This window comes from Cetorhinus maximus, chromosome 12 (genome assembly GCF_964194155.1).
Source record: "Cetorhinus maximus chromosome 12, sCetMax3.hap1.1, whole genome shotgun sequence".
NCBI lineage: Eukaryota > Metazoa > Chordata > Chondrichthyes > Lamniformes > Cetorhinidae > Cetorhinus > Cetorhinus maximus.
This window is the reverse complement of record NC_135890.1, coordinates 121,801,555-121,945,733: the sequence shown is the minus strand read 5'-3', so window position 1 is coordinate 121,945,733 and position 144,179 is coordinate 121,801,555. Positions and strand designations below refer to the sequence as shown.

General features: G+C 42.5%; 1 protein-coding gene across 7 annotated transcripts; it reads left to right on the top strand.

The window, feature by feature from the left end:
• The first annotated feature begins 32,636 nt into the window (after positions 1-32,636).
• Positions 32,637-140,803, top strand: sfswap (splicing factor SWAP). 7 transcript variants are annotated; one of them, XM_078554555.1, is made up of 20 exons: positions 32,637-32,863; positions 33,948-34,124; positions 34,445-34,611; positions 35,085-35,216; positions 42,341-42,423; positions 49,897-50,122; positions 51,260-51,369; positions 55,248-55,389; positions 61,190-61,421; positions 66,034-66,165; positions 70,335-70,428; positions 80,959-81,130; positions 81,787-81,999; positions 100,172-100,368; positions 105,067-105,264; positions 107,681-107,946; positions 111,331-111,462; positions 118,502-118,690; positions 136,199-136,271; positions 136,758-140,803. In XM_078554555.1, the coding sequence occupies exons 6-20, from the start codon at positions 49,912-49,914 to the stop codon at positions 136,821-136,823; spliced, it is 2,427 nt and encodes an 808-aa protein (XP_078410681.1). In that variant the 5' UTR covers positions 32,637-32,863; positions 33,948-34,124; positions 34,445-34,611; positions 35,085-35,216; positions 42,341-42,423; positions 49,897-49,911; the 3' UTR covers positions 136,824-140,803. The 7 variants fall into 7 exon arrangements, with proteins under 7 accessions (XP_078410681.1, XP_078410677.1, XP_078410676.1 ...); XM_078554551.1 differs by lacking the exon at positions 33,948-34,124 and having other exon boundaries at positions 61,193-61,421; XM_078554550.1 differs by lacking the exon at positions 33,948-34,124.
• Positions 140,804-144,179: the final 3,376 nt, after the last annotated feature.

Here is a 144,179-nt window from a genome sequence, read left to right as displayed (position 1 = left end):
ACAACAGTGACTACATTTCAAATGTACTACGTTGGCTGCAAAGTAAGGCTGTAAAGCACTTTGGGACATGCTGTGATTGTGAAAGGCAGTATAGAAATATAAGTTCTACCTAATAACTGCTTGCACCATGCCACTTCTGCCTGAATTAGTTAAGTGTTTTGATGTGAAGATTCTCAGGCGCTTAAAGTCACCAGCTTCATACAAGGACTGGATGATGTTAATTCTGGAACAATGCTTTTGAGAAATGACTAATGTCACCATTAATACCACTGTGCTATTACAATCTATTAAAGCACTGACAGTTGGGGGTTTGCAGGAGACTGTAACAAAAGTGCAATTAATGAAGAAAAGTATCTGACAAGAGAAAGCTTTAGGCTAAAAGCCCATCTACATATCTTAACTCAAAACCATAAAGCATTGTTTGCATGCCAGTAAATTCAAGGAAACGTATTATATATTATTCGTTGAACAAGGCACTGCTCAATGGCACTGCCTTGTTGGGTCAGGATCAGTGAGTCACCCACTATGACTTAAGTAGATAAATGGAAAACTGTGAGCACTTTCTGCTTGCTCATTATAAGCTTTACAAGGCAGACTGTTGTTCCAGACTAGAAGCATAACAGGTAAGACATTAGTAGAACGCAATTTGTGCATTGCTCCCATTATTTCTTGTTTTGTCCCTAATTTATGTGCTTCCTATTGGAGGGGGAGGAGGACTTCTAACATAAAAATGAATGGTTTGGGAGTGGGCGATGGGGAAATGAAAATTTTATATTTCTACAGAGCCAGGATAAAGGGCAGACAGCCAACTTGCTCCAAGGAAGCAGGTTGGCAATTTAAATAAGCCTCCTGATTTAACATGCATTGCAGCTTCTACAGTGGGTGGTTGTGTTTCTATCACCATGGAAAGAGAGCCGAGGGGCTTTAGGAAGAAGGTAATTGTCTCTACAGCACAGCTTGTGGGGCAGGAGCAACACAAGTGTATCCACTGCCCGACTTGCCTTGCTCTCCCAATCAACTCCACCCCATACAAAAGATCGGCCACTGTGGATAGTGGAAACCCCACCTCACTCCCACCCAGGGATCTGACCTCCATCCAGGGTCCTGGATTGGACCCTTACTCCCCCAGGGACTTAACTGGTCCTGCTGCATGCTCCAGAATGTTCTTCACTTGTGTGAGAGGCAGGCTTTTCAGTCAGATTGACCTCTGTGAGGAAAAGAAGCCAGAACCAAAAAAACACACACACATTTCGGAGTGAATTAAAACTGCGCGGCTTGCAGGGAAACCGGACTTCTGAGTTCTGTTGAAGGGTCGTGAGGACTCGAAATGTCAACTGTGCTCTTCTCCACCGACGCTGCCAGACCTGCTGAGTTTTTCCAGGTATTTTTGTTTTTGTTTTTGTCCTGGTTTCCCATCTGAAACTCGGAACCACCCCCAGACCACCTAGGTTAAAACCCACCCCTGTTAAAACCCAGCCTCTGTTACATAAAGGGCACAGCGGTGTGATCTAATTACACTGATGCTGGGAAAGTGCACTCATGAGCCCTCTGGCCGGTCCTGCTCCTTCTGACTCCGCAAAACTTTGAGTTTGTTTGTTCGGCTTCGAGCAGAATTTAAAATGAGCTGAAGACCCAGAGACACCAGTCAGAGCCTGTGCATCACAAGTTGAAACTCTTGTCAGGAATTGGTTCTCAGATGAGTGGGGAACCCTTTGTATTAATATTGAAATGCAGCACGTGTTCATTTCTGGTACTTCCCCAATCTGCTAATTGGCTGCACATATCAGCAAGGGGCCCAATGTCATGAGTGTTTAGCCCTACTTAAAGACAGCCTTCATCACTTTAAGGGGAGGTGCATTATGGCTAGTGGGGGTGCTGAGATCATTCTGAATAAACTTGGAAGAATCAACATTGGCTGACCATGGGAGAGAGCAGGCTCCAAGATTTTCAGAAGCTGCACTAAGTACGAAGAAGTGGAAAGGAGTAGAGATATTTTTGTACCCTCAAAAGGATTAGAAGCCCTCTGGATATATGTTCAGAAAGCAATGGCCTGAGGCAGGCACCAAGGTCAATGCCAGGAACGTAGCCCCAAGGACCTGGATGTAGTGCAGGAAAAAGTTTAATGATCTCACAAGAGTGGTCAAGGTCAGTAAATGCATCATCAAATGTCATATCCTGCCAACTTTTTTTTTATTCATTCATAGCACGTGGGCTTCGCTGGCTGGGCCAGCATTTATTGCCAATCCCTAGTTGCCCCTAAGAAGGTGGTGGTGAGCTGCCTTCTTGAACCACTACAGTTCCTGTGGTTAGGTACACCCACAGTGCTGTGAGGGAGGGATTTTGACCCAGCGACAGTGAAGGAGCTACATCACTAGCCTCGGTTACTGTGCAATTCGCCGCGCCCCCATCACTCACCTACCAGCAATCCTTATCAGGACTCTTACCGTGCATAGCTGTGCTTCACATGCAAATATTTAGAACTCTCCACAATTCATGCTCCCAAAACTTGCAGCTTGCATCCACTGGCAGCCACATCCACCAAACAAAATAAACCACATTCACTGATACACTTCCCTCTGCCTTGCAGGAGAAGGTCCCGCACAATAAGACGCAGCGACAATTAGCAGGGCGTTTTTTTTTATTCTTTCATACGATGTGAGCCAGCATTTGTGCCCATCCCTAAATGAACTTGCGGGCAGTTGAGAGTCAACCACATTGCTGTGGGTCTGGAGTCACATGACCAGGTAAGGGTGGCAGATTTCTTCTCTAAAGGACATCAGTGAACTAAATGGTGTTTTATGATGATCGATGATAGTTTCACGGTCACCATTACTGAGACGAGCTTTCCATTCCAAATTTATTAATTAATCGAATGTAAATTTCACCAGGCACCATGCTGGGATTTAAACACATGTCCCCAGAGCATTAGCTTGGACTACTGGGTTTCTAGCCCAGTGACATTTCCACTATGCCACTGCCACCTAGGGACACTGCATGTTTAACACTCTGCGGAGGAGAAATTGATGATTATTATGGAAAGAGGCATTGCTGAACGCCCTTCTTCCCCTGTTCACTCTTCTAGAAGTCTGTCCTACTCTGTGTGACCTCTACTCATGCCCCCAGGCATGTTCAATGTCAGGAGAAAACCCAACTAGGTTAGTCCTGTCTGGAAATGACAGATTTGTGTACAAGCCTTTAAACCACACAGAAAGTGCTTCAGCACCAGCAGGACAGCTCCCTGTAAACTATTGAAACTGTTAACAAGTATGGAAAAGCAGCTATAGGCATAAAATTGCAGCAAAAGCTAAAAGAGATCACGTAGCAGAAAAACTAGAAGTAGTCATGACCCCTTTAAATAGTGCTGATGGGGGAGGGGTGCTTAGTTGTGCCATTTAATGTAGCGGAGCTCAGAGAGCGTGGACTGGAGCATGGAGCTCCAAAGTAGCAACGATGCCATCCACCCTGCATGTATGGCATGATCTGCCTGCTCTGCATACTGCTGGTGGCTGTTTGGAACATGCATTCACCCCTTCAGAAAGAGGGTGCCCGATGCACATCCCATTGGAAGAATGCACGTGGGTCATGAGTACCATTTTCATAGTTTAAGTGGCTTATAGCACCCAAGGATGGTCACAACAGAGCCCAAATTCATGCCCGTTGAGTTTTGTTTAATTTATTTGATCATTTATTAATATTAAGAATATTGTAGATGTAATGGGGGAGGTATTCGACTGGGTGGGGCCTGTTGGACCTGGGAGATCATGTACGAACATACATATGAACATACAAGTTAGATGCAGCAGTCGGCCCCTCGAGACCACTCCACCATTCAATGAGATCATGGCTGATCTATTTGTTAGCACAACTCCGCATTCCCGCCTAACCAGATAACCTTTCACCCCCTTGCTTATCCATCTCTGCCTAAAAGATATTCAAAAACTCTTCTTTAACCGCCTTTTGAGGAAGAGAGTTCCTCTGAAAGAAAACATTTCTCCTCATCTCTGTCTTAACTGAGCAACCCCTTACTTTTAAACCATGACCCCTAGTTTGAGATGCTCCCACAGGAGGATACATCCTCTCCATATCCACCCTGTCAAAACCCCTCAGGATCTTATATGTTTCAATCAAGTCGCCTCTTACTCTTCCAAACTCCAGCGGATCCAAGCCTAGCCTGTCCAACCTTTCCTCATAAGACAACCTGCCCATCCCAGGTATTGTCTAGTAAACCTTCTCTGAACTGCTTCCAATGCATTTACATCCTTCCTTAGATAAGGAGACCAATACTGTACACAGTACTCCAGATGCGATCTCACCTGTACCTTGTACAATTGAAGCATAACCTCCCTACTTTTGTATTCAATTTCCCACGCAATAAATGATAACATTCTATTAGCTTTCCTAATTACCTACTGTACCTGCATACTAACCTTTTGTGATTCTTGCACTAGGACACCCAGATCCCTCTGAATCTCAGAGCTCTGCAATCTCTCACCATTTAGATATAAGCTTCTCTTTTATTCTTCCTGCCAAAATGGGCAATTTCACATTTGCCCACATTATACTCCATTTACCAGATCTTTGCCCACTCACTTAACCCATCTATACCACTTTGTAATCTCCTTATGTCCTCTTCCGAACTTACTTTCCTAACTATCTTTGTGTCATCAGCAAATTTAGCAACCAGACCTTCAGTCCCATCATCCAGGTCATTTGTAAAAAGGTGAGGTCCCAGCACTGATCCCTGTGACACACCACTCGTTACATCTTGCCAACCAGAAAATCGATGTAAACCTTCAGGAATACATCCAGTCAGAGCTGGCAATCTGAGGTCGGTATCCAATATACATTTGTATGCCGGCTATAGTTATATATATATATATGTATATATTTGCACAAACAGAACAATATTAGGAATTCAGAAGTCAAACAAATCCCCACCCCCGGGAAAGAGATATGGAACATTGACTGAGCGACACACAGAAATCGAATAGATTCACTTTATAGAGTAAAATATGTCCATAATCTTGGAGCAAATAATTGTTTTGAGAGCAAACTTAAAGTTGTCACCAGCCTTGTTCATTTGTGGCTCCTGTTGTGATATTTGGATTTCCATTGGCAATTCACCATAAGCTGAAAGAAAGAACAAAACATTTTTATAGCACCTTTCACAACCTCAGGACATCCCAAAGCACTTCCGGGCCAATTAAGTACTTTCTTAACTGTTGTAATGTAAGAAACGTGGCAGCCAGTTTGCTCACAGCAAACTCCCACAAACAGCAATGTGATACTGACCAAACGATCTGTTCTTTTGATGTTGGTTGAGGGGCGCACTGTCTGAGGGGCAGCAGTGAAGGAGTGCTGCATTATCAGGGAGGTAGTACAGAGTGAGTGATGCACTTTCTGAGGGGCAATACTGAAGCAGCCATATTGAGGGAATGTTGCTCCACTGGGGTGGCAATACTGAGGGAGCACTGCACTCTCGGAGGGTCAGTACTGAGGGAGCGCCGCACTGTCGGAGGGTCAGTACTGAGGAAGCGCCCCACTGTCGGAGGGTCAGTACTGAGGGAGCGCCGCACTGTCGGAGGGTCAGTACTGAGGGAGTGCCGCACTGTCGGAGGGTCAGTACTGAGGGAGCACCGCACTGTCGGAGGGTCAGTACTGAGGGAGCACTGCACTGTCGGAGGGTCAGTACTGAGGGAGCACCGCACTGTCGGAGGGTCAGTACTGAGGGAGCACTGCACTGTCGGAGGGTTAGTACTGAGGGAGTGCCGCACTGTCGGAGGGTCAGTACTGAGGGAGTGCTGAAATGTCGGAGGGTCAATTCTGAGGGAGTGTCGCACTGTCAGAAGGTCAGTATTGAGAGGGCACTGCACTGTCGGAGGGTCAGTACTGAGGGAGTGCTGCACTGAGGATCCAGATCATGAAACACTCCCATATAAGTAAACCCTCAGCATCTCACAAACATTAAAGAAATATTTATTATTTATATGTAAGCTCTGCTGCCTGCTTGTTTCCATAATTGCTCACTCAGTCAAATCGCTGGAATATTAGCGTTCAACTCTACACATAGCCACCTCCGCACAAAAGCATTGACAGCACCCTCTGGGATCCAACTAATCATTGACTTTTTTTTAATCATTCTGTCAGTGTGTTCACTATTCATTCCCAGAGTCATGTTTGATTATCAAGCAATGGTTGCTTGGTATTATCTCCAAGTTATTAATCCTCATTGCTTTGTTCTTCCAGCCCCTGCTGAACTCTCCAAGGACCTGAGCAGAGCAGTAATGGTGATGCAACATCGGAAGGGGGGTGCATTTTTAACCGATTGTGGTAGGTGAAATCCAAAAAAATTCGAACCTGATCAGAACCCGTCTCGAACCCACCCTCTTCCGATCTTAACGGAGCTGGAACTGGGCAGTGGGGGTGGGGGTGGGGGGGCGGTGACCGATCTGCTGCCTCAATTTTTACACGTTTTTTTTTAGTTTGAACCCTTGTGCCGGCCATGTTTCCCAGGGCTTGGGAATGCCGAAGGTTATTCCAACAGTGCGCGTGGGCCAGGAGAAACAAACTTACCTGTTTCCGGCTCCATGTTTGCCAACTCCCCCCCCCTCATCGCCCTTCCCCACGATCCTCTGCCTCACTGCCTCCTCCCTGCCATCGTTAGCCCTGCAATCTCCCCTCCACTCAGGCCACAAACCTTCCCTCCCTCTGTACCTACACCCTGTTCCGTTTGTGGCCATGCGCCTGTCCATCATTCCATCATTCAGCCTGCATTCTGAAAGAGATCCTGCGGATAATATTTGCGTGACACCTGTGAAACCTCCCCCCCTCCCTCAGTACCTCCCCGCCTCCTGTAAATATCAAGCCCAATATCTCACTGAGCGAGTGGCCAGTCTGTGGAACAGGCTGCCGAGGGGAGATGGTGAAAGCAGGAAGTATAGATCCTTTTAAATATAAATTGGGAGAGATTTCTATCAGAAATAGCTTTTAGGGATACAGTATGTGAGTAATTTGAGACCTGACATGTGGGGCAGAATTTAATGCCCACCCCCAAGGCAAGTTTGGTGGCTGGGGTTTGGTGGGGGGGGAGCAATTAATGGTGTGTGAAGGTGGTGGTTGGTGGGGGTCCATGCTTCCTTCCTGCCTCTATACTGATTAAGTCCGGGGTCCGGGGTGGAAAGGCCCATGGACGTCTTCTTGCCCCATTGCTAATTTAGGCCCTTAGGTGGGCAATTGATTCCCAGTTAAGGGCCTCATCCCACCACTGCTGGTATTCACCCTATGGACCTATGGGGACTTTCCAGGTCAGGAGCATGACAAGAAAACCTTGGCATGTTTGCTGGTGGGCTCCTGTTGGGGTGGGGGCGGGGTGGGATAATTCAAAGGCACCCAGTTCCTGATCGAGGGACCCATCATTGGGAATTTGGGAGTGCCCATTGGGAACCAGCACCCCCTGTCCTTGCTGCTGACCCCCCCACCCAGCAGCTTCTGCCCGACCCTCGCTCACCTGCGGCCTGCATCCCTCAGCCATCCTGGGCCTCTGGTGGGTGCATTGCAGGCGACAGCCACCAATCCTGGTGGGATTGGCTGTGATGCACATCTGCCAGCCTCTGATTGGCCACAGCTCCCTGGTGATGGGATTTCCTCCCCTGGGGTCCTTGAGCCTGGGGAAGGCCCATTGCTCTCCGTTGAGGTGGGCCGGTTCTCCAGCCTGAGGGTGAGACCCCATTGCCTGGGTTCATTGCCAGCCCTGGTGTGTGTGCAGTGAGCGGCTGGGAGGAACAGGTCAATTGGACCTTTGGTTCCCAAAGCTTTCCACCACTGGGGGGTTTCCTCACCTCGTGTCTGGGTCTGTTGTAGACTCATTGGCCGGAAAATTCCTGCCAAAAGTCAATGGGCGTTTTCCTGGGTTGCCAAATTTTGTGTCCCACCTGTGACGGGTCCTGTCATGGACAGGACCGGAAAATCCCAGCCATGTGACTACCAGGATGGTCAAAGGTAAACTAGTTGGACCTTTGGTCTTTTTTCATCTCACGATTCTTATATTCACTTCAGGTGGATACCTGTACCTAAGATATTGTAATTTCACAGAGGGCTCTGGTCAGACCACATTTAGAATATTGTGAGCAATTTTGGGCCCCGTATCTCAGGAAGGATGTGCTGGCCCTGGAGAGGGTCCAGAGGAGGTTCACAAGAATGATCCCAGGAACGTTTGAGGACTCTGGGTCTATACACGATGGAGTTTAGAAGAATGAGGGGGGATCTGATTGAAACTTACAGAATACTGAAAGGCCTGGATAGAGTGGACGTGGGGAAGATGTTTCCATTAGTAGGAGAGACTAGGACCCGAGGGCACAGCCTCAGAGTAAAGGGAAGATCTTTTAGAACAGAGATGAGGAGAAACTTCTTTAGCCAGAGAGTGGTGAATCTATGGAATTCATTGCCACAGAAGGCTGTGGAGGCCAGGTCATTGAGTGTATTTAAGACCGAGATGGATAGGTTCTTGATTGGTAAGGGGATCAAAGGTTACGGGGAGAAGGTGGGAGAATGGGGTTGAGAAACTTATCAGCAATGATTGAATGGCGGAGCAGACTCGATGGGCCGAATGGCCTAATTTCTGCTCCTATGTCTTATGGTCTTATGGTCTAACTATATCCTCAGCTTTAACTATCTAATGATTGTGATAAACAGAACTGAATTGGCATTTGCAGATTGTTACCTGATCACAGGATTCTTTCTCAATCAGGAAATACACATCCTGCTCTCACCTACCAGTAATAGAGTAGAAACCATTACAAACTCACAACAAGCGAACAAATCTCAGGTGAGAGGCCCTTTTGAAAGATTGTGGCCTGGTCTCAGAGCTGACATCCCATCAAAATTTCACTTGTAGAATTGTTTACAAATTTTTACATCTTAAATGTCAGCCATACCACGCTCCGCTCACCCTGTGTCAAGAGATTGTAGTTCAAGCCCAACTCCCGAAACATGAGCGCATAATCCTGGTGACACCCCCGGTGCAGTACTGGGGGAGTGCTGCACTGTCAGAGGTGCCCCCTTTCAGGTAAGACGTTAAACCGAGGCCCTGTCTGCCGTCTCAGGCTGTATAAAACTCATGGCACTGTCTGGAAGAAGAGCAGAGGAGTTTTCCCTGGTGTCCTGGGCAATACTTATCTCTCAGCTAACATCACGAAAACAGATGATCTCACAGTGCTGCTTGTGGGAGTTTGGTCAGTGAAAATTAGCTGTTGCATTTCCTACAATTTAAGTAACTACACTTAAAAAGTACTTAATTTACTGCAAATCGTATTGGGACATTCCGGAGTCACGAAATGTGCTACATAAATTCACATTCTCATTGTCATTATTTTCTTTTCTTTATCTGTGTGCTGATTGGGAGGGAAGATCCTGATCCTGGATAGAGATTGCTCGATAAAAAATGCAAGCTTTATTCTTTCTTTTACTTTCCTGAAAGCTATAGAAAGACCGTCTCGAATCAGTCAGGGTGGGAGAGTTCGGGCACGAGCACAATCGGACACTACGCCGGAAGGAATGGCCTCAGACAAACCCCAAACACCATGCGGTGAATGCCCTTTGCCCATGTGAACTCCCCATGGCCTCCTGTGAAGCACAGTGTGGGATGTTGAGTTACAACAATAAGAGGCATTTATGTAGCATCTTTAACAGAATATAAACACCCCAAGTTACCTCACGATAAGTTATTACGCACCAAACCACAAAAAGACTTGGTCAAAAAGGTAGGATTTAAGGACAGAGTTAAATGAAGAGAGGCGGAAAGATGGAGAGGTTTAGGGAGGGAATTCCAGAGTTTGTGGGCCTTGGCAGCTGAAAGCACAGCCTCCAGTGGTGAAGTGATTAAAATCAGGGATGCAAGAGGCCAAAGTGGGAGGAGAATAGAGACCTGAGAGAGCTATAGGGTTGGATTACTAAATTAGGGAGGGGCATGGCCAAGTAGAGGTTTGAGAACAAGGATAAGAATTTTTAGCTTTACCATTTGTTTGCACAGTGGCTGGAATCGTCCGGCTCCAATGGCGTCAGGCATCATGGCGGGCAGCTCATGGAGGACAATATGGCGAGATGGCCAAAAATTGGGTTTACACCATTGTGAAACCAGTTTGAAATTGTCCGCTCCACCCGTCATTGGTGGGTCAGGTTTCCCACCACCACCCCACATCGGGAACCTAATTTCAATACTTCAGCATCTCATTATAAACCCTGCTCGCTGGAATCACCCCTGCCCACATTGGATCATCCGGGAATCACGTCAATGTGTTTCACAGCTGAACATAACCGACGTGCACCTGGTGAGCTGCACTTCACTCGGGACTTCGAGGTTTGTTTGCCGGCCTTGCTTCGGGCAGCACTCATAGTCACCAGCTCCAGGCTTCACAGGCAGAACCACATCACTTTCAGGGGGACTCGCGGGCAGGTCTCTACCTACCAGATCAGCCGTAAGGCGGGGGTGGCTTTTCAATGGCTGCAGGGCTGGGGCTTGCTTGGGGAAGGGGGAGAAGTGGCCTCAGGCCAGGGAAGAGGCTGCAGGGTGAGGGCTGTACTGGGGAAGGAGGGTATCCCAGGGTGTGTGTGGGGGGCACATGTTGACCTGTGCAAGTGGCCTCAAGATGGTGAGGGCCGAGGAGGCAGTCTCCAGAGAAGGTGAGGCCAGATGGAGATGTGAGGGTGTGTGTGTGAGAGTGAGTGGTGATGTCCCTTGAGCTGGCAGTGAGTGAGATGCCAGTGAATGTGTGATGGGCTTGTGAGTGTGAGATGGTTGCCTTACCCTGACATGGATGAGATCATTCATCCATTTTCTGCACTGCTTGGCCAACCTCTTGTGTGCAGCATTGGCACTGACCACCTCTACCACCGCCTCCCGAGTGTGACTGATGGGCCTCCTGCAGCCAGAGTGTGGGGGTTGAGGACACCACCGTGGCCTCCACAGCGTCCAAAAGGCATCTGAATCCGGGTGGGGGGGGTGGGGGGGGGGGTGGAGCTGCACTCTTCTTGGCTTTTGGGACCATGTCTTCACTGGAGCAGTCTTGGGCTGCAAAATTGAGAAGTGTGCGCGCGGCTGCAGTTTAAATATGGTGCCCTGTGCGAGGAAGCGGCGAGGTAACAGCGTGGCGGGTAAACCAGAGGCCGTCCACCACCGAGACAGCGTGTTTCCTGTGGCTGCATCATTACTGAGGCGGGGCTGGGACGATAGGGCGTGAAAACCCCCCTATTGTGGCCGGTGGATAAAACAACTTTACTCCCGCCCACTACCGCATTTTGTGACAATTCCGCCCAATGTTTCATGTAAATGTGAAATGACAGAATCACAACCCTGAAACTGAAAGCGATTTCATAATGATGCGTGAATTGTGTAAAAAGAATGAGATCAGGCACAGGAATATAATTACTACAATTAGTTTAGAGTCAGACCATTTGGTAAATGTTATTATTTTCCTTCTTCACCAACTTCAAAGACAAATATTAAGACAAATTTAATACAGGTTGTTAAAAATAAATCTAAAGTGATGCACCAGCAAATATTGTTAGAATTAAACTCATATTCCTGAAGGCATCATTTACTGAGATGAAAGGGAAAATCACAAATGCTGGAAACCTGTCTAAATAATTTCAGGTGCCTAGGCTGGAGTTCCCTCCTTAAATCCCACTGCCTCTACCTCACTTTCCTCCTTTATGTTACTTCCTTAAAACCTACCTCTTTGACCAAGGGCAGAATCTTACATCCCGCGGGGCGGGTGAGTGCCTGACCCCATCGGGCATAAAAATGCACAAGAAGATGTCAGGTGAGCGTCCCGACGTCAGGGCGCAGTTGCACGATATTTCGCTTGGCGGGCGCACGGAGAAGTCAGAAGCATGCCCGCCGACAATTAAGGGGGGCAATGAAGCCCATTAATGGAGCAATTGACTCCGATGTTTCATTGCAGGTTGGAGGGACAGCGAATCGGCCAGGCGGCCTTTGCATTTTTCGACAATCCTCATCCTAGCGCGGGATGAAATCTCAGTGTTGAAATAAAACAAAAACAAATTTCTGTGGACAGCATTTTTATCAGATCTATTTTCAGGTGATTGATGATGCTGCCTGGATGCTTTTTTTTCAGCTTTTAAAACCTTTATTTGAGCATTTTCAGGCCTGCAGCTCCCTGAGGCGTCTGTCTGCCTTCAGCGAGCTTTCTCGCACCCACAGAAACCTCGTCGCCCGCCCTCTCCCCACCCCGCCTCCTCCCCGGTAAGCGCTGAATGTTTCAGCGCACATTTCGCGCTGGCCAGCCGTTAATTGGCCAGCCAGCGTGAAATCGCGGTCGGGGGCCGATAGCAGTCGGAGGTCGGTTTCCTGACCGCTCCCCGAGCCTGCCCATCGGGCACACCCACCAAAGGTGAAACTCAGGCCCAAGTTTCCCATCGCCTGCCTTAATATCTCCTCATGGGGCACGGCGTCAAATTCTGATTGACAACGTTCCTGCGAAGTGCCTTGGGACATTTTATATATTAAAGACGCTATATAAATGCAAGCTATTGTTGTTGTAAAGTGTCGCCACTTGTGTCTTGCTTGTAAGTGTCACATTTCAGAGGTAGATCCCCACTGATCTGCTGGGCAGAAATCGATAATTTGATTCAATAACCCCCCCCCTGTTAAATTAGCCACTTTTATTTTTAACAAAAGTCTATGGCCCAGAATTTACTGAAGTGGGTCATCCCATGTCCAATTAGTTAGATATTTTCCCTCACCCTGGAACAGCGTGATGAGGACAATGGGGCACCTAGGACTTCAGTCAACAATAGGACCAACAGTCTATCTCCTCAATGAATGAGATTTAAGGATTTGGAAAGAAACTGAAGAATGGTGAAGAAGGAATTTGGGTAAATTTGAGTCAAATCAGGTCCAGAAAGAGAAATAAAGAGAGGGAAAGAAAGAATGGATTAAGACAGTAAGAAAAAAACAGACAGAAAGGAAAAATAAGGAAAAAAATTAAGTTTTAAAATCGTAGATGAAAAATATTCTACCTGCAGGAAAGAAGCTCCATAGTTTCAATTGTTCCTTTTCTGGGATGGAGAGATAGAGCGACATTTCAGGAACAGAAATCACATAATTGAAATAGTTCTTACGCTGTTCAGTACCAGCCCTAACTTTCTACATTAAGTTTAATGGGTAATTAAAGGGGAAATGCAGCAATTTCATTAAAGTTATGAGGAGGTTGAGGCTGTGATCCTGTTTTCATGAGGTTACTGGGCAGAGTGGTACAAATTGTCCAGTGCCTTGTGCCAATTGCTAACTCACGGGCTATCCCTTTCTCACTATGAATTTCTGGAAAATTAACAAAATACTAATGCCAAGTGTTGTTAAACTTGTTGTTATTTTCCTGGGTTGTTGTTGCACTATGTTGGCCAAGCTGTACTGCAGTGTCTAATCATAGGCACAATCCAACTGCTAATGGCCATTCCAACCCTCATTACACAGCCTAGAATTCACTGGGAATTACCGATGCTTAAATTAGAGAAGGAATCTAATGGGCCTCAATGCTCCTGGCCTCAAGCAGATCGACAATTCACCTTCCAAATATTACAAGTGCCAGGCAATATTGATTGACCCTTACAGGGCTGTGGTAGTATAGTGGTTATGTTACTGGACTAGGATTCCAGATACCTGGATTGATGATCCAGAGACATGATTCCACCATGATAGCTGGTAAATTTAAATTCAGTTAATTAAATAAATCAGATTTAAAAACACTAGTCTCGGTAATGGTGATAACGGGATGTGATGAAACTCCAACTGGTTCACTAATGCTCTTTAGGGAAGGAAATCTGCCACCCTTACCTGGTCTGGCCTACATGTGACTCCAGACCCACAGCAATGTGGTTAACTCTGAACTGCCCTCTGAAACGACCAAGCAAGTCACTCAGTTGTGTTCAGGAAGGCGACTCACCACCACCTTAGGAAGGGTAATCAGGGATGGTCAATAAAAGCTGACCTTCCCGGTAACACCCACATCCTGTGAATGAATAAAAAAAACATCCTAAATTGACTATATGGCAGCCAATCAAAAGCTAGTTCCATTAGCTAGCCAGATATCAAAACCCACACTTCAGCAACCATTACAAAATCAACCAATAACACTTCTCCAATCAATATGCTGCACAGACTAGAAATCAAATAAAAACCAAAAATGCTGGAAAAACTCAGCAGGTCTGGCAGCATCTGTGGAGATAGAAACAGAGTTAACGTTTCAGGATGATGACCCTTCATCAGGACTGGATGATGTTTGAGTTAGACAGGTACAGGTACGGAGAAAAGGAAAAGGGTGTGGGCAGAGTGAAAGGGAAGGTCTGTGATAGGGCAGAATGCAGGAGAGATTAAATGGCAAAAGGAATGATAATGGAGCAAGTAAAGAAACAGCACAGAAAAATGGGGAGACCCTAGAGGTACAGACACCCTGCCAATGTTTACCAGTAATCTCCAAACCCCCACCACCATCCACACCTCCCCCAGCACCCCTCACCCCCATCACCCCTACCCCCATGATCCACACCTCCCCCAGCACAACTCACCCCCATCACCCCTACCCCCACCATCCACACCAACCCCCCAGCACCCCTCACCCCCATCACCCCTACCCCCACCATCCACACCTCCCCCAGCACCCCTCACCCCAATCACCCCTACCCCCACCATCCACACCTCCCCCAGCACCCCTCACCCCCATCACCCCTACCCCCACCATCCACACCTCCCCCAGCACCCCTCACCCCCATCACCCCTACCCCCACCATCCACACTTTCCCCAGCACCCCCCCACCCCCATCACCCCTACCCCCACCATCCACACCTCCCCCAGCACCCCCCACCCCCATCACCCCTACCCCCACCAGTCCACACCTCCCCCAGCACCCCTCACCCCCATCACCCCTACCCCCACCATCCACACCTCCCCCAGCACCCCTCACCCCTATCACCCCTACCTCCACCATCCACACCTCCCCCAGCACCCACCACCCCCATCACACCTACCCCCACCATCCACACCTCCCCCAGCACCCCCCACCCCCATCACCCCTACCCCCACCATCCACACCTCCCCCAGCACCCCCCACCCCCATCACCCCTACCCCCACCATCCACACCTCCCCCAGCACCCCTCACCCCCATCAACCCTACCCCCACCATCCACACCTCCCCCAGCACCCCTCACCCCATCACCCCTACCCGCACCATCCACACCTCCCCCAGCACCCCCCACACCCATCACCCCTACCCCCACCATCCACACCTCCCCCAGCACCCCCCACCCCCATCACCCCTACCCCCACCAGGGTCCACACCTCCCCATCACCCCTACCCCCACCAGGGTCCACACCTCCCCATCACCCCTACCCCCACCAGGGTCCACACCTCCCCCAGCACCCCCCACGCCCATCACCCCTACCCCCACCATCCACACTTTCCCCAGCACCCCCCACCCCCATCACTCCTACCCCCACCATCCACACCTCCCCCAGCACCCCCCACCCCCATCAACCCTACCCCCACCATCCACACCTCCCCCAGCACCCCTCACCCCATCACCCCTACCCCCACCAAGGTCCACACCTTCCCCAGCACCCCTCACCCCCATCACCCCTACCCCCACCATCCACACCTCCCCCAGCACCCCTCACCCCCATCAACCCTACCCCCACCATCCACACCTCCCCCAGCACCCCTCACCCCATCACCCCTACCCCCACCATCCACACCTCCCCCAGCACCCCCCACCCCCATCACCCCTACCCCCACCATCCACACCTCCCCCAGCACCCCCCACCCCCATCACCCCTACCCCCACCAGGGTCCACACCTCCCCATCACCCCTACCCCCACCAGGGTCCACACCTCCCCAGCACCCCTCACCCCCACCAGGATCCACACCTCCCCCAGCACCCCTCACCCCAACACCCCTACCCCCGCCAGTCCACACCTCCCCCAGCACCCCTCTCCCCCATCACCCCTACCCCCACCATCCACACCTCCCCCATCACCCCTCACCCCCATCACCTCTACCCCCACCATCCACACCTCCCACAGCACCCCCCACCCCCATCACCCCTACCCCCGCCATCCACACTTTCCCCAGCACCCCCCACCCCCATCACTCCTACCCCCACCATCCACACCTCCCCCAGCACCCCCCACCCCCATCAACCCTACCCCCACCATCCACACCTCCCCCAGCACCCCTCACCCCATCACCCCTGCCCCCACCAAGTTCCACACCTTCCCCAGCACCCCTCACCCCCATCACCCCTACCCCCACCATCCACACCTCCCCCAGCACCCCTCACCCCCATCACCCCTACCCCCACCATCCACACCTCCCCCAGCACCCTTCACCCCCATCAGGAACCACACCTCCCGCAGCACCCCTCACCCCCAGCACCCCTACCCCCACCAGGATCCACACCTCCCAAGCACCCCTCTCCCCATCACCCCTACCCCCACCAGGGTCCACACCTCCCCCAGCACCCCTCACCCCCCAACAGGATCCACACCTCCCCCAGCACCTCTCACCCCATCACCCCTACCCCCGCCAGTCCACACCTCCCCCAGCACCCCTCTCCCCCATCACCCCTACCCCCACCATCCACACCTCCCCCAGCACCCCCCACCCCCATCACCCCTACCCCCACCAGTCCACACCTCCCCCAGCACCCCTCTCTCCCATCACAACCAGGGTCCACACCTCCCCCAGCACCCCCCACCACCTTCACCTCTACCCCCACCAGGGTCCACACCTCCCCCAGCACCCCCCACCACCTTCACCCCTACCCCCACCAGGGTCCACGCCTTACCCAGCACCCAACACCACCACCAGCCAGGTCCGAGGCTTGGTTGAAGAATAGGTTTCACAATACATCTTAAAAGAGGAGAGAGTTAGAGAGGTGAATAGGCTTTTTAGTATTAGGATATTCAGGGCTGAAAAGGTTAATATGTGGGACTGCAGAAACAGTATTCGCCACACGATGTTGTGAGGGTCACATGACTAGGAGTCTGGCGGGAGAAAGCTCATGGCTTAGACTGAGTGATACCTGTAATCTTGTATATCTGTAAATAGTTATGTTCATACAATAAATTGTTATCGTTCAGAGATATCTATATCTCTGCAATCGTTCCTTCGCCAGTAACAACCAACATGCAACATGCTGGCAGCAATGAAGGACTCTAAAATCTCCAAAAATCAACTTTTAAAATGTTTGCAAGTCTGACCTGAAAGAAATGGCGCCAAAACTTTAGACTTTGATAAGACAGTTGAAAATCGCCAAAAGAGCTGGTAGAAGATGTGGAGGGTGAGAGGCAGAGAGAGAAAATCAACTATCCGGTTTCCTAAGGGCTACACCATAGCACGTGGTGATCCGTGAAAAATCCCAATTCAGCAGCAAAGACAAAGAATCTGGCTATGATTGAGGGAGAGTGAGCCAATCCTGGGAGAGGCTCCAAATCTTCAGATTAATGGTGCAGTAAGCAGGCAGCACGGGGCAAGTTCCACCTTCAGCAAGCGCGGGTTTCGATACACCCTGCAGCCTGGGTCCGAGGTCGACGCCATTACACATGGCAGACATTGTAAAAAAAGAATTTGGCCGCTTAATCACGATTCCCCAACAGAAGGAAGCTGTGAACGGAACTGAACAGTCATTTCCAACGATTATTTTGAAAAGTCTGTGAAGTTTAGGAATGATTACCAAAAGGGATCAGCGACAGCAGCGTGTATCGGTGAATGGCTGATCAGCACGGGAAAACTCCATTACTGCAACAGGAGTTTCTACAATCAAGGCAAAGATTCTAAGAGACAAAAATGGCTATGATTTCAGGTTCGCCTTGCCAGACCAATTCGGGCACATGGACGGGCCAGATCGGACACAGATTTGGACACTATGGAGGAAGAGATTTTTACGATTCAGAATTGCACCCGGATTGAACAATAAGACAGAGGCTGAACAATCAGTGCATTATTGTCAGGGTCCGGGAGAGGAGGGTGCAGACAATGCCAGACACCGGGGTCTGGGGCTAGGAGGGGTGCGCTGAGCAACCAGAGGCAGAACCTCCGATCTCAAAGGCCAACTTTAAAAATCATCGAGACCTTCAGGCTGAGTTCTGATTTTTTATAAAGCTGGTCTGTCAGGTCAGGTTCGCTAGTTGTTGCGTTGCTGCTTCTGACCTTCGGGCAGCTTCGTGGTTCCGATTTTTTTGTTTAAAGCCCGCCAGAAAACCACAAAGCTGCCCAAAGTTTGGAAACAGCAGCTCAGCAACTGAGAGTTCTTATTTGAAAAATAGTCAGTAAAATCTATATTTTAGAGCCAATTGGATGCTGGGAAGGGTGGGGGAGAGATGGTAGGGGCATGTTGGTGGGGTAGGGGAGTTGGGGAGCATTGGAGGAGTGTGAGGGAGGTTGGGGCTATTGGAAGGTTTGGGGAAGTTGGGTCTGACTGTTGGTGGAGGTGAGGATGAGGCATGTTGGAGGGGTGTGGGGGAGGTTGGCAGGTGTTGGAGGAGTGTGGGGGAGGTTGGGAGGTGTTAGAGGGGTGTGGGGGAGGTTGGGAAGTGTTGGAGGAGTGTGGGGAGGTCAGGAGGTGTTAGAGGGGTGTGGGAGAGGTTGGGAGGTGTTGGAGGAGTGTGCGGGAGATTGGGAGGTGTTGGAGGAGTGTGGGGGAGGTTGGGAGGTGTTAGAGGGGTGTGGGGGAGGTTGGGAGGTGTTGGAGGAGTGTAGGGGAGGTTGGGAGGTGTTGGAGGAGTGTGGGGGAGGTTGGGAGGTGTTAGAGGGGTGTGGGGGAGGTTGGGAGGTGTTGGAGGAGTGTAGGGGAGGTTGGGAGGTGTTGGAGGAGTGTGGGGGAGGTTGGGAGATGTTAGAGGAGTGTGGGGGAGGTTGGGAGGTGTTAGAGGAGTGTGGGGGAGGTTGGGAGGTGTTGGAGGAGTGTGGGGGAGGTTGGGAGGTGTTGGAGGAGTGTGCGGGAGATTGGGAGGTGTTAGAGGGGTGTGGGGGAGGTTGGGGGTTGTTTGAGGGATGGGGAGGCAGGGTTGGCGTGGGGGGAAGTTGGGGTGTGGGTGGCAGGAGTGGCGTGGGTTGGGAGTGTCACTCTTTTTTTGCTGTTGGGGTATCTTATTTATTAATTACATGTTTCCATTTTAGGCTGTAAATTCACAGTGTACAACACGATTTGTATGACAACTTCTGGGGGAAGGGGAAACAACCCAGTTCCTGAGTTAACACCGTACTGAATTCATGTACCATTTATCATTCTTCTGTGAAAAATTCAGATCAGCAATTCAATCTAGTGTACATTTTTTTCCTAATTACTGGTAGATGTCTGATTGGCAAATCAGGGGTTAGTGTCATTAGTGTAAAAAGAGCAGATGCCATTTATGGTATATTATGAGTTAGCACTAGAGAAGTCAGAATGGTAAGATTGTATTGGCTACAGAGTTGAATTGTTTTATAAATGTAGTGATTTCTTTGTAGCTACTTTCCTAACATCAGTGATTAATTTACTCTGTGATTAATTATCCTTGGATAATCAGCATTGGGCCTCCAATTTCACCATTGCTACATTCACTCTGCCTACTGCATGCAGATGTAATGAAAGAAAGACAAAGCCTGCATTTATATATCACCTTTCACATTGTCTCAAATCACTTTACAGCCAATTAAATGCTTTTGAGTTGTAGTCACTGGTATAATGTAGGTAATGTTATCAAATGGTAGAGCAGGCTCGAGGGGCTGAATGGCCTACTCCTGCTTCTAAAACTGATGTTTGTATGTCATTCTGGATGAATGAGATGAGCTGGGTTAGATGGTCTTTACCATTCATAATTGTCTTGTGGACAGGGGGTGTAATCATGATTGGATTTCAGTTTATTTTGTTGCTAATGGAAGTTTATTGTGAGCAGGATTTGTGGAGTAAAATTGCAAGGACAGGAGTGTATAATGGGCTCATAGTGAATCAGTAACCTGATTTTACTCTGCACATGATTCTCAAGAGTCTTTTCCATTGATTTCAATCTTGTCCTTTTGCTTACTTACCTAATATGTTTTTATGAGATTTTTGACACATTCAAATATCGTAATTAAGTTGTGTTGCCTATTAGATAATGAAAATATATTGTAGTGAGAAGCAGCAATCAGCAGAATCTTCAGTCTCGCTGATGAAGAAAACACAAATACAATTGTCAACAATTCAGTCTTTGCCCTCTGACCTCTTAAAAGTTGTGTCACACAGAGGCACCAGAGGACTCCAATGCTTCTCACTGACTGCGAAGACCTATGTTGTTCAGTCATTCCACTTTGTTGCTCAGGCGTCATTTGATCTTTCTACCCCGTGAGATTACTGGTAAAATGGAATCTAATTTCACCCCTTCTATGAAATAACTAAATTGAATAATATCATGTAGACAAGCAGGAGAAAGTCTTCTAATTCTTCTACAGAATAGAAAAGATCTTGTGCAGTTTATCTGTCACCATGTTCGTACGGTGCAATGTGCAGAACATGTCAATGAGAGCTGAGAGAGGCACTGAAACCAGTGTTATCATCTGCACAGGGTTATAAATAACTATTGGGATACTTTCCTGTCAAATTAACAATATTGCGTGATGCTGATAAAGTAAAATTTGTACTTTCTGGTTTGTTTAATAGTCGCAGTGGGATCACTTATATGGTGCACACAAACTAACACTGCATTATATTGTTGATGCTCTGCTATTAATGACGCATGCTGCATATATATCGGACAATATTTGTAACCAGATGCCAACAATGGGAGTCATCAGACAAATTTGAAGACGTCGTTAAAGACTTTGATAATTATTTTAATTTACAGAGTAACAAGATATTAGAAAGTGCCAAGTTTAACCAAAGGGTCCATAAACCAGCTGAACAAATCGATACCTTTATCAATGACCTGGATCGACTGGCTGAAGGTTGCAAATATGGTGATCTTAACTCTGAGCTGATACAAGACTGCATTGTGGTCGAGGTCACTGATGACACCCTGTCTGACCCACAGCAATCCAAAGAAGACGTAGCTTTGGAGAAGGCGATACAGTTAGTCAGACAATCAGAGGCCCATTAACAAAACAGAGCCATACTCAGAAAGGAAGGCAAACCGTGGTTCAGAAAGCCCCCAATGGCAGTACAGCTTATTAAACAAAAGAATGTCAAAGACACTCCAGGGAAAAAGACACCTTATTGAACAAAAGCTCAAAACACCATTAAGCCGCATCAGTGCTGTGCCAAAAAGCCCCACAGGCACGTACCGTGTCCTGAGAGCACTGCTGAATGCTTTCATTGTAAAAGGTTTGAAACTTTGGAAAGATGTGCGGAACTAAAACCTCTAGATACACAGAAGATGACCAGAGAGTCTTTGCGCACAAGGCCATTAATGAAATAGAGGAAACTCACAAGAGGAGGAACAACAATATTTCCGAAGTGAGATCAAAGATCCAAGATACACTTTCCGGAATGCGGATATTTGTGTCAATGGGCACAATGACACATTCCTTGTCCGACAGAGAACCATGGCTGGTAAAACAATGGCTGAGGACAACTGAAACCCAGTTATATGGTCCAGGAGGGATCAAGCTACAAACCATAGGCATGTTACAAGTCATGCTCCACTACAGGAACAAACAGATACTGGAAATTTCATATGGCTGGGATTTTCCGGTTCATGGCGGGCAGGAGCAAGCAATAACTCGGGAGCTGAAAAATGAGTTTCCCGACAGCATGAAATGATGGTCCCAACTGTCCATCGGGATAATGGTGGGTCTCCAATCCTACCAGAGGCCATCAGGAAGCTGTTTTGCATCTCAGTGTCGGGATTCAAATGAACACCCGACCGAAACTCTACCCCAACACCCACCCTCCCCTCGTCCAATTGATCATGTTCAGCGAGATTTCACGCTGATCCAGAACACATCCGGACTACCGTGGCATGCACAACTCAGGACTTACCTGGAGCTGCAGGTGGAGCCTGGAGTTGATGTTGGAGCAAGGGGCTGCAGGTGGAGCCCCACGCAGTCAGTGGAGCCTTGACGAAGTGGAGCACCAGCAGCAGGTGTACGGCTGCAGCACGGAATGGTGCACGACGAGAGCCTTTGTGGGGGGTGGGTGGGGGTGGGGAGAAGATGGGAGGAGAGGAACAAAGAGGTGGGACAGGTTTGGATGCCAAAACAGGTGTGGTGGGGGCAGACGGAAGTCTTGCGGGGATCCTCGATGGCTGCGTGGGGAAATGGAGCGGGAACGAAGGAAGGACAGCGGGGGAAGATTGGGACCGTGAGTGGGGGAGAGTAGGGTTCAAAGGGAGGGGTCTGTGGCATCAACTGATGAACCCTGGTGGGGGCGAAGCGAGAGAATTGGCGGGATGATGAAATAATCACAGTTAAAGGGGGTAATGGTATTCGGTAGGATGAGAGGGTGAGGATCTTGTGATGATGGGTGAAGGGACGGTTAGGATTGTTGGCGGGAAGACAAAATGAAACGTGGATCCTTGGGGTGGGAAAGACAAGAGGGGGCATTGGAACAGTGACTGGGGTGGGTTTTCCGGAGATGAAGGGGGACTTGGACTTTCAAAGTAACAAACTGAAGAAGATGGAGGAGGGGTTCAAGGGTGATCATGGGGAGATTGACAGTGACACCGGGGGGATCAGTTGTGATGTGGAGGAGGGTGTGGTGCGGAGGGTAAAAGATATTTGAACAAGCCTTGAAGGGCACGTGCACCATGGTTGCTCCAGACCTACCCAATGCCTTGAAGTCCAGATATAGAAATGCAGGGTGGGAGGAGGGTCATCGGGTGGGCAGAGCTGCAGGTCAGCTCAACTGGACAGCTGAAGGTCTGACGAGGCAAAGGCGATTGTATCGAACAGGTTGTGAAGGGCAAAGGAGCAGCACGTGTGGGAGGCTTCTCACACAAGTATCCTGGCAAAGGTGCCTCCCTGCACATGCATGATTCCGGAGGGACATAGACACAGGGTTGTCCTCTTGAATATAGAAGGTGCGCACAGGCATTAAAGTGAACAGAGGCAATGAAAAGACAGCAGACCTCCTTAAAGTGCAAGTATTCATATATTAACAAGCGCACATCAACAATGAACAATGATAATGCACCCGTGCCATCATAGTGAGATCAGTACTTCTCTATTTTACATTTCCTGTCACTGTGTCCAGGTGCTTCCCCATCATCTGCAGCAGGGGTGGAGGCAGACTCTTTGCTCTGTCGTCTTTGATGACTTTGACATCCTCTGGAGCCTCAAGGCCTGGAGGACCCGGCTTAGTTTGGGTCTCCTGCTCTGGGGCAGGTGCATCCTCTGTGGTCCCAGGGTCCAGAGCTGGTGGGGTGTTGGACAAAGGGCAATTGGAATGGCCAGGCACCCTCAAAGAGTCCTGGGTGGAGGCCCCAGGGGTGTCTTCCTGATGCTCCTCCTCCATTTGGATGCCCAAGGGTCCCACCTTGAGGGAAAGGGGCATCTGGAGGGAGGTTGAGGTACCCCATCCCCCTCTTGCGTAGCCACTACAATAGCTCGCTCATGGCTATGGTGATGGAGTACAGATCTGCGCACATCTCCAGCAGAAACTGGGTGAACTGCTGCACCAGGTTCTCCATGGCGTCCGCCATCCTCCTGATGGAGACCTCAATGTGTGCACACGTTGGCACCGTTTCATCAGCCAGTAGGCGATGATTCCTCCGCCTCGCATGTCGCTCTGTTGAGATCCTCTGACACCTCTGACTGATGTTCCCCCGCCTCTCGCTGCATCTCCAACATCTTGTCTAGGACTGCTCCTGGAGGCTTGTCATCTGACTCAGACTTAGCTGGAGCCTCTCCCCCAGCAATCCTCTGAGTGCCGGTGACCTTAGCTGTCCCTGCCTCCTCCTGCTGCAGACACGAGTCAGTGAAGTGACCACCAGAGTGTGAGACCCTGCCTGAACTAGATCTAGTACTCACCGAGGTGTGTGTCTCTGGGCTGGTTGAAGCTGTAGGTGACTGCAGTGATGGCTCTATAGGTGCATTGTCTTCATTGTTCTCATCCTCCTCGCTCCTCTGGGGGCTGGAGCTGGTGCTGGACCCGGATTCGGGATCAGGCCTAGACCTCTTCTTGCTGGCACTTGTAATTGAGAGAGGAGAGAGTGAGTGACTGCATGGGCTGCCTCCAACAGGGCACCAAGCACGACCCTTAGGTTTCTATGTCAAGACAATGAGATTCCTTACAGGATGGAGGCCGGATCCCGACCATGCCAGCTCGGCAGCCCACCCTTCGAATGGCGTGTATTGCTGGAGAGCAGCCATGACCCCTTCTGTCCTCTCCCTCTCGCACTTCTTGTGCTTTCACTTGTCCTGCGCAAGAAGAGAAGATGGTTTGAAAGCAATTGGGATGGAGGTGGTGTTCGCATGATGCCAGTCTTCACCAATGACCCACCGGCTACTGTGTTCCATGTGAAAGGTGTACTGCAGCTAGTCCACAAGGGTTCTTAACAGCACCCCCCAGAGTGGTGAGCTCATGTAGATAGAAGGATAAAACTGACGGAGGTATTGCATCAGCAGTAAATGCTGTTGCCTTCTACGCCAACCCCCCCAAAACAATATGAGCTCTCTGTGTGGCACGGTCCAATATCTGCAGTCGCCTGTCTACCTGCAGACTACATGAACTGCAGTGGGGCTATGAGGCATCACCACATCACACTGACATGCACTTTTATGCACGGGCAGCACAGATGATGGCTTTGCCACTGAGGGCCATGTCTCAGTTCCCGTTCAGTGAGGTGAGTATGGGGAGTAGAGGGTTCACTTACCCTGGCGGCGCGTATGAGGTAATTTATCCTTATCCTGCAACGCAGGGCTGTCCTCTGGTGAACGCAGTTGGCACTCATCACTCTGCCGACTGCCTCCCATGCGGGGCTGGTGAGTCAGGCGGGCATCCTCCTTCCATGCCTTGGGTAGAGGACATCCCTCCTCTCCTCCACTACACTCTGCACGACTTCCAGCGCTGAACCTGGGTGCCAGTGCTCCTTGGGTTCTGTGTTCCATGTCCTGGTCCATAGTTAAGAGCACGATAAAGCTGTATCTGTATTTCAAATCAGGCATCCGGAGACATGATGGCGGGGCGCGTGACTTCCTGACTGCTCTGCCACGAATAACATCGGAAAACCCCTGGCTGCTAAATTAATGAGCCCAGCATCACGCAATTTCCCATTGGGCAGACAACACTCTCGCTTTCCACCCCCACACAGGACTTAGGCCCGGAATGGTAAATCCCAGCGCACAATATTCACAATCAGGAGTTTCTTGCTCTGTGTCTAGCTCAGTCCCATCAAGAGCACATGGACCAATGAACAGACAGTCAGTGCTGATACCAAACCTGAGCCCCTCAAACTGTCCATAGGCCCTGATGGCCTCGATTGAGGCTGATTTTTTCACACTCTTCACTGAGGCTGATAATCCAGCTCTTTTCCAAGAAGATATCCAGGGGACAAAGAGTAAACTTCTTTTCACTGTAGAGATAATGAACTGGTTGGACCAACGAGTGCCAGAGTGTGACCATGATTCCCCCATCACTCTGTGAGTCTGTGGAGCAGGAGGAAGATGAAATTCAAACAATAGAATGCGCCGGTACAATATCGCATTCATCCGACAATGGTGACCCCCTTTGTAAGTGCATCCACACCTACCCATCCACCAAAAGTCGTAGTGCAGGATGCAAGCACTCAAAAAAGGTCCAGAACCAGAGATAGAACTGAACTAGGCAATGTCCATCTCTTCCACATTGGAGGACACTGACCTTACTGCTACACCAGAGTTATTGGAAGTTGAGGGAATACAAGAGGTTAATCAAGTGCCTTCCTCACAGTTTCCTGTCCTACCTAAATAATTAGTTCCAGAGACAGCAGTCCAGGATCTCCCAAGACTTCAAAAACGAGAGGATACAAGGACTCATTGCTCCATAAGTATAGAAAGGCGGACAACACCATCAAAAGGAACCAGGGTCAAGAACCAGGCAAGGATAGGGGACGTACCACATGTAAAGAAAGGGATAAACCCATGAAATCCACCCACGACAGAGAAACAATGGACCGAGAGAGATACAGCAGCAAGGAGAGGAAAAAACAATCAAGTTTACATCCAGATAAAAGAACCTTCCATTATACACTTGAGAGAACCAGAGGTTGAGAGTCAAACTGACAATGCACCAGGTTCTGCAATGCTTACCGAAGGCCAACCAGGTCAAAGCAAAGAAATCCAAGGGGAGGCTACTGATCTTCCAAGCCTCACAAGAACACAGTCAGACATGTGAAACCTCCAGACTGATTGAACATATGAAGTCAGAGACTTGGTGGGGGGAGAAGGGGTAGGATGTAAATACGAATGTAAAATATATTTGGACAAAGGATGGAATTTTCCACTCCCGTTGGCATCGGGCGTGTTTGCTGGCGTGAGTGGACAATGTGTGAGATGGCCAAAAATCAGTTTTACGCCATTGCAAAACCCGTTTGCGACCGTCCCCTCCACCCATCAATGGCGGGCCGTGTTTCTCGCTGCTGTATGTCAGAAACCTAATTTCAACACTTTAGCATCCCGTTATCAGCCCTGCTCACCGGAATCACTCCCCCCACCCCACGCTGGATCATCCAGGCACACTGACCTGTTTCACAACTGGTACATATGCAACGTGTACCTGGTGAGCTGCACTTCACTCGGGATTTCGAGGTTTGTTTTCATACCTTGCTTCGGGCACCATTCGCAGTCATCAGCACCAGGCTTCACAGACAGAACCACGTCACTTTTAGGTGGGGTGGCTCATGGGCAGGTCTCTACCTACCAGACCAGACATAAGGCAGGGGTGGCTTTCCAATGGCTGCAGGGCTAGGGCTTGCTTGGGGAAGGGGAGAAGTGGCCTCAGACAAGGGAACACAAGAACATAAGAACATAAGAACTAGGAGCAGGAGTAGGCAATTCAGCCCCTCGAGCCTGCCCCGCCATTCAATACGATCATGGCTGATCTCATTTTGGCCTCAACTCCAATTTCCCGCCCTTTTCCCATAACCTTTCAACCCGTTACTAATTAAAAATCTGTCCATCTCCTCCTTAAATTTATTCAGCGTCCCAACATCCACTGCACTCTGAGGTAGTGAATTCCACAGATTCACGACCCTTTGAGAAAAGTAATTCCTCCTCATCTCTGATTCAAATCTACCACCCCTTAGCCTAAAACTACGGCCTCTCATTCTAGAATGCCCCAGAAGGGGAAACATCCGCTCCACGTCTACTTTGTCAATCCTCTTTAGCACCTTATATACCTCAAATAGATCTCCTCTCATCCTTCTAAACTCTAGCGAGTATAGGCCTAAACTGCTTAATCTCTCCTCATAAGACAAGCCCCGCATCTCTGGAATCAATCTAGTGAACCTCCTCTGAACTGCCTCCAGTGCAACTACATCCTTCCTCAAGTAAGGGGACCAAAACTGTGCACAGTACTCCAGGTGCAGTCTCACCAACACCTTGTACATTTGCAACAACACTTCCCTATTTTTATACTCTATTCCTTTAGCAATAATTGCCAAAATTCCATTTGCCTTCCTTATTACCTGCTGTACCTGCATACTAGCTTTCAGCGATTCACGCACGAGGACACCCAGATCCCTCTGCACTGAAGCATTCTGAAGTTTCTCTCCATTTAAATAATAAGTCGCCTTTTTATTCTTCCGACCAAAATGGATAAGAGGCTGCAGGGCGAGGGCTGTACTGGGGAAGTGGGGTATCCCAGGGTGTGTGTGGGGGCACATGTTGTTCTGTGCAAGTGGCCTCAAGATGGTGAAGGCTGAAGAGATGAGGCCAGATGGAGATGTGAGGGTGTGTGTGTGAGAGTGAGTGGTGATGTCCCTTGAGCTGGCAGTGAGTGAGATGCCAGTGAATGTGTGATGGGCTTGTGAGTGTGTGAGTTTAGAGTGATGAGATGGTTGCCTTATCCTGGCAATGGATGAGATCATTCATCCTCTTTCTGCACTGGACGGCCGACCTCTCCTGTGCAGCGTTGGCACTGACTACCACTGCCAGCGTCTCACAAGTTGGAGTGGTGAGATTGGTGGACCTCCTGTGGTCAGAGCGGGGTGGAGGACATCACTGCGGGCCTCCAAAAGGCAGTCCAGTGACAGGTCACCAAACACTGGCTTTCAGGGCCATTTCTTCACTGGAGCAGTTCTGGGCTGCAAGCATTGAGAACTGTGTGGGCAGGGGTGCAGTTCAGATATGGCATCTAGAGTGAGGGAATGGTGAGGTAACGGTGTGGTGGGCAATTCAGAGGCTGCCTGTCAGTGAGATGGTGTGTTTCTGGTGGTTGCACAATTAATGAGGCGGGAAGCAGAGGGATATGGTGTGAAAACCTGCCATTGTGGCTGGCGGGTAAAACGTCATTTTTCACGCCTGCTACCGCACTTAGTGCAATTCTGGGACGATTCCACCCAAAGACTTGCAGTATTAGGGTGTTTAGGGCTGAAAAGGTTACTGTGTGGGACTGGAGAAGCATTACCACCCACATAATGAATTAAGAGAGAATCACATTACTAGGAATCTAGCAAGAGAAAGCTTATGGCACAGATTGAGTAATACCCGTAGTCTTGTATATCTGTAAATAGGTGTGTTAATGCAACCAACCAGTTATTGTTCAGACATATCTATGTCTCCTCAACCTTCCTTAACCAGTAACAATGCACAACAGCTTTAGGGAGGGAATTCCAGAGCTTAGAGCCCAGGTCGCTGAAGGCACAACTGCCAATGGTGGATGGATAAAATCAGAAAGAATCTCCTGTGGAACTACAGATCCTGAGTGCGCTGGGACATCCAACTCAAATGACAACCAAGGAAAAAAATTTACAACTTTGAGGTGGCATAGCTGAAAAAAATCTCAACGTGAGACGGGAGGAGATTTTTTTTTATACACGCAAACAATGTGGACAGGTAAAAACCCCACTCCTTCTTCTAGTCAGTCCCAGACATTGGCAACACCTCGTGTATCACAATATGTAAACTCCTCACCCCATCTGAAGTGGTGTGAGCTCCTGGAGAGGAGAATAAACAGGTTTGTTTTTTTAGAAACAAGCCAATTTGGGGGGAAAGATCTGAGAAATTCCTCTCTGACCCATCGAGGTGATCAAAACGAGTCCGAGACGTCACTGTGGCCCCGGTAATTTCTTGTGGTAAATACATTTTCTACAAGGTGGTGTTTGCCCAATTAGGTAGAGATCTATAATGGAGGGTACAAACAGGCAGAGAATTCGCGCTTGCAAACTATCAATCAGCAAGTGATTAATGGGTTTAAAAAGAATCATAAAGTGCTACATAATTACAGATTTCTGTCAATGGTGGGTGACATGTATTCATTTTAAATTAAGTACATTGAATCCACTTTTGTGAGAAGCATGGAAGGACATTTTTAATTACTCGTTCCCAGGATGTGGGCTTCGCTGGCTGAGCCCATCCCTACTCATCCTTGAGAAAGTGGTGGTGAGCTGCCTTCTTGTGCCGCTGCAGTCCATGTGGTGTAGGTACACCCACAGTGCTGTTAGGGAGGAAGTTCCAGGATTTTGACCCAGTGACAGTGAAGGAACGGCGATATATTTCCAACTCAGTATGGTGACTGACTTGGGGGGGAACATCCAGGTGGTGGTATTTCCATTTATCTGCTGCCTTTGTCCTTCTAGATGGTAGTGGTCGTGGGTTTGGAAAGTGCCATCTAAGGAGGCTTGGTGAGTTGCTGCAATGCATCTTGTAGATGGTACACACTGCTACTACTGTGCGTCAGTGTTGGAGGGAGTGAATGTTTGTGGATGTGGCGCCAATCAAGTGGGCTGCTTTCCCTGGACAGTGTGAAGCTTCTTGAGTGTTGTTGGAGCTGCACTCATCCAGGCAAGTGGGGAGTGTTCCATCACACTCCTGACTTGTGCCTCGTAGATGGTGGACAGGCTTTGGGGAGTCAGGAGGTGAGTTACTCGTCGCAGGATTCCTACCCTCTGACCTGCTCATGTAGTCACAGTATTTATATGGCTACCTCATATAGTGTAGAGCTGCTAAAGGAACCTTGCACTCCTCTCTATTTTTTCCCTGAGTTACTTGACGCTTCCCATGCTGCATTGTGCCAGTAACCCAACTGGCTGATGGGACTCCAGGATTCCAAATTTGAAGACTGAATGTGCGATGAATGTATTGCTTCATCACTCTACAAACAAAGAGATGCAAGATGGGCCCTACACTCATGTTATTTTAAGTGCTAGGCACCCAAACTGTAGATAGAGTGTTTGTTTTTTTAACATTTTCCATTGCAAATGGAGTACGTGGAGGTTGTGAGAGGTGGGTGTGAGGCTGGCATCATTGTAGTTTGTGACAGAGTGAGAATCTGGATGGTCGGCCTGAATCTGAGTGCCAGGGAGTATTACAGGATGAGTGATGGGGTTGTGATGCATTGAAAAGTGTGAGGGGAAGGTGGTGTGGTGGATAGGAGATGTCATGTGATGATGCAATCGATAGTCTTTGCGTTATTAGGCTTCTTGTGGCACTTTTCCAAGGTCCTTGTGTCCACACTCCAGGTGTTGATCTTCCTGGTCACCTGCTGCCACTTCCTTCTGGAGGAGGTCATTGAGGACCCCCTGGCCCCCACAAAAATATGGCCTCTTTCTTCCTCCACCACTAATGCCAGTAGCATTATGTTTAACCATCTTTTTAGACTTCTGATCTATTACTCTATTTATTCTCTTGTCATCAATATCCGCCCTTATCTTCCCATGCTCTTCTGCCCTGTTTTGTTTATGTTTATGTTTCTTGTAGATTCCTTCCCCCTCACTAGTTGAAACCTTTGCCACTTCCCTATTTACCCTTTTCCACCAAGACATGGGTCCCATGCTGGTTCAGGTGGAGCACACGCCATCGGGACAGCTCCTCCCTGCCCGGAACTGGTGCCAGCGTCCCATGAAAAGAAACCCCCTCTTTCCCACAACAGAGGATTGTCAAGGACTCAGTGGGCCAAATTGCTTCATTCTATGCTATAAGTCTATGGGCAGAATTTTGCCCTTCATGGGCAGGCGGGCCCCACTGGCTTGGCGGCGGGCGGGCAGCCAATCGCTGCCGCCGAAACGGGCCCCCCCGCCATTTTAAGTGGGCGGGCCAATTAAGGCCCACCCAGCAGGCCATCCGATGGGAAGTGCTATGCACTTCCTGTGCGGGGGGGTGGAGGGATTCCCAACTGTCAGAGTGCGCTCTTTCGCGCATGCATGTGAAAGAGCACACATCTCCCTGAGGCTAAGTGCAGCCTCAGGGAGATCACTGACAGTGTTTGAAACTTTAAAAATAGAAAAATAAAAAATTTATTAACATGTCCCCCTCATGTGACAATGTCACATGAGATGGGACATGTTAGTAAATATCACAGAAAATTTATTAAAGTTTTTAAAAACCGATATGAAACCTCATCCCGCCGGTGGATGAGGTTTCATGTTTTTTTCAGAAGCCCGCCAGGGCTCCTGGCCTGTCCGCCAGCCTTAAGGTTGGACGGGCAGGGCCTTTAATTACCTTAATTATCCTGTCAATGGCCTCAATTGGCCATTGACAGGTCGGCGGGCGGACAGCTGATTTCGCTGAGCCCCCCCGCATTCCTGAATATCTAAATGGGGTGGGGGTGACCCCCGATGTCCTCCAGCGGGCCCCAGCTCACCGACGGAAAAATCCCGCCCTATGACGCTAGAGCAGCGACTACCACTTCAAAAAGTCCTTTAGTGGCCGTAAAGCTCTTGCAGTTGTGAGAGGTGCTATGCAAATGCATTTTTTTGCTGCAGCAACAGCAGCAGCTGCTAAGAGAGGCTAACGTGAAAGTGAACTCCGATTCACGCGGAGAAGCTCTGCTGAAAACCTGTCATGTGTGTTACGCGCTCGGGAGGCTAGAGCTCGGGGACGCAGTTTAAAAAAAGCAAGGGGTCTTCCATTTAAGAAGGAGATGGAGAGGATTCTTTTCTTCTCTCTTTCCCCAGAGAGGGTGCTGGAGGCAACACCATAGATAGACTCTTGATGAACAAGGGAGTCAAAGGTTAACGGGTTGGGAAGGAAAGCGGCGTGGAGGCCATAATCAGGTCAACCTTGATCTTATTGAATGGTGGAGCAGGCTAGAGGGGCTGAATGGCCTACTCCTGCCCCCATAATTCCTTTGTTTCTCACTCTCTCTGGAGAGGCTCCTTAGCCCTGATTTTATTTCAGCTTTGCAGCACCTGCAGGATTTGTTGATGGGTAGGGGGAGGGGAAGGGGAAGAGAGGGAGGATGACACGCAACCCGCAGATTCGACACGCGGCGCGCCTGCGCTCGTCGAGGAAAACGACGGGGCAGTTTAAATAAAGGGGATTATTGGCGGTCGGGCCGTGCGGGTTGCCGTTTTTTTTTGCCCGGGCGGTAAAACGGGAGGTTAGGGCGAAGCCGGCGAATGTGCGGCGCGGGGCTGAGGTTTGTGCGAGCGGAGCGGCCGCCATTTTGTGCCGAGGCGGGAGGAGCAGCGGCTCCGCCAGGAGGTGGTGGTGGTGGAAGAGGAGGAGGAGGTGGTGGAGGAGGAAGAAGAGGGGGAGGGGGTTCACGCCAGCGAAACCATGGCCCAGGCTCGGGCCTACACCTTCCCCAACCACAGGAAGAAGAAGCAGCAGAAGGAGGAGGAGAAGAAGAAGGTGGTGGAGCTGCTGGTTTTTGGCTACGCCTGTAAACTGTTCCGGGAGGATGACAAGGCCCAGTTCCACGAGCAAGGCAAGCACCTCATCCCCTGGATGGGAGACCCGGCCCTCCTCATCGATAGGTCGGTTTACCCACTCACACACTCTCTATCCCCCCCCCCCCCCCCCCCTTCTCTATTTCTCTAACCCCCTCCCCATCTCAAAGAAATACACTCTGTTTCTCTTCCTTTAGCAGTATAAGCTTTAATCATGTAAGGCATGTCAACGTGAGCAACACAAACATTGGATTTCTGGGACCCTGAGGGGAAGGGGAGGGGGAGGGGGGTCCTTATCTTTATCTTAATCTTAATCTTAGTTTTCAGGTCAGGTTTGGCTTGTGGCTGAGTGGGTCACCCTTGCCTCTGAGTCAGGAGGTTGGGGGTTCGGGTTCACGGCCCGCTCCAGACGCTTTGAAGGCGACAATACCGGGCTGACGCTCCTGGTGTGGTACCGAGGGGGTGCTGCACTGTCGGAGGCGCTGCCTCTCGGCTGAGATGCTAAGACAGAGGCCCTGTCTCCTCTGCCGCGGTGGATGCAAAGGATCCCATGGCCACTATTTGGGAGGACAGTTCTGCCAGATGTCCCGGCCAATATTTATCCTTCAATGGACATCACTAAAAAGCAGATTATTTGGTTGTTATCACGTTTGTGGAACCTTGCTGTGTGCAAATTGGCTGCTGCATTTCCTAAATTACAACAGTGACTACATTTCAAAGTACTTGATTGGGAGTAGAGTGCTTTTGGACGTCCTGTAGTAGTGAAAGGCGCTATATATACGCAAGTCTTTACTTTTTAAAATATATATCGCTGGCATTTAGGGACCATTAGCTGTTAGAGTAAGTTGCATGCAGTCTCTTGTTTATTCTCCCTAACTTTTCCCTGCTCTTTCTGTGTGCATATATTTATATAAACGGACTAGCTGGGCTGAATGGCTGGTTACTGTGCTGTACATCCTATGCAATCTCTATGTATGTTTATATAATTTTATATCTATATACATATATAAATGTCTCTCTCTATCACGTAATCCAGAGCTTCTCTCCCCAGTGAATTTGCCAGGTAGTAAAATGGCTAGGAAAAAAAATCAGTCCTAGTCATGATTTTGCCTCCAAGCGACGGGCCTCCGGTTGACGAAGAGCTCTCACTCTCCTCCACCTCCTCCTCCAGGAAAACGCAGAGCATGGTGAAGCGAGGACATTTACGGCCCTTTTGGTTCTTGCTGATAGGTATTTATGTCCTCGGGGTTTGTGCGCCTGTTTAAAACTGCTTTTTGCAGATGAAATGTTGTCAAGCAGGAGTGTCTTTGACAGATAGCAGTGCGAGTGATTGACTGAAACATGCACGGTAAGATTCTTTTTTAAAACAGTGTCAGTACTTGGCAAACCGGGTGTTCGTTTTCCGTTTTGTTAACTGTTCAATATTGTGGTGAGGAACAGGGTTAACTTTTCTCAGTGTACTTTCTACCATCTTATAGAGACAGTTAAATGTTTAAATTTAAACATACGATATACTAAGCTATTTCATTTTCATACTTTATATTGTTTGTAATGTTATTGTTGCTTGTTTCTTTAAATATCACTTTCAGGTTACCTAGTGTGGTAAGTATGTGATCTGGCCAGTCGTGTATTTTTTTTGTTATATTGACCAATGTCTTCACCTTGCAGGTATGATTGTCGGGGTCACTTACATGACCTCTCAGAATGCGATGCTGAGTACACTTGGAACAGAGATTATCAGTTATCGGAAGAAGAGGCGAGGATTGATGCTCTTTGCGATGAAGAGAGGTATTTAGCCTTGCATACGGACTTGCTTGAGGAGGAGGCAAGGCAAGGTACTTTTTGCAAAACAACTTTACCTTTCAACCAAATTCATGTGAATTTCTGCAAATATTTACAACTTCCTGTAATTTGACCATGCACTCATTTTTTTTGATATTCCTTATTTGACAGTATCCTGGGGATTGGAAAAGGAATCCTTCCTTGTCAAAAAGGATCTCAGGAGTAGTTAAATTAGCCTGCAAAAGAGAATTGTTCGCAACTTAGGGCAGAATGGAAACTAAGAATTCTGTTTTGTCTTTCTCATCAATGGGAAAGCTGATTTCTCTGCTGATTATGTTATGAGGCTTTTTCAAAGTTCTCGTTAAAATTGATGACAATTGTATTTTAAATCTTATCAATGATTTACTCTACTGCTGCTGTTGAATGTCAAATTTTAACTCTTTAGCTTTATAAACATGTTGGATTTTAAAGTAGTTTGCTTCTTAAGTCTAATATATTTTTCCTCCACAAACCTCTGCCTTTTAAGAGGAAGAATATAGACGTCTGAATGAGGCTTTAGCAGAGGATGGCATCTATAGTGCAGTTGGATTTGCTTATAACAGTGATTATTATGATCCATCACAACCAACAGAAGAGGAAGAACTCAGCAAAACGGATGGTAAATATGGGATTTTTGTTTGTTTTGTCAGGATAATAATTCTTTTCTAGACACTATATAGCAATTGGCCCTAAAACATTTCTAATCTCCAATTGGTTTCAGAAAGCTTTTCGCTCTTCATTTAATTATAAATATAGATCTGAAGTTTGGCCTTGACATTTATTAAAGTATATAAAACAATTAATAAACTTGATAAACCTATGTAACTATTTGTTTATCAATAACTGCAAATGAATACGAGCATAACTATGAGTCTTTTGAGTGTTGGCTCTTTCCATACTGCACCTAAGCTTTGTGGTTTTTGTCAATGGATTCTTTCCTGAGAATTCCTACCAAAATAATTGTATATCCACATTTCTGGTAACCAGAATGATTCATTGCTAGTTTACTAAATGAGTTGAAGCTTGAACAAAAACACAAAATGTTGGGAAAACTCAGCAGGTCCAGCAGCATCTGTGGAGAAAGAATCAGAGTTAATGTTTCGAGACTGTATGACCCTTCTTCAGAGCTAAGGAGAAGTAGAAATGTGATGAAATTTATACTATTTAAGGGGATGGAGCAGGTGAAGCTGGATAGAAGGCCAGCAGTAGGTGGGGACAAAGGAGAGATTGACAAAGATGTCATGGACAAAGGGAGTGTTAATGGTAGTGATAAGGGCTATAAATGGTGCCGATAGTGGCATTAAGGTAAGAAAGCAGAATGCGATAATAGCAGAACAAGGGTAAACACTGAAAGAACAACATGGAACACGTAACAAGTAACACAGCATTTTGCTTTTATCTTAGTGTTTAGTTCACTGCCACTTCTCTTCCAGGAACGCCTATTTTGAAGAAGTACTGCTCTTCTCTCTGACAAGATTTCCGTTTGTCTCTTTTGCCCTGTCATCTTCATTGCTTTCCATTTACCTCCTGGTGTTTGACAAGTTGTTTACCAAAACTCTCTTTCACAGCCATATTTCCTTCCTCCGCGATTGTCTCTGACTTACCCCATGTGGATTCCAACTGAAGTTCCATCCCTCATGTTTTGAATCCACCCAGGATTACAGGTATATCTCTAGGACATAACGTTCCATGGACTGCTGTTCTCACTGCATTCTGAGATCCACACTCCGTGCCATGCACCGCCATATGAACGCACTCGACCTCTCCTTCCAGCGGCACCGACTCACCCTACCTCAAAGCTGCCCTTGTCCCCAGTTTCATTTTCTCCTTTGTCTCATCCGACGCCTTAACAAGAAACTTTTTCTCTTCCTTTCAGGTGCTAAGGTACGCAAGCTCCAAGAACCCTCCACCCCTTCCCGTCCCTCTGACCGCACCTCGTCTTCTAATCCCAGCCCTTGCCGTGTGTTCGCCATACGCTCTGACCTTTCCTTCTCTGCTGAATGTTCAGTACTCAGCAAAGGACTCAGTTTCATACCCTTACGTCCTCACCTCAAAGAATTTTGGGCTCGGCACAATGCTGAACTCTCCTGCTGCCTTCGTCTCCGTGCTCACTTTGGGCAGGAGTCCTCCCCCCGTTTAATGGATCCTTTCACCCGCCTCCAGTATTCTCCCTCCTCCTGGACCCCTCTGGCCTCTTACCTGCTCTTGATCTTTTCATTGAGAATTGTCGGCGTGACATCGGCCGCATCAATTTCTACTCACCCACTCTAACCTCTCTCCTCTTGAACTTGATACACTCCGTTCTCTTAGATCCAACCCTGACTTTGTTATCAAACCTGCTGACAAGGGTGGTGCTATTGTTATAAAAACAAAAAACTACTGCGGATGCTGGAAATCCAAAACAAAACAAAAACAGAATTACCTGGAAAAACTCAGCAGGTCTGGCAGCATCGGCGGAGAAGAAAAGAGTTGACGTTTCGAGTTCTCACGACCCTAGAAGGGTCTCGACTCGAAACGTCAACTCTTTTCTTCTCCGCCGATGCTGCCAGACCTGCTGAGTTTTTCCAGGTGATTCTGTTTTTGGTGCTATTGTTGTCTGGCGTACTGAACTCTACCTCGCAGAGTCTGAGCGTCAACTCTCAAACACTTCTTCCTACCTCCCCTGGACCATGACTCCATCACCAAACATCAAGCCATTGTTTCCAGGACTATCACTGACCTGATCTCTAGAGATATTCCTTCCATAACTTCCAACCTCAGTCTCCCAACCCCGGACAGCCCGCTTCTATTTCCTTCCCAAAATCCTCAAACAGGACTGTCCCGTGTCAGCCTGTTCTCCCCCACAGAACTCATTTCTTCCTACCTTGACTCCATTCTCTCTCCCCTTGTCCAGTCTCTTCCCACCTGCATCCGCAATCTGATTCCCTACATCATATCAACAATTTCCAGTTCCCTGGCCCTTACCATCTTCCTCACCATGGACGTCCAATACCTCTACACTTCCATCCCCCACCAGGGTGGTCTGAGGCGCTCCGCTTCTTCCTTGAACAGCGGCCCGAACAATCACCATCCATCACCACTGTCCTCCGTCTGGCTGAACATTGTTCTCTCACTGAACAAGTTCTCCTTAAACTTGTCTCACTTCCTCCAAATAAAAGGTATGGCTATGGGTACCCGCATGGGCCCTAGTTATGCCTGTCTCTTTATGGGTTATGTGGAACATTCCTTGTTCCAGTCCTACTCAGGCCCCCTCGCAAAACGCTTTTTTTTTCGGTACATCGATAACTGTTTCGGTGCCGTTTCATGCTCTCGTCTGGACCTGGAAAAATTGATCAATTTTGCTTCCAATTTCCACCCCCCTATCACCTTCACATGGTCCGTATCCGACACTTCCCTTCCCTTTCTTGAGCTCTCTGTCTCCATTTCTGGTGATAGACTGTCCACCAATATTCATTATTGACTCCCACAGCTACCTCGACTACAGCTCCTCACACCCTGCTTCCAGTAAAGACTCCATCTCATTCTCAGTTCCTTCGCCTCTGCCGCATCTGTTCTGATGATGCCACTTTCCAAAACGGTGCTTCTGACATGTCTTTCTTCCTTCCTTTAACTGAGGTTTCCCTCCCACTGTAGCTGACAGGGTCCTCCACTGTGTCTGACCCATCTCCCGCGGCTCTGCCCTCACACCTTCCCCTTCCTCTCAGAACCATGATAGGGTCCCCCTTGTACTCACTTTTCACCCACCAGCCTCCGCATTCAAAGGATCATCTTCTGCCATTTCTCCCAACTCCAGCATAATGCCACCACCAAACACATCTTCCCCTCACCCCCTCAGCATTCTGTAGGGACCGTTCCCTCCGGGACACCCTGGTCCACTCCTCCGTCACCCCCAAAGCCTCATTCCCTTCCCACGATACCTTTCCATGCAATCACAGAAGGTGCAACACCTGCCCTTTTACCACCTCCCTTCTTTCTGTCCAGGGGCCAGACACTGAAGCAGCGCTTCACTTGTACCTCTTTCAATTTAATCTACTGCATTTGCTGCTCCCAATGTGGTTTCCTCTATATTGGAGAGACCAAACGCAGACTGGGTGACCGCTTTGCAGAACACCTTCGGTCTGTCCGCAAACATGACCCAGACCTCCCTGTCGCTTGCCATTTCAGTGCACCACCCTGTTCTCATGCCCACATGTCTGTCCTTGGCCTGCTGCAATGTTCCAGTGAAGCTCAACGCAAACTGGAGGAACAGCACCTCATCTTCTGATTAGGCACTTTATATCTTTCCTGATTTAACACCTGAGTTCAACAACTTCAGACCATGAACTCTCCTGCCCTCAACCCCTTTTTAATCCCTTTTTTCTACATTTTTATTTTTTATCCACTTGTTTTTATTTATTCTTATTCATTTATTCATTGTTTTATCCTTTTTTATCCCCCTTTTATCCTGTTTTCTATCCTTTCCCCCCCACCCCCCCCAAAAGGGCTATCTATTACTTGTTCCATGTTGCTCTTCCACACAGTGCTTACCCTTGTTCTGCTATTATCACATTCTGCTTCCTTACCTTAATGTCATTATCAGCACCGTTTTTTAGCCAGTACCTCTACCATTAACACTCCCTTTATCCTTTTGTCCATGGCATCTTTGTCATTTTCTCCTTTGTCCCCCACCTATCACTGGCCTTCTATCCAGCTTCATCTGCTCCACCCCTCCTTAAACAGTATAAATTTAATTTCCCCTTAGCTCTGAAGAAGGGTCATACAGACTCGAAACGTTAATTCTAATTTTTTTCTCCACAGATGCTGCTAGACCTGCTGAGCTTTTCCAGCATTTCCAGTTTTGTTTCAGATTTCCAGCATCTGCAGTATTTTGCTTTTATCTTATGAGTTGAAGCTTGTCTAGTGAAAATGGAGGGAAATGAGTTGCTGAACTGGTGCCCCATCACAATAATGGAAACAGCTTTGGAAAACTAGAAAATGGTAGAAAGGAGCAAAAAAAAAAAGCAGTAAAGTTTAAAAATATCCCAAAAATTGCAAAGTCCAGATCATGGAAAATAGCTAAAAGAGAAAAGAGGTAATAAATTCCACGTACATCGGTACGTAGTCTATCTAAGTTTAGTGAGCCACAGGCCCAAATTGCCATATGGGATTATGACATGATTGCAATAACAAGGCGAGGAATGGGCTCTTAATATTCCTAGCTACAAAGTAATAAGAAATGATAGAGAAGAGAAAAGAAATAAGATGCGTGGCAGTATTGACTAAGGATGATATTACAGTTCTATGTAGAAAGGATATACTTGATGTTTTCAGACTGAATCTAAAGTTTAGGCTGTACCACGGTGCTATGGTTGGTCAGCTCATCCGTTCTGAACCCCCCCCAACTCTCATCCAAACAAGCTGAAGGAACCTCGCACCTGCTGGACAAAAGCAAAGGCTGAGTCTCCTGCCCTCTGGGTCCCCTTACCTGCCTCACCCGCAGTCACACCCTTCTGTCCCTGACCACTGACCAAATCAGAAGACCCCGTCCTAAGAGGTGTGACTGCCTCCTGGTACAAAGTATCTAGGTAGCTTTCCCCCTTCCCTGATGTGTTGCTGTGTCTGCAGCTCAGCTTCCAGTTCATTGACTCTGAGCTGAAGCTCTTCGAGCCGCAAAAGCTTACTGCAGACATGTTTGCTCTGGATCTCACTGTCATCCCGAAGCTCCAAAATGCTGCAGCTGTGACACATCGTCTGTCCTGCCATCCTTAATGTGCCTTTATTAACTACTTAAATTATTTTATTCGATTAATTATTTTCCTTTTTTTTCATATATTTTAACCTTACCACCAGTTTGTACCCTTCTCAAACTAAAGAGTTTGTTGATCCCAGTTACAGAAAAACTGTTCTAAGCTGCTTTCCTTAGTTAGCTATCTTCAGCTGCTCTTCCAATAGAGTCCCGAAACCCTGCTTAAGGCTGGGAAATTTAGAATTTAGATGGGAAATTTAGATAATAAATTTCAGATAAATGCTAAATATAAACAATAATAAGATTTTTACAAAGAGATCAACACTCCCTCACCCAAACTACCAGCAATCAATGCCAAAAATAAGCTTTCATTTAGAAAGGCCTTTGTTAATCAAGGATAAGAAGGATGGATTTGTTTGAAAAATTTTCTGATTAACTTGATTAAATTCTTTGAGGAAACAGAAGGTTGATCAAGATTGTGCAGTAGATGTGTGTATGTATAGACATTTGGAAGACATTCGACAGTGCCACAAAGGCTTATTAAGATGGGAGCCACATGAAATTAAGGGGAAAGTGGTGGTATGGTTAAGGAAGCAGAGGGTGGCGGTGAATGTTTTTCAGGCTGTGAGGTGCTTTGCTGTGATGTTCCTCAAGGATCAGTTTTGGGGGACAATACTTCCTGCATTTTCACCTAGTCTCGGGCGTGGGGAGCAGCTTATAAAGTTTGCAGGTGAAATGAAACTTGGCAAAGTGGTAGATAGTGATGAGGATGGTTATCAGCTCCAGAATGACCTAAACAGGATGGTGCACAGCAGTTGGAGTTCAATGTGGAGAAATGTGAAGTGAGGCACTTTGGGAGGGCTAACTTGGAAAGACAGTAAATTATTATAAGTGGAACGATTATGGAAGGTAGATGAGCAGAGGGAACTTAATGTTCATATGCACAAATCCTCAGGTGGCAGGACAAATTGAGGTGGATTAAAAAGCTATGGGTTACTCGGATTAATAAATAGAGGAACATAATATAAAAGCAAAGAGATCATCCTAGAACTTTAAAAATCACTGGTTTGGTCTCAGCTGGAGCATTGTGGACAATGCTGGGCATCACACTTCAGGAAAGATGTACAGAGGAGATTTACCAGGATGTTACTGGGAATGAGGGACTTCAGTCATGAGGAGAGGTTGGGAAAATTAAAACTATTTGCCTTAGAACAGAGATGGAAGAGGTGGCTAAATAGAGTATTGAAGGTGATGAGAGGTTTTGATGGAGGAAATGAGGGAAAAATTGTTTCCTTTGATGAGTGAGTCAATAATCTGAGGTCATAGATTTAAAATCATTGGCAAAAGATCTGGGGGAAGATGAAGACAAATATTCGTTCTAGCACTGGCATGATGGCCTGAATGGCCTCCTGTACTGTAAGGTTCCATGATTCCATGTTTATTAGAAAAATGCTTCAACTCATAATGTAATTTCCTGCAGAATTAATGAAATGTATATAATAACCTTAGTATAGATACAATTAGTGTGAATGGATCAACGTAACAGCTTCTAAAATTGCTAATTTTATCAGTTTATCATTAGAAAAGAGGTTCAAGTTGCAATGGGCTTAATTTGTAATCAATATATCCAACCTATTGTATCAAGTTTAACTTCTGATTCCTTCACCAATATTCCAATGAGTAAAGAAAGAAAGAAGGAAGCTATATGTATGCTGGCACCTTTCCTGTCCTTATGATGTCTAAAAGTACTTCAAGTCAAAAGGTCCCTTCTGAAGGCTATTTAATCATTGCAGATGAACAAATGGACGTTTTCATTAACTGCCTCAGACTATGGATTAATCTGGTGTATTAATTGAACGCTTGTGACCTGATAGAACAGTCAAGTAGAAAGATATTTTCAAACGTAACTGAATTAAGCTCAAGTATTTGGTGAGGGGCATTTTTTATTTGGAACACTACATCACTGTAGTACATTGTATTGCATTGATAATGTTCTCTCTTTATCTTTTGAATTGCAGTTGAAAGTGATGATAACGCAGAAGAGAATGAGGAGCCATACACTGCTCCTCCTGGGCTACTTGTCCCCTCTGACGTAGAAGTTGTAAGTAACTTGTGTTTCTTGCAATTGTTTCACGTCAAATGTTTTTGGTTGTAGTGAGAAAATGAAGTCCATTTTCGCAAGAAGAAATGTTATATCTACCAATTATGAATCAAAGAAGCGGCATTTTCATGGACCGCGAATTGGATTTTGAGACTCTTGTATTTACTCATGTACCTTATTTTAAGTTCTTGTATAATTTAAGGGAAACTGCGCTCGATTGGAAAAAAATAGTTTTACTTTTCAGAACAGTTTTGAACTGTATTTTTGAGTTTTGTGGAAAAATCTGACTGGTAGCACTATTGTTTATTTGACAGCTGACACAGTGTCTGCAGAGAAATAGATTCAATAATATTGGGGTTTCCCAGTAAAAAGGTTCCCGATGGGACAGTATGTTCTGATTTATTGTTTAGTGGCCTGCAGCTTAGGACTGATGATGGGAAAGCAGGGACTACAGTGTAGATTTCTGTACTATTCCAGTGTGTCAGATCATCTAGGTAAAGTCCTTCCCGGTCACGCCTTGTTCATTGTTGGTAAGTTCATAAACGTGAGAGCAATTCTAGAATTTTTATAACAAAAACAGAATTACCTGGAAAAACTCAGCAGGTCTGGCAGCATCGGTGGAGAAGAAATCAGTTGACGTTTCGAGTCCTCACGACCCTTCGGCAGAACTGAGTATAGTTAGGAGAGAGATGAAATATAAGCTGGTCTAAGGTGGGGGGTGGGGGGAGAGAGAAGTTGAGGGTGGGGTGATTGTGGGGATAAGCAAGCAGTGATAGGAGCAGATAATCAAAAGATGTCACAGACAAAAGGAATTTTTATGTCTGTCACCTGCATTGTATAGCTAGATATTTCATATGACTAGTTCAGAGCTTGTCATTTAGTCTTGAAAGTTGATGAGGAGGGTCTTCACATAGCATAATATTTCTGTGAGAATAGAATAGGTATTTATTGGCAGTTAAATCTATTAAACTGCCTGAGGTTGTTGGATATGTTTTGCATGTTTGTTTGCTCACCGGAGGTAGAAATTTCCTACTCTCTCCATCTGAGGACTGCTGGGCCGCTCCTAGTAGCTTGCCCATATGATCATTCTTCCTTCCCTGCCGCCCACCACCGCCCCCAACCAAAATCATGTGATTGCTAATATATGGTGAGTTAGACAGTCATTTTTATTGTCCTGCTGCTCATTATCATGCTAAATGGTCCATTATCCACTGAACTATCAGGGCAATTGAAAATATGGAATGTTACTGATGTTGAGGTTTCTGCTGTTTGGGCATGATACACTTGATGGAAATTGGTTTTGACTAAGAAGGCAAAATCTGATTTTACTTAAATGTGTAATATTAGCAGCACTTTTAATTCAAAAACCGATGTTGAATCTTTCCTTTAAAAAAAAATCTTAAATTCAGGACCAGTAAACGTCAGCCCTATTAATTTCCTCTTGAAATTAGTTAAGATTTTGTTTCCTGTTCTAAGAGTTAGTATTACTAGTAGTTAACTCTTCAGTGGTGAGGATAAATATCGATGGCATAACTAGTTTTTCATGCCTAATTTTCCATAAGTGATTAACAGAAAATGTTACATTTTGTACAACAGTTATGGTTGAAGTGATTCCTCACAATGAGAATTAAAAAGTCAACTCAAAACAATACTAAACATGTTACTTTTTAGTCAAGTTTACCAAAGAAGGTGGTTTCTAAATTTAAAATTAATGAGAAGATCAGTAGTTACTTGCTGGGCACCATGTTCAAGAGCTAGCTCACATTTCAGTAAATAGATTGAATTGCTGTAGGGAAAGAGATCCCGGAAAGTTTTTTTTGTTCAAAATTTACAGCACAGGAACAAATCAGTCGGTCCAACAGGTCAATGCTGGTCTTTGCAATGAACGTAGTGTGGGCTATGTGAAATTTTTGTTTTGTTCACAGTACCCTGAGTTGCCAATCTCTTTATGCAGCAGGTTGTTGGAGCATGCAGTACTTTGCTATAGGGAGTGGTTGAGGCACTTTTTAAAAAAAATTCGAATGTGGGCAATTATGAAAAATCTACATTTATTGCTATTGTAGTGATGGGTCAGCTTGAACTGCTACAGTCCTTAGCAACGGTGATAGGTGGAAAATGCCAGGTTATTGACCTAGGGAAATGAGGGACGCTTCCAGCGTCCCTGGTGACCATGTGTGTGGAAGGTGTGTCCAAATGCAGCTTCTAGCTAGCCGGATTTTGGAGCTGAAGTTGCGGGTGGACTCATTGTGGAGCATCCGCGATGCTGAGCAAGTCGTGGATAGCACGTTTAGCGAGGTGGTCACACCGCAGGTGAAGATTACACAGGCAGAAAGGGAATGGGTGACCATCAGGAACAGTAATAGACTTAGGAAGGTAGTGCAGGAGTCTCCTGTGGTCATCCCCCCTCTCTAACAGATATACCGCTTTTGATACTGTTGGTGGGGTGGGGGGGTGTGTGGCCTCTCAGGGGAAAGCAGCAACTGCCAAGTTCATGGCACCGTGGGTGGCTCTGCTGCTCAGAGGGGTGGGAGGAAAACAATTGGCAGGGCTATAGCGATAGGGGATTCAATAGTTAGGGGTACAGACAGACGCTTCTGTGGCCGCAAACGTGAATCAAGAATAGTATGTTGCCTCCCTGGTGCCAGGGTCCAGGATGTCAAGGAACGGCTGCATTCTGGGGAGGAGAGGTAAACAGCCAGTGGTCGTGGTACACATTGGTACCAATGACATAGGAAAACTAAGGGATGAGGACCTGCAAGCTCAGTACAGGAAGTTAGGCGATAAATTAAAATGCAGGACCTCAAGTGTAGTAATCTCAGGATTACTCCTAGTTCCACGTGCTAGTGACAGCAGGAATAAGAGAATAGACCAAATGAACATGTGGCTGGAGAGATGGTGTAGCCGGGAGGGATTCAGATTCTTGAGGCACTGGGACCGGTTCTGGGGAAGGTGGACCTGTACAAACCGGACGGGCTGCACCCAGACAGAGCTGGGACCAATGTCCTTGCGGGGGCTTTTGCTAGTTCTGTTGGAGAGTATTTAAACTAGTGTGGCAGGGGGATGGGATCCCAGGAGTAGGGTCAGATTCAGATCAGATAAATGGAGGTAGAACATTAGCTAGGGACGTTGTGATAGACATAGAGTTACAGGAGAAGCAAAGTTTATAAAGTGTCCAGCAAGGGAAATTGACGGGATTAAACTGTTTCTACTTCAATGCAAGGAGTATTACAAACAAGGTAGATGAGTTAAGGGCACAGGTAGACACATGGCAGCAGGATGTCATTGCTATAACGGAGACCTGGCTAAAGGAGGGACAAAACTGGCACCTTAATATCCCTGGTTATAGAGTCTTCAGACACGATAGAGTAGGAGATAAAAAAGGAGGGGTAGCACTAATGGTTAAAGAATCAATTCCAGTTGTGAGAAGGGATGATATACTAAATGGGTCAACAAACGAGGCTTTATGGATTGAGCTTAGAAATAAAAAAGAGGCAGTCACACTACTGGGAGTATACTACAGACCCCCAAATAGTGAAAGGGAGATAGAAGAACAAATGTGTAGGCAAATTTCTGCTTGTAAGAACAAGAGGGCAATAATAGTAGGAGACTTCAACTATCCTAATATCAACTGGGATTCAAACAATATGAGGGGCACTGAGGGAGAAAAATTCATGCAGTGTATCCAGGAAAATGTTTTCAACCAATTAGTGACAAACCCAACGAGAGGAGATGCAATTCTAGACCTAGTATTGGGGAACGAAGAAGGGCAAGTTGGTGAAGTGACAGTTGGCGACCATATCGGGGACAGTGATCGCAATTCAATTAAATTTAGCATTACCATGGAAATAGACAGAGATAAGGCAGGAGTAAAAGTCTTGAACTGAAGGAAGGCAAGTTTTGCAGAAATGAGAAGTGACTTGGCTGAGGTGGACTGGACAGCACTGCTGAAGGATAAAACAGTGGAAAACCAGTGGGAAGCACGAAAAAGCGAGATCCTAATTGTACAAAGTAGACATGTCCCCAACAAAAATAAGAGTGATACTGCTAAATCTAGACCCCCCCCGCCCCCCGGTTGTCTAGAGGAATACAGGGGAAGATCAAACAGAAAAAGAAAGCGTACGATAGGCACTAAGAACTAAGCACTGCAGATAGCCTAGACGAATATATAGGAAGTGCAGGGATGAAGTAAAAAAGGAAATAAGGAAATCAAAGAGAGGGCATGAAAAAAGATTAGCAAGTAAAGTTAAAGATAACCCAAAGATGTTTTATCAATACATTAATGCTAAAAGGTTGGTTAAGGAAAAAGTGGGACCTATCCGAGATGAAGATGGAAACTTGTGTGTAGATGCAGAAGCTGTGGGAAGGGTTTTGAATTATATTTTGTCTCCGTGTTTACAAAGGAAAGGGAGGATGAAGATATAGTAGTCCAGGAGGAACACTGCGAGATATTGGATGGGATAGTCATAAAGAGAGAGGAAGTACTCGAAGGGTTGAAATCCTTGAAGGTTGATAAGTCACCAGAGCCAGATGGATTGTTTCTGAGGCTGCTGAAGGAAGTCAGGGAGGAGATAGCAGATGCTCTGAGGATGATTTTCCAATCTTCACTAGATACAGGGGAGGTACCGGAGGACTGGAGAAATGCAAACGTAGTTCCATTGTTTAAAAAGGGATCAAAGGAAATGCCAAACAATTATAGGCCAGTTAGTCTTACATCGGTGGTGAGAAAATTAGTAGAATAAATCCTGACAGATAGGATTAACTGTCATGTGCAAAGGCATGGACTAGTCAGGAATGGTCAGCATGGATTTGTTAAAGGAAGGTCTTGCCTCACAAATTTGATTGAATTCTTTGAGGAAGTGTCAAGAAGGGTTGATGAAGGTAGTGCAGTGGATGTTGTGTACATGGATTTTAGCAAGGCATTTGACAAGGTCCCACATGGCAGATTGGTCAGGAAAGTAAAAGCCCATGGGATTCAGGGTAATGTGGCAAACTGGATAAAAGGTTGGCTTTGTAACAGGAAACAAAGGGTAATGGTCGATGGATGCCCTTGCGAATGGAAAGTTGTCTTAAGTGGTGTTCCACAGGGCTCGGTGTTGGGACCCTTGCTGTTTGTGTTATATATTAACGATTTGGACGTGAACGTTGGGGGCACGACTGGGAAATTTGCAGATGACACGAAGATTGGCCGAGTAGTGGATAGTGTAGAGGATAGCCATAATCTCCAAAACGATATAGATGGGTTGGTAGAGTGGGCGGTAAAGTGGCAGATGGATTTTAACATAGAGAAGTGTGAGGTCGTACATTTAGGGAGGTCAAACAGTTACAGGGATGACACAATAAATGGGAATATACTAAGAGGGGTAGATGAAGTGAGAGATCTTGGCGTACAAGTACACAGGTCCCTGAAGGCAGCAGTTCAAGTAGACAAGGTTGTAAAGAAGGCATATGGAATGCTCTCCTTCATTGGCAGAGGTATAGAATATAAAAGTAAGGATATAATGTTGGAATTGTATAAAACACTGGTGAGGCCACAACTGGAGTATGGTGTGCAGTTCTGGTCACCACATTACAAGAAGGACATAATAGCTCTGGAGAGAGTGCAGAGGAGGTTTACAAGAATGTTGCCAGGGTTAGAAAATTGTAGCTACGAGGAGAGATTGGATAGGTTGGGGTTATTTTCCTTCGAACAAAGAAGGATGAGAGGTGACTTGATTGAGGTGTACAAAATTATGAGGGGAGTAGATAGAGTGGACAGGATAAAATTGTTTCCCCTGGTGGAGAATTCTAGAACCAGGGGACATAGATTCAAGATAAGTGGCAGAAGGTGTAGGGGGGATATGAGGAAGAACTTTTTTACGCAGAGGGTAGTGGGTGTCTGGAATTCGCTGCCCAAGTTGGTGGTAGAGGCAGAAACTGTGAACTCTTTTTAAAAAGTTCCTGGATCTGCACCTTAAGTGTTGTAAGCTGCAGGGCTATGGGCCGGGTGCAGGAAGGTGGGATTAGAAAGGGCACCTGGGTGCCCTCGGGCGGCATGGACAAGATGGGCCGAATGGCCTCCTGTGCTGTAACTTTTCTATGGTTCTATGGATGCTGAAAGAACAGTGGTGTAAGCTTACAATGGGATGATGTGATGTGGAGATTAACTTGTAGTGATGGTGCATGTTTATATAACCATACAGATGTGGCTAGCCCAGTTAAGCTGCTGGTTGATGGTGGTCTCTAGGGTTGCTTGGTGCTGCTGAAGAGCAGGGGAAGGTGACTGGATGTTCTCTTGTTGAGTTGGTTGTAACCTGGCACCTCATGGGGCACAGATGCTGTCTACCACTTTTCAGTCCAATCCTGGATTTTACCTGTGTCCAGCTGTAGACTGGCACTGGCAGCTTCTTAGTTGAAGTAGCTGTTGTTAACTAACAGCTTCATCCCTAACCTTGTGACTGACTGACAGGTCAGTGAAGAGGCGGCTGAAGATGCTTGGGCTGGGGAGACATCTGGCAATGATGTCCTTGGCCTGAGTTGTCTAGTCTTTAACAATCTCAAGCATCTTCCCTTGTATGACCAACCATTGAAGGGCTTTCTTCTTCGAACACCACTGGCTTCAGTTTTGTTTGGACCCCTTGGTGCCACACTCAAATGTCACCTTTATGTCTAGTCTATTCTTATCTGTCCCCTGGCATTCAGCTCTTCTGCCCATGCCAGTATCTTTTTAAAGAAAAAAAATGAATAAATGAGGAAAGAAAGATAGTTACAGGAGGAGATTGGGGTGGTGGGGGGAGCACTAGAAAAGGCATGTGAATAGTTTCAGAAGATTTTTAAAACTTTGGCAGCAAATTTGTTTTTGCCTTCACCTTAGTATACAGAGAAATTTGTAACTGTTGAGGAAATAGATTGCAGCTTGCATTTATGACAGAAAGCTTTAGTCTTTCAATAAAACCAGAGCATCCTGAGAGATTCACAACAGTAAAACAGTGGGGGTGTGTGAGTGTGTACAAAATGTATTTTACATAAAGATGGTGCATCAGTCGTGCATTCGGGCAAACTATTCAAGTTTGATCATGGTGGGATATCACCAACCTTCAGTTTTGTTTTCAATCGTTACAAAAAGAAGAAATAATGAGGACAACCACCTAATCTGTGCATTTGAATGCAAATGTAGAAAAAACTGACTTGCACACTTACTAGAAAATGTTTTGTGCTTAAAAACACATTCTTCAGATTCATTTTGCCTATTTGTGGTTGTGAAATCATCAGAAGTTCGTGTTCAAGAATTAACCTGTCAGTATTTTTAGATTCCAGCGCACTGATTATAATGTCACAATTTGAATCTCAAGTATTAAATAAACTGATCAATGCGTACAGGATTAAAACTGATATTCTACCATTGGTGTAGGCAGAATATTTTATTCAGATCTTCTAGTTTTTAAAACCATTGTCTTACGAATATAAATTATGACATGTTGACATTTCTTTCTCCAGCCTGCAACATCCAAAATGCATGCCATCATTGAGCGCACGGCAAAATTTGTCTGCAAGCAGGGCACACCGTTTGAAATCATGCTTAAAGCTAAACAAGCCAGGAATTCACAATTTGATTTTCTGCGTTTTGATCACTACCTGAATCCATACTATAAGCACATTCTCAAAACCATGAAAGATGGAAAATATGTTGTTCAGACAGAAAAAAGATTTGAAGAGAAAAGGAGTAAGTTAAATTATTTCTGATCACTATTCTTTTACTGATTCCATATGGAATTCTGCAATTTGATAAAGTTTCTGCTCTGTGAAATTATAAGATATTGCTTGGGAAATAAGTATAATTTTCAGTGGGAGTGAAGAAGGAGAGGGGATTAATATGGCATTTATTTATGTGAATTAAGAGTCCATTTAGACTTGAAATTGCTAAATCACCAAGCTGGGACTGTGCACCACCTGCCTGATGCATTGCAGCAATTCGCCAAGGCTTCTTCGACAATACCTTCCAAATCTGCGACCTCTGTCATCTAGAAAGACAAGGGTAGTGGCTTAATGGGAACACCACATCTCCAACTTTCCCTCAAAGCAACACACCAATCCTGACTTGGGAATATATTGGCTGTTCCTCCATAATCGCTGGAACTCGCCCTCTAAACAGCACTTCACCACATGGACTGCAACAGTTCAAGAATGTGATTCAGCAGCACCTTTTTTAAGGGCATATAGGGATTGGCAATAAATTAGCCTCGTTAGTGACGTCCACATCCCATGAACGAATTAAAAAAATACTGAGGATTGATAACTTAGTGGTAGAGCCACTGATCATAATGTTCCATAATATTTTCCAAATGGAGATTATATCAAGAGGTGCAGGTGCTGACTGTTATATCCTATTATTTCTTTTTAAAAAGTGAAGTGAATAAACCGGGCGGTTACAGTTGCGTTATCCTCATGTTGCTGGGAAAACTACTAGGGACCATAAAGACAGGACAGCATTAGTGTATATTTAGTAAGGTATGGGCTAATTCGAGATGGACAAGGATTTTGAAAGGGCAGATTGTGCTGGCCTAATCAAATTCTTTTGAGAAAATTATAAAACACGAATAAGGAAATGTAATGAACCTGTTATATTTGGATTTTATGTGTTTGATAAGTGTTGAATGTTGATAGATGGGAAGGGCCCCCACTATGATATAATTTAAATTATTTGTGAAATAGTGCAATTTTCTTGCCAATGTTGGATCTTTAAGATTGTGTTACTCCAGAATATTATATAACTGCTGTTTTGCCATTAACATTTATATAAGGAGGAAAAACTTGTGACTTTGGATATCACCAGTGAAGCACATTTTAATTTTGTTAACAGAATCTGTAACAGAATCGGGTGAAGATGATGATGATGACAATGATGGCTGTTACCTCCATCCCAGTCTTTTTGCTTCTAAAAGTAATTCCAGATTGGAAGAACTGACTAGGGTGAGTGTCCACTAGACCTGATGTTACAGTGGCTTTATTTAAATTCAATGTATAGTTCGACTTTCAACAAGTTAAAATGGTTAAAACTCAGTTTCTAACAATGACTGTACTCCTCCCATGGTTTATTTTGAATTTCATAGGATCATAGAATGATTGCAGCACAGGAGGCGGCCAACTGGCCTGTTGTAAGTGTGGCGGCTCTCCAAGAGCCAGTCCCACTCCACTCTCTTCTTTGTAACCCTGTAAACTTTTTCTCTTCAGGTAATTATCCCGTTCCTTTTCAAAAGCCGCAATTAAGTCAGCTTTCACCACACTCTCATGCAGTGTAATCCAGATCCTAACCGCATGCTGCATAAAGTTACTCCTCAAGTCACCTTTGGTTCTTTTGCCAATCATCTTAAATCAGTGTACTCCATCCATGTGAACAGTTTCTGTCTACCTATTTTGTTCAGATTGCTCATGATTTCAACACCTCTATCAAACATCCTCCCAGCCTTAAATAAAAACAAAAATGCTGGAAATACTCAGGTCAGGCAGCATCTGTGGAAAGAAACGTTTCGGGTTGGGATGACCTTTTCATCAGAACTGAAGAAAGAAATGTAAGAGTTTTAAGCCAGTGGAAGGCGGGAGGGGGCAGAAATAATGAAAGGGAAGCCCTGTGATAGGATGGAGGGCAGGAGAGATTAAATAACAAATGATTTCAATGTACAACAGCCAAAGAGAGTGGTAATGGGTATAGTAAAGAAACAAAGGTTGTGTCCAAATGAATGCAGCATGAAGGGGCATGAAGAAAGAAACAAGACAAGATCAACCCAGCTAAACAAAAAAAAAGAAAAAATTGCATAGAACAAGATGAAGGCAGAGGTTATGATCTAAAATTAAAGCAAAATACTGCGTATTCTGGAAATCTGAAATAAAAATAGAAAATGCTGGAAAACCTCAACAGATCTAGCAGCACTTGTGGAGAGAGAAACAGAGTTAACGTTTTCAGTCCATATAACTTGAAGAGTCATACGGACTCAAAACATTAACTCTGTTTCTCTCTCCACAGATGCTGCTAGACCTGCTGAGTTTTTCCAGCATTTTCTGTCTTTATTTCAGGTTATGATCTAAAGTTGTTGAACTTGATGTTGAATTCAGAAGGCTGCAGAGTGCCAAGTCAAAAGATAAGGTACTGTCCCTTGGAGCTTGCATTCAGCTTCACTGGAACACTGTAGCAGGCCATAAACAGCAAGGTCACCATGGGAGCCAGGTGGAGAATTAAAATGAAAAGTAACCGGAAGCTTAAGGCCATGCTTGGGGAGATGTTCTACAAAGCAGTTCCCAGTCGATGTTTGGCCTCCCCAGTGTAGAGGAGACCACATCATGAACAGTGAATATAATATAATATAATATAATATAATTGAAGGATGTACAAGCAAATCGCTGTTTCATTTGGAAGGACTATTTGGGGCTTTAGCTGGTGAGAAGGGAGGTGAAAGGACAGCTGTTGTATCTCCTGCACTTGCATGGAAAGGTGCCATAGGGGAGGAAGTGGTGCTGGCTGAAAATGAGATGTAAACTAACACGCAAAAGTGGAAAGTATGCTAACTTTCTTCACCCACACACTATATGCATCACATTGACCTGTTGGACACAAGATGCAAAGTATTCATTTAGTATCTCGATCATAGAGTCACAGAGGTCTACAGCACAGAAAATGGCCCTTTGGCCCATCGAGTCTGTGCCACTCAAACAAGTACCTAACTATTCTAATCCCATTTTCCAGCACTAGGCCCATAGCCTTGCATGCCATGGCATCGCAAGTGCACATTCAAATACTCCTTAAATGTTATGAGGGTTTCTGCCTCTACCTTTCAGGCAGTGAGTTCCAGATTCCCACCACCCTCTGGGTGAAAAAATTCTTCCTCACACCCCCTCTAAACCTCCTGCCCCTTACCTTAAACCTATGCCCTCTGGTTATTGATCCTTCCATCAAGGGGAAAAGTTCCTTCCTGTCTACCCTATCTATGCCCCTCATAATTTTATACACCTCAATCATGTCCCCCTTCAATCTCCTCTGCTCCAGGGAAAATAACCCCAGTCTATCCGATCTCTCCTCATAACTAAAACTCTCCAGCACAGACAACATCCTGGTAAACCTCCTCTGCATTCTCCAGTGCAATCACATCCTTCCTATAATGCGGATTCCAGAACTGCACGCAATACTCTAGCTGTGGCCTAACCAGTGTTTTATACAGTTCCAGCATAACCTCCCTGCTCTTAAATTCTGTGCCTCAGCTAATAAAGGCAAGTATCCCATATGCCTTCTTAACCACTTTATCTACCTGTCCCGCTACCTTAAGGGACCGGTGGACATGCACACCAAGGTCCCTCAGATCCTCGGTACTTCCCAGGGTCCTACCATTCATCGTGTATTCCCGCACCTTTTTTGTCCTGCTCAAGTACATCACCTCACACTTATCCGGATTGAATTCTATTTGCCACTGATCAGCCCATCTGACCAGCCCGTCTATATCCTCCTGTAATCTAAGGCTATCCTCCTCACCATTTACCACCCCAACAATTTTCGCGTCATCCACGAACTTACTGATCAACCCTCTTACATTCAAGTCTAAACCACAAACAGCAAGGGAACCAACACCGATCCCTGTGGAACCCCTCTGGACACAGGCATCCAGTCACAGAAACACCCCTCGACCATCACCCTCTGCTTCCTGCCATTCAACCAATTCTGGATCCAATTTGCCAAATTGCCATGGATCCCATGGGCTCTTAACCTTCATTATCAGTCTCCCACGCAGGACCTTATCAAAAGCCTTTCTGAAGTCCAAGTAAGCTATGTCAAATGCATTGCCCTCATCTACACGCCTGGTCACCTCTTTGAAAAATTCAATCAAATTGGTCAGACATGACCTCCCCTTAACAAAACCATGCTGACTGTCCTTGATTAATCCTTGCCTCTCCAAGTGGAGATTAATTCTGTCCCTCAGAATTGCTTCCAGTAGTTTCCATGTCCTCTGCCTCCATGCGTAAATCCCCTTTTTGGCTCCTAATCAACTCCACCTGTTCTTTTCCTACCATTTTACTATTTTTATGCCTAAGGAGACCTTTGGGTTCCCTTTTCTGTTCACTGCCTGCCAGTCTCTTCTTTGCTTCTCTTATTTCTTTTCATTTCCCCTTTTAAATTTTCTTTATTCAGCCTGGTTCTTGTATTATCACATAACATCTGACAGATGCAGTCTTTTTCTGCTTCATCTTACTCAGCCTCTTTTGTCATCCAGGGAACTCTAGCATTGTTTGTTCTACCTTTTCTCCTTCCTGGGAATGTACCTCAATTGTACCTGAACTATTTCCTCATTAAAGGCAGCCCATTGTTCAATTGCAGTTTTGCCAGCCAATCCTTGATTCCAATTTACCTGGGCTATTTCTCTTCTCACTTTGCTGAAGTTGGCTCTCCTGCAATTAATCATTTCTGCTCTGGATTGCTCCTTGTCCTTTTTCATAACTAATCTAAACCTTACAATCCTGTGATTGCTGTCCCCCAATTGACACTTGACCAAGTTCATTCCCCAGATCCAGATTCAGCAATGCTTCTTTCCTTGTTGGGTCAGAAGTATACTGATCTCGAAAATTCTCTTGAACTCTGGTTACTCTCCCCCTCTTGTCATTTGCACTATTACTTTAAGAAGTGAACTGAAGTATAACACTAACCGAATGCCTTCTAAACCAAGTGCAGCATTGTCCATTGTCTGACTCAGATACTTCTGCACAAAAAGTCAAAACTAATTTGTGAATCAAATTGGAATACCTGTAGCCCAAAATGTTAGTTAACAGGAGTATTGAAATTAACGTTTTATTTTAATATTTTATTTTAGCCCCTGAAAGTAATGGATCCAGATCATCCTCTTGCAGCTTTAGTGCGCAGAGTACAAGCAGATGCCAAAAATGTGCAAAAACAGCAAGAATCTGACAGCTCAGAAGCAGTAGCAGCAGCAGTAGAATATACTGCTGCAGATTGTAAGTATGCAGAAAAGCATTGACTGACTGTTCAATTCAATATCTGAAATTAGACTCAATGCTAATTTAATAGATTTTTTTCCCTCTTCCAGTTTTCTGCCATCATATCTTGAAGGCATTTGTTCATTTGTAAGCCTATTGCATTTGTGTTGGCAGGTGATTCTTTTTTATTGTGTTCATTCTCAGAGATGTGAATATCACTGAGAAGTTCAGCATTTAACACCGACCCTAGCAACCCTTGCGAAGGTGGTGATGGGGTCTGTGTTGTGAAGGTACTTTATACTACTGTTGCGTAAGGAGTCCCAGGATTTTTACCCAGCCACAATGAAGAAATGATATCTGTTCAAGTCAGGATGGTGTGTGACTTGGAAGGGCAATTGAGGCGATGTTCCCCTGCATCTGCTACACTTGTCTTTCTAGGTGATTGCGGCTTCAGGTGATGCATAAGAAGCCTTGGTGAGTTGCTGTAGTGCATTCTGTACCTGGTGAACATGCAGCTATGATATGCTGGTGGTGGAGGGATTGGATGTTTAAATGCATGGATTGGATGGCGCTGAGTCTGTGCTTTCACAGTTAGATTTATCTAGGCAAGTGGGGAGCATTCCATCATACCCTTGACTTCTGCTTTGTAGATGGTGGAAAGGTTTTGGGAGACCAAGGGATGAACTACTTGTTACAGAATGTCCAATCTCTGACCTGTTATAGCCATGACATTTATGTGGCTGGCCCAGCTGTGTTTCTAGTCAGTGGACACCCCCAGGATGTTGGGGGATTTGGCACATGGTAATGGCATTGTGAGTGTCAAGGAGAGGAGGTTAGACACCCTTGGAGATGGTCATTGCCTGGCATTTGTGTGGCATGAATGTTACTTGCCACTTATCAGCATCTATGTGGGCATGGATTGCTTCATTATGTAAGGAATTAGGAATGGAACGAACACTGCAATCAGTGAATAGTCCCACTTCTGATATGACGGAGGAAAGGTCATTGATGAAATAGTTGGACCCAGGCGATAGATAACGAGTACTTTGTTCAACTCATTTTCTGATTTCTGAGCTATCTCTTCTGAATCCACTGCCTCTTCTAGTTTGATATAATTGCAAATTTGGCTGCAACGCAATCTTGTATTGGATAACGTACAAACATCCTAATACACATTAGGATGGAATAATAAGTCAGGCCGAAGGCTGGGGTTAGTGATTATTCCATGTTGAAAATGAGTTCAATAAAGGTGAGATGACTAAAAGCTCTGCTGCCAATCATTGTGTGAAGGCAGGGGGATGGACTTTACTTGGAGGGCCACATATTGCAGGAACGGATTGGGAGGCTGCAGAGGTGGAGGAATTTGAAAAGAAGTACAAGGATTTTCAGTTAAATGTATTGCGTGGTGGGAGCCACTGTAAATTCATGAGGATTGACGTTATGGACAAACTGAGTTTAGGACAGGTCATTGTTCTGGAATTTACGAAGGGTGAACAGAAGATTGGGGAGGAGATTTGTTGGGGGTGCCAATGAGGAAAGTTTTGGAGTATTCAATTATCAACGTGTGACTGAAAGTTTCAGTGGATCTGGTGATGGAGAGTATGTGTTAGCTTAACTGGGTTGAACACAGCTGAGGTGTGCGCAGTTTTGTTCAGCTTGAGCGAATGGCCAGTATTGGGAATGGCATCAGGAACATTGAAGTGAGTTTATGGCTGGTAGTGAAAATTATAGTTTTGGTCTTGCTATTCAACTGGAGAAAGTTGGTACTTTTTGAAGACTCAATGTAAGCATATAAATACTGTGACTACAAGAGGGGGTCAGAGGCTGGGAACTCTATGACAAGGAACTCACCTCACCAAGTCAGGCACCATCCTGACTTGGAACTATATGGCTGTTTCTTCACTGTCGCTGGGTCAAAATCCTGGAACTCCTTTCTAACAGCACTGTGAGGGTACTGCTGTGTCTGGTGTAGGTACAAGAACAGTCTTATTGCCACCTTCTCAAGGACAATTAAGGATGGGCAGCAAATGCTGGCCTAGCCAGTGACATACCCATCCCACGAATGAATAAATGTGAAAAAAAGTCAGACAGGCAATTGACAATGCAGCAGTAGGTGTGTGTTTGGGAATAGCGGTGGACAGATAGAGCTTGGTGTCTTTAGCACACTTATGGAAACTAGTCCTGTTCCTCTACATAACTTCTTCAAGAGGAAGCAGATAGATACAAGATGGAGGCCAAGGATGGAATAGAGGGAGCCACATTTTAAATTATGCACATGTCTTTGCTCTGCTGCACACTGATTCCTCATGTTGGTCTTGAATTAGACTGGGCCTTGAAGTGATGTGGTATGGGCAGGTGTGGTATTTTCTGAAAGCTTGGAGGGTGTACCTAGGTTCAAGGTTGTTCTAAATGGGAGAGCTGGGGAAGACCAGAGCTGTTGGAAGGTAACACCAGGAAGTTGGAAGGTAACATCAGGAAGTTTATAGGTTATGCCTGCGTTTTATAATGAATTATTTATATTTTTGTATTAAAATTATTTTGAGAGGTCTGCAGTGGAATGGGTGATGGAATGTCATGGATGTGTGCCTCTGTATTTGGTTGTGTGTAGTTTCTTATGGAAGAGGTGATTGATCTATTTTGTTACTGAACAGATCAGATTTCTCAATGCAGAGATTGCTTGGGGATCTGACTGATTGAATGGACAGGTTAAAATGTGCCTCATCAAAATTCAAGTATGTGATCTAAGGTTTTTGTAAAAATTATTTGAGGAACCCTTACATCAATATATAAATACAATTCTTCAACTGACCTACAAACTAAACCATGTGAAGCGAGCATGATCGACAGCAGAGTGAAGATTTTCACAGATAATACAGTGGAGCAGAGCTTGAGCCATTTCTTGGTCATTGATGGAGAAATATTGAATCCAAAGAAGTGGGAAATGTTAAGGCATGACCAGGAGTAGGTTAAAAACTAACAAGGATGTGGGGAGACAGGCAGCTGGATGAGAGAGGGAATACTGAGTGTATTCTGTATGTGCTTTCTTTAATGCATGAACTGAGGGGTCAGGGTGGATTCTTGAAGTATCAGTTGGGCATGGCAAGATATGCCCAGAGCTAAATTATTGAGATAAGAAGGAAATTGAATAGCTAAGTTAGTTTATACTTGTCATTTAAGGGGAGGCAGCAGTGTAGTGGTATTGTCACTGGACTAGTATTCCAGATACACAGGGTAGTGATCTGGGTTTGAATCCCACCACAGCAGATGGTGAAATTTTGAATTCAATACAAAATCTGGAATTAAAAGTCTAATAATGACCATGAAACTATTGTCGATTGTTGTAAAAACCCATCTGGTTCACTAATGTCCTTTACCTGGCATCCTTACCTGGCCTGGCCTACATGTGACTCCAGACCCACAGCAGTGTGGTTGACTCTTAAATGCCCTCTGAAATGGCCTACCAGGCCACTCAGTTCTCAAGGGCAATTAGGGACGGGCAGTAAATTCTGGCCCAGCTAGCCCATGAATGAATAAAATTTAAGGGAATGGGGTGACGTTATTGTCATGAGTTTATATTGCAGAATTATTTTTTTGATAGTGGTTGAAAATGTATTCGAAATCAAGTAGAAAGACTTTGCATTAGTAGCCAATTAACTAAAGTGAAAAACAGCCAATTAGATTGGATAAAATCACAGATTTATTAAGTAAGGAGGAAACATGGCACTGCAGACTTTACTGATGAAATTGGACCCTGTTTCGTACATTTTACAAATGTATGAATGGGTACAAAATAGAGGCTGTCAAACAGGAGATGAGTAAACTGTCTTTTTCCCCGCTTTAATTAATGTAGAACCAGGAGAGTTGAGCCACCCTCGTCCACCCTCTTCCAGAGTGCCTGACTGGCAAGCTGCAGACTGAATAGTATTGAATCCCCAAGACCAATTTCCAGTGATCCTAGGCCAGCAGTCATTGCCCATCCCTAATTGCCCATTGTTCAGAGGGCATTTAAGAGTACTAGAGTAAGTGGGGTCACGTGTCCAGGTAAGGAGAGCAGATTTCCTTCCCCTCCAGGGCATTGGTGAACCAGATGGGTTTTTACAACAATCAGCATGGTCATCAGACTTTTCAGGTTTCACCATCTGCCGTGGTGGGATTCGAATACAGGTTGCCAGAGCATTACCCTGGGTCTCTGGATTACTAGTCAGTGACAATGCCACTGCCTCCCCTAGCAGCACATTGTGTCTGTTAGGTATTTACTGGAGTAATTGGAAACTACTGCTGGTGCTACTCCCCTCTCACCTCATAGTATTGTATCTTCATCTGCTTCAAATATTAATGGTGAGCAAAAAATGTTTGAAATAGAGATATTCATTATTGTGAGCTGTAGTGGATGGATTTTTACTGGCAGAAATGGTGAATTGTTTCAATGTGTATCTTTTTAAACCTATCCATGTTTATTTTTTAAGCTTTTTATCTGTAATAACCTTGGGTTCTAAAGAAGATTGAATATGGAAGATCCTAGGTAAATCAACTCAGTTATTTAGGTCAATAACTAATTCTCGATGATGTAAAAGCAAAGGAAATCATCCAAGAAAGTGTTCGTGCTACCAAAATTAAAATATTTACTCTGGTACACGTTCCTTGTAAGTTTAGAAGTTGGAAGGTGTTGTTTAAGAAATTGTTTTTGTTCATTGGTCATTTGGCATGGGGAAAATTTAAATGCATACTCTGTTGCAGGTGTTTGTTTAGTTTGTTCTTTTGGTATGCAAGATGGAATGTGATCTTTCTACCTCAGCAAGGCTAGTAGGTTTTCCTCCCTCAGCACTGATCTGCTTTTGACCCCTTCCAATTAGTGATGCTTTAAATAGGATTACAGGGCTTTTACTTAGTACTCAGCTTCAATTATTGGCCCAATATAAATGTTCTGCGTCTCAGCTTTGAATCTCTAAGGCTGTAGACATATATTGGTACACAGTAATGCAATACTCTGTCTAGATTATATTTACCCAGAATGTAGGTATTGATCTTATCATGATTGTTTTTATGTCTTTCGGTCGTTTAGGATGGCTGTGTTGTAATATAAAGAAAGTATTGGCAGGGGAATACTTCTCTGGTTCTTGTGGAGCTTTGGGGGCAGAGGTAGGGGCATGTGGGGTAAAGCTTATACACATGTAGTTTTGTCCTGTAAGTTATTTGGGATCGGAATGTCCTCTGCACCCCCACCTGATTAACAAATTTATGCTTTCTAGTAGAATTGATTGATGCTTCAAAGCAAAATTGACAGCAACTCCATGAACAAATAGATTCTACTATAGGTCTAATGAGGTTTGATCCTTAGTCATCTTTTGACACTGCAGTCAGTGCAATTCAGTTAGTAAAACTAAAAAGGCTAGTTGAGTGAAGATGCAATCAATCTTGTAGTACTTGGATGGATAATCAACATTGATTTAATGAGGTAATTTGCATCAAGTGAATTGTTTCAGCGCTATGGTTGAATCCTGACAAATGCAAAACTAATTTGTCAAGAATTGACTTCTTAAATTAGGATTATGGTAGGGTTTTTTAAAAACTAAGTCCAGTTAAAATTCAGTTTGCTAACTTTTTTAGATGTAACTGGTCTAATAGAGTATATTGGTGATTTTGGCATTGCTATCTAATAAATATTGAAACAATTTTGTCCAATTGTGGTTAAGCTTCTGGAGGTATACTGTTAAGTAAAAGCACTGAAAAATGACAGTTTCGTTAACTTTTGGAACGTTCAGTGAGCATGGGAAAAGTAACTGGATATAGTTTTAATTAAATATCTCTTGTGTTACAGCAGCAGTGACAGCCATGTATTATGGATATTACATGATGCCTGACGGTACATACTGCTTAACGCCACCACCTCCAGGAATGGAAGTTTCTGGTTATTATAGCGCCTTGCCTTCAGAGATGGCTGTGCCAACTACAACTGGGACATCTGTAACTCCATCTTCTGGAACTACACCTCCACCACACTCAGAGGGTGACAACAGTAATATCCAGGTCCCTTCTACAACCACAGTCAGGTGGGACATTTTAAGTTCAACATTATAGCTTTCTCTAGTTTTAACTTGTATAAATGAGCTGTGGTAACTTACTTAGGGCCACCTCTGCCGATTTGGCAGGAATTGAGCATTCTAATCGTCCATATGAACTCCATCCCAATCTAGTTTCCCTGCATGTGTACTGTCAAACTGGATTGCTGCTTTAACTACAGTGGATCTCTTCGCTTCAGTTAGAAGCCATGAAATGCTGACTTTCCACTCCGCTAGGCCTCTCTGATATCCGGTTAGTCAAAGTTACTTCTTGATGCAAAAGCAAGATACGCAATACAATACATCAGGAGAAACTTAAAATATATGAAGCATAAAAAGGAGAATTTTTATTGGAGAGAAGAATACTAGAGTGGGAATCAGATAGGAACATTTTGGTCAGCACTGCAATATTTGGGGGGAAAAAAACACTAGCCTTTTTGAAAGTGTGAATTCATATGAATCATGGTAATAGTCAAAAACTATTTTATGGTGATTGAACTATCTTTCCTTCAACACTAGTTTATTCTCTCCTCTATCCCTCCCCTTGCCGCTCCCAAAAAATAGTACTAACAAATTCTATGCCACACCCTTGCCTGTCAACTGGTCCCAAATCCTTTCTCTTCCCCAGATCTTATTCCCAAAGCGTACTCTCAGCTTCTGGCCCCATGCCCAACCTCCTGTTGCTCCCTTCCCAGCTTTTAGACTTCTGTCACTCGATGTTCCACTACATCCTGGATACCTTGTCACTACCTAAACCTACTGCCAGCTCCAGCCTAGTACAGGTTGGCTGTAATCTTAGTGCAGATTTTGAGCTCCAAAAATGTTAGAAAAAAGAGTTTGTGGGATCTGTACAGATGAATTGGAAGCAAAACAAAAAGGGGGATGGGGGCTAGGTGCGGTGCCAGGAAAAAGAAAGATGAATACAAAGCAGTGGCAAAGAAGTTAACAAAATGGAAACCACAATGCAAAAGATTTGAGTAGAAAAAAGACTAAAAGACAAAGACAGAAGGGAGAATTTTAACTCCTGGGTGGAAAGTCAGCAAGACCCTCAAGTTTGAGTTTCCATGGGAGAATTGAGAAGTAACTGCTTGTCTCCTACTTGACCCGGCGATCAGTTGTTCACCGAACCAAATCTGCAAAGTCTGACTACTGGCAGATAAAGCTCGAGTGGCTTGGCAGCCACTCGGGCAAGATGTGTGGCGAGTGTTTCAGCAAATTCTCATGGATGTGAGTGGGGAAAGAGCCGAAGACAGCAGAAACACATACTCTTGCTCCTCGTGACTCCACAAAGATGAAATTTAAAACATATCTTTTAGGCCTTCTGCTGCCCTCAACGGATTTTGCTTGTAGTTGACCTCCCCATTCATTGTGTCGTTAACATTTTCACTTAAGTCATATTAATGAGGGTGCCTAAGTCAGGCAGGTAGCTCCTCTGGTGGCAAAAGCAGCAAGGGGTGGGAATGGAGCGCAAATACAGAGCCACTCAATTTTAACTCTTGTTCTGCCAGAAGGAGGAATTTAACATTACCCCAGAGCGACGCAATCAAGTAGCAAATAAGGAGGGAAGATGGTTGGAAGGGAAGACACTTACTGATTTTTGTCTAGAAGGCTGCACAAGAGATTAGCTATTGTCTAATAACATCCCAGTTATAAAACAATGTGCCCTTTTACTCAACGTTGAACAATGCCAAAGGGTATCAGCTAGCAGTTTTAAAAGATGATTGTTAAGAAGGGAAAAATAGAGTTTGAAAGTAAACTTGCAAGGAACATAAAAGCAGACTGTAAAAGCTTCTATAAATATGTAAAAAGAACAGTATGTTGTGGATCCAACTAGAGATCAAGCTATTTTGGATCTGGTAATGTGTAATAAGGCAGGTTTAATAAATGATCTCAGAGTAAATGAAAACAGAATTACCTGGAAAAACTCAGCAGGTCTGGCAGCATCGGTGGAGAAGAAAAGAGTTGACGTTTCGAGTCCACATGACCCTTCAACAGAACTGAGTGTAGTTAGGAGAGGGGTGAAATATAAGCTTATATTTCACCCCTCTCCTAACTACACTCAGTTCTGTTGAAGGGTCATGTGGACTCGAAACGTCGACTCTTTTCTTCTCCACTGATGCTGCCAGACCTGCTGAGTTTTTCCAGGTAATTCTGTTTTTGTTTTGGATTTCCAGCATCTGCAGTAGTTTTTTGTTTTTATCAGAGTAAATGATCCTGTAGGAAACAATGACATGGTAGAATTTAGCATTCAGTTTGAGAGTGAGAAACCTGGGTCGGAAACAGTTGTGCTAACCTTTAAATATCGGTAATTGCAATGGAATGAGGGCACAGTTGGCTGGAGTGGACTGGGAAAGGAGTTCAGCAGAAAAGACGGTGGTTGAACAATGGCAGACGTTTAAGAAAAGAGTTCGTGACTCACAGCAAAGATATATCCCAGTGAGGAAGAAGGTTCTAGGAAGGGCATAAACCAACCATGGTTAACCAAGGAAGTTAAGGATAGTATCAAATTGAAAGAAAAAACATGCAATGTGGTAAGCCAGAGGATTGGGAAAGTTTTTAAAAACCAACAAAAGACCAAAAGAATAATAAAGAGGGAGAAAATAAACTTTGAGGGTAAACTAGCAAGCAATATAAAAACGGACAGTAAGAGCTTTAAATATATAAAAAGGAAGAGAGAAGCCAAAATGAACATAGGCCCCTTAGAGAATGAGGCTGGGGAAATAATAATGAGGAAACAGGAAAAAGTTGGGGGGGCAGGAAATAAATACAATAATTATCACTAGAGCTAAAGGCTGATAAGTCCTCTTGACCTGATGGGTTGCATCCTAGGATATTAAAGGAAGTAGCTACAGGGATAGTGGATGTACTGGTAGTAATCTTCCAAGAATCCTTAGATTCTGGAAAAGCCCCAGAGGATTGGAAAACTGCCAACGTAACACCCTTATTCAAAAAGGGAGGGAGACAAAAAACAGGTAACTATAGGCCAGTTAGCTTAACACCTGTCATTGGGAAAATGTTGGATCTATTATAAAGGATGTAATAGCAGAGCATTTAGAAATACATAATATAATCAAGCAGAGTCAGCATGGCTTCATGAAGGGGATATCATGTCTGACAAATTTATTAGAATCCTTTTGAGTAGGTAACAAGCAGGATAGATAAAGGGGAACCAGCAGATGTAATATATTTTGGATTTCCAAAAGGCATTTTATGAGGTACCGCACATAAGGTTACTTAATAAGATAAGAATCCATGTTTTTGGGGGTGGTATATTAGCATGGATAGAGGATTGGCTAACTAATAGAAGGCAGAGTTGGGATAAAGGGGGCATTTTCAGGATGGCAACCTGTAACTAATGGAGTGCCACAGGGATCAGTGCTGGGGCCACAATTATTTATAATATATATTAATGACTTGGATGATGGGAGTGAATGTACTATCGCCAAGTTTGTGGGTGACACAAAAATAGGTGGGAAGGCAAGTGGTGAGGATGACAAAGAGTCTACAGAGGGAAATAGACAGGGTTAAGTGAGTGGGCGAAAACTTGGCAAATGGAATATAATATGGGAAAATGTGAGGTTATGCATTTTGGCAGGAAGAATAGAGCTGAATATTATGTAAATGGAGAAAGACTGCAGAAAGCTGCAGCACAGAGGGATTTGGGTGTCCTCATGCATGAATCACAAAAAGCTAGCATACAAGTTCAGGTAATAGAGAAGGCAAATGGAATGTTGGCCTTTATTTCTAAGGGAATGGAGTATAAAAATAGGGAAGTCTTGCTAAAACTATGCAAGGCACTAGTTAGACCACATCTAGAATACTGTGAACAGTTTAGGAACCTTTATCTGAGGAAAGATATACAGGCATTGAAGGCAGTCCAGAGAAGGTTCACTAGGTTGATCCCGGGTATGGAGGGATTTTTTTGAAGAGAGGTTGAGTAGGTTGGGCCTGTACTCATTGGAGTTTAGAAGACTCCCTCAGAGAGACAACCTCATTGAAACATATAGGTTTCTTAGAGGGCTTGACAGGGTGGACCCTGAGAGGTTGTTTCCCCTTGTGGGAGAGTCTAGGACCAGAGGGCATAATCTCAGAGTAAGGGGTCGCCCATTTAAGACAGATGAGAATTTTTTTCTCCCAAGAGGGTAGTGAATCTGTGGAATTCTTTACTGCAGAGGGCTGTAGAGGCTGGGTCATTAAGTATATTCAAGGCTGAGATAGACAGATTTTTAATCAGTAATGGAATTGGGGGTTATGGGGGGGGAAAGCAGGAAAGTGGAGTTGAGCATTATCAGATCAGCCATGATCATATTGAATGGTGGAGCCAGGCTCGAAGGGCCGAATGACCTACTCCTTCTCCTATTTTCTAGGATTCTGTGTTTCTATGCTGTAGTAACCAGTATTTGTAATGTGTCACCATTGGGCATTGTCTGTAAAAAGCTGTCCTTTTTGATTGGAGGGAGAGAATTTGTTTGGTACCTTTGGGATTGGAGGCTGCCGTTCATATTTTTATTTATTGTAGATTGAAAGAAAGATTGCAACGTGCTATCATTGTGTCACCATGTACTCCTTTGTTTGTGTAACTTGCCTATGTTGTACTTTTCAGTGCCCCGACTGTCGTTCCTGTTATTATACCCCCTCCACCTGATATCCAACCAGTCCTTGACAAGCTAGCCGAGTATGTAGCCAGGAATGGAACCAAATTTGAAACGAGTGTAAGAGACAAGAATGATACACGGTAAGAAATCATTTTGCAATAATTGAAATTTGTTGCATTAATTATGACTTGCACACCATTTGTCATTCTTTTATAATAATTCAATAAGTGATGACTCCAGAATCGCCCTTTATATGCAATGGATAGATTTTCATTAGAAAAGGAGAAAAACTTGTGTATTGGTTGAAAGTTCCCTGTAAATATTTACTCTGTGACTTAAATCAGATCTCAGGATACAACGCTGGACATTTGATCACAAATCAAAATAAATTACTTCTTAGCTCATTGTCGAGGCTCTGTTTGTGTCGGCTTCTTCAGAAAGACGTGGATTTAATGGAGAGGGTGCAGTGAAAAATGGTTAAGATGATTCTGTGACTTGCAGTTCTGAATTTTAAGGATAGTCTGCTGGAACGTTTCATTTGAAGAAAGAAGATTGAGGCAATTGATCGGGTTGTTTAAATGATGAAAGGGACAGGTGCTATTCTATAGATAGGTTTCCAAACTTGTTTGTAATTGTGAAATTAATCACTAGATTCAAATAAAGGAAGGTATGCAAGACTAGAGATTCATTGAAATTTTCCATCTCAGTGTTTAACATGCATTGGATTTTCAACAGAATCAATGCTTTAAGAAAGATTATATGGTAGGAAATTAAATTTGAACACAAGATGGATAAATTTGGACATGGGTCATTAAATATTTTATGGAAAGTGTTACGATAAATTCAGTTTACGGCCAGATTATCTGTAGGAGGCTTTTTTATTTTCTAATTTTGATTGTTTTACCCGATCTTGATTGCTCAAGCATGTTTTTGATTGGACTTGATAGAGACCACGATAGTATCATCATGCATGGTATATTGGAAGGCATAGGCCTTAATGTCTATTTCTTTGTCATAGCTTATGTTCTTAACCTAGTTTGAATTTAGAAGGTCAACACAAGGTCCCAGCACCAGCAGTAGCTGAGGCATTATAATAGGGCTTGGTGCCCTTGAGATAGGAAGAGGGAAAATGAGCTTGGTTTTCCCCCTTGTGATTGTCTTGTCCCAATATTCCCCCAGGTGTCTGTTGTGGTTATCTGTTTAGGATTGAATTAGGCTTTCTTGTCAAGATCACATATGACAAATACTCACTTGGGCAAGTTACTGAAGGGCTCCAGACACCCATGGCATCATGTGCCTGCGAGAGTCAGTAGCCTCAGGAGAAGAACAGTGGGAAGCTTGACAACATGATAACAATATGGTTGTGATTGCAGGGCCTGTGTAAATTCATAACACTCGGTAGTGGCAACGTGCAAAGCTGGCTGGCTGTACATTTGCAATGTTTTGGATGCTTGTTAGTGTTTTGCAAAACAGATAAGAAAAACGGATTTCTATGACTGCTTTAAATATTTGTGTTCTAAATTTAGGTTATCTGAAATGAAAATAAAGTGTTCACTTCATGCATATCAGGCGGCTTCCATTCAAGTCTTTACTACTTTCAGCTGGATGTAGTGTGCTTTAGACTCACTGCATTCCTCAGAATTACAGTTAGTTTGAAGATTGTTGTAATTTTCTGGGACTACTTTAAAACTATGTGCCATAAACATGCTGCAGTAATATTAATAATCAGAACTATAATTAATATATTCCTAGATTTATTGCAGAATAAGTCCCCCATCTTGATCCTTGAGTTGACACTTGGTACGAAGACGTGACAAAATAAGAAGCATGGTATAAGAAAGGGCAACTCTGCCTTGTCCACCCTCGAATTGAATTTTCCCCACTTGTTTAATTTCATGGCATTGTTAGGTACAGAATTTCCTTGGCATCCAGAGATAATAGTGCAAAAATGGTATGTTCAGCCATCTTCACATCTCTAGTGTTCAACCCTCTTGCACCACAGAAATTTGAAACACCCACCCTAGCTGCAGTAGATAGTAGTCCTGTGGAGTGTGTCCCTATAAGCCCCAGTTCCATTTCTAACCAAATATTCATCAAGCTTCCTGATGAAGAAATTAGAGTCTGTTCAACGTATTCTTTGTTCTGGGGGAGAGAAAAAAGCTTCTTACTTTTAGTTTTGTTTGAGGCTAGTTGACTTTGAACCCAGTGCCCTAATTCTCTGCTTGGAATTTGAAGACTGATATCCTGCTTAGATCTGCATTTTCAACACATTAAAGTTTTGAAGACATGGTATTTTAATTGTCTTGTCCCAATATTCTTTGAACGATATCCTGCATTCATTTCCTTACTGAGAAATGTTAATGTAGTTGCTTCCTTTTGTCAAACACCCTCCAGATAATGTCATTTTCTTTGACTGAAAGAAGGAAAATAGTATTGACTTTTGTATTTTCTTCAATTAAATTAAAATAGGGTATTCTGTTAGCTAAAGTGATAGTGAAACTAAGATTTGAGATCATTCAAATTTGAATTATTTCTATTGTTAAAACAATGGACCATATTTAGAGTTGTATTTTTTTTTTAAAGATTGAGTTGAGCAGTTAACTAACCCTTGTAGTACACAGCATCATATTTCATTTTTTAGTTCGTTTGAATTTTTATTTAAATCAATTTGATTTGACTGCACCATCCTTAAATCTTTGCATCAGTTGCAACTGAAATTAATTGAAATTGTCACCCACATATGTTTACAGAGAAAGGTATGTGACATGTACTGCTGTTTATTGTACTATGCAGTTAGGAAAGCGTAAAATAACATTCCATGCTTTCATTGGGTGACATTTCTGAAATATGACTTGAGTAGTTGTTTGAATCACTTATGTAGGCAGTATAACATCTCCTGGTTAATATAAAGCATCTAAAGTTCACAACAGTCTATATTTAGCAAGGAGAACAATGGAATTGACTAGAATTTTCTTTCTCTTTCCCAACCCACCACCACATCCCAATGGAATTGTATTTTTCCAGATGTGATTTAGCAGTCAAGTTTGGCATTTGAGGATAAAATTATGCTGTGGTTCTAATTTAACATTTCCTTGTCTAAAAGACTTCTTGGTGTCATGGTTTATGAGGAAAAATATAAATTTTATGTTAAAATATTAATCTTCTACAGGAATGATATAAGGTATATAAGATGTAGTGGTTACACTACTCGACTAGTATTTATACCTAGATTAATGATCCAGAGAACATCGGTTCAAATCCCACAATGATTCTTTGAGAATTTAATTTCAGTTTAAAAAAACAATTTTAATAAAGCATTACTATTAGGAGTGATAACGAAGCTCTTGGATTGTCATTAAAAACCCAGTTGGCTGGTTCACTAGTGCTCTTTAGGGAAGGAAACCTGTCGCCTTTACCCAGTCTGGGCTATATAGTACTCAAGTCTACAACATAGTGATACTTAATTGCCTTATTTAATTAGGGATGGGTAATAAGTACCAGCTTTGGCAGTGACACTTGCATCCCAAAAATTAATTTTTAAAAAACTTAAGCCACCTTTATAAATAAATTTAGTACCTACAACCAAATGTGTAAGTGCAGATAGAATGGAGTGTGTTTTCCAGTTGTGTATGTTTGATTTGTCAGGTTTGTCTCGCAATCAAAACCATTCTCATTTCTTTGGGTTTGATTTTTTTTAATTGCTTGAATTTAAAGTTTGTTTGCTTTTTGTCATGAAGAGTATTTGGACAATGCCATTCATTCTTAATGTGTAACATTTCTGAATGTTTGTGTTGTTGATTGGGGGAGAAATACAGGCCAGGGCACCGAGGATAATTCTCTTGCTCTTCTTCGAAATAGTGCAATAGGATCTTTTACGTTCACCCAAGCAGGCAGATGGGGGCCTCAGTTTGAAGATGGCACCTCTTACAGTGTGGCTGTCCCTCAGTACTGCACTGGAATGTCAGTGTTGATTTTTGTGCTCAAGCCTTGAAGTGGGACTTAAACCTGAAATCTTGGGACTCGGGCAAAGTGCTACGACTTGAGCCACAGCCAGCACCTTATGGATGAGGATAAGGTGTCTTTTGTCTTATTCATCTGCTAATAGTTTCAAGAGCAATTGAATAAATTAGATATAATAATTAATAGCAAATGATAGAAACACAACTTCCTACAATCTGATTTGATATAGTTTTTTTCAAGTTGATGATGTGTTCAATTTTTGTTTAAATGTGGCTTGAAATCTATTTTTATATAGTGATCTGTTTTTAAAAAAAAAAAGCATTTTGAGTTTGACTGTTGTATCTTTCAGGTTTGAGTTTCTCCAGCCCTGGCATCAGTACAATGCGTATTATGAGTTCAAGAAGCAGTACTTCTCTCAAAAGGAAGGGTGCAGTATTCCACAGGTAAAAGGGTTGTGGTGGGGCGAGGGATGCACATTTATATGCTCGATGTCTTTCAGACAAGCTTTGTGTTGGGGTTCAAGTGAAGTTTAACAGAAGGGGAACTAGGAATGCAGTCACTGATCTATTTCTGTTTTGGTGTTTCTCTTCCTTTGAAAGTTGGAAAAATACATTATAGAATCATACATTGGTTACAGCACAGAAGAATGCCATTCAGCCGATCATAACTGTGCCAACTCTCTGCAAGATCAATTGGCCTAGTGCCACTCCCCTGACTTTACCCCGTAGCACTTTAAATTTTCCGCTTCGAAATTCTCTTATGAAAGTACCAATTGAATCTGCCTCCATAACTCCAAGGCAGTGCATTCCAGATCCTAACCATTTGCAGTGTAAAAAGATTTTTCCTCATGTTGCCATTGCTTCTTTTGCCAATCAGCCTGAATCAGTATCCTCTAGTTCTCGATTCTTCCACCAATAGGAACAGCATCTCCCTATCAACTCTATCCAGACCCCTCATGATTTTGAATGCATCAATCAAATCTCCTCTCAATCTTCTCCAAAGAGAACACCCCCAGCTTCTCCAGTCTTATCTATGATACTGAAGTTCCTTATCCTTGGAACTATTCCCTTGAATCTTTTCTGCATTCTCTAAGCCTTTGCATGCTTCCTAAAGTGTGGTGTCCAGAACTGGATGCAGTACTCCAATTGAGGCCAAACCAGTGTTTTATACAAGTTTATCATAACTTCCTTGATTTTGTACTCTATCCCTATTTTTTATGCTGTATTAACTGTGCTGTGAACTTGCCCTGCCGCCTTCAATGATTTGTGGACATATTCCTGCTGGTGCCTCTGTTCAGGTACCCTTTATTTTGTATTGTCTTTTCCCGTTCTTCCTACCGATATGAATCACTTCACACTTCTTTGCATTAAATTTCATCTATCACTTGCCTGCCATTCCACCAAGCTATGTGTCCTTTAGAAGTTTAACACTATTCTTTCTCACAGTTCATACTTACTATAGATGAGTAGTTTCAGGCAGTGTCAATTCACACTAAATACTGGATTAAGCAAATTTGGCATCATCAAATGGTATTTAGCATTGATCATTGGCATGATAAGCAATATGGAAGACTTTCAGACATGAAAAATATAAACAAAAAATACTGGAAAAGCTCAGCAGCTCTGGCAGCATCTGTGGAGAAAGAGAACCAGAGTTACCGTTTCGAGTCCAGTATGACTCTTCTTTGGAACTGAGTCATAATGAACTCAAAATGCTAACTCTGTTTCTCTCTCTCTCCACAGATGCTGCCACACCTGTTGCATTTTTCAAGCACTTTTTGTTTTTATTCCAAATCTCCAGCATCTGTAGTATTTTGCTTTTGTAAGAAATGTAAAACCACCCTCAAAGAAGCAGCAGTATTTACTATTTTAAATAAAGAATATAGATCGGCTGCTTGAGTAAGAAACTACTCCAAAACAGTTTCGAAAGTGTACATTGAGGAGGCAGATTTTTAATATGCTATCTGAGTGTAATATGTTAAGGATAGGCTGCTCCTTGTAGAAACTACATGGGTTCTGTTTCTTGTTTTTAATGGCAATATTGTGCTTTTCCTGAATTCTTTTTGAGGGCAAGAAGGGGGGATAGGATTTTCTGTTGTGCTGCATTCTGTATGAATTAAAGATTCCTCCAATCTTTGCTCTGTTTCAGTGGTGAAACCATTAAAAAAAACTAATTGAGAACCCTTATGTAGTCGGTGGAAGTCAGGTGCAGTAGAAGAAATGGCTATCCATTCATTTTTCAATATGAATAAGAATGGGAATACGTCTGAAGATAGAAATGAGTTTGTGTTAGAATGTTAATTAGGCATAGCAGAGTGGGTGGTTAAACGTGCTGTCTATAATTTGTTTTCATTTTCACATAAGTTTTTTATTTCTGTAATAAAAAATAGCTTCCAAACCAGTTATGCATAAAGAATATAAATAATTGTATGGAGGAAGACATCCATTCCAAAGGTTTGAGACTGGTTTGTTTGTTTTAAGCTATGGGTGCAAGCAATAGTATAGGAACAAGAATTGTCATTACAAATGGATTACCAAGATTATTTTGTTTGACAGGGTGTAAGAACAGTAGAAAAAGTAATTGCTTTTAAGACTCTGCCCCTATTTTCAGGTTCATGGCCATGAAACCTAATTGTCATAATAGTAAAATGAATCATGTTCACCATAGGTGGTTTTGTGCCTCATAGATCAGTATGTTTTCTCAGGTTATAAATTACAGTGATACTGGTATTTACAACCATGGAATGATTCCATATTTATGACAACCGCAATTATTTTGTAAATCCATTATTGGATGGATATAAATCCTTTTGGATTGAAAATGTCGACGTCTGCAATAAGTTTGTTCTGCTTCTATAGATGATCAGATTGCAGTGAGCTTCAGATCTAAAATCACAAGAAGCAGCTGGAGTAGGCCAGTCAGCCCATCAAGCCTACTCCACCATTCAATAAGATCATAGCTGATCTGATTGTGGCCTTAACTCCACTTTCCTGCCTGCCCCCGATAACCTTTGACTCCATTGTAGATCAAAAATCTGACTAATTTGGCGTTGAATATATTCGATAAAATCTAAATTTTTGAAATCTATTTGTGGGTGGTGATAAAAAATACGTATTATTAGGTGTACATAAATCATGTGTCTGCAATATGTTGCACAAGAAATTGACTGCAATATGTGGAGACCTTGAGTACAAGAGACCACGTGAACCCGTCAGCAAGAATTATAAATGAGTAATGTAAGTCTGTTTCATAAAACTTAAATTTTAATTGCAAAGCTTTGGTCCAGTCTGCCCACCTCACCCAGGCCTGCTGAATATGAAATAGCCCATGGTGCACAATGTTAAACTTGATGGTAAACTGGGTAAATGTGAGGCGAAGGCATCCGTTGCATGAATTTTGGATGGGAAATGTATCAGTTACATCTGGAGTTATAGTGCTGTTAAAAACACTAAATTGTAGAATTTAACCTGGATTGAGGGAATTGCATTCAATAATATTTTCTTCACAATTGGCAGTTTTGGCACGGGAGGGATCAGGAATACAGCAACTTATGTTTCCGAAGCATCTTTAGTTAGTAAAGCATCCCAACGCGCTTTGCAATAGCATTATCAAACATAATTTAACACCGAACCACTTAGATACAAATTAGGGCGGATGACCGAGAACTTGGTCAAAAATAGGTAGGTTTTAATGAGTGTCTTAAAGGAACAGAGAAGAAATAAACAGGTTTAGGGAGAGAATTCGTGAGCTTAGGGCCGAGGCAACTGAAGGCATGGCCACCAAAGGTAGAGTGATTAAAATCGGAAATGCTCCAGAGGCCAAAATTAATGGAGTGCAGAGATCTTGGAGGGTTGTAGGGGTGGAGGATATTAAAGTTAGGGAGGGGGCAAGGTCATGGAGGATTTGAATACTAGGATGGAAATTTTAAAATTGAGGCATTGCTTGACTGAGGGCCACCAATGTTTGACAAAGGAAAAGAGGGATGCCCAGAAGGCCAAAGTTAGAGGAGCTGAGTGCCTTCGGGGAGGTTTGTAGGGCTGGTGGAGGTTCCTGAGGTGGGATTGGGCAAAGCCTTGAAGGGATTTCATTGCAGATCAGAATTCAAAATTGAGGTAGTGGGAAGTATAGGCCATCAAAGGCAGGGTTTTGATACGTAAGTGGGACTTAGTGTGGAATTGGATATGACAGCAGAGTTTGGATGAGTTGGAGTTTGCAGAAGGTGAACAATGGGATTCTGGTCAAAAGAGCATTGGGATAGTTGAGTGGGGTGAGGGGGTGATAAAAACATGGACAAGGGTTTCAGCAACAAAGCTTAATGTTAATGTATGTTAGTGAAGAGTTCTAATGTGGCTTCACTTGATCGGACACGATTAGGATTATATAATTAAATAAAAGGAGCTCTAAACATGTATAACAGCTATACCCATTTCCAATTTGTACATTACGTTCCTGCTTTAAATTGTATCATTTTTAGGAAGCTCTTTGAATAGTTTTGTCAAATAATTTCTTCCTTGTTATCCCAGTCAGATTAAAGCAGTTTTGAAATCTATCTGAAAACCTTCCCTAAAGAATATTTTGTCAAGTCTTTAACATTGTCCACTTTACCCTTGGTTCCCTTTTTCAAATCCTGTGTGAGGGCAAAGTAGTAAGCTGTTTTGGTACTGAGGAACATGCCTTTCTGCAATTAAGTGCTTTTAAAGGAAAAAATAAATCCATTTATTAGAAGGTAGCTGAATGACAATTCTGTAAAAATGTATACAACCAGCTCTTGAGCTGCTGATATATATTTCTAGTCAGACAATGACTTTATCCCTTGTGTAGTTATTCTTATACGTTCCTGGCAAGAAGAATTCAATTGATTGGAGAATTTCCTAACTGAATTCCTTTTGGAAAATGCTCCAGTGTTTCCCTAATGATCATTTAGAATGATCAACAATGGAAAAACTGGTAATAACACAGCACATGATGAGGCTTCACTGTTTAAAATGTAAAGATTTCATTATCTAGTTAGCTTTATTTCAACCAAGAAACATGAGTTTCCATCAACTAAATTACTAGTTCATTTGGCTGAGTGCTGCTTTATGTGTGCTTGAGGTTTTACCTGGGAAAAGGTGCTTTTCCTGCTATCATTAATTGGAGAAAAGACTTTGGAAAGGCATGGAAAAATTAGTAGGTATTTCATCTGGACATACTGCTTGAATGTGGCATATAAATTTGTCAGGACACTTACCCTTTTTTGTTTTCTTCTACAGCAAGCAACTGAGCATGAATTAGAAAGTAATTGCAAATTTTGGCTTCAAAAAAATAACACTTTGAGATGTTTATGGTTTGCTAGGCCCATGCCTTGTGCACTATACGCTGCTCGAAACTGAGCTATAACACTCTGAAGTGCTGATAATATCTGCCTATTTTTAGGAACCACTTTTACCTAGAAAATTCTTAAGTAAAAGCAAAATGCTGCAGATGCTGGAAATCTGAAACAAAAACAGAAAATGCTGGAAAATCTCAGCAGGCCTAGCAGCATGGAGTCAGAGGTCTACAGCACAGGAAAAGGCCCTTCGGCCCATTGAGTCTGCGCCAGTCAAATAAGTACCTAACTATTCTAATCCCATTTTCCAGCACTAGGCCCATAGCCTTGTTATGCCATGGCATCGCAAGTGCACATCCAAATACTTCTTAAATGTTATGAGGGTTTCTGCCTCTACCACCCTTTAGGCAGAGAATTCCAGATTCCCACCACCCTCTGGGTGAAAAAATTCCTCCTCACATCCCCTCTAAATCTCCTGCCCCTTACCTTAAATCTATGCCCCCTGGTTATTGATCCCTCCACCAAGGGGAAAAGTTCCTTCCTGTCTACCCTATCTTTGCCCCTCATAATTTTATGCACCTCAATCAAGTCTCCCCTCAATCTCTGCTGCTCCAAGGAAAATAACCCCAGTCTATCCAATCTCTCCTCATAACTAAAACTCTCCAGCCCAGGCAACATCCTGGTAAATCTCCTCTGCACACTCTTTAGTGCAATTACATCCTTCCTATAATGTGGATTCCAGAACTGCACGCAATACTGTAACTGTGGCCTAACCAGCATTTTATACAGTTCCAGCATATTCTATGCCTCGGCTAATAAAGGCAAGTATCCCATATGCCTTCTTAACCACCTTATCTACCTGTCCCGCTATCTTAAGAGAGCGGTGGACATGCACACCAAGGTCCCTCTAATCCTCGGTACTTCCCAGGGTCCGACCATTCGTCATATATTCCTGTGCCTTGTTTGTCCTGCCCAAGTGCATCACCTCACACTTATAAATCTGTGGACAGAGAAACAGTTGACGTTTCGAGTCCGTATGACCCTTCTTCAGAGCTCTTAATTCTTAATGTTGAGAAGTGGAATTGGTTCCCATCACTATTGGTGCCACTCATGGGTGGATTACATCATTAGAATGCTTTGCCAACACTGCAGGTATTGAGACTGGGCTTCGACATTCCAAAAAAGAAGTATCGCTTAAATAAAACTGAATTTCTGAACCTGTCACAAGAAATTAACAGTATTATTGATACCTTTGCATCTGACAGTAGTGAGAATTTACTGTTCCCTGCACCATAACTGTCTAATTTAAACATCCTTCCTTACTCATTCACCCTCCAGGTACAAATGATCCAAGTGGATCACAATCACAGGATATTATTTGCTCCTAGCTCTCATCATGAGATTTTCTCCAGCAATTAATTCTATTGTTGCTTTACACTGAGGAAAACTTAGTCAAGTTCTTGTCTTCCCTGCTCTAGTTTTTGCCATTATGAACCTTGTCATTAGTTAAAGTACTATATAGAGTGTTTTCCTTTCAGGCTTTTTCCACCGGTAAATTCAAAATTGTTGCCAGCACCCTGATTTAAAGTTCTAAATGCTAACAGTAAGCCTGTCCCATACTTCATATTGCTGTACATCATGTAATTGCTGCAGTGCTTGGGTTATTCCAGTTTCCTGAAGGGCTTATTGGCAATGATGCAGACATAGGAAACTTCACCCTATTGATTTGTGTAATGTGATTCCTGGAGTCTTACGAGTAAGGCTTTGAAGTCGGGTTATTTTTGGGCGAGCACCAGTTGACCAATGTGCTTAATCTTCCTGAAAAGGTCAGTGTCCCATCAGGCCCAAGTAACATTCAATTTTAATAGGAAACCCTTGTTGGCCAATTACTGGTGTTGTACTGAAGCCCTCAGAGCTGGGGTAAATTAGAAGCAGGTGGTTAAATCATTAACTTAAAGGAAATTTTGGCACAATGCTTGTCTGCGTAAGGCACCACTTGTCGTCCAAGATTTAATGATATTGTTGTTCTATCCACTCCTTTCTCATGTCTGTGTTGCTGATCTGCACGAGACAAGGATATGATCCATGCTAGTTTGTCAGGAATGGCATGTTTCTGTTTTGTCTCTGAATTCCTCTCATTAACTTTCCCCTTTTATGATGCCCAATTGCTGTGTTGCTTGCTCTTAACTCTAGTGCAACTGGATAAAGCAGCCCTAGATTTGTGTCCTAAATTTTTGAATAACCTAGATTATATGATTGCTCTAACTAGTAGAGGTTTTGCTTTCTATATAGAGAGAATAAAGAGCATTTGAAAGTCTAGGCAAATGATTTTTTTCATTTGCCTGAAGCTTCACAAAGGCATATTATTTAGTACTGAGTTAAATTATATAATAGGATGTATTTCGTTCTATCTCTATCTTTAGATAAGAAATATGAGCAGGAGTGGACTGCATGCCGTTCGAGCCAGCTACGCCATTCAGATGATCATGGCTTGTCTTTTGCCTCAGTTCCACTTTCCCGCCCAGTTCCTGTATCCCTTGGTTCCCTGAGGCATCAAAAATCTGTCTGTCTCAGCCTTAAGCATACTCAACATCGGAGCATCTGCAATCCTCTGAGACAGAGAATTCTGAAGATTCTCGAGGTTTTGAGTGAAGGCATGTCTCCTTATCTTAGTACCAAATGATCAACCTCTTATCCTGAGGCTGTGCTAACTGTGTTCCAACTTCCCCAGCCAGGGAAGCAACCTCTTAGAGCCCACCCTGCCAAACCCCTTCGGAACCTTATTTGTTTCAGTGAGATCACCCCTCATTCTTCTAAACTCCACAGAATATAGGCCCCATTTACTCAGCCTTTCATCTAAGGACAAACCTCTCACCCCAGGAACCAATCAGCCAATCTAGTGAACCTTCTTTGTACCACCTCCAAGGCAAGTATATCCTTCCTTAGAAATGGAGACCAAACTTGTGCACAATGGTCTCACCAAAACCCTGTACAGCTGTACACAAGATTCCTTTATTCCTGTTCTTCCTCCTTGTAATAGAGGGCAACAGCTGTTTGCCTTTTTAAATTCATTTACAGGATGTGGGCATCACTGGCTAGGCCAGCATTTATTGCCCATCCCTAATTGCCCTTGAGAAGGTGGTGGCGAGCTGTCTTTTTGAAATGCTGCAGCCCATGTAGTCTAGGTACACCCACAGTGCTGTTAGGAAGGGAGTTCCAGGATTTCGACCCAGCGACAGTGAAGGAACAGTGATATATTTCCAAGTCAGGATGGTGAGTGACTTGGAGGGGAACTTCCAGGTGGTGGTGTTCTCATGTATCTGCTGCCCTTGTCCTTCTAGATGATAGTGGTCTTGGGTTTGGAAGGTGCTGTCTAAGGAGCCTTGGCAAGTTCCTGCAGTGCATCCCGTAGATGGTACACACTGCTGCTACTGTGCGCCAGTGGTGTGAATTTAAAAAAAAAAAAAATTCATTCATGGGATGTAGGGATCGCTGGCTAGGCCAACATTTATTGCTCATCCCCAATTACCCTTGTTCAGAGGGCATTTAAGAGCCAACCACATTGCTGTGGGTCTGGAGTCACTCAGCCAGACCAGGTAAGGACGGCAGATTTCCTTTCCTAAAGGAAGGAAGTGAGCCAGATGCGTTTTTACAACAATCAACAATGGTTTCATGGTCATCATTAGATTTTCAATTCCAGATTTTTTTATTGAATTCAAATTCCACTAACTGCCGTGGCAGGATTCGAACCTGGGTCCCCAGAACATTACCCTGGGTCTCTGGATTACTAATTCAGTGACGATACCACTACGCCATCGCAATCAAGCAGGCTGCTTTGTCCTCGATGGTGTCAAGCTTCTTGAGTGTTGTTGGAGCTGCACTCATGCAGGCAAGGGGAGAATATTCCATCGCACTACTGACTTGTGGCTTTGGGGAGTCAGGAGATGAGTTACTCCCTGCAGGGTTCCTAGCCTCTCACCTGCCCTTGTTGCCATGGTATTTATATGGCTAGTCCAGTTCAGTTTCTATATATAGCCCAGCATTTCTTTCCAAGTACACGTCTAATTCCCTTTTGAAAGTTACTACCGAATCTACTTCCATCAGGCAGTATATTGCAGATCGTAACCAAAAGTTGCTTGTTTAAAAAATAATAATAATTACTGCTTTGCCTCTGGTTCTTGGACAATTAGTTTATATTTGTTTCTTCTAATACCAACTCTTCTTCCAGTGGAAGCGATTTCTGTCTCAAAACCCTTAATGATTTCAAACACTTGTATTATACAACCTTCTCTGCTCTTAAGTTTCCCCGATCTCTACATTCCTCATGCCAATCTAGTACATCTCCTCTGCATTCTTTTTGATGCCTTGATTCACTTCCTCTAATACGCCCAGAAATTAATAGTATTTTTTTTTTTATTCGTTCATGGCCAGGCCAGCATTTATTACCCATCCTTAGTTGCCCTAGTTCAAAGGTTGAGGACATGTAGGCCAGGACGCTAGATTTCTTTCCCTAAAGGACATTAGTGAACCAGATGGGTTTTTACAACGATCGACCATGGTTTTGTGGTCATCCTTAGACTTTTAATTCCAGAGTTTTATTGAATTCAAATTCGTGGCAGGATTCGAACTCGGGTCCCTAGAGCATTACCCTGGGTCTCTGGATTACCAGTCCACCTGCAGTACCACTACGCCATTGCCTGGAGTTGGAGCCTAAATAGCTTGTTTCATTCTGTTCCTATCAGTGGTTCCTGTGCTATTAACGTTCTGTGGGAAAATAATGAATATCACAGAACCTTGATGAGGGCCACAATATAGGGTTTAAGTTCATGTGCATATATAAATTTTTGATATTAACAGGGGAGACGTTGGCATAGTGGATATGTCATTGGACTAGTAATCCAGAAACCGAGACTAATGCTGGGAATCTGGGTTCACATCTCACCGTGGCAGCTGTTGGAATTTAACCTCAATTAATAAAATTACTGATCTCAGTAATGGTGACAATGAAACTATCATCGATTGTTGTTCACTAATGCCCTTTGAGAAATCTGCCATCCTTACTTGATCTGTGAATCCAGATCCACAACAAATTAACTGCCCTCTGAGATGGCCTAGAAATGCCTAGCAAGCCACTCCATTCAAGGGCAGTTAGGGATGGGCAACAAATGCTTGCCTTGCCAATGACACCCACATCCAATGAAAGAATAAAAAAACAGATCTTTGTCTTCTAACTTATAACCTAATCACAGACACTAACAGCCTTTTCAAAGATTTTGCACAGGTACTAATAGAAATACAGGTACTAATAGAACTGAGTTTCCTGTGTTTGGAGTGCCATGTTGCCATAGCTTGTGGGTTGTGTGTGGCCCACCAGCTACAGTTTGAACACCAGTGTGTTATTCAGTTCTGTTTTATCTATTGTTTTTTGGCAAAGAACTGAACTGTAATGTCTGAATGTGCATCTTGTGCTGTGAAGGGTTCAGAGATGGGGGAAGACCATTGCAGTTAAAAGTTTTTAATTAACGTACAATGGAGTTGAAGGGCACCTTCATTGGCTGCTGCCTTTCAGTCATAGCCCGCTGCAACATGTATTGTATAAATCCAGATTTTTAGTATTTTAAAATTAGTCTGGAATGCCCTTTAATGCTAATTTATCCTCTTCTAGGAGTCTGTGGCATCAAGTACTCTCATATGTTCTGAAAGCAACACTACAGATGTCTTACAGTTTGAAGTACAGCAGGAAGTGACCAGTACAAATGTATCAAATGCTATGATAACCCAAACAGACTGCACCAGTTCTACTGATAAGCCTGTTAATGATGGGAAAATGGTAAAAGGTAAGTATAGGACGATGCCAACATATCTTGTAGAAAGTTTTTCTTTGAGATTTTAAGAAAATGCAAGAGGTGAAAGTTTTAAGTCTAACCATGGAGATGCATTAAACAGATCTGTCAGCATGTGAAAAGAAGATATGTCAAGTGCTGAAGTGTTTCTATCCAAAACTTTATCCTGTCCCTTTATTCAAATGCTGATGGATGTGCTGCATATAAATAGGCATTTTCTGCATTACTCTACTCCAATTCAATTTTAACTTATTGCACTTGAAAAATATTGATTGCTAATGACTGTTGAGTACATTTTATGCAGAGTAAGGAAACCGGAATTGAGGCAAGTCGAATCGGTTTAAGATTTGGCGTTTGCTGCGTACTTTATCTTCATTATTCCTTAGTAAAATGGTACTGAGTATATTTGACTTTGAAAGTTATTTACTCAAAGACCTTGTAGGGTTTGTTGTACTACATATTCTGGATACTAAAGGGAAACTGTTACTTATATTTGCAAAGGAATCTGAATGCGTTAGGTAATTAAAAATATATATTACATTTTGAAACTAACATAAATTTTCACCATTGTCCAATTAAATACTTTTATAGGTTTTAAAGATGTGGCCATGGAAAATTTTTATATTATATTCTGAATATTTTCCTCACAGTATCTTTTGCCCCGATAAGTTTTGCAATTAAAGCAAAAGAAAATGACATGCTCCCTCTTGAGAAAAAGCGAGTAAAACTTGACGATGATAGTGATGAGGATCGTGATGCACAGGAAACTTCCAACGTTGATTCAACCAAAGAAATGGCTTCCACCCTCCCTCCAGAGGAGAAGAAACCGCAGCTTACTGCAGAAGAAATTGAGGCAAAGCATGGTATGCTAACAAATGCATGTTTTAAGAATGATATGCTCTTTGTGCTCGCAATTTGCGATTAAAATTAAATATAGGATTTATTTAATTGGGAAATTGTTCTTTTGATTCAAGTAGGACGTTTAGAGTCATAGCAAAGAGCTATAACTGCCTTCCAGGTTTCAGTTTCCCTATTTTAATTGTACTTGGGTGTGCACACTTACCTTTGTGGGCTACTAGTTGCATACAGTGAAGCACACACACACTTTCCACATTTCATTAGTTTGCGCATATTGCAACATATCTTGGCATCGTAAATGAGATAGTAGAGCTAAGAACATATCTTTCCTAACCAGTGAGTAACGAGCAAGTGAAAATGAGACTGACTTGCCAGAGCCTTTATTTTGGGTTGGATTTCCAGGGCTCAGGGGCTGCATATATAGTCTTTGCCTGTTGTTTGGAGACCTCTGATTTGTAAATGCGAACATTCTTAATGGTAATTTTAAAACGTTTCACTTTTTACATGTACGAACCTGTCTTATCATTGGAGTTGAATTAGGAATAGGAATACAAAGCACGGTTATTGTATGGTTCCGAAGGAGAACTTGGAAACAAGTAGCTATCGCTTCCTTGAGTAACTATTTTCACTACAAACTTAACATATAGAAATGTTCTATTATTTTTATTGGGATGTGGGTAAGGTTGGCTTGGCCAGCATTTGTTGCCCGAAGCGCTGGAGAGTCACCTTCTTGAAATGCTGCAACCCATCTGGTGCAGGTATACTCTCAGTGCTATCAGAAGGGGGGTTCCAAGATATTGACCTAGTGACATTGAAGGTGCCGCGCTTATTGTTCTAAGTCAGGATGGTGTGTGGCTTGGAGGGGAACTTGAAAGTGGGTGGTGTTCCCATGCATCTGCTGCCCTTCTCCTTGGTGTATTTTTTATTCATTTACAGGATGTGGCTGCCCATCCCTAATTGCCCTTGAGAAGGTGGTGGTGAGCTGCCTTCTTGAGCCGCTGCAGTCCATGTGGTGTAGGTACACCCACAGTGCTGTTAGGGAGGGAGTTCTGGGATTTTGACCCAGTGACTGTGAGGGAACAGCGACATATTTACAAGGCAGGATGCTTGAGTGGCTTGGAAAGGAACTTCCTGGTGGTGGTGTTCCCATGTATCTGTTGCTTTTGTCCTTCTAGATGGCAGTGGTCATGGGTTTGGAAGGTGCTGCTTAAGGAGCCTTGGTGAGTTCCTGCTGTGCATCTTATAGATGGTACACACTGCTGCTACTGTTCGTCGGTGGTGGAGCAGGTGACTGTTTGTGGAAGGGGTGCCAATCAAGTGGGCTGCTTTTTCCTGGATGGTGTCAAGCCTCTTAAGTGTTGTTGGAACTGCACTCATCCAGACATGTGTAAAGTGTTCCATCACACTCCTGACTTGTGCCTTGTAGATGGTGGACAGGATTTGGGGAGTCACGAGGCGAGTTATTCAGCACAGAATTCCTAGCCTCTGACCTTGTAGTCAAAGTATTTATATGGCTAGTCCAATTTAGTTTCTGGTCATTGGCAACTCCCAGGATGTTGATAGTGGGAGTCTCAGTGACGGTAATGCCCATTGAATGTCAAAGAATGATGGTTGGATTCTCTATTGTTGGGAGATGGTCATTACCTGTCTCTTGTATGGTGCAAATGTTACTTGCCACTCGTCAGCCCAAGCCTGGATGTTGTCCAGCTCTTACCGAAGCAGTCCACGTCCAAATGCAGCATCTGAGGAATCACGAATGGTGCTGAACATTGTGAAATCGTCAGCGGACATCCCCAGTCCTGACCTTATGATGAAAGGAAGGTCATTGATGAAGCAACTGACGATGGTTGGGCCTAGGACACTGCCCTGAGGAACTCCTTCAGTGATGTCCTGGAACTGAGATGATTGACCTCCAACATCCACAACTATCTCCCTTTGTGCTAGGTATGATTCCAACCATCGGAGAGTTTTCCTATTGCCTCCAGTTTTGCTAGGTCTCCTTAATGCCACATTCGGTCAAGTGTGGCCTTGATGTCAAGGGCAGTCACTCTCACCTCACTTCTGGAGTACAGCTCTTTTGTCCATGTTTGAACCAAGGCTGTCATGAGGTCAGGAGCCAAGTGGCCCTGGTGGAACCCAAACTGAGTGTTAGTGGGCAGATTATTGCTAAGCAACTGTCACTTGATAGCACTGTTGATGACCTTTTCCATCACTTCATTGATGATCGAGAGTGGATTGATGGGGTGGTAATTGGCTGGGTTGGATGTGTCCTGCTTTGTGTCTACAGGGCATGGCTGGGCAATTTTCCATATTGCTTGGTAGGTGCTGGTGTTGTAGTTGTACTGGAACAGCTTGGCTAGGGTTGCGGCAAGTTCTGGAGCATAAGTCTTCAGTACTTCTGCTGGAAAATTCAGGGCCCACAGTCTTTGCGTTATCCAGTGCCTTCAGCCGTTTCCTGATATTACGTGGAGTGGATCAGATTGGCTGAAGACTGGCATCTGTGATGCTGGGGACCTCCGGAGGATGCTGAGGTGGATCACCTACTTGAAACTTCCGACTGAAGATTGTTGCAGTTGCTTCAGCCTTATCTTTTGCACTCATGTGCTGGGTGTAGAGACCATGGGTCTAGAATGTGCAGTTGAAGGAGGCTTGGCGAGATGCTGCAATGAATCCTGTACATGCTACACATTGTTGCCACTGTGTTGGTGATGGAGGGTGCGACTGTTTATGTTGGTGGATGGGGTGCTGATGAAGTGATTGCATTGTCCTGAATGCTGTTGAGCTTCTTGAGTGTTGTTGGAACTGTACTCATCCAGACAAGTGTAGAGTACCCCATCACATCCCTGGCTTGTGCCTTGTGGATGGTGGGTAGAATTTGGGGAGTCGGGCGATGAGTTCCTTGCTGCAGCATTCCTAGTCTCTCTCTCGCTCTTGTAGCCGTAGTATTTATACGGCTGGTCCAATTCAGTTTCTGGTCAGTGGTAGAACCCAGGCTGTTGATAGTGGGGGATTTAGCAATTGTAATGCCATTGAATGTCAAGAAGAGATGCTTAGATTTTCTCTCGTCATTGCCTGCCATTTGTGTGGCGAATGTTAATTGCTACTTATCAAGCCTGAATGTTATCTAGGTCTTGCTGCATATGGACACTCAGTATCTGAGGAGCTGCAAATGGTGCTGAATATTGTGCAATCATCAGCTCACATCCCCACTTCTGACCTTGTGATGGAAGCAAGGTCATTGATGAAGCAGCTGAAAATGGTATCTTGTGTCTTAGACAGTAGGTAGAAATCTAGGTTGAGGAATGGTTTGTACAAATAAAAATGATTCCGTGCTTTTTTTTTTAACTGAGTTACCACTCCCTTGAATACAGATGCCCCTTTGAATTGCATTAGCAGTAAGTAGTTGTGAATCATACTTTTTTTTAAATGCTTCAAATTATAATTTAAAATTATAAATTTCCATCTTTTTATGGGTATACTACTGCAATTGTATCTGAACTTGTCACTGTGGCTGGTGTTATGTATTATCATCAAATTGCAATGTAATAATTTTAAATATGGTTTGGATTTCAATTTGATTTCATCAGTGAAAATTCAAAATGACACTGAATTTTGAGGTCTGGTATCTTGACTACTGGATGAAGATTGAATGGTTGTAAAAATACATAGTTACAACATGGAAAGAGGCCATTCGGCCCATCACCAAGTGTCAGTATTTGCCTGCCGTGGGAGCAAACAATCCTGATCGCATTTACTTGCCCTGCTCCCTTATCGCTTGCCCCTTTCCTTTTATCCACGTATCCAGTTTGTCCCTCAATCATTAATCCTAAAAGCCCTCTCTGTATTGAAAACATTTCACCTGCCCTCTGTTCTCAGTCCCTTGCATTTGACCTTATATCCGAGGCACCTTGTGCTTGACTCCGCAGCTCCTGAAATCAGTCTGCATTAACTTGCCCTGTCATATTTTCATAATTTTAAATGCTGCTACCATATTGCTCCATAATCTGCATTGTTCTACTGATAGAAGAGAGAATTTTTCAGCTCGCGTTTTATATTTATATTTCCAGATGCTCATCAGGCAGCTTCCTAGCTCCTCCTCTTTAAAAGTTCAAAATGCTTACCACAGTGTGAATCCCAATTATACTATTCAAATATCTGATATAAAAACAAAAAATACTGGAAGCACTCAGGTCACGCACCATCTGTGGAAAGAAGCAGAGTTAGCATTTCAAAGGTCATCTCGACTTGAAACGTTAACTGTTTCCCTCCACAGGTGCTGTCTGACCAGCTGAGAATTGCCAATGTTCTTTGTTTTTATTTCAGACTTCCAGCATCTGCAGTATTTTACTTTTGTATTTGTTTTCAAATATCTGAATTCAGACTTTGGGATGGGCCTAAATGAAATACGTATATAGGAACAGGAAGAGGACACTCTGCCATTCAGTTCGATCGTAGCTGATCTGTACTGCAATCTGTTCACCTGCTGTTCTTCCATATCCCCTTGATACCCCTGCCCAATGAAAATCTGTCACGTTCAGTCTTGAAAATTTCCATTGACCTAGCATCTACAGCCTTTTGAGGGAATTTCACGTTGCCATTGCCCTTTGCTTAGCATTTTACTTCAATAGTTATGATTAGGCTGGGCATAGGTGCCCCTAGACTGTACCATCATGTTCCTTGCTGTACCAAAAATAAATTAATAGTATAATTTATATAACGATCTGCATGCTGCCTCTCGTCTACTCAGGTTGTCATCTACACAGTTCTAAGATTGCTGCTTTGGCCTTCTACTTAAGGTATCAACAACCTAGAACATTGCGCCACTTCTAATTTTTTTTAATTGCTCAGGGCATGTGAGCATCACTGGCAAGACCAGCATTTACTGTCCATCCCTATTTGCCCTTGAAGATGGTGACCTATGGCCTTGAGCTGCTGCAGTCCATGGGGTGTTAGGTATATTCACTGTGATGTTCGTGAGGGCGCTCCAGGATTTTGCCTCAGCGACAGTGAAAGAATGGTGATATAGTTCCAAGTTAGGATGTGTGACTTGGAGGGGAACTTACAGTTTTGTGTCTGCTGCCCTTGTTCTAGCCTTGGCAAGTTGCTGCAATGCAATGTATATGGTGCATACTGTTGCCACTGTGTGCTGATGATGCAGGAAGTGAATGTTTAAGGTGATGCACAGGATGTTGATCAAGGAGATTGCAGAGCTTTGATCTGAACTGTTGGCTGTGGGATCGCTTAGCTCTGCCTGTAGCATGCAGCTTCTGCTATTTAGCATGAGTGTAGTGCTGTGTTGTAGCTCCATCAGATTGGCACCTTTTTTTTAGGTATGCCTGGTGCTGCTCCTGGCATGGTCTCTTTTAACTGCTCATGTAACCAGGGTTGGTCTTGTGGCTTGATGATAATGGTTGAATGAGGGATATGCTAGGCCATGAATGAGTTTTAGATTAGATTATGATGGAATTTTCTGCAGCCAATGGCCCACAACACTCATGGATGCCCATTTTAGAGCTGGTGAGTCCCAGCACATGATGACTACCAGGCTAAAATTTAGGCGAGTTTTGTTACGAATAAATTGTTGTGAGTGCTTTCAGGAAGCCTAACTTTCTCTGCATTTTTCATTTGAAATGGATGAACCATATGAAAGTTGGAAAGAGTGGAGCACTGTTTTCTGACTGTCTTGATGTATTATGTGCCTGGTTTATATTTTTCTTGGTAGACAAAGTTATGGACAAAATAAGATTTCTAAAACCACATGAAACTGGCAGTAACTCCTCAGAGGTGAATATGCCTCATTTGACATGCTCCATAGTTTTTTTACCTTTATTTAATCCCCATTTTAAGGTCCAGTATTCGACCCTTATTTTTACATTCCCATTAAAAGTTCTTATGTCCATAATTATGATGGGGACTACCTTAGTAACCCTGCCACGCTGTAATTACATGCTATTGTACGGTAAACATACTGCAGCACCTCCACTGGCAGGAGGGTATGTTTACAGTGTGACAAGTTTACATAAGCAATTTCCATTATAAACGTGGGAATTGAAATTTATAATGGAAAGTTGATATGATTATGTGCAGGCATGCAATTTTTAATTATAAATGTTTCAAGAATTTAAACATATCTCTGTATGTATGCTTACAAGACCATCCCCAGTACATTTATCCACACGCCACTAAAGAGCAAATTAAGAACATGTAGTACAATTGTATCATATACTGAGATTTGGCAATGCTCATCTCTGTTATACCATCTGCCCTAATCTTAAATGCGGTTCCATTTCAAAAAGCTAAATTTATTTCCCAGTTGCACTATACATCATGAACTGACTTTAATTGAATAGTAAGGATATCTCTTAACTAAGGTCACTGATTTATGACTTTTGCAAAATAAAATCATGAAATATGATCCCCAAAGCACTGCAGTTCCCTGCAGTAAAAATTGGTCCAGGCCTTCTGGTCTCCCGATAGTAAGAGACCAGACGTACCGCCCAAGATATGCTACAGGATCCCTTGGAAGTCCCAATTCAATGACTTTGTGGGAATCGCCTGGGAAATTTGAACTTCCAGAGGATAATTCCCTTGCTCCCGCAAAAAAGTCTCCAATTCTGAGTTCCAATATACTTACCTGAATAATTACCCAGGAAATGTTAGACACATTAAAACCTAGTCTATCAGCTGGGTAACTACAGAACTGAGCCCCACTGCCGCCGACCCCCACAAATCTCTCTCACTGACATCCCTGACTCTGATTCTCACCCCCGATCCTCCAACTACCCCACTGACTAGCCCCCACCGCTTGACTTCCTCTTCACCACCCTGACTCTTCCCAACCCAACCAGCCCCCATCATCCAACTACCCCCCAAACCGACCTGACTAGCCCCCACCAATTGATTGCCTCCCAACTCCCACTCCTGACACCTTGAGTCACTGCCGACCTGACCCGACCTCACCACCTGACACACCTACCACCCTACCCCCTTATCCACTCCTCTTATCTATTTATTCCCCATTCTCCCCAACCCCCCACCAGCCTTAGCTTTTCAAAGGGACATTTAAACTCATTACTTACCAGAATCCAGCAGCTAGTGCTGTTCTGGGTCAAAATCCTGGAACTACCTTCGTAGGAGCACTGTCGATGTACCTAAGCCACGTGGACCTCAGCAGTTCAAGATAGTGGCTTACCACCACCATCTCAAGGGCAACTGGGGATAGGCAACAAATGCTGGCCCTGCCTGCAGTGCCCGCACCCCATGAAAGAATTTTTGAAAGGGGTGTGGTTTTGCGTGGATTCTTTCCGCTTCTCCCTCTGAGGTTTCCTGCGCTGACTGAGTTCTGCAGGATCCTCCATCAGAAGGTAGCCCTGAAAAATTGCAGGAAGTTAAGAGTTTATTTCTTTTGTCTGATCAGGGAAGGAAATAGGGGTTCCAACCCTGATCATAAGATTCAGGCTGTTAAATTTGATTCCTTCATTTATTATAAACCAGAGGGCCTAACTCTACACCAAAGGAATTGAAGAATACAATCCCAAAAATGCTCATTAAACATGTTAAGGGATCTCATGTGATGGAAGCATTGGCATGGTTTGTAAAATATCGGCTGGTTATTTATTAAGCTTACCTAATGCAATCAAACTTCACATGCAATCGTTCACGCGGAGGGTGACTGGCATTTTATGTAACACCCTAAAACTAATATCTCCTGAAATTAAGTAATGACAAAGTTCAGGCATGTGCTATCTTAATCTACAGAATGTGGAATTTAAATATTCGAGTGGCCTCATAATGTTTTACCCATAGGGTTTTAAAGAGCAACCTTATTTTTGTTGCAATGGGTAATGGAATTTTCTTGTTGCAAGTCCAACATATATTTGGCCAGAAACTGTTTCCTCTTGGAAGCTGTGAAGAACCACTTAATGGTCTACTGAGTGGTTTGCACGACAGAGAGTCGGCGTGGACTCAATGAGCTGAATGGTGCCTTTCTATGCCCTAATAACTCTGATTCTATAATGTTGCGGAAGATTGATTCATTCAGAAGATAAAAAAGATACCTAGCAGAGATGATACATGGCATAATATTTATCCTTGTTTTCAAATCCCTCCAAGGTCTCGCTACTCCATACCTCTGTAACCTCCTGCAGCCCTACAACCAACCCTAAAATCTCTGCGCTCCTCCAATTCTGGCCTCCTGAACATCCCCAATTTTAATCACTGCGCCATTGGCAACCATGGCTTCAGCTGCCTGCGCCCTAAGCTCTGCAATTCCCTCCCTGAACTTCTTTGCCTCTCCCTTTTAAGATGCTCTTTTAATCCTACCACTTCAACCAAGTTTTTGGTCACTTATCCTAATATCTGTTTATGTGACTGCTGTCAATTTTTTCTTGATAATGTCCCTGTAAAGTGCCTTGGGATGTTTTCTTATGTTAAAGGTGCTATATAAATGCAAGTTGTTATAAACCAAAAAATTATTTTGGGATTGTATAAGCAGTAAACGCAAAGAAGTGTATAATGCTGTGTTGATCCGGTGGTGTGCCGAATGATGTTAGCTGGAGTGGTGGTAAGGAAGTGGAGGAAATGCTTAGGGTTTCATACTTGTGATGGTCATCAATGAATTCTGTTGGATGCACGTGTGAACATTGCATAAGGACAGGGTTGGACTCAACTATGATGCTCCCTGACACTATTAAAGTTCACTACTGATTAATGACCATTGGAGGGGACACTGAATCTATACTCAAACCCCGGTGAGGTTAATGGCTTCACGGGGAGAGAGCAAGAAACAAAATTTAAATGTAGTTTTTTTGACTAGTATAATATTGTCCCTAAATTACAGAAAAAGATTTGTATTTATATAGTTTCTTTCACCACCTCAGGAAGTCCTAAATTGCCTTACAGCCACTGAAGTACTTCTTGAAATGTAGTCACTGTTGTAATGGAGGAAGCGTGGTAGTCACTTTGTACACAGCAAACTCCCACAAGCAACAGAGTGACGATGACCAGATAATCTGTTTTGGCAGTGTTGATTTGGGGAATAAATATTCTTCAGGTTACCAGGAAGATCTCCCCTGCTGTACTTCGAAATAGTGCCATGGAATCTCTTACATACAACTTGAAAAACTATTCAGAGTCTTGGTTTAACGACTTGTCTGAAAGATGGCACTTCTGACATTGCAGCACTCGCTCGGCACTGCACTGTGAATTTAGGCCTTGATATTGTGCTTAAGTGTGGTAATTGAACCCACAACCTTGTGACTCAGAGGCGGGAATATGACCCACGGAGCCTAACAACTCTACGTGGTTGAATCGCTTATTTATAACAGAAAACAAGGGTTAAATTAATATCACTTTCAAGACATTATAAGAAATGATTTGAACTTCTGAAAGCTGAATTTGGATTGTTCCTTGTGTGGGAGACCTGATTGACTCAAGCCCTCTTCTCTATACAATTTGTGCTGTGGATTTACTCCCACTACTACTGTTGATTCTCCAGTACAATGTCCTGGGGGTTGTTGTAAGTAACTATTTTTGCAGAAATTCTATCTGTGAAGACTGCTATGCATGCTAAAGCCATTTTATACCTCAGACGTTTTCTCGAGATGGAACAGAAGCGATAATGACATGCAGGTAGAACCATTGGATTGCTGGGATGTGGTGAGCATAAATGCTTTGTCTAGTCAACATGGGTGGAATTTTATGGCCCTTCCTGCCAGTGGAATCTTCCGGTCCCTCCGAAATCAATGGGCTTTTGAATGGCACACTGCATTTTCTGGGCCCCCCCAGGTATGTACTGTAAGCAGGACAAATCCAATCTAGCCAATTACTGCCCCATTAGTCTCCTCTCGATCATCAGCAAAGTGAAAGAAGGTTTCATTCATGGTGCTTTCAAGCAGCACTTACTCAGCAATAACCTGCACACTGCTTGCTTTGGGTTCTACCAGGGCCACTCTGGCCCTGACATTATTTAGGCCTTTGTCCAAACATGGCCAAAGGTAGAGTGACTGCCCTTGACAATAAGGCAGCATTTGACCAAGCGTGACATCAATGAGCCCCAGCAAAATTGAAGCCAATGGGAGTCGGGAAAAACTGACCAGTATCACAGTACCTTTACAGTGTAGAAGGAGGCCATTCGGCCCATTGAGTCTGCACTGACTCGCTGAAAGAGCATTCCACCTAGTCCCAGTCCTCTGCCTTATCCCCATAACCTTGCACATTTTCTCTCTCCAGGTACCCATCCAATTTCCTTTTGAATAAATGCCTCCACCGCCCTTTCAAGTAGTCCCAGACTCCAACCACGCTCTGGGTGAACACATTTTTCCTCACATCACATTTAACCCTTTTGCCAATTATTTTGAATCTGTGCCCTCTAGTTCTTGATGTTCTCTTGAGTGGGAACAGTTTCTCACTATTTATCCTATTTTTGAATACCTCTATCAAGTCTTCTCAGCTGCCTTTCCTCCAAGCAAAAGAGTCCCAGCCTCTTCAATCTATCCTCATAACTACACTTCTATATTGCTGTGAATCTCCTCTGTACTGCCTCCAAAGCTTTCACATCCTTTCTCAAGTATGGCGCTCTGAACTGGACGCAGTACTCCAGATGAGGCCTAACTAGTGTCTTATACAAGTTCAACATGACCTCCTTACTCATTGCTCCTATTAATAAAGCCTAGGATACTATATGCTTTATTAACTGCTTCCTCAACATGCCCTGCCATCTTCGGTGACCTATGTACATATACAACGAGGTCCCTCTGTTCCTGCACCCCCTTTAGAGGCTCTCCCTTTATTTTATAATGTCTCTCCAAATTTTCTGCAAAAATGAATCACCTCATACTCCTCTGCATTGAACTTCATCTGCCACTTGTCTGCCTAATCCAACAACATGTCTATGTCCTTTTTGAAGTTCATGACTATCCTCCTTACAGTTGACAACATTTCCAATCTTCATATCATCTGCAAATTTTGAAATCATGCCCTGCACGCCACAGTCTAGGTCATTATTATATATCAGGAAGAGCAAGGGTCCCAACACTGACCCCTGAGGAACTCCACTACAAACTTTCCTCCAATTTGAAAAACAACCAAACCACTCTCTGTTTCCTGTCACTCAGCCAATTTCTTATCCAAGTGCCTACTTACCCTTTTATTCCATGACTTCGAATTTTACTCTCAAGCCTGTTGTGTGGCACTGTATCAAATGCCTTTTGAAAATCCATATATATCACATCAGCAGTCTTTCCCTTACCAACCTTCTCTGTTACCTCCTCAAAAAACTCCAAGTTAGTTAAACATGATTTCCCTGTAGTGAATCCATGTTGGCTTTCATTAATTATCCTGCACTTGTCTAAGCGACTATTGATTTTATCCCATACTATAGTTTCCAGAAGTTTCCCTACCACTGAGGTCAAACTGACTGGCCTGTAGTTGCAGCTTTATCCTTGCATCCCTTTTTGAACAAGGGTGTAACATTTGCAATTCTCCAGTCCTCTGGCACCTCCCCTGTGTCGAAGGAAGATTGGAAGATGATCATTAGTGCCTCTGCAATTTCCACTCTCACTTCCCTCAGTACTCTTGGATGCATCTCATCCAGCTCTGGTACGTTATCTATTTTAAGTAAAGATAGCCTTTCCAACACCTCTTTCCCCTCAATTGTAAATTCTTCTCATGTACCAGTTATCGGCCTGGGTAGCATCTTCTTCCTTTGTAAGGATGGATGCAAAGTACTCATTCAATACCTCTACTTCCGCATCCACGTGCAAGTCATCATTTTTGTCCCCCATCATCCCTGTTCTTTCTTTAACTAATCTTTTATTATTTATGTGCTTGTAGAAGACCTTGGGATTCCCTTTTATGTTCACTGCCGGCCTCTTTTCATGCTCTCTCCTTTTCTTATTAGTTTCTTCACTTCCCCTCTGGTCCTTCTATATTCAACCTGATTCTCCATTGTATTTTCTATCTGACATCTGTCATACAAGCACTCCTTCCTTTTCATCTTTACCTCTATCTCTCTTGTCAAAAGGGCGTTCTAGATTTATTTGTCCTACCTTTCCCCTTCAAGGGAATATACCTTGACATTACCTGCAGTACTACTTCTTTGAAGGTGGCCCATTGTTCAGCCATCGTCTTTTCTGCCAACATTTGATTTCATTGGAGTCGTACCTAACATAAAGGAAGTTAGTTGTGGTTGCTGGAAGCCAATCATTTCAGTCCCATCGCTGCAGGAGTTCCACAGGCTAGCACCCTAGGCCCAAACATCTTCAGTTGCTTCATCAATTACCTTTTCCCCTATCATAAGATCAGAAGTGGGCATAATCATTGATTGCACAATGTTCAGCACCATTCGCGACTCCTCAGATAGTGAAGTAGTCCGTGTGCACATGCAGCAAGACCTAGATAAATTAAGACTTGGGCTAATAAGTGGCAAGTAACATTCATGTCACACAAGTGCCAGGCAATGACCATCTGCATCAAGAGAGATATCTCCCCATGACATTCAGTGGCATTACTATTGCTGAATCTCTTATGATCATCCTGGGGGTTAGCACTGACCAGAACCTACACTGGACTAGCCTTATAAATACTGGCTATAAGACCAGGTCAGAGGCTGGGAATTCTGAGGCAAGCAACTCCCCTCCTGATTCCCAAAAGCTGTTCATTATCTACAAGGCATGTCAGGAGTGTGATGGAATACTCTCCGCTTGCATGGATGAGTGTAGCTCCAACAACACTCAAGAAGCTTAATACCATCCAGGGCAAAGTGGTCCACTTTGGATTGCACACCATCCAACAGCTTAATCATTCACCCCCTCCACCTGCACCTTCGATGCACAGTGGCAGAGGTATGCCCTATATGACAGATGCACTGCAGTAACTCACCAAGGCTCCTTCAACAGCACCTTCCAAACTCGTGACCTCTACCACCTAGTAGGATAAGGGCAGCAGTTGCATGGGAACACCACCACCTTTAACTCAAAAAATAAAAAATATCTGGAAAAACTCAGCAGGTCTGGCAGCATCTGTTGAAGGGTCATGAGGACTCGAAACGTCAACTGTACTCTTCTCCGCCGATGCTGCCAGTCCTGCTGAGTTTTTCCAGGTATTTTTTATTTTTTGTTTTGGATTTCCAGCATCCGCAGTTTTTTGTTTTTACCACCTTTAACTTCTTCTTCAAGTCTCAGACCATCCTGACTTGGAACTATATCGCTGTTCCATTGTCACAGGATCAAAATCCTAGAACCCCCTTCCTGAGAGCACTGTGGGAGAACCTGCACCAGGTTGACTGCGGTGATTCAAGAAGGTGGTTCACCCAGCATCTTGGGGCAATTGGGATGGGCAACAAATGCTGGCCTTTCCAGCAATGCCACACCCGGTAAAATAATTTTTTAAAAAATCTAATTTGAAATTGAAAACGACAGTAGACTTTCTAAATTAGTGAAGTATTGCCTGGAGTTCTGATGCTTGCAATTTATAATTATACTGTATGTCACAGTAAGAATTTTGTAATTCCTAGCAGTGAGGACTAGTGGTGATTGACTGCAGCATTGGAGTATTGTCATTCCATCAGTTTCCTCCAAGGTTTTGTTTTCTTTGCTAAGAACTTTCAAATTCTGAACAGCAAAAATCAGGAACAATATTTATATTCAGCAGTCATGCAAACTATCTGAACATTATCCTTTCAAAATAGATGTAGATTTTTTTTTTGTTTTAAGTGGCTTGCAAATTTTCTCCAGCTGCTAATCTAACCATGGCCATGTAGATGCAGTGAAGAATGCAAGTGACTCTTCTGCCCCTTCGCCACTTCCCCTCCCTTCCCCCATCCCCACAAGCTGCAGGATGATGTCAAGAACTGATTTGCAGACTACAAAGTGATGGCATAAATTTGAAAATTTAATGCTTTAATTTCCTTTGGTGCTAATAGCAACCCTCTTCAGTTTCCAAGCACTTCTGTGCTCCTTAACGATCATAAATTGTATATTGATAAACGGGAAACAACTCTATATTTCTAACTACCTCTCTCCAAAAATAGCCACTGGCATCTTAAAATAAACTAATTTCATGCCTGAAGTAGGGACAAATATACCTGCCAATCTTTGCCAATCAAATCAATGTGTGTAGTTATAGTCCATGATGAAAACACTTGATGTGTGGGTTATTAAATTGGACAATCCAATTTTTTTCTAGAAAGCCCATTGCTTTCTTGTTACTCCTGCGGCAATTTACATAAGCAAGTCACATCCCTTACAACCTGAAATCATTGTCTTTCACTCCCTGGTAGTGATAATGAAACCCAGGTCTCAGAAGTAACCTTGATTGATGTAAACTGTGCCCTGGAATTTACATAAGATTGGACGTCTCGTCAGAAATACATAAGTTGAGAATTAGTTTGAATGCATTTCATAACTCCAAAGACTGAAGTAAATAGTGAAGGAAGTTTTTTCTTAAAGACCATTAATTCTTTTGAAGATAGGACACCGAGCCAATCATGGCCAAAGGAATATTGCTATTTTGACACGCCGTATTAATACAAATTCTCTTAAAGCCCCCCTCCCCATGGAATGTGAATAAGGTACAAGGGGAGATGGTGGCGTAATGGTAATATCACTGGTCTAGTAATCCAAGGCCCAGCCAATCTCTGGGGACATGAATTCAAATCTCACCGTGGCATATGGTGGAGATTAAATTCAATTAATAAATCTGGAATCGAAAGCTAGCCTCAGTAATAGTGACCATGATTTACAACTAATGTCCTTTTATAGAAGGAAACCTGCCGTCCTTACCTGATATGGCCTAAGTGTGACTCCAGATCCACAGCAATGTGGTTGACTCTTAACTGCCCTCTCAAAAGGCCTAGCAAGCCATTCAATTCAAAGGCAATTAGGGATGGGCAACAAATGTTGGACGTGCCAGTGACGCCCACATCCCAAGAATGAATAAAGGAAAAAAGGTAAATCAGAAATCTTAATCTGGTTTGCCAATCTGGGATCAGTCATAAAGAATCGTGATGCCGACTGACAAATCCCTACCAATCACAACAATTAGATTTAAACTATTTCCTCAACTTGACCAGTAAGCTCGGGGATTCAGTGCTTCCTTTAATTGACTTCCATAAGAAGTTCCTCAATCTAAGTTCTACACACATGTTTTCTGCCAGTTACAGGACTTTTTTGTTACATTGCTATGGATAATAAATACTGTGCACAGTTTTGTCCTCTATATTTGAGATGGATGTAGTTGTATTGAAGGCATTACAGCAAAGGTTCATTAATTTGGCCCCTGGGATGAGAGTGTTGTCCCATGATGAGAAGCTGAGTAAATTTAATCTATCTATCTTCAGGGTTTAGAAGAATGATAGGTGATCACATTGAAACAAACAGGATTCTGAAGGGGCTTAACAGGATGGACACAGAGTTCGTTTCCCTGGCTGGGGAATCTAGAATATGAGGCCATAGTCTCAGTATAAAGGGCCAATCATTTGGGCCTGAGATGAGAAATTTCTTCATTCAAGGGGTTGTGCATCTTTGGAATTATCTACCCCAGAGGATTGTGGATGTTTCAATGTCGACTATAATGAAGCCTGAGACAGACAGATGTTTGATCTCTTGGAATCAGGGGAGTGGGTAGGAAAGGGGAGTTGAAGTCCAGGATCAGCCATGGGTGAATTGAATGTTGAGCAGGCTAAATGGGCTGTCTAAATTGGGCTGTCTGGTCTATTACTCCTCCTACTTCTTAAAAGCTTATAATTTTAGTAGCCTTTAGACTTCATGTTTATTGGAGCTCAAACTTTCAGTGCAGGATGCAAAGACTTTGAATTGATGACAATCATCTGCAATAACGAATCTTAGTTTATGTTCTTGTTTTATTTAACAATGTGTCTCCAGGGCATTAGACAGCTTTGAAACCTCAATTTGGAAAACCGGGACTGCATTCTGTAATGTACCCATAATGTTTATGGAATCCAGTTTTTGTTTTCTTTTACTTTTGTGTTCAGAGTAACAAAGCATCAATTGCTGTTTATGCTGGGTTATTTTGCAGTCAGATCAATAACTGTTTAGAAGTAGAATTTATGATGGAGCTGCATTAAGTTGTCTTTGTAAATTAGATTTTTATACACTTAAATGATTATACTAATTGATCTGAGAGTTTTAAAATCGAAATATGAAGTTTTCGGGACTAATTGTTTGAAAACATCAACTTAAGTTGTTGAGTTGCATTTATTGTCATAGCAGAACCTTATTTTTGTTGTCAGTTCAGCCCTTGCTCTGCCCAAACTAGATTTGAATAGCAATAATGGTAATTGTGACTTATTTTGCAACATTCCCAGAATCTGTTCAATGGAAATTTTGCAATCTGATTTAACATACTCCTTAGTCTTCTATTACTTTTGCAGATCTCATCGTAATTGTATATATTGCCTCCAGTCTTGCTCCAGTTCATTAAGGTGGTTCTTCTAGTAAACTGCATTGCTGGGAGAAGGCAGCAAATTTTAAATTTTGACCTCAGAAGATTATTTTTGTATTTGTGCACACTCATCTATTTTTAATGAGCCAGGGAAGTGCTGATGCATGGCAACTATTCATCGAGCATTTTTTAAATTTGCCGTACCTTAGCTTGGAACAAATAACATCTGTTGCTATTAAAAAGGGATGCATTCTAAACATTGTACAGTATGGTGCACTCTTGGTATGTTCTTGATCTCTCCTCTCCCCCGATTACTGTTCACAGTTCCACAACCCAACCTTCATAAAAAATTTAGAGATTTCAGTCATACCAACGAACAAAATCACCTGCAGACTCTCATCAAAAATAAATTGTCCAGGTAGTTTTATCCTGCTAAACTGTGTGGTTTTCTATATTCTGCTGTGCACCCCTTGGTTATTTTTCACCTCTTCTTGATAACAGCCTTGCTACTGAAGCTCGCACCTAAATGGCCATGTTTAAAAGCTGCAGGCACACTTGCAAGGGAACAGCAGCATAATCCTCTCTCTACAAGAGAGGAAGGCAGAAAATTGACTTAACAACCCAGAGCCACATGTTTTTGTTGCATGAGTTTATGCTCACTAAAGTCACAATTCATTTAATTTAGACCTTCAAACTGACAAAAGAAACTTCCATTTCAAAATTTAAACCAAACTGAGATAAAAAGGTGATGTACAAGCAGTGTTACTATAAGATGTTGCTATTGCAATGTTACATAGTTACTGTTGCAGTGCATGTGAACAGATTTTTAAAGCAATTTGGAATAGACCTTAATTCACATGTTCACTAATGGAGAGACCTTTCTAGTCTCTCTAAAAGTTAAGTTTAGCCTGTACCAGATATAAAACGCTGATGTTTCAGGTTTACATTCGTTCATAAGCTTACCCGTTAAGTGAGAAGCATGTTGATATATAATTGAGGTAATGTATTAATGTGGAAATCTGTTCTCCAGCTTCAATTCAGCATATATCTAAATGCTTATTAAGCTTTTAGCTAAGCGTTATGAAATGCAGATAAATAATTTAGTCAAGATATGTAAATTAGGCTTGTGAGATTCTGATAATTATTGAGCTGATGGAAAGTATAAATGCTTTTTCCACTTAATTAGAGTCCGTATATTTGGCTCAGAAGCTGCACTAATGTAATATTTTGTTTTTATTAAACTTGGATTTATTCCAGAATCCCCAAGCCATTCCATCCATAGTGTAGCTGTACAAACACATGAATTAGGAGCAGGAGTAGGCCATTCGTCCCCTTGAGCCTGCTCCACCATTCAATAAGATCATGGCTGATTTGATGGTGAACTCAGCTCCACTTTCCTTCCTACCCCCTATACCCTTTGACCGCCTTATCAATGCATAATCTAATTCAGCCTTAAAAATATTCAGTGACCCTGTCTATCACTCTCTGGGGAAGACTTTCACAGACTCATACATTTGAGAGAAAACATTTCTCTTCATCTCCATCTTAAATGGGCCATTCCTTATTTTTAAACTGTGCCCCCTAGTTTGTCTTTTCCACAAGGTGAAACATCCATTCAGCTGTGTATGCAAACGACCCACATTTTTACTGGTAATATACATTTTAAAAATTTATACTAATGATGAACTCTTGCCTCTCTGAATTTTCGTTCCTGTGCCTTTCCTTTTGTAAGCATATTTAGCATGCATGATTAGTGTTTTCTGTCACTTGTTGCAGCTAAGCAGAAGCTGGAGGACAGACTAGCAGCAGCAGCAAGAGAGAAGCTTGCACAGGCTTCGAAAGAGTGCAAGGAAAGGCAGCTGCAGGCGGAACGCAAAAAGAGAGCAGCACTTTTTCTTCAAAATCTGAAAACTCCCACGACCTCAGGAGATTTGGAAACTGTAACCATGGAAGAAAGCTCCCAAAGCATACAGGTCAGTTAAGTTCAGCAGCTTTTAAATATAAGAAAAAAACTGTGGCAGAAATTTCCCAGCTAACTGAAGTCTTCTAGTTAATTCCAGAGTCTTGAGGAAGGTCCTTCGATCTGACCTGATTTCAGTTTTTGCACAGATGCTGTCTGACCGGCTAATTGTTTTCAGCTTTTTCTGTTATTAGATGCCTTGTTTATAAAACTATAACCGATTTATCTTGCTAATGACTCTTTATAGAAAGCTACATAGGAAGCTAAACTCTTCTAGCATTTGACCTATATCAGTAGATTATTAATAAATCAACCTTGATATTTTATATAGGTTCATAAGCATACAATGAGAAAATAGCTGTTCAGCTCATCAAGCTCATCTTTCCAAAGATTTTTATTTCTTTTTAATTTCCTGAGGGAGCACTTGCAGAAATATTCTGCTGTCCAAAAAGTAAGCAAGCAAAACACCAGAATATTCATCTGTTGCCTCTCTGAACCCTGACCTGGTACCCTCTTTCTTCTTCCTCCTTCCCTAGAAGTAGCCATATGTGTCCATTGTGCCCTATGGAATATCTATCATCTCTTTATATGTCTATTAAATAACCTCCAATTTCATTCTCCTGACTCCCCAAAACCTGTCCACCATCTACAAGGCACAAGTTAGGAGTATGATGGAATACTCTCCACTTGCCTGGATGAGTGCAGCTCCAACAAAACTCAAGAAGCTTGACGCCATCCAGGACAAAGTAGCCTGCTTGATTGGCACTCCCTCCACCACCAACGCACAGAGGCAGCAGTGTGTACCATCTACAAGATGCACAGCAGGAACTCACCAAGGCTCCTTAGACAGCACCTTCCTAACCCACAACTGCTACCATCTAGAAGGTCATGGGCAGCAGCAAATGCATGGGAACAGCACCACCTGAAAGTTCCCCTCCAAGCCACATGCCATCCTGTTTGGAAAAATACCACTGTTCTTCACTATCGCTAGGTCAAAATCCTGGAACTCCCTCCCTAACAGCACTGTGGGTGTACCTATGCCACATAGACTGCAGCAGTTCAAGAAGGCAGCTCCCTACCACCTTCTCAAGGGTAATTAGGGGTGGGCAATAAATGCCGGCCTAGCCAGCGACACCCATGTCCCATGAATGAATAAAAAAAAATCCCAACTTGATGCTACCTAGCCCCCTTTTGAATGAGTCAATGTACATTAGATAATATAAATATTGTGGCAGCATTCATTTTTAAGGTTGTGTTAAACCTAGATCCTTCTAACCATCCTTTTGACATTAGAAATTGGGCTGCATAGTGACAAAATGTTAGATGTAGCTAGAAGCAAGCTTGGGGCTGTCTCTGTGCCAGGGAATCAGAGCTCTAGCCATATCGTCTTCGTTTATAGATTTAGTTGACAAAATGGTACTCACAGTTCACCCATTGTTGCTGGAGATCTTGCATCATAATTGCTGAACTCAGTACCAGCTGGGTGGTCAAACCTCAATGAGGGGACAAGATTTCATGTGACTGGTCCCAATCTTGTTGCTCCCTGTAGCAGAACTGAAAATGGTGAGGGTGAGTTTCATACTCATCGAGAACAGCTCATGAGCTTCACTTAACAAATTTGGCAAACTTTATTTTGGTGTTGTATAACTTTACAAGGCTAGTGAGTCACATATGGTACTAAATACAACACAAAAACAGCTTGCTATTCAAAACTGTTGGTGAATTGAAAGCCTTCAACCTTTTTGTTCAGTCCTGTAATGTAAACTAATCTAATCTGTAACTAAGCTTGATGCAGCAAATAGGCAAAATCAGCATGTCCTAAGAACATAAGAAATAGGAGTAGGAGTGGGCCATTCAGCTATTCAGTATGATCATGACTGATCATCTGCCTCAATTCAACCTTCCTGTGCTAACTTTATATTGATTGACTCCCTTTAGTGTTCAAAAATTTATTGACCTTGTCTGTCTTGCTGCAAATCCACATCTCTGGGTTAGAGTTTCAGAATCCTTTGAGTGAAGACATTTCTTCTCATCTCAGTCCTAAAATAGCTATCCCCTTATTCTAAGACTGTGACCCCTAGTTCTAGATTCCAAATTCTAGATGCCAAAGGACACATCCTTCCGGCATCTACCCTGTTAAGCCCCTTACAAATCTTGTATGTTTCAATGAGATCACCTCCCATTCTTCTAAACTCTAGGGAATATGTGCCTAGACTGAAAAATCTCTCCTCACAGGACTACCTCCTCATCCTTGGAATCCGCCTAGTGAACCTTTGTTGCACTCCAAGCTGAGTGTGTCCCTCCTTGGTAAGGTGACCAAAACCTATATACTCCTAGGTGTGGTCCTATCAAAGCCCTTTATAATTGTAGTAATTCTTAAGTTTCAATGTCTTTGTAATTAAAGGCTAATGTACCATTTGCTTTCTTATTGCTGGCTGTATTTCCATGTTAACTTTGTGTCTTGTGTGCAAGGACATCTAGGTCCTCCAAATACCAACGTTTTCCAGTCTCTCTCTCTCTCTCTCTGTCCATTTAAGAAATATTCTGCTTTACTCACCGTTAGCAAAAATAAATATTTTTTTAAAATAAATATTTTTATGTATCTAGTTATCAAATGTTTGGGCTACTTTCCTGTAAGCTTAAGCACACTGGTTAGCACATTTAATTTAACTAATGATCGAGTTGAAAGTAATTTGAAGCCTAGGCAGGAAAGACTATTGTTGCTAAATGTAGCTGCCTGTCATGATGGCTGTTTACAATACATGGATCAGCATTATCAGTGTTTCTGCCTGATGCAACAATGAAATAGGCTTCTATAAGGAGACTGGTATTTTACTTTGGGAATCAAATTTGGTTTTGTTAACTGTTGGATGAGCATTTAGTTTTGCAGGAGAATATAAATGTGTTTGTTGCCCAGTCTTCAGATATTTTCTTTTTTTTACAGTTTGCTAGGTCACTTAAGAACACATTATGGGTGAACCAGATTGCTGGTCTCCATTGCTAATCCAGCACCATATCCTCCACACTACAGTATTTAGCACTAAACCTGAGAAATGATGGGGATTGGCACCTTGCCTGCATGGATGGAGATTGAATTCTTAATCATAGTTGAACATCAGATTTTAGACTTTGGGGGTGGCTGCAAATCAACTGAAGACTTGTGTTTATTGAGCTGTTAGGCACACAATTTGCACAGCAAATGTACAAACTGAGTAAACATGGAAATTGACCCAGCTTTGTTCTTAAGAGCTTCCTGGCTGCTGCTTTGCCATCTTTCAAAGTCCTTTTACACCTGTGGAACTGTTACAGATATATAGCATCAATTTGCATCTATATAACTCCCTTAACGTAGAAAAATATCCAAAGGTGCTTTTGAGACAGGAGGAATACTGATGATGGGCCAAAGTGAGCGAGGTTGATAAGTTACCAAAAACTTGTGGTCTTAAGCAAGACTTTTATGCCATATAAATTGTGTTGTTAATCTGCAAAAGCTGACAGCTGCTTCTTTGACAAGAGTAATATATTTGAGTTCTCCTCTCTATGTTCCGCATCTGATTTTTATTCTCACTTCTATAAGAGACTCCTTTAGCTGGAGAAGGAAAGTTTACACTTAATGTTAACTGCATCTCTTTCAGTGTTGATCAGACTGGGGTGCAGTTCTGTTGTCTCCTGTTTATGGTGCAATATGATCTTTCATTGGCACTTAGCACATTGCATTTTTCTGTAGACTTTAATAATGAATTCAGTGTAGACTCTGAAAGACAGGCCTTCATTATTTTAGAAAAAGCAGAGAGTGCACCTCAGAGATCACAGCACATCATTCACCAGTTTTTACCTCTTTGAGCTTTTCAAAAAATCATCTGTGTGGTTATTAAACCATCTCAGCTGTCTGACAGCCGGTGTTCTGATCTCTCGGATTTTCTGCCTTGCTCTTTTCCCTGTGTTGTTTTGCTGGGTTTTTTTTTTAACTAGCTTTCCGCCAATTAAACAGGCTTGCTTATCCTCCAATTCCAAAATATTAAGCTGGCTTTTTATCCATTTAGGTGGACCTGCTATGTATTTATCATCATATTTCAGATTTTCAACATCTGATTCTTTTAGTGTAGACTGACTATCATCATCTTAGAAATGCAGCACATGCTAATAGTTAATGGTGAGATGGTGTTCAGCCCACAAGTGCTATATCCTTACATTCCGCACAGTAAGTGATCGAATTAAAGGGATGTGTTTCAATATTTTAACACAGCATTTTTAATTGACTGCATAGTAATGCTGTAAGATACTTGCATTTTACGGGTCAAGAATTGGGTGGGATACAGGGGAATATGATGTACTCTGCAACTTATCTCATTCTAGGCTCTCTTAAAAAAAAATGTACTGACAAAGAAAAATATGTGTGAAACGATAAAGTTTGTTAATGCCAGTTTGAGACATTGCCAGAAAGCTGGCATATACCAAAAGTTGCTCTTCTGTTTTAAGCAATGAATCATCTATATTTTTGTTTGAATGTACTTTGAAAATTACCCTCCTCATATGTAACATGGTATTTAAGAATGCAGTAATCCTGTTTTATTGATAAATATTCAGTTAGTTAATGCTTTCATTTTTGATTGTCATCATAACATTATTTTATTGATAGAATTCCTATTCATTCACAAGAAACTTAACAAATGCTTTGCACCAAAGTCCAAAACTCTCTATAATTGTTCAGATTGACAACACTGAAGTGTTTTCCGCTAAATTTCATCAAAGACTCATCAAAAAGATAACTCCAGATGTGGGATGCCGTTCAGCCCATCTAGTTCATCCTTCCATAGAAACCTGCCGTCCTTCTAATGCAACATCTAACTGTCTCCTGAATGATTCCAGAGATTATGCCTCTACTACCCTACCCAGAAGATCAATTCAGGTATTACTCATTCTTTGCATAAGGTGCTGAATCTGGAACTTGTAGTTCAAATTAAAATAATGTTCTGGTTTAACCTTTTCTGCTCAGCTTGTTTATTTTGTACTACTACCTGAAGAAAAAGAATTCATTTGCAATCTAATTTGATGCATTTTATTCTTTAATACATCCACTTGTATTTGGGGTACAGTACTTGGCATCACAAAGAGTTGTGTTTAATCATGTAACCTGTAAATTACTCTAAGATTAGCCTGTTTTCTTTTTGAGGCACAGGGACACCAGTTTATCTCTCCACCTTTTTCTGTTCAGTAGTCAATCCTCCAGCTCCATGAGTCCTTATCTTGCACATTAACCTTTTGTGTGGCACCTTATCAAATGTCTTTTGACAATCCAAGTATACTACATCTACTGACTTCCCTTTTACCTACTAGTTGCTTCCTTAAAAAGCTCTTAAAAAATTAATTTTTCAAACATGAGTTCTCTTTTCATAAAGCCATGTTGACTGTCTGATGATGCTATGATCTTCTATTTGTATTGTTAGGCTTCCTTAATATTATATTCCAGCATTTTCCCGATGACTGATGTCGGGGGACCTGGCCTGTAGCTCCCTGTTTGTCTCTCCTTTTCTTGAATAGCAATACTAACTTCCAATCTGTACTGAGAAGTATTTGACTTTGAAATAACACCACTATTACATTAGTAGTTATCACCTGCAGGGAAGCAATAGCTGGCACATCACAAGATGCTCTGTGTAATGCAGTCTACCAAGTCTGAAAGTGAATGTGTTTATTTTTTAACTAATGAGGTTCAAAAATGAAAAATTATAGCTACTGGAAGAAATTGTTAGGAGACAGTACTACTGAAACTCCTCACCTCCAGTTTGTGGAAGAAAGAAAGAAAGACTTGCATTTATACAGTGCCTTTAATGATCTTGATGTACCAAAATGCTTTACAGACAATGAAGTACTTTTGAAGTGCAGTTACTGTGTAATGTAAAGTAACATGGCAGCCAATTTGTGCACAGCAGCATCACACCAACACCAGTGTGACAGTGATCAGATAATCTCACTTAGTGATTGAAGGCTAAATATTGGCTAGGACATCAGAGGACAGATCAAACACATGGTGAGATGGGGGGTGGGAATGGAGGCAGGTGGATCTAGAATTTCGCACCACTGGCTGGCATGCTGATTCCCTGGCATGGTCCAGACGCCCAGCCATTTTTCAGGAGGTTGGGCCCACAAGTGGTGGAGAGCCTATTAAGGTCCCTCCCATTCTGACTGGAAGGCAGGCCCCCTGCAGTGCCAAAATGTGTCAGAGAAAGGTGGCGGCCTCCCTGCAGTTGTCTGAAGGACTAGTGCTCCGACTGTTTTTAAAACCACCTCCCCCCACACTGCTAATGATGCAAAATGGTCACAACCTGCATCAGAGACGGTTTGGCAATTGTGGCCACTTTTACTTTAATATATGAGGATGTCTCCTTGAGATGTCCTCTCTCTCCCTTACCTGCAATGGCAGGCTGCAGTTCTTGCACTGCTGGAGGGCCTCTAATTGGGAGCCTGCCCGTCATCCATAATTGGACAGTGGGCATACCTTCTGACCATTAATTGGCCAATTCTACAAAAGTCCTGTCAGATGACTATTCCTGGTGCAGTGCAATTTTGTGACCCACATTTGACCCTGACCCCAAATGGAAAATCCCACCCATGGGATTAGCACTGCTGCTCCTGTAAAGGATAAACAGCAACATGATCCGGTAGGGCTGAAGGACCTGTTTTCATGTTGTAATTCCTGTAATAGCATTTGCTGCATTCTTAGCATCGTGCCCTGCCGGGCAGAAATGCTGGTCAGGACTCAGCCTAAAACATTAGCCCTCATGCTCCTATTTAGCAAGGTTTAGTGCTTCGAGCAGGTTTGCAGGATTATTAACCTTTGCCTTGTATTCCAACCTTATCCTATAGAGGTAACCTTAAAAAGTTGTTCTGTTGCACTGGTAATCCTACTTATTAAAGCTGTCAATGCAACAGGCATCTGGTTGTAATGGCAACTTTATAATATCTAGTTAGTCAGTTTTACATATTTATAATTGATCACTTCACTTAGCGTTTTTTAAGCAAATGCCAGCAAAATTAAAAGTTTCAAGACTGCTTCTAGTTAGCTTTTGACAGCACACAAGAATAACACATTGAGTGTTAGTTAATAGCTAGTTAATGATACGAACTAAGTCTCTTAAATAGAGACTTTATCTGATTACAAAAGTTGGTTGATTAAATATATTATTTCATAGGGAAGCTGTAAAAGTTTCGATAGGAAGCCATGCATTTGATTGCTACAGTTTGCTTAGGTACAAAGGAGAAACAAAAACAGGACAGCCAAGTTTTGGAAGGCATTCTAAAATTCAGCTCTTTCTGGTCTGTAGGTTGCCAGTGAAATTTCTCAGAAAATTGCCTCCGCGACAGAAGCCAATACATCTCAACAGATTTTGACAAAAAGTGCAAGATCTTCAAAAGATAAAGAAAAGAAGAAAGAGAAGAAGCACAGGAAGAAGTCTCGTTCTAGATCTCGGTCACGTCCCAGATACCGATTGAGGTCAAGATCAAAATCAAAATCGAGATCGAGGTCAAGGTCGCGGTCAAAAGCGAAACACTCTCTGCCTAGTGCCTATAGAAGTGTCAGACATTCAAGGTGTGTTAATGTTATTGAATCTTCTACCTTAGAAGCTCAAATGTATCTGTAGTACAGCAAAGTTGCTACGTCAGAAACGGTCCTTATTTGGGGATTGCCGTTCTGTTTTGTCATTATACGAACAGCGATGGACAGGTAAAGATCCTCTGCTACAATCCAGTCTGTTGTGCACAATTGCAAAGCCTTGTGCTTCACAATACCTACACACTCCACCCCACCCAAATCCACCTGATCTTCTGGTAGAGGTGAAACCCAAACCAAATTAGGCAGAAAGATTTGTGAAATTCCTCCCTGGCGCATCTGCATGATTGAACCTAGTTCAGGAGATCACTCTGCCCTTGATAATTCTATATAGTACCGACCCTCTTCTGAAAGGTGATGCCTATCCCAGGCAGAAACGTGTCCAGCTCTTACTTGAAGGAATCCAGCAAATCAGGGTTCATCATGAGCTGGGAGCCTGTCCTTTATTCTCTGAGGAAGTACCACCACCTGAAATCTATGTACAAAAGGTATGGAAGCACATGTCACAAAGCCATGCCTACAGCTTCATTCTTCTACCACCAGATGGAGCTTCATAGATTTAAGAAGCTGTAGATCCCCATACCTACAGCATCACTAATGCACTCTTGAGAGAAATTTCCATTCTCTTGGCTTCCTCTGGGGAACACCATGGGCGTTGCACTAATATCAGTCAACATTACGATTATTTTCTTCTGTTGTCTTTTTGTTAATTACTTTTCCAGCTACTCTACCAATTAAAAATGTTTTTTGATGCCTGCAGAAAGAAAATTGCATCACACTACCACAAAGTCACAGCTGCTAAAAAGATAAGAACAAGCAAGGATGAGTTGTGCAGATTTTAAAAATATTTTATTTGTGTTGCAACAATAATACGTTAGAAGTTTTGCAGATCAGCCATGATGTAGAAACCAAGGAACATTTGGCCATTCATCCCCCTGAGGGTCTTGTGGCATTCAGTTATATCAGGGTTGATCTGTAGCTTAACTCCATTCAACTGCCTTGGTTCCATATGCCTTTGTGCTCTTGCGTAGCAAAAACGATCTTGAAATTTTCAATTGAACCTCACCTTTGCTGTTTCTTGGAAGAGAAGAGCTCTAGATTTTCACTAACTATTCTTCATGTGAAAGAGTACTTTCTGATATCACCCCTGAGCTATCTACTCTCGCTTCTTGTGCCTTGCAGCGACAGTTTCTCCTATTTAAACTGGACACCATAAGATTTTCATGTAACATTAAGCATGAAATATTTCACAGAATCACAGTGCAGAAGAGGCCCTTTGGCCCATCGAGTCTGCACCGACATGTGAGAAACACCTGACCTACCTACCTAATCCCATTTACCAGCACTTGGCCCATAGCCTTGAATGTTATGACGTGCCAAGTGCTCATCCAGGTACTTTTTAAAGGATGTGAGGCAACCCGCCTCCACCACCCTCCCAGGCAGCGCGTTCCAGACCGTCACCACCCTCTGGGTAAAAAAGTTTTTCCTTACATCCCCCCCTAAACCTCCTGCCCCTCACCTTGAACTTCTGCCCCCTTGTGACTGACCCTTCAACTAAGGGGAACAGCTGCTCCCTGTCCATGCCCCTCATAATCTTGTACACCTCGATCAGGTCACCCCTCAGTCTTCTCTGCTCCAACGAAAACAACCCAAGTCTATCCAACCTCTCTTCATAACTTAAATGTTTCATCCCAGGCAACATCCTGGAGAATCTCCCCTGCACCCCCTCCAGTGCAATCACATCCTTCCTATAATGTGGCGACCAGAACTGCACACAGTGCTCCAGCTGTGCCCTCACCAAGGTTCCATACAACTCCAACATGACCTCCCTACTTTTGTAATCTATGCCTCGATTGATAAAGGCAAGTCTCCCTTATGCCTTTTGCACCACCCCACTAATGTGCCGCTCTGCCTTCAGAGATCTATGGACACACATGCCAAGGTCCCTTTGTTCCTCAGAACTTCCTAGTGCTATGCCGTTCATTGAATACTTCCTTGTCAAATTACTCCTTCCAAAGTGTATTACCTCTCACTTTTCAGGGTTAAATTCCATCTGCCACTTACCTGCCCATTTGACCATCTCGTCTATATCTTCCTGTGGCCCAAGACACTCAACCTCACTGTTAACCACCCGGCCAATCTTTGTGTCATCCGCAAACTTACTAATCCTACCCCCCACATAGTCATCTATGTCGTTTATATAAATGCCAAAATAGGAGTCCCAGCACAGATCCCTGTGTTACGCCACTGGACACTGGCTTCCAGTCACTAAAGCATCCTTCAATTAATCCTTCATCTCCTACAACTAAGCCAATTTTGAATCCACCTTATCAAATTACCCTGTATCCCATGTGCATTTGCCTTCTCTCCCATGTGGGACCTTGTCAAAGGCTTTGCTGAAATCCATATAAACTACATCATCCTCATCTACACACCTGGTCACCACCTCAAAAAATTCAATCAAATTTGTTAGGCATGACCTCCCTCTGACAAAGCCATGTTGACTATCCCTGATCAAACCTTGCCTCTCCAAGTGGAGATAGATACTCTCCTTCAGAACTTTCTCCAATAGTTTCCCTACCACTGACGTGAGACTCACTGGCCTGTAGTTCCCTGGCTTATCCCTACAACCCTTCCTTCTTAAATAGCGGAACCACATTAGCTGTTCTCCAGTCCTCTGGCACCTCCCCCATGGCCAGAGAGGAATTAAAAATTCAGGTCAGAGCCCCTACGATCTCCTACCTTGCCTCTCTCAGCAGTCTGGGACACAAATCATCCGGACCTGGAGATTTGTCCACTTTTAAGTCTGCCAACAGCTCCAATACCTTGTCACTCCCTATATCAATTTGCTTAAGAACCTCGCAGTCTCTCTCCCCGAGTTCGATACCTTCATCCTCATTCTCTTGGGTGAAGACGGACGTGAAGTATTCATTCAACATTTGTAATTGTTAACCAAATTCCCTGGCTGACTTACTTCTGCTATCCCTTTGCATATTTCAAAGCTGTTGTAAGCGATGACCTGAAACAGATAATTTAGTGTTATCAATTCCTGTGATACCTTAAGCAAGTAGCAGTTTGCACTACAGTATGGAACTCTCCTTATATAGGATGTTTGTTGGATCAGGTAATTCATTATTAATATATGAATCACAATGAGATCTTATTTTGCATTCCAGTAATGTGGTTTATTTGATTTAATATACTTTCAGAAATTTATAATACAACAACTTGCATTTGTACAGCACCTTCAACATATCACAGCGCACAAGGGGAAGGAAATGCTAAGTCAAAGAAGAGATAGCGAAGGGCACAATTAACCAAGCACCTCTGGTCTTATTAAACCATTTTTTTTCTTTGCTGTAGATCAAGATCGCCTCATGGAAGAAGAGTTCCGTCTTCAGAAAGACGGCGGGATGAGAGAGAGAGAGACAGAAATGTTCCCAGTGCCTACCGTGTTGGTAACAGTTCAGGCATAAGCAGCAGAAAGAGATCACGGTATGTTTACCACATCACAAAACCTCTAGGGAATATTCAGTTCTTAACTAGTGTGGATTCTGTGGTGTTGAGACCTTTATTGTTGACAGGGATCATTGGAAACCTGCACGCGTTTCTATTTAAACTATTGTTTGCTAAGCCATAATCCCATTGTTTACTTGGTTTATGTTATGACTGAGCAGTTGGTAAAGCTGAGTTATTAAAAAAGTCCCAGAGGTAAACTTTAAACAACTGACATAACCTATAATTTTAAGTAACACACAAAAGCAAAAATTGTTGGGAAAACTCAACTGGCCTGACAGCATCTGTGGAGAGAAAGACAGAGTTAACGTTTCGAGTCCGTATGACTTCTTCAGAGCTAAAAGGCAGTAGAAATGTGGTGGAATATATACTGTTTAAGGGGGTGGGGGCCGGAACAGGTTAAGTTGGATAGAAGGCCAGTGATAGGTGGAGGCAAAGGAGAGATTGCAAAAGATGCATAATTTTAAATATTTGCAATGCGACTCTAAATTCAGGAATCAGACCACCAGTTCTCAAGGTTTTATATTAAGCTAAATGAAACATTTTATTAATTTATACAAGCTAAATATATACACGTGGCTACAAATTACTATGATCATAACTTTTAACAAATTCCCAAAATAATCGCCATTAAGGCAACAGCAACCCGTTGACTTAACCAGACACCAGGCAAAGCATTTTCACCGTACAAATTCAAAATAAGGTTCTTTTCACTTTGGTTCCTGTGGAGACAGTTGGGGGCTTACGGCTGCTTACGTTGCCTCTGCTCTCCAAACACAAAACTGCTGAAGTTATACCTAGCACCACTCACAGAATGTAAATTCTCAACATATCACCAGCCTCTTTGAATTCCACCTTTTAACAATAAAATCGCTTTCATAGTACTAATTTTATTAGTAACATAAACATACTGCCTGGTATCTGCTAGCTAGGTGGTAGTTTTCACCCCACTTCTTGAATGCTGTATTCAAAAAATGCAAACGCACTCTACCTCTCTGTTTACATCTCAAAACTAGTGCTCATCAAAGCACCCAGGCTAACTGGCTTTAATCCAATTAAGACACTCCCACAGAATAAACCTCTGTTTTAAAAGAAAATCATTTTCCAATAATATAATATACATTAATAGCTTCATGACAGTTTACACTTTCAATTTGTGTAATAAATTTAACTTATGTTTCATAATTTAATGGAAACATTTGCTGTCACGGACACTAGTTCTATCGTGCTGGTTGTTGCAATGCAGTTCATTAAAGCAGTATTTGTGAGTACTTTTAATTGCATTACTTATCAGATAGGGAGAGCTTCCCCTGATCCTTTCCAAAGCTGTGTTTAGCTTATCATGAGGAGATAAAGACAAGTTGGTTCTGTTTTGATTAAACTTGCCTTTTAACTATTTGAAATGTTCACATCTAGGTTGCAGTATGTAAAGTTTTGCATAAAAGGCTGCTCTTTGCTTGGGGAACTCAAGGTAAAACTTGGGAATTAGTAGGAAATTGGCTAAAGGATCGAAAACAATGGGAACTATTAGAGGACAGGTGTGTGTGCATGATATATTAGCGGGGGTGCTGTTGAAATTACTGTCATTTACATGAACAATTTGGATTCAGAAACTGAATGCCACCTGTCATATCAATAGATGATGTCTAGCTAGAGAGGGAAGATAAATCTGACCCAGCAGCTTGTAAACTATAATACGTTTTGGATAACATGTCTGGTAAGTATGGTACTCTAGCGGTTATGGTACTGCGCTAGCAGCTCCTGAGGTTCAGTTCAAATCCCACCATAGCAACATGTGTAATTAAATTCAATAGATGCAGTATTGCACGTGCAGACACTAGGAATAAAGTTACCTCAAAATCTGCTGGATTCGCATTAAAACCCAACAGGTGCATTAATGCCCTTCAAGGAAGGGAAGCTACATCCCTCCCTGGTTTGGCTTGTATGTGACCCCATTTCTGCAATTGATTCCTGATGCCCTCGGGGCAACTAAGGATGAGCAGCAAATACCTTACCAGTGTTCCTTATGTCTCAATTATAGTAATGGGGTTTCTGCACGAACGCAGAAATGGGCTGCATGAATCTATCATTCATTATTGGTGTTTAAATATCTAAGTTGAATAAGTATGAACTCGAGAGTGTGAATGGCCTCCTTCAGTGCCGTGATGACTGACTCTAATGACTCTGTAAATCCGCAATCAGTGAATAGATCATTGAACTGTGTAATCAAAGACAGGGGTAACCATGGTCAAATTATAGAGTGATCTGGTCCGCTGACGCCTTGAGTACTATGCCCATTTCTGTTCACCTAGGCAGAAGAGACAATTTTAGACCCCAAAAGCATTTGAGAGAAGCCCTGAGACTGATCTCTAGCATTGGAGGACTAAGGTTTGAGGAAAGACCAGCAAATCTTTGTTGCTTATAAACTGTAAAAGATGTATGTTGGACAGGAAAAATAAGTCTGAACACTGCATGAAAATAAACTACATTTCTAGGACTGATGTCAGGAAGTTCTTAATGGTGTTACGGACAGGAGAGAGAGAGAGAGACAAACTGAGCTGCTTTATCCTCTCACCATCTGCAAGCAGAAGTATTTTGAATTGTTTTAAAACTAGGCTATGGCGTGTTTCCCCAAACCCTCCGTTTGTGTGATCCAATTTTATAAGTAACTCGCAACAAACTATATGATTAACTCAAGGTTAGTTTATTCACATGTTCGAACCTGGGGGAGGCGGGGTGTTCGCAACCTCATTCATGCATATACAGTACCGGGGCGGGGTGGGGGGGTAGAAAAGGAGGGAGTTTTACAACTATGGATAACAAAAGAACCACAGAAATGAATATTAGTTCACGTGATTTTCCAGAGTCCAGAAAGTCAAAATCCAGAGGGGGATTTCTTTGGAGAGAGGTTCCAATTCGTGGTTCCCTGGCTGAGGACAGCAGCACAAAATTCCTTTAAAGTGGAGGATGGTACAGCAAGATGAGATTGATATTCAGAGACTTGTTATGTTTGGCAAGCAGTGGCCAGTGGCTTCCAGGTGAACAGGCTTCGAGGAGCTGAGATTTGTTGCTGGTTGTTTGGTCACCCGGGAGCCCCTGCTGTTGTTGTTTTCAGGTTGGAGGTAAATCAGCAGACTTGTCTGTTTCTCAGTTCTAAACTGAATATAGAGATTTCAGAATGGTCACTCGAGCCATGTGACTCCCTTTCTCCACAATGATTTCAAAAGGGATGCTTATCTGGTGTCTGGATCCGGCTTTTGTTTTATGGCTTATAATGTCCCAGTCCTTAGCCTCTGAAAGAGTCACCATCCATATTGATGACCCTGTTTTGGGTAGCCATTGTCTTGATGGACCCTGTGACTCTGCTAGAGGGGTAAGCTTATAAAGATGCAAATGACGTTCACTTCCCTTCAGTGGTTCCTTTTTGAAATGGAGCTTGAATGTCCCAGGTGTGAAGTGGGGCTGTTAGCGTCCCTGCAGGATCAATGAGTTTCTGTGCCTGTGAGGTCCTGATTTCATGATTATAATGTGTTCCTACAATGGGGTGTGAGATTCCACAAGGATGAGAGTGGGAATTCTTTTTTTGTCTTGTAACTGCTGTTAGAGATTTCCAGAACAGATGACCAATCTTGAGTTATATGACCTGTAGCAGCCACCTTTTTGGTTCAGCAAAAGTCCATTTTAAAAAGAGCAAAAAAGAATAAAGTTTGAAGTACGCATTTTGATTTCTTTCGTATCTTGTTGGTATGTCAGTGAAATGGAACTTGGAAGGGTCAGGGTGACAAAATCCCTGGGAGCATTTAGGAGGTGGTTGCAATGGATGAGCTACAATGGTATTCCTCCTCTGTCCTGTACATTATACTGGAGTTGCTTTAAGTGTTGCATTTTCCTCTGAGGGATTCGCTTTAAGTAAGGATGACATAATTGAAGTAACATGAATAGAGACTGCACAGCAATTGTCCCTGGCTCCTTCAAGGCCATGCAATTGTATGCCAAGTTCTGATTTCAGCAAAGAATATTAATAACATAAATTCATTGATAAAGTTAAGCTTCATCACAAAAGGGTGATGTAAGACATTTCCTTATGAGCTTTACCAATATTTTACAAACCCGAATGCCTGAACTGTCTATTTTCCAATATGATCAAGATTGAATGGGAAACTGTTATAAATGAGGGAATAAGAGGCAATTGATAGGTGTTTCAGAAGTGTTATTGGATATGCCAGATCTGTTGGAATTTAATGCTTCTCCCATTCCTCACAACAGTTTTATATATGAGAAGCAATTTTATTAATTCATACTTGTGAAAGAAGAAAGAATAAAATTTTCACCTGTTGTGTTATTAAGCCGTCAAAAATGTTAAAATATAGGCGTAAATACTAACTCTGCTGTTCCATTTAATCAGCTTTTTATCATAACGAAAAATCAAGACTACAGATAGATATCTCTACCGCTGTTTATGCTATTATCAATTTAAATTCACATTTATGTTTCCATCACAGCCTTGCCAATTGGCCTCAGATTTATTTTGAAAAGAAGCTACATCTAAAGGCCTGTATATTGCTTCAGGTTTTTGCCTTGTACCCAATAGAGGAAAAATAAAGTACTTGACCTGCTCATACAGGAGCATTACCATGGGCACTTCCAAGATTTAAATTTTAGATATCGTATAATGGAACTCTCATTTGCAATTGGCTTAGTCAAAAAAGTCTGAACGCAAATGGTTCTAATGCATTAAATGAAAAGTTACTCAAGCAGAATTATTTGGAAAATATAACTGCTCACAATGAGCACTATTTAAGTTTTAAATTACCCATTGAAAAGCATTTAACAGTTAACATTTCATATCATTGACTGCTATGATCTTGATGCCTTTAGCAGTTGTGATCATTTTATCTTCTAATTTGTTCTTTATGCACTGAGAATGTTTGATTATCTCACAAGGATCATTGCTAGGAAAGCCATCACAGTTTGTTTTGTAAATATTGGTCTGAACTTTCGGCATCTAAATGTCCTGGACAGTTCTTTCATTGAAACTAGGTTCATTTAGGGATGGGCAATAAATGCCAGTGACACTCACATCCCAAATAAAAAAACATTACCTTGGATCTGAAATAAAAACAGAAAATGCTGGAAATGTTCAGGCAGCAAGAGTTAAGATTTCGTAATTGACACCCTTTCTTCAGAATTAGAAGTTGTTGAAGAGTTACCGTTTATAAGCAAGTACAGAGCCCGGGAAAAAAGAGTCAGAGGAAGGAAGAACAGGAAAGGCCTGTGTTTGGGTGGAAGGCAGGAGTGGTAATATTAGAAGAGGAATGATGATGGTGCAAGGACCTAGTTTTTCTTTTAGAGGATTTTTCTCTAGAGTTCTTCACTGATCTCCTTTTGCACTAGCTAATAGAATCTGAATTAAACCCTACAGTACACATTTCAGCTTGTCACTTCATTGGATAAGTTTGTTATGTTGCTGAATGAGACCAACCAGGAATTTCCCGTTAGATGTTTGCTGAATTAGTTTGACTCAGTTGACGGGAGCATTAGAAAGAAGCACTTGCTTATACATAACATCTTTTCCACAACCTCAGGGCACCCTAAAGTGCTTCACAGCTAATGTATTATCTTTGAAGTGCAGTCACCGTTGTAACGTAGACAAATGTGGCATCCAGTTTGTGCAGAGCAAGCTTCCACAAACAACATTTTGTTAAGTGACTTGTAAATCTGATTTAGTGATGTTGGCTGAGGAATAAATATTGGCTACATGGAGAGTACTACATTGCCAAGCTTTGCATCATCCACAGACTGAAATTATAATAATGCCTAAGCCCTTTTATAAATAAGAAAACAATGACCCTATTACTGTCCCTGAGGGACCCTATTACATACTTCCTCCAGTCAGGAAACCATTCATTCACCATTACATAATTACCCAAGTTACTACCATCCTTTTAACTCAATATGCTTCTATTTTTTCCACAAAAGACAGTTACATGGTAGGGTAAGGAGTGAGAGAATGCTTTGCAGATCTCCAATTTTTAATTGCTCCACAAGGTCACAAGTTCCTGAATTCTCTTCCTCTGTAAATAGGATGTTTTAGATCCCCTGAAAGAGAAGGTGGGACTTCAGGTGCTGCCTTTCATATTAGATGTTAAACTCATAATGAAGCACTCCATCAGTACTGCACTGAGGTAAATTGTGTGTAAGTCTCAGGTCTTGAACCCACAGCCTTTTAAATTCAAGAGGTGTGAGTGCTGCTACTGAGCCATGGCAAACACCTAAATTATAGTTTCTTTCCTCAGGTTAGCAAGCGTTGAGAATAACCTTGTGCTCTCTTTCTTTACCTAACTGGTGGTCCCATATACACATATGGGATTTTAGTGAGCATGATATTAGACATCAGATTTGATGTCTTTGATAGTCTGCCAACAATAGTCTCATGGTGAGTGTAGACATGAACATACTGGAGGGACGTGTGGCTATTGAACTTATCTTTTCAGGAGAAGGGAGATGAAAATTAGAGAGCTTAAAATCACTAATCTTGATGATGGTGAGGAAAATTGCATATGTGGGGCAAAAGATTTGGTAATTTACCTCCTGAGATAACTTTCTTTATATGCTTTATGCAGAGGACATGATCATTGTGGGAGATTGATGTTTCCTCTTGTGGGAGAATCTAGAACTAGGGGTCACTGTTTAAAAATATGGGGTTGCCCATTTAAGACAGAGATGAGCAGAAATTTTTTCTCTAAGGGGTAGAGTGTCTTTGGAACTCCCTTCTTCAAAAAGCAATGGAAGCAGAGTCTTTGAATGTTTTCAAGGCAGAGGAAGATGGATTCTTAATGTATAAGGTAGTGAAGTGTTACTGGGGTTAGGTGGAAGTTAGAGTCGGATCAATAATGATCTTCTTAATTGGCGGAGCAGACAAGTAGGGCTGAGTGACCTATTCCTGCTCCTAGTTCATATGTTTGTATTCAAAGATGCTGTACTCAAATATTGCTTTGTAAAAATGTGACTCATTCAGGTCTCCATATGAAAAGAAGAAGAAAAAGAGTTCAAAATCTCATCCCAAGTTAAAAGGAAAAGCTTTACGTTCACGCTCGCGATCTTTATCACCAAAAAAGTCAAGTATGAAGTCTTCAGCAAGAAGTTCAGCACATTCGACCAGTTTGTCTCCAGCAGAGAGCAGAGGTTCCAGTCAAGATCATTCAAGGTATCGTGTTCTTCTCATCCTTATAACACATAAGCTAGATTTTAAGTGAGCTATGTTATTTAGGTTAGACTTTGGAAGTACAGTTTGAACCACCAACAACATACACTATAAGCTTACCCAAGTTTTTTCACAACTTTTTAAAACCACTCAAATGGAGCAACATTGCAGCCAGTAACATTCACATGAGTTGGCCAAGCATGCTGTAGTTGTGTGACATGAAATATGTACAGCCTTGTCTCTCTGCTCATTCCAAGCTATGTGTGCTACACTGTAGGCTCACTTAACTGTTCTTCCAACTGATTGATTCCCTAATTAGCTAAATACATTTTTTTTATCACTGATGTGAGAAATTATCTTTTTAAATTCAATTTATATATTTGATCAAAGCTAAAATTCTTTCAAGTTAATTTCTCTGTATAAAATAGATTGTCATCTGGAATAAGAGAGCAAATCACTGGGACATGAGTCATTTAGGAATTTGGTGCCATACAGGAGTCCTGTTGGTGATGTGGTCTTTGCTCATCCATATTGCATTTGGAGCCTTACTGTGAAATTTTATCAGACCAGAAATCACTTCTCTTAGCAGATCAGAAAAAAAGTTGGTCTAACACCGAGTCATTCTTTCATGTTCATTTGGGTCGGCTTCATTGATCTAAATCGTCGCAATATTTTTTAGTGTTGGTAATAAGGTCATTATAAAGTTTTTAGGATTTTGGCTTCCGATGCCCAAATCCACTTATTTTTGTGTTTACATTCTTTGGTTGAACTCTGTGTCATTTTGTGTTGGTTTGGCTTTGGTTGGCAATGTCAAGAACTGGTTTTGAAATCCGTATGTCTTGTAAGTGGGTCCTGTTTAATGTCCAAAAGTTGGAGATAAATTGTATTCTGATGTCGCAACGTTCTGAGAGATGCATAACTACTTCAGGTTAAACAGCGAGGGTTATCATCATGTAACTAATAAAATGTTCCAACAAGAAATTAGCCATTTAGCTCATTAAGCTTTTGTTTTTCTCCACGTGTCCCACCAAGTCTAATCCCACACTCGAGGTCATTCCCCATACACTTTAATATTCCCCCTTTCAGGAAACTGTTCCATTCCCTGTAAAAGCATTTCTGCTTCAACAAGCATTTACGGAAGAGAAATCCACATTCTAACTTCCACCTATGGAATTCTTTTAACCTCACCTTTTAATTTTTTTTATTCATTCACGCGATGTGGGCGTCGCTGGCTAGGCCAGAATTTATTGCCCATCCTTAATTGCCCTTGAGAAGGTGGTGGTGAGCTGCCTTCTTGAACTGCTGCTGTCCATGTGGTACAGACACACCCACAGTGCTGTTAGAGAGGGAGTTCCAGGATTTTGAGCCAATGACAGTGAAGGAATAGTGACATAATTTGTTTGTAATCACATTAAACTTGTGGCATTGCTGCTGTCTTGTTGACCAGCATCGTACTGAAAAGCATAACAGATACTTGCTCAAATTTTCTGCAATATTTAAGTGCTATTTTTGTACTGGTAAATGGTTTGTAAATGCAAGTTTTTTTGCTGACATCGATCTTGAGTTAGGCTGAAAAGCTGGCTTTTAGCTTAATCTTCAGTGATCTAGATCCCAGTTCCAACAGTTTGACTGATGGTGGCACAAGAAAACTGGTAAATTTACTATTCAAGAAAGCAGATAAAAAAATATAATAATGAGTAAACATGCAAGATATATAATTAAAGGCTAAAATAGGAACAAATGTTAGTATGGCATTGTTTGAGTATAGAAGACTAAGGGGTGATCTCACCGAGGTGTTTAAAGGATTCAATAAGGTAGATGCAGTTAAACTCTTTCCTCTGGTGGGATAATCTAGAACCATGGGACATCATCTTAAAATTTAGAGCCAGACCACTTGGGAAAATCGGGAAACGCTTCTTCACACACAAGGTAGAAACCTGGAATACTCCACTGTTTTTCCCCTACCCTCCCTCCAAAAGGGACTATGGATGCTGGGATAGTTTGAGTTTTCACAACTGAGATTGAGGGACTTCTGTTAGGTAAGGATATCAGTGGATATGGAGCCTAAGAATTATGGAACATAGGAACATACGAATTAAGAGCAGGAGTAGGCCAATCAGCCCCTCAAGCCTGCTCTACCATTCAATAAAATCATGGCTGATCTGATTGTGGCCTGAACTCCACTTTCCTTCCTACCCCCATACCCTTCGACTCCCTTGTCAATCACAAATCTAATTCAGCTTTAAAAATATTCAATGACCCAGCCCCCTCCACTTTCTGGGGAAGAGAATTCCACAGACTCATGACCCTCGGTGAGAAAAAACTTTCCCTCATCTCTGTGTTAAATGGGAGTCACCTTATTGTAAAACAGTGTGCCCAAGTTATAGTCTCTCCCACAAGGAGAAATATTCTTTTCAGCATTCACCCTGCCAAGTCCCGTCAGAATTCCATTTGTTTCAATAAGATCATAGAAAATAGGAACAGGAGTAGGCCATTCGGCCCCTTGAGCCTTCTCCACCATTCAGTATGATCGTGACTGATCCTCCATCTCAATGCCATGCTCCTGCTCTCTCACCATACCCCTTGATGCCTTTTGTGTCTAGAAATCAATCCATTTCCTCCTTAAATATGTTCAGTGACTTGGCGTCCATTGACTTCTGTGATAAAGAATTCCACAGGTTCACCACCCTCTGAGTGAAGAAATTTCTCCTCATCTCAGTCCTAAATGGCCTACCCCATATCCTGAGATCTCAACCCTTTGTTTTAGCCCCGAAGCCAGTGGAAACATCATCCCTGCATCCAGTCTGTCCAGCCCTGTGAGAATTTTATACATTTCAATGAGATCCCCTCTCATTCTTCTAAACTCCAGTGAATACAGGCCTAGTCAACCCGACCTTTCCTCATACGACAACCTGCCATCCCAGGAATCTGTCAATGAGATTCTCTCATTCTTCTAAATTCCAATGGATACAGGCCCAACCTGTCCAATCTTTCCTCAAAGGATAGCCCCTTCATTCCAGGAAATGGTCAAGTGAACTTTCTCTGAACTGCTAATGCAATATGTCCTTTGTTAAATAAGGAGACCAAAACTGTACATAGTACTCTAGATTTGGCCTCACCAATACCCTATACAATTGTACTAAAACATCCCTCCTTTTATATTCCATTCCCCTTGCAATAATAGACAACATTCAATTTGCATTCCTAATCACTTGCTGTACCTGCATATTAACTTTTTGTGATTATGTACCAGAATACTCAGATCCCTCTGTACCTCAAAGTTCTGCAACCTCTCCCCATTTAAATGCTGCTTTTTCTTATTCTTCCTGCCAAAGTGGACAAGGTCACATTTTCCCACATTTACTACATCTGCCAAATATTTGTCCGCTCACTTATCTATTTATATTCCTTTGCAGACTCCATATGTCGTTTTCGCAATTTACTTTCCTACCTATCTTTGTCATCAGCAAACTTAGCAACCATACATGCGACCCCTTCATTCAAATCATTGATATAGTTTGTAAATAGTTGAGGCCCCAGCACTGATCCCTGTGGCACTCCACTTATTACATCTTGCTAACCTGAAAATGATCCGTTTATCCCTGCTCTGTTTCCTGTTAGCTAACCAACCCAGAGCAGCCATTATTTAATTGAGTGATGGAACAGACTCAAGGGGTTGAATGGCCCTCTCCGAAGGTGATTTTTTTTTAAGCTATTTTTGTGCAAGACTTTGAGTATATTAATACAATAATAAAACTACTCATGTCATCTTAACACTTCACAAAGATATGTACAGATGAAAGAGAACACCCTGCTTTTTAAATCCTCTCAATAAAAACTCTCAGCCCTGCCATCACTGCCTGTTGAATGATCTAAGAGTTTTTGCCTTGATAACCCTATCAGGAGGATTTTTCCAGTTATTGTAACAACCGGAATTGGAGGATTGCAGTTTCTCTAGCCCCACTATTGCACAGGTCACACCATAAGTGTAAATGTTTAATTCACTCACCAAAATGGCCAAATCTTTACTTTCACTATTGCCAGAAACAGAATAAAAGAGACTTTAACCAAGCTTCTTACAATAAACTCAATGATTGATTTATTATGTAGCGAAACTTTTGGTTGAAAAAAACAGGTTAACATAAAGTTTGTAGTCCAAAAGTGTAACTAACTACCCTTTTTAAATCCCAACACACACATGCAGACACACACACATTATGACACAGCCGATGGTAAATGCTGAGCTGTTACAATCCCAGAGGGAAACTTGGAACAACTGTCATAACATATTTTGCAATTTGTATGTTTCAGGATGCAGGCTTTGAATATAAGACCACCGAGTCTCAAGAGGGTTTTATAAAACTAAATTAAACATTTATTAATACAAGAAAGATTGTAAGCAGGTAAATATGTCCACAAAATTACGAGTATAATAATTACAAAAAAATTCCCTAATTAACCTGACTCTTAGTTACACCTCCATTAAGGCAACAGTAAAACACACAGATTTAAACAGACCACTGGCAAAGCACACCCTGGACAGTCAAATTCAAAATGAGTTTCTTTCATTCTGGGCCCTTGAAGACAGTAGCTTGAGACTTAGAAGCTGGAGGCCTTCGATCTTAGAATCCCTCCTCCTTTACCAACAGCCTTTTCTTCCTTTATACATATTTTCCTCTTTGAATGCAAGTTCTCATTGTATCACTGAGTCTTTTGAACTTCACCTCTTCTAACAATAAAACCCCTTTCATAGCACCAATTTTATTAGTAAGCTTTGGAAAAAATAAACTCATTGTTTAGCTTCTTCTAGCTAGCTGTGATATTTCACCCATTCTTTAGAATGGTTTCTTTAAAAATGCAAATTGCCCCCTTTTCACTTCACCTTGTAACTTCCTGTGTTTACCCAATTACCATTTCAAACCTACTTCTCTTCTATACACCAAAGCCCCTAGACCAGCTGGCTTTAACCCAATTAAGACACACACAAACATAGACACAGACACCACTAAACTCTATTTTAAAATAATTTCCAATAACATTATTGTATCTTCTTGACACACAGAACAAAGGACAAAACTAATAGAGTCTCTGCAGAGGTTGGCCAATTGGAAAACTTTATGGAAAGGGATAAAGTCTAAAGGGTTTTAACGCTGTCGATCTGCTGTGTTCCTACATGTGGAGACTGATTTCTGGTCAGTCGTTGTCTGAACATTCTTTCCAAAGGAGCTTCGGCATGGAGGAGAATAGATCCAGATCAGAGAATAGAGCCAGATCAATCCTTGGGACCTCTTTCTCATCTCAGCTTTTCAGATTTCCAAATGGAGACAAGTTATACTGAGATGAGGGTTCCTGGCTGGATACCAATAACTACACTATATTTCATGCAAGGCAGGGAGAGAGCGAGTTCGGGCAGCCTTCCTTCTCTGCTTATTCCTTAAAACTGAGTCCAAAAAAAAAGTTCAGAACATAAAACTCATTTCAGTCAGGTAATTTCCAGAAAATCAAGGGTCTCAGCCTTGAATTGCTGGAGAAAAAAAACTACTTTTTTAAAAATAATTAAAGTTCAAATAAGCAAATAGCCTCTCATCTACTTAAGTGTCTTGCTGGACATTTAGCTGAAGTCATGTGATTTCTTGGAAAAGGCAGGCTGCTCACAGTCCAAGGTGAACTTATAGCCTTATATTAAAAAAAAGGAACTCCAGGTCAGTTCCTAAGAAAGTGTCCTGATTCCAATGACCTTCGAATTTTTAAAAATGTATATAGTTCTTGAAAATATGGATCCCTAGCATTGCTAAAAGGTACTTCCTAATATCAGCACTGACTTTACCAATGTGCTGCCTTGTTGTTCAACTGTGATTGAAGTTGCAGTGGTGCTGTGAATTAATCTCTTCTATTTCACCTACACTGTTCAATCGCTCTATGCAGTGCCCTCTCATTTTGCCTTCCTCGAGGCTTGGGAAAGCCAAGTTTTGCTAACATTCCTCCTAACTCTTAACAGAGGAGTCTGCCTCGTGGCCCTCCTCTGAATTACTTTCAGAACTTGGGTGTTTGCCATTTCCTTTGTGCGCCTCAGTTACCAGAACTAAACCCACTACTTCAGGTGAGACCTGACTATATGGCTTCAGTATGATTGTGTAATAATCTATTGCTGTGGTAGTATAGCTCAGCATTCCACTTCATTGCTGCTACACAATGAACATGGTAAGTATTGTGAATAATTCCTGATCTCTCTCCCTCTCCCTCTCCCAAACTACTTCAATACTATTTCATTAAATGCCTTCCACATTTTCCTTCCAAACTATAATTGAATTTCAGCTGTCGTCATTCTGCTCGCTGACAGTGTTTCAGCCCTTTTGTAGTTCCTGTGCTCTGAAGCAATGTTTAGTAGTACCATTTGTAAATTTGACCAATTGGCATTTCATATCTGAATTCGAGTTGTTTATGTAGATTAGAATCAATAAGATTCTGATCATTGGGTTCTTCTGTTGAGTGGATATCTCCTTCTAAAGAGCAGTCCGTATCAACTACCTGTTGCTTCCTTTCTCAATCAGTTCTTATCCACCAGCAACATGTACCTTTTATTGTCAACTGTCATAACCTTCTGTAAGAGCATTTGACTCAAAACTTTTAGCAAAGGCTTTCTTGAAAAAGAATTGTACGTTATCTCATGATCAACTGAAGTGTAACCTCCTCCCAAAAAAAAACAATGGAATTAGTTAGACAGGATCTCCTTCTTCTGGAAATGTTAGCTATCATTTACTAGATTACTTTCAGATAGACGATCCTTGTTTGTCCTGTATGTTATTTCTCCAGTTATTGTTGCGAAACCAATTGAGCTGTAGTTCTCCAAGTTTGTTTTATTGCCTTTTTCTAAAAATCAATGATGTGTTGTCTTGTTTCTAGTCCAGTGAGACCGCACCTTTAATTATTCACTCCCTCATGAAAGCAGCCAGCAATAAGTAGGTTTCATCACTGGCCTTACCCAGTGCCCTTGGGGTCTACCTTCCATGCAAGCTTTGTCAAAGTCAATTGAGTTTAATTGTAGAACCTCATTTAATGGTGACATGTTACTGTTGTCTCTTACAGATACTTCCAGAAATGGATAATTTATTATGTTTATTTTTGCTTCATTTTCAATTTCAATTCTATTTATATCATTAAGGGTTCTCAATTCTCTTTTGATAATCATCTTGATATTTTAATATAGACATTCTTACTGTCACAGTTGGCTTTCACAGTGCGTTCATTTTTAATTCCATCCTTGCCCATATGAATACTTTTATTCTTTACATTCTTTTTTCCCCAGTAGCTTGCTTTAATTCTCTCCCTAGAGACTTTATAAAAAACCATTTAAGGTCACACTTGTTTAGTCTGGGTATTAATTTTATAGTACCAATTTAATCTAGGTTAATTGAAATTTCACAATGTTATGGTTTCTGTTATCCAGGTGTGCCTCTGTTCCATTCCCTGTCTGCTATCTGGGCCATAAACCATTTCCAAATACCACAGATACGATAGCATAATGGTTATGTTGCTGGGCTAAAATTCCAGAGGCCTAGATAATGCAACAGGGAGATGCATTCAGTTCCTACCATGGGATTTAAATTTGGTTAATTAAATAAATCTGGACTCAGAAGTACTAGTAATGGTGACCTGATTGCGTGAAATCCATCTGGTTCACTAATGTCCTTCAGGGAAGGAAACCTGCTGTTCTTGTCGTCACAGCAAGGTGGTTGACTCTTAAAGGCTCTCTGAAATGGCCTAGCACAAGCCATTCCGTTGTATTGAACCACTATGAAAAGGGCTAAAAAAAAATTTGAAAAATGGGCAGACTACTCAGCGTTAAGATGCTGGAAACAACAGAAGCACACCCTGTCCAGTCAACATTGCAAAGTTCTCCTCACTAACATCTGGGGACTTGTGCCAAAACTGAGAGCTGTTTTACAGACCTGTCAGGCAACAGCCTTACATAGTCATATTCACCAAATCATGCCTTAAAGCCAATGTTCCAAACTCCCCTATCATTTCATGTCTTGTCTCGTTGCACTGGTAGGATAGATCCATCAGAGGTGGTAGTGGCACAGTATTATACAAAAGGGAGGGAGTAGCCTGGGTGTTATCAGTATTATCTCCAGACCCTTTGAAGCCTAATGGCATTTGGTCAAACATGGGCATGGAAACAACCTGCTGAAACCTACAACCCTTTCCCAGGTGATAAATCAGTACTCCGCCGTGTTCAACATCACTTGGAGGATGCGCTGATGGCAGCAAGGGCACAGAATGTATTCTGGCTGGAGATCTTCAATACCCATCACAAAGAGTGACTGAGTAACAGCAATACTGAACGAGCTGGCCAAGTCCTGTGGGGTATATCTGTTAGACTGGACGTCAGGTGGCAAGAGAACCAACGTGAAGGGAAAATCTACTTGACTTCATCCTTGCTTACCTACCTGTCAGATGTGCTATCCATGTTAGTATAGATAAGCGTGACCACTTTAAGTCCTTATGGAGACACGGTCCCGCGTTGTGGGGCACTACCTTCTTTCTACATGGGACAGATTCAGAACAGATCTAGCAGTTCAGAACTGGGTATCCGTGAGGCACTATTGGCCATTGGCAGCAGCAGAGATGTAATCAACCACAATCTGTAACCTCATGGCCCAGCACATCCCTCACTCTACCATTACCATCAAGATGGGGGATGAACGCTGGTTCAGTGAGGAATGTAGGGGAGCATGCCAAGAGCAGCACCAGACATGCCTGAAAATGAGGTGCTAACCTGGTGAAGCAATACATGTATGCTAAACAACATGCTGTAGATAAAACTAAGTGATCTCGCAACCAGTGGATCAGATCAAAGCTCTGAAATCCTGCCATATGCAGTCTTGAATGATGCAGTCTTGAATGGTGGCGAACAATTAAACAGTTCATAGGAGGAAGCTGCATGAATATCCCCATCCTCTGTGATGGTGGAGCCCAGAACTTTGGTGCAGAATACAAGGCTGAAGCATTTGCAACCATCTTCAGCCAGAAGTGTCTAGTAGATGATCCATCTCGGCATCCTGAGGTCTCCAGCATCACAGATACCAGCTAATTCAATTCACTCCAGGTGGTATCAAGAAACTGCATAAGACACTGAATGCAATAAAGGCTACGGGTTGTGATAACATCCTGGCAAAGATACTGAAGACTTGTGCTCTAGAACTAGCTGTGTTTTTAACCAAACTGTTCCAGTAGAGCTACAACATGGCATCTGCCCAAAAATGTGGGAAATTGCCCAGGTATGTCCCCTCCACAATAGGCAGGACAAACCCAATTTGGCCAATTACTGCCCCATCAATTTACTCTGAATCATTGGCAAAGTGATGGACGGTGTTGTTGACAATGTTATTAAGCAACACTTAACGAATAATCTGCTCACTGATTCTCAGTTTGTTTTCCATCAGGACCATTCAGCTCCACATCCTCGGCCCAAATATGGACAAGGCTGATTTCCAGAGGTAAACATGACTGCTCTTGACATCAAGGCAGCATTTGACCAAGTGTCGCATCGAGGCATCCAGTAAAATTGAAATCACTATGAATTGGGGAAAGTTCTCCACTGCTCATTTAGAATAAAGGAAGTTGGTTGTGTTTGTTGGATACAAATCATCTCAGCCCCAGGCCGCTGCTATAGAAATTCTCAGGGCAGTGTCCTTGGTCCAACCATCTTCAGCTGCTTCATCGGTGACCATCCCTCCAACATAAGGGATGTTCATTGATAATTTCAAAGTGCTTAGTACCATTCTCAACTCCTCAGATAATGAAGTAGTCCGTGCCAGCATGCAGCAAGACTTGGACGACATTCAGGCTTGGGCTGGTAAGTGTAGGGCAACACGTGCATCATAAGGACCATGTTCAGCAAGAGAGCTTAACTACCTCCCCATGACATTCACAGAATTGCTATTACTGAACACGCACCCCCACCCCCCCCCCAAAACAACAGCATCCGGGAGGTTGCCATTGACAAGAAACTTAATTGCACCAGCCATATAAATAATGTGGCTACAAGATCAGGTCGAAGGCTGGGTATTCTGAGATGAGTAAGTCACCACCTGACTCCACAAGGCCTTTCCACCATCTGCAAGGCACAGGTCAGTGGTGTCAAGTCACACACCATCCTGACTTGGAAACATATCTCTGTTTCTTCACTGCTCAATCAATTTTTTTTAATTCATTCATAGGATGTGGGCGTCGCTGGCTAGGCCAACATTTATTGCCCATCCCTAATTGCCCTTGAGAAGGTGATGAGCTGCCTTCTTGAACCGCTGTAGTCTCTGTGGTGTAGGTACACCCATAGTGCTGTTAGGAAGGGAATTCCAGGATTTTTACCCAGCAACAGTGAAGGAACAGCAATATATTTCCAAGTCAGGATGATGTGTGACTTGGAGGGGAATTTCTAGGTGGTGATGGGCAGTTAGGGATGAGCAATAAATGTTAGCTTTGCCAGTGAAGTGCACATTCCATGAACAAATGGGAAAAAAAGTCAACAATTGTGTTGCCTCTCATTTTAACTATAGTGTGCAGCATCCAAAATGTTGTTAATCGGCGATTCTTCAACTTCTCCACATAGTGAACTGAAGCCATTATTTAAAAAAATAACCAGTCCAGGGCTGGGCAATTTCCTATTGATGGTAATCCTGTAAAGGTTACATTGCTATAGATTACATTGCTTTCAATGTTGTTACATTTTTCATTCTTATTTTACCTCATTGAGATCCCAGGTGCACCTTGTGCTTGGCATTCAGGCCAATTTTCAAGCCACATCAATTTATGTCTGAAATTTCTCCATGTGTTCTGGTTATCTCAGAAAATTATTACGGAATTTTCACCAATCACATATTTCCTTGTTGGAATGGAAGTATCAATTTGTTGGATTGTAAAGCTTTAACCAGTGATAAACTGAACATTCCTCCCAATCTAGGTAATTGCTTTACATTTTGTGACAAAGCTACTTCTGTGTGGCTAATTACAGTTTAAAGCTGACTCCTCAAACCAGCGAATACTCAGGTCTTACTATGTATATACTCCAGCCTGGTCTCAAAATTTGATTGTTCCTTTCTTTATTTTGTACCACTTTGGCATGGTTCATGTCGATTTGTTGAGTGTCAGATGATCATATGACCAGTATGGCTCCTGTATGGTTAACCTTTAACAGTGTCTTCCCTTACTACAGCCCACAAGTTCTAGATAACTGCCTGTTCTTTGTTTTACTGAAGTTGCACTACTTCACTGGTTGAGAAAACCCAAATCCATGGGAGGTAGTCTAAATTGCCCTGGTAGATGTGAACATTAACGGTAATTGGATTTTACAACACAAAATCTTGGCCTTAACCAATATTACTTTCCATCAAAATCTCAGCTTTTCACCTTTTAGGTGGATTTTACAAAGTGGCTGGAGGATGATGATTGTTTTATTGTTAACAAGACAGTTATGCCAAATAGAAATGTGAACATTTCCAATTACTCCTTATTAATGTTTATTCACACTTTTCTTAAGACTGGAAAATGAATGAAGCTACTTGGTAATGCAGGCAATAGGTAAATGTTTATTTTTTGATAATCATATTTGCACATCACGTTCCTATAGTAAAATAATAGGAAAAATAATAGGCATGCATTTGGTTAGGAAATCTGCTACTTAAGTACATTATTGCTTCTGTAATACTATTTTGCCATGAAGGACGAATGTCCATCCATATAAACTTACATTGCTATGATTGCATCTTTTGCAGTCCTTCCCTTGACTTGCACACCATACACATATCCAACATGGTAATGAGGGGTGCAAGTCATTGCCTCAATGCATCTCAAGGTGCTTGAGCCCTTGATGCAACCTCACCCACTAGCTCCTATGTGGCAGCTTGGGGCTGGCTATTCCGTATGCAAAAGCATTTATAACACTTGGATTTGTGAATGGCTCAGCTATTTCCCTTTTGCCGTCTGGAAATGTGCTTTCTGCAGGTACTGATTATACTCTGTTCCTGAGTATAACAGGAGCATTAGATAACTATATTTTAAAAATAGGATAAATATATGATAAATTCAAATTTTGGGCTTCATTATGACATCCATTGGATTTGTACACTGCTGCTATTAAAAATGGTCTTCAGTAATGCGAACAAATTTTGAATGTGTCATAAAGTTAAAAGAATACATGGTCGATATCATTTGGCCCTACTGAAATATATTACAAAACATTTGTAATCTAAAAAGCCTGTGCAAATCCAACATTGCCAATTTCTCTCAGGGATGCATGTTCAGGTTACACTGATTATAATTTCTATCCAGTCAACAACCAACTCTCATTAACCTTGTGTCATACTATCCAGTTTTTGGATAAATATTGTATTTGATTGTACCATTATGTGTTAATCAGGTTATAGGATGGCTGAATGGGTTTTATTGTGAATTTTTATTTCTAATGTAATGATCTGAAGATGGCAATTATATATATGCGGGGGCTATATGCGGCAGAGGGCAGAAGACTTCTGTGATGTTCCGGTGACACAGCTACCCTTTATTCTCTTTGCATTGGAGTGCTATTGTTCTAGTAGTTGACCTTGTGTTTCTTATTCCCCATGAATGCTGTATCAGTGGAGTCCACCAGTATCGGGGTGTTTTCTCCTCACCTTGATCTACTTCAAGAGATTTGAATGAGCCTTTTAAGGTTTAAAATCTGCTGCAAGTGTCACTGGACCTTCCTGATTTCTGACCACTATGACCGCTGCCTCCTCTGCCTTCTGATGGGACTCAATTTATTATCCTGTACCCACTACCAACTTTTCAGGCAGAACCTAGAAAGAAAGACTGAGAACTTGGAAACAAATTTTAGAAGATTGGATGGCAGGCTTCGACGCAGAGCAATACAGGAATGCCAGCCTATACAGCACCAGACATGCCATGAGTGAGCCCAGGGAGTCCTGTCCATTATGGAAAAAAAAATAAAAGCTCAAGAAGCACTCCCAGAGGGTTGACCATGATAGGTCTAGGGAACAAAGCAGGTCTAGGGCTTTACCTGAGAAGTCCTCTGTGCCATTTCAGTCAACTAACACTGGTACAGTGGACTCTGAGGAGATTCCTAACCCTCTGGTCCAACCTCAGCAATTAGGTTTCGCCTTCCCTGCATTGGCTGCATCATAACTCGTGCATCTGTTTCTTTTGTTAATTTGTGCTAAGAACAATTTCTTGATTAGAGTCAAGTAAAGTAACTCGGGGCAAGTGAAGCAACCTCAACTTAGACCTTTGGTTGTTGTCAAGATAAAACCCCCCCGTGGCTTTGGATCAGTGAATAATTTTTGTTAGAAGAACTGATATGCATAATTTCTAAACTGCTTTCAGTATCATTTGACTTGATATGGGAAATTGTGATCCAAAGGCATAACTAAGTTGATTGAAGACATGTGCTCTTCACAGTGCCAAGGCCTAAGTAGAGTCTGATTGGGTGGTAGAATGAATAAAGCAATTTTCCACACAATTCAGATTCTTTAAGAACCAGGGATTGGGAACCGATAAGTACTGAAGTTACATACGCCTTGAAAGTCCTACTGCTAAAGAACCCAGCTCAAGATATGGGCAGTTTCTTAATGAAACCTGTCTTGATGGTTTTCAAGGAATTCCACTTCTTGATGCTCTAGAAGGGTTGTCTACAATCCAGCTCATGAAAGTTAGTCGTGTTACTGCTTGAATCTGTTTGTTGAATTCTTTAATGTTTGAAAGTCTGGAGCTTTGAAAAGAGTCAGTTGTAGCACTGTTGCCCTATTGGTACTATGAGTTCTGTTACTTTCAGCAACTTGAGATATTTGTAAATTAATGGGAGCATAGGCTCAAACCTCATATATTCTTGAGCTTTGTGGTAGTCACCAACAGCAATGCCATGTTAGAGCTCCCCTGGTCTTGGTTGGAAAATCTGAGCTGATGAATTACAGCAATCGTCAGGCAACACTGACTTTCAAATTATGCCTGTAGTGAAATCTTGACTGATTTCCAGATACCACTAAAGTTATAGATAGTAAGAGTCATACAACCCAGATGGAGGATCCTTAGTTTTGGATGCATGAAAGAATAGGGGACCCTTCACATGAGAATGGTAACATACCATATATCATCTGCTAATATTAAGTGTCATTGATACTTGATCAGAAAGAGACTGTTGAAGCACTTGACCTATTTAACTGTGCACAGTCAGGCATCGCTTGGGATACTTGAACCAGGGTGTGCAGGTCTCAGCTTGATGGTTGCAGTGAATTGTTTTTATAACATTGATCCACTGTAGTTAAGTTTTCAGAGACTTGACGGTATTGTAGTCGTATTGACCAGAACTTTATGTTAGCACTGATTTTGAGGTGTATTTCTGAAGTTAAATTTTCTCACGATACAGATGCAGCCTCCACCTTACCTCCTTGCTGTTCCTTAGAAAGATCTAATGCCACTTGCTGGACAAACGTTGTCTTTGGACCATTCCCCAGTGCAGATGGCATACAGACATACTGGACTGCCAGCTGGATGACTAGTGTTTGTTGTTTCAGAGCCTCCTATTGGGCACCATTCACTACATCTCTGGAAGAGCAAATTGATGTGTTTCAATTATGACCTTTCTACCAGAACACTTCAGATTGGGCACAGATATCATAACTGCAGTGTAGCCTTTTCAACCCCCCATATTGCTTCAGAGATTAAAGTTCGTTAGCCAAAATAGGATACATCCACAAGAGTATATACAGTTATGATGAAGCTCCTGCTTCTCAATTAGAATTATTCAAAAGTGGATCTGTTGGTAACAAACACTGATTGCCGCAAGGGTTCAGGTTAAAAGCAGCAACTCTTCTACAGCCTTCCCTTCTCTTAGGAGGAGAGAGCATTTCAGCTATTTTTTGTTCATCCTGAACCCACCTTCCCCAAGTTATCTCAGAAAGTCAAGGAATAAAAGTATGTGAAGATTTCCAACTGGTCACTTAATATGCGATGCTTACATCACTCCAAGCAAAGGGCAACTTTTCCATTTTCCATTTCCAATTGCAATGATCAGTTTCCTGAATTGGAAGTGGAGAGATGGATTTTGCAACTCTTCTCAGCCATCCTTTATGAGAGCTTGCTTATTAAAAAGGACCGACACAAAGCACATCGCTTTATGTAGTGGAAGTTATAACAGCCTCCAGAAGCATGTGATGCCAGCTGAAAGGATTCACTCCAGTTACAATAATCCTCATTATTGAATAGTTAACTTTGCTGAATCAAAGCTGGTTCTATACCAGTTTATACAGCTGCTGTGGAAGTTTCTATTCATCTTTTGACCATTCATTGAGAGACTATTCAGTGAATTTACCTTTTATGAAAGAAACATTAGAAACTAGGCTACCCCACAAACTGTGTTTGTGGTTCAGATCTTTGCTGCAAAGATTGCAGCACCCGCCTTATGAATCATGGAATTCTGTAGGCTTGCAGAATGGCTATTTAAAGCTCTGATGAGGTAGAGATTTCCATCGTCTGATCTGACCCAAAATAATTCCATAATTACTTTCCAAAATTTATTCTCCTTCAGGATTTAACTTATTCTTTGCACCCCCAAGTTATGGGCATTGAATATTTGAGAGAATATGCTAAATAAAAAATGGCTGGTTAAATGTTTTCTGAAATTTGTTTAAGCATTGTTGCCTCTGCAGTGGAGAGGAACCAGTATTTGAGAGTCAAAGAAGACCTGACTAGAGCTAAAAGCAAGTGCTCTAATATAGTATCTGCAAAATTATTATTACTGGGGTCAGTGCTGATAGTTTCACTAAGCAAAGGGAATGCAAACTTGGGGAAATTGGTCCAGGATGCAGATGTAAGTATCGCAGTGAAAAGCAGTATCATTAGATTAGAATTAATTGGTTTATGGAGGATAATGAATGGAAGAAGAAAATAATATGACCTACCTCTGGTTGGGTCTTATTTTATTTTGTTTGATTGACTTATGCTCCAGATACCAATGTTTTGCCCTCTTCCTCCTTTGTCCCCTGATCTGGGAGTATGGGCTTGTTGTGCTTTTTATAAATATAAAAAATAATTAACTAGCTGTCTCAGCTGTATTGGCACCACTTCCTTGGTTTGAAAACAACTAAAGGAATGTTCCAGGGTGAAATTTATATACTATAAAGAATGGGAAGGCCATTTGACCATCAAATCAAATTGTGAAGGGACATTGCCCCTCTGCTTTATTTTCCCTTCCATTCAACTGGGCTTGTTCATTGGTATGTGAAAGATAACTTCATTTGAAGAATGGAGAAGACCCTACTAGAGGTAGGTCACCAAACTTTGCTGATAACAGACATGATTATTAATTAGTGGGGTATGGTGAAAGGTGGAGAGATAGCAAAAATGTCCTTTGAAACAAAATTTTACCCTCTAGCAGCCTGTTTGCAAATTATGTAACAAGTTAAAATGGGATAAAATATATATTTTAAATTGAACAGGTATAACCTGGGTAAGCTGTTCAATTTTGCAATATACCCAAATTACAGCAAAAGGAACTGATTACTGTGCCTCCCATTATTTTTAATAAGACGAATCAATGTTAAAATATTTTCACTAGCCAGGTCAAATATTAGTGCAAATCCCATTTGCTATCAATTCTGATTTTACCATTTTTATGTTACAATACAGTTCTCTTTGTTTTCTACATTAACCAAACATTTTTAGGGCCTGTCAAGTTATCTTCCCCTGCACCCACCCCCCAGTATTTTCTTTCTCATTCAATGTTTCAGTAAAGTAGCAGAAATTCAATTTAGGTATTGTACTCAATTAGTAATTTAATTTTAAGCATTTTCTGTTCATATTAGCATTTATTGATGCTGATAAAAAGTTCTGCATTTAATGTTAAATGTTTTCACTTGCTGATAAGTTTACCCAAACTAACGAATTATTACTTTGCAATTTTCATTTGTGTGTCAAGCCATGGAGTTTCAACTGATATAGTCATGTGAACAGGCTAAACAACTCTACTTGGCTGGCATGTTAAAATTGACCGAAAGTTCGCTTTTCTGTTCTAAAAGTGTTTTGTTGACATTATTCCAGCTTTGTATTATGTAAATGTGAATAACAGATGGCCAGCAAAGACCCAGTTGTCATAAACTGAGAACAAAGCTCAAATTGTCAATAGAACTGAGATTGAACTATGCCCTTTAAATTTAATACCAGATCATTTTCCACCATGCAGCACAGTTCTTGTTGTAAATCTTGCATTTTTGGTTTCCTTACCATTATTTGGCAAGCATGGTAGAAATGACACATTAAAGGCAGAAGGTTTCAAGAAGAAAATAATGAGGTGGGCTCCAGAGATACTAAGCATTGTGTGAATGATGAAGGAGTGGCAGATATTTTCTGATATCGTAGAATTGGGTTCCTGTTGCAAAGTGCATTATGCACATTGCGTACAAATGACCTCAGTTTCAATGCAAAAATATCAAAATACAATTCTTTTCCCTCCATATTTAGGGGCGGCTCTCAGGAAAAGGATGAAACAGCATCTCCAGAACTGCTATCCACAATGCAGAGTAAAATAACTCAGGTATGAATTCATAATACTAGTTTTCTCATTATTATTTATTCTTGTAATATAGGTGTCGCTAGCAAGGCTGCCATTTATTGCCTATCACTAATTGCTCTTGAGAAGTTGTAGTGGGTCTTCCCCTTTTGCAGTAATGGGGTCCTTCTATTTATGAGAATAAAACTTTAAAGGTTGAAGGTGAATGAGTAGTTTCTCTTAAGCAACCTTTCCTGCTATCCTTTCCTGCTCTGGTGGATTTGATTACTCTAAGATTAAAGGAAATGTGTAAATTGGATGGTTGAAATTCTTTCAAGCATTGTATTTGCTGACCATACTGATGATGCAATCACTAGGGCTGGATCACGTTTCCTACAGTACAACAATAACTACACTTCAAAAGGACTTAATTGGCTATAAAGGCTATTGGGGTGGTCTGAGGTTGTGTGCAGTGCTATACAAATGTACGTCTTTGAGCAGATATTTCATTCTCCTTTTCCTTTCGTACAGGATCTAATGGCCAAAGTGAGAGAAATGCTGGCTTCTTCAAAAGATGTACAAACCAATGTGTCCTGAACAAAAACACAAACAGGCCCTCCAGGAACATGAGGATCCGAAGTGGCTTCACAAGAAGCTTGAACTGCCTTGTTGCAAGAACAAATTTATTTGGACAATTTGGGCAGTATTCCATTTGGCAAAAACTGTTTTGTATAGCTCATTTTGATAAGTACAGTTTGAACTGAGATCTTATTCCGTTGTTACTGTTTTGCAATTTCCCCCTCCTGTTCTTGAACACAACAAACTCCATGTGCTCTGGGTCATCAGAATTTCCAACAACATCTCTGAAAATTTGATGGTGCACTTTGTATTGAGCACCAGAAACTAGCTGCCTACAATCATTTGTGATTACCAGACAGGAGCTTAGCTTATCCTTCTGTGAAGGAGTTTTACTACTTGATTTCTACAAAGATGAGGTAACATCTCATTTTGTAAATTTGAGGAGTTCTCTAGATGTAAGTCTTTGATAGCAACTGTTTGGGGTTTCAGCCTTGGAACAGGATGCACAGACTAGTCTTGAAGACCAGTAGAAGCACGGCAGAGCATACTATCCACATTACTTATGATACAATGTGTATCAGCCATTTTTGGAAAACATTGCATTTATTTAAACTGCTACATATAAATTTACTTTGAATTCACACCCTAAATACGGTGTGAGAGGGCTCCAGTAAAGTTTTCAACCACAGTGATGCAAATCTGTTGAAATATTAAAGGTAATTTATTTGTTTAGAATAATGGTTAAAGATTTATTTGTAAAATGCGCTCTAATGTTTCACCTACTTGAAAAAGTCATTTTCAAGTTAGGGCTCAGTTGGTATTTTGTGTTTAAAAAAATTGTTATTCTGGCATAGTCACAGCTTATTAATTCACTATCCTGCCATTTTGATGCTATTACAGTTCTCTTCCGCTATGCACAGTTGCAGCGATGCCACCTGACACAAGTTTGGAGGAAAAATTGATTTCTGACAGGATAAACTTGATTTGAATTATTTCACATTTGGTCAAGCTAAAACAATTAATGTTTCACTCACTCTTGCACAGCCTTGATGTTACCCTCTGTTTATTTGGACTACATTTTCATCTAATGGAAACTCGATGCTCTGTGTTCAGTAGGGCAGGATCTGAGTGACTGGAAATCTGTACAATCAGTGTTACATCCATGCCACTTGCCCCAGTGTGCTTTCCAGTGAATCCTGTTAACTGCATAAACCACGACAGCAACACAACATTGTATTTATTTTTTAAAAGTGCTTGATTTATTTTTGGTTTGGTTTATTGTCTGCAACATCATTTGGGAAAGATACAGCCTGTCTCTAAGAATATTAAGCTAGTAATATCATATATAGTAGCGATTTGAAGATTTCTTTCACCTCAGGCATCAGTTTCTTTGTTCCATCAAAACCTGGGAGTACTCTGGGTACTACTATAGTAGATCCATATAAATTTTCAAGACTACTTTCTGATCTGGTTCAGTTTCCTTTAATTTGTTTCTTGTCATACCCATTCTTTTTGTTAAAATCTTTCCAGGTGCCTCTGCTATCACTAATGTCTACGTTTGGGTATCTAAGTGATTACACTGTTGATTGTATGATGTTTTTGACAACCCTTTTGAGGAAAGTTACAGAACAAGCTCCCATTTCAGTTACAAGAGGTAATCAGGGAAAGTTGAGACCTGCAGGTAAGAGAAACTAAGATTGTATCACATTTTTATGGTTGCAAGAAAGTAGAAAAACTAAAGGACCAATTATATTCCTCCTTGCACTGCAAAATAAATTTAGTGCATCACTGAGGAAGTATCCAAAGTCGTGTGCATGGTTCTTTTGTGGTACTGTAGGAGTGGGCAGTGGGTTGGCACAGCTCCAGTACTCTGGGTACTAATATAGTAGACTTTTACAATCAATCCATTAGTATAATTTCTTCAACCCAATTCAAACCTAATAACTGAACTACAATTGGATCACCCTGATACTAGTCTCATGGTGTTTAAAACCATATACAAAACTGTATACAAGAAATTTTCTGGGCCAGCTTTAAAGTTGGACACACAGTATAACATATTTAAACCTTTGTGGAATTGATATGAGCGTAGTTAGCTCCTGTAGTTTTGTAATTCCCATATTTCAGCTCACTGAATAAAGAGGGTGAATGCATCAGTGAGTTAGTGAAACACATGTTAACATTAGAGCCTAATGGCACAATTTCAGTCAAGATTTATTGATCTATCTATGAATGCCTATAATTCTTAAGATATAGTTCTTTAGTTATCTGAGACAAGGGTGAGAGAGAACAGGATCCTGCACATTATCTGAAGAGAGATTTTCTCACCGAACAATGTTCCACAGCATGATTGTTCTGATGGAAAGGGAGAGAATGGAAAGCAAGTAGTACCACTCTCTAATTTGAAAGGGAGTTCAAGATAGGATGGCATACCTTGTCTTCTGGTTTATGAAGATTATTCAAAGGATGAAGAATAGTGTGTCAGAGGTGAGTTACCAGCCTTTAGCTTTTGTATAAAATTTGGGAGGAACTACAGAGTCATTCAAATTGTATGTTGATGGCAGTGCAGCATATGTCGTCATCTCAAAATTTGTACCTAATCCATTGCCATAGCCCTAGTCATGTTCTGTACTCAGACCGCTGAAAGACTTGGTTTTATTAAAAGATTGAAATTGAATTACATATTTTTAAAAGTAAAGAATTCAATTTTTGAATCTGCAGACTGTGATTAGTATATTTATTGACAGGATTTTCATTTAAAAATCAAAGTTTATGGATAAATAATTATTCATTTGTTTCTCTGTACAAGCTGCAACAGTATTATCATCTCTGCTTATTCAGAAGTACTAGGGATCTCAAAACAGTTGTACTTGGTTATTGACTCATGGGACGTGTAAAGTATTTATCAAAGATTCATTCTCTTTATACCCACTCACTCCTTCAATATCATACTCTCAGCCTTTTTAAGTTTCTTTTGTTTCATTAACATACTGTAAGGAGAAAATTCCGATGGGGTTTCCTGTTGATGCTAATGTGCATTAGCAACAAGGTTTATTCTGCTAGGAGTAAAATTCATGACACAGTGCTTTTGTACTTGTTAGTCTTGTTAGGGTGAAATATTCTGATCTCTGACTTCAACAGAACTAAACCCAGGATCACGTTAAAAGTGATCAGTTTCATTCTAATACCATGTGCTTTATGATTTCATTGTTAAATTTATCGATGTATTAACAAGCTTGAGCTATTTCTGTTATGATTTTTGCTGTCAATCTTTTGGATGAGTCCGTCAGGGAAGTTGCAAAATAATTTGACTTTTTCGTTATAAACAGTCCAGAAGCAACCACCCGATTTAAAGTATCATTGATTGAAGATGGAGTCCCTCAATGTGAGGGTTCTATGCCTGTGGGATTCACACAAGTATCGTTTCAAGTTTATCATTCAATAATGTACATAACTTCTAGCACTTTGAATGAGTTAAAAAATTGCTGTGGCATCAGTATCTCAGAGCATTGTGGCAGCCATGAGTACCAAAGCAAACGCCACCCTTTTCGAGGAGAAAGGTGAAAGATTGTGAGCAGAACCACATGTGCACATGGCAGTAAAAAAATATCTGTATGAAAGGGAGAAGGGAATTTGCATTTGATAGCACCTTATCACATCTCAAATGCCCGAAGCATTTCATGTAATGAAATGGGGTCAGTTGTATATGCAAATGTAGCAGCCAGTTGCGCACAGCAATAAGATGAATACCCAGTTAATCTGTTTAAACGGCTTGCAACTTGAAAAATGTGTTACAGCCTTACTCCATATGTAACGTTCTGTGCCCGCCCTTGAATTATCTGTTACTGAGTTATGTTTCCTATAGATCTGCTTCTCTTCCTTTCACCTTCCCCATCCCAGCCCCCATTTGTGGTTGCATAATGCAATATGAGGTTTGGAGCCCTATAAAAGATGGGTGTACTTAAAAAATTGTAAATAAATGACTTTTATTAACTTTCCCGAAGTGCTACTGTCAATTCAATTTTAAGACCCACACAAAATGTATTTAAGCATATTTTCAATGTTTTTATGAATATGAACAGAATTTTATCTGGTTTCTTTTCCTTAACTTGGCTTGATGTGTCTGGATGAATAAACATTTGACCCTTTGGGATGGGTATGTCGGCATTAAATTTTTTTGCACTTCTGATTTCTCTTCCCTTCCCTGCCACCCCCCCTTAATCTGCTATGTGGTTATTGACCGTCAGTTGGTGCCTAAGAGTTTCATGAAGAAACACTGTAACCTTTTCCCCTCGTGATGACCCAGGATACATTTATATGTTCAAACTTAGTGTGACCACAAAATTCTGGTCAGTATCTGTGACATCTGAAAATTCATCAGCTGCCCCTGTGAGGACAAATCCATCCAATTCCATCCTCCATCTTATTCAGGATGACTATAGAGAAGCCATCCTTGGCACAGCAGACCTGGACTGTTCCTGACTTTGTAGTCCTTTGCTCCTATTGATGTTTGTAAGCAATGTCCCTCTTTACAACAGAGCAGATAGCTGTTTGTAATCGTGAACTGGATCGCTTCCTAAGAAAGTCAGGGCATTAATTAAAACAGAAAATGCTGGAAATATTTAGCAAGTCTGACACCATCTCTGGAGTGAGAAGTAGAATTAATGTTTCAGATCGATGACCTTTCATCAGAACTGGAAAAAATGGAGATATAACAGGGTTTCAAACGTCTAACTTTTTCCAGTTCTGATCAAGAATCATTGATCTGAAATGTTACCTCTGTTTCTCTCTCCAAAGACACTGCCAGACCTGCTAAATATTTCCAGCATTTTCCCTTTTCATTTCAGATTTCCAGCATCTGCAGAATTTTGCTTTTGTAAAGTGTTGTGGGGAAATTGCTTATTAATGGACGTTATAGCAGGGAACTTAGAAAATCTCAATGCAATTAGGCAGAGCCAACATGGTTTTTTTTGAAAGACAAATCATATTTGATTAATTTATTGAAGTTCTTTGAGGAAGTAACAAGCAACGTTGATAAAGAGGAACCTGTGGGTGTGCTGTACTTAGATTTCCAGAAGGCACTTGACAGGGTGTCACATCAAGAGGTTATGCAAAATAAGAGCTCATGGTGTACGGGATAACATATTAGCATGGATAGAGGATTGGTTAGCTAACAGGAAACGGAGTAGGCATAAATGGGTTATTTTCAGGTTTGCAAGATGTGATGAGTGCCACAGGGATCAGTGATGGGGCCTCAACTATTTACAGTTTATATCATTGGCTTGGATGAAGGAACCAAATGTATGGTGGCTAAATTTGCTGCTGATACAAAAATGGGTAGGAAAGAACCTGCAAAGGGATATAGATAGGTTAAGTGATTGGGCAAAAATTTTGAAGATGGAGTATAACATGGGAAAATAGGAACTTGTCCACTTTGACAGGAAGAATAGAAAAGCAGCATATTATTTAAATGGGTAGAGATTGCAGAACTCTTGAGATACAGAGGGATCTGGGTGTCCTGGTGCATGAATCACAAAAAGTTAGTAAGCAGATGCAGCAAGTGATTAGGAAGGCAAATGGAATGTTGTTGTTTATTGTAAGGGGAATGGAATATAAAAGGAGGGATGTTTTACAGTTGTATGGGGCGTTAGTGAAACCACATCTGGAATACTAGGTACCGTTTTGGCCTCCTTATTTAAGAAAGCATATAAATGCATCAGAAGCAGTTCAGAGAATGTTCACTCGACTGACAACTGGGATGGGGGTAGGGGGTTATCTTAGGAGGAAAGGTTGGATAGGCTGGGCCCCTAGCCATTGGAGTTTAGGAGATTGAGAGCTGACCTTATTGAAACATGTAAGATCCTGAGGGGACTTAACAGGGTGGATGGTGACAAGATGTTTCCTCTTGTGGGAGAGACTAGAACTGCGAGACATTCCCATGCTCCCATTTAAGACGTAGATGAGAAGAAATGTTTTTCTTGGTGGGTGGTGAATCTTTGGAACTCTCATCCCAGAGAGCGGTGGAGGCAGGGTCATTGAATATTTTTAAGGCAGAGATAGATTGGCTCCCTTGTTAGTCAAGAGTCTAAGGTTATTTGAGGGTAGGTGGAATGTGGTGTTGAGGCCACAATCAGATCAGCCATGATCTTCTTGAATGGTAGAGCAAGCTTGAGGGCTCGAATAGCCTACTCTCAATTTGTATGTTCGTATGTCAAGGCACTGATGGGTGCATATACGTCACAATTTAACTTGCTCAGCAGAGCTTAATCCTGCTGTCTTTGCCAGAGCTTTTTAAAATATCTGATTCTGATCCTGCTCCCATTTTTCCAAATGTTTTTATTATCCAAAAATGTGCCAATGGCTGCACTCCCTGTGCAGTTTTGACTATTTGCAGCTTTCTTGCTTCAAAATGGAGATAAATTTCCCTGCCTTCTCCATGGTGAGTAATTGAGCTTAGTTCAGCACGGAGCCGGGGAATAGAATGATCAATGTGTCTTACACAGCATTTTTGTCCCCTAAAGATTGACTGCTATTACTCTGTGCTCACTCGGGCTTCTCAATAGCACTGGTTGGTACATCTACTATGATTAACTCTGATTGTTTTGTGCTGAATGGCATAAAATATTTGGAATACATGGGACAATAGGAAAAAATGAATAGGCAAAGACCAGCTTAATTCATCAGGCCTGACCTTCTAACTTATTGTGTAACCTCCAGTTTACAGTTACGTAGGCCCCTGGGAGAAGATCTAAAAAAGATATGCCAATTCAGTGAAAATAAATCTAGGATTTCCTCTCTGACACCAGAGCCTATTAAAATGTGTTCTTGGAGATCGCTGTCACATAACCAATGCCATCACTTTCTTTTAGACTTTAGGAAGCCGAGTATGTATGACTTGGACATGGGCCTCATCAAAGCATGTAAATCAGGGTCCTGTGTTATTAGAAACAAAAACAGAAAATGCTGGAAAAACTCAGGTCTAGCAACATCTGTGGAGAGAAAGAGTTAACGTGTTGAGTCCTTATGACTCTTCAGAGCTAAAGAGAAGTAAAAATATGAATAAATTTATACTGTTTAAGGGTGGGTGGAGCAGAAGAAGCTGGATAGAAGGTGGAGGCAAAGGAGAGATTGGCAAAGATGTCATGAACAAAAGGACAAAGGGAAGTCACTTGTTCATGTTGTTCTTTCCAGAGTGCTTAACCTTGTCCTATTACCACATTCTGCGTTCTGACCTTAATGCCACCATCAGCACCTCCTTTAGCCCTTAGCACTACCATTAACACCCCTCTATCCTTTTGTTCATGACACCTTTGCCAACCTCTCCTTTGCCTCCACCTATCGCTGACCTTCTATCCAGCTTCACCTGCTCCACCC

What these genes read in the sequence shown, in the direction of transcription:
- sfswap (XM_078554550.1), top strand. Translation starts at nt 32,664, where the DNA reads ATGGCCCAGGCTCGGGCCTACACCTTCCCCAACCACAGGAAGAAGAAG. An exon ending in AAGATTTGAAGAGAAAAGGA is followed by an intron (nt 50,123 to 51,259) that starts GTAAGTTAAATT and finishes TTTTGTTAACAG; the next exon opens with AATCTGTAACAGAATCGGGT. An exon ending in GATTGGAAGAACTGACTAGG is followed by an intron (nt 51,370 to 55,247) that starts GTGAGTGTCCAC and finishes ATTTTATTTTAG; the next exon opens with CCCCTGAAAGTAATGGATCC.